Here is a 142,539-nt window from a genome sequence, read left to right as displayed (position 1 = left end):
GAACAACAAACCAATACCAATAAAGCACTGCCACCTTTCTTAAATCCTCTGACAATGGGGCAATATTAAATAAGAACTTGAATTATGGGTCTAAGAAGGGAATTGTTTGGGATTCCTAAAAGTATGTCTGCAGTGCCATCAGGAGGTGTGAGCACAGCATAAGAAAGCTTGCCTGAGCTGCAGCTGAGACAGTGTGGTTAGGCAGTACACCTGTCAGGACAGACTGACACTGGTGTATGGATGTGGGGACAGGCATCCAGCGCACATCTTTCAAGGGACAGCTGCATCTTGGTAACTCCAGGCACCCATAAGAGCCACTGCAAGGTACCAGCCACCTCTGCAGCTGCCACTCCAGCTGCAGCCAGGACTTCAGAGCCTCTATCCGGCTGAAGACTGATGGGATTTCTGCATCCAGAAGGCTCAACCACATGAAAGCATGAAGCTTCTAAAGGCTTTTGAAAATTTCACTCTTGATTTTGTGGTAGCTACACAGCAGACCGTGTGGAAAACACGGGCTGAATCTGCAACAGGCATGAGGTTGGTTGCTTACCAAGCAGCATATCACAGCCCACATCAAAGCTGCTGGACCAGAAGTTAGGTGGCAAGAAACGGAGCCTAGGGAGGTGGATATTAACTAATGTGAACTATTTTGGAATTATGAATTACTGTGACCCATTTTCTCCAGAACTGAGTCCTCTCAGAACTCTACTGTTCTCGGGTTCAGTAAAGCCGTTCCTCCAAGGAATAAAGATTAAATGGTTGTTAGACCATTTCAGGAGGGAGACTTGTGATCTCACAACATGATTGCTCACTTGTTTCCTCTTCCCCATAAAATTAATCGGAAAAATGCCTGAACTGCCCAGTAAAAGTCCTTAGAAGACAGATCAAGTGCATCACAGCATTTCCACGAACATTTGGCACAGTGTATGTTATTCATATCCTTATGAAATAGCAATGAATCCAGTCACTGCCCACTTGCTCTTTCCCCAGAGGGACAGGCAAGATTCCCCTGTGACACAGAAATGTCACAGCTTCACCAAGGCTCCATTAAAGAAAGAAGAGTGGCTCAAATAGGTGAAGATGGAGCAAAAGCTCCCCAGTCTGCACTGAAGGAAGTCTGGGCATGTGGATGCTGATTAAAACTGGCCTCTTGCTGTCTATGTGGAAATCTGACTGAATTCAGGGCGCCTGGCTTTGACATGTGCTACAAATGAACAGCACAATAAATACTACATTTTATTACCAGTTTAGCTTCATAACAAGAACCTCCACTGCAGGTGGTGATTCAAGTTTAAAAAAGGTAGTAACGTAAAGGTACTAAAAAAGAGGAGTGAAGCTAAGTGGACGTTCAATTGCAACCCTAGCATCTCACAGCTTCCAAGATGCAACCCTAGCATCTCACAGCTTCCATTTTGCTTTTTCTTCCACAGATTTTCCACGTGCACCACTTGACTTTCACCATTTCCTGCAATCTCAGCAACAGATTTTCACGCTTAAAGGTGTAGAAGGGAAACTATCTGGAAACAGCCTCAAAGCACACCAAGCGGATGGAGAGCTAATACATATTTAGCCCTTCAAAGGCTGAATTTTTACAATTTTGCAGAAATCCGCAGCAAAATCTGACAGTTTTCTTTGATCAAACAGTAACTCCATGGAAGCAAAATGCTGCAGCCATGATTTTTCCACAGTGCTGTAGATGGCACCAGCAGTATTGGGTTAAAGGCAGCACTTCCAACATAGATAAGTAATTTCTAACACACAGAAATTGGAAAAGCCTCCAGCATGAAAACAATATTAAAGATTGAACCTTCTGGGAAAGACACGTGGTATTTGTCTGGCAAAACTGCTGCCAGCTATCCGACACTGTAATTGTAGAACATTAAGTTTTATCCCAAATGCCAAGCATAAGTGATGCTCCTGTATGATGTGACACAGCTTCCTTTCCTTCTGGAGGAAACCTAGATCATCTTCAGCAGCACCTGCAAGCACAGGGTGACCTCAACCAGCCTCCAGGAGGACATTCATGTATTTATAATTCGACTGTGGTACTGCAGCATCGAGATGATGGGTTTCTATATAGAAAGTAGCTTGACACTGGAAACCAGTAGTGCAACCTAGCAAAGACTGGGTTCTGTAGTCTTTAATTTTGATATAGGTAGTTCAGGCAACCCCAGCTATGTGCAGGTGGTTGTCTTGTATAGATCTAGCTAGGCTTAAAGGCTGCACCCACTGCAGTTGCACAACCACATGGTAATGATTCTCCTTGTAGGGTTAAAGTTTGTAAAAGACTAACTTACTTGGGGGTTTAAGCCTTGTTTTCAAAGACAACTTGCAATCAGATTTACAAAAATGCTCCAGGCATTTAAAATGTCTGCTGGGATTTATGAAAACACCCAAGCAGATAGCAGATTAAGGTGCTAAATGTTTTTAAATGTAACCCATGACCTATGTTAGATCTGTGTCCAAGGTTTGGCAGAATCACCCACGGGAACCTCAAATTTTCTCTCTCTTTCTATTCTCATTTCTTCCACCGAGTATTACTTTTCCCTCTGGGACACATACATTATATTCTCTTTAAGTATTACAGCCTGAGATCTGGACCATGTACCTTTGGGTTCTGATATTTTAAGGAAGCATGCTCTGATTTGGAACACCTGGACTGTATTCGCTATGGGAATATTAAGTTGTATGCCAATGACAATAAATGCTGGCTGGCATTTTTGTAACTTCAAACCTCTCATGAACCATTTCAGAGAGCTTGGCTGCTCATCCATTTACCATGCAGTTTGTTAAGTGGGCAGCCTGACAGTCACAGTAACACAGCTCCACTTTTTTGTAACAGCTTTAGGACACCATTTCTTAAATCAAGACAATGCCTTTGAAGTTAGTGAGAGAAGAAGGCAATGCTGGCTTTGTTACTGCAATCAGAAATGCAAGTTAAAAGTATGCATGCTAATTGTCAAGACTGTTACCATATAATTAGCATACATAGTCTGTACCCAAATTAAGAACTCCCTTGGAAGCTTATTATGTCCTAATATATACCCAGCACATATATACATACAGCTGTACTCTGACCCATACTCGCATTTCTTAGCAGCAGTGAGAAGCTGCATGAAGATCAATGCTAATCTAGATAAACAATGTGTCTTCAGAAATCTGTTCCACATATTAGACAGTAGGCAATGCATGAAAAGACTCCAGGCTGATGTGAGTGTCCCTCTACTGAGAAACCTTTTAAGAGGAGAGATACTGCTCCATGCATCTGCATCTACTCTGAACTTCCAGAGCTTCTCTTCACACTCTCTTCAGCCTCAACCTTCAATGCTTCCTTCAGAGCTTCAGGTATGTGTCTACAGCTTATGTTTTAACAATTGTCATGTCTTCTGTGATGGTATCAGGCTAACACACAACCCACGCTAAGGACAAGGGCTTAAGCCAGCTCTGCTGCATTTTCCCTTTGTGGGAAGAGAGCACAGGGGACGTGCAGTGTGCTCAGCCACATGTAATGATCCCTGAGTTTTCTGCATCCTGCCTGTGGGTCAGGACTGCAGTAGATCAAGGAAGGCTAACACAAATAGTCAGCATTACAACTCAAATTGATCAGACATTATTTCAAGGGTATAATTGCAAATACAGCAGCTGAACATCCGGCATGTGTCTTGGGACCATGGGATAGGCAGAAAGCAGACTGACAATATCCACTGCTGCCTCTCATTTTTAACTCCTCAGTTTTGTGTGCCTGGGGCCACCACAACTTTGAAATATCTGCCTTATTTTTATTAGTATTCTTCTGTTAGCACTTTTCTTCGTATTTTTCAATAATATTCATTAGAAATTACTTGGACTTTGTGCAAGAAAAGCCTGTGTTTCACACAAGTAAACAAACCTTTATTAAAAGCTGTCCTATTAATTACACTTCTGTGACTGTGCCAAGGTAAACCAAAAATAGAGTAGTGAAAAACAGAACCTTGAAAACATAGTCACTGGGACCAGTCATAAGATGAGGCATGAGAAACATCCGGCTCCAATGTCTGGGTACTTTGGTGCTAACTACCAGACAGACCAGCAGAACGTACAACAAACAGCCCATAGTCCCACCTGACATAAATCAATGTGATATCCTGGAGATGAATTGCATTGTTCCTCTGTCTGAATTTGGACCTGCTAATCCAAACATCCTCTCAGCATCACCACTACACAAGTAGCAGGTGCTCACCAGCTTTTACAAACAGAAGCTACTTGTCTAAGGCTCCCAAAGAATTCAGTAGTTGGCCATTTCCTAATTAAACTGAACATGATGCTGCCGAAATACTGCAAAAGTATTAGAGATAGCTGCATTAAGGAGCTACTGGAAAGGAATCTCCTATAAATAGTGGGAAATACCAAGGAGGAAGAGTCCTTTAAGGGACTGCTTCACATGCATGCACAAACAAACGTGGTAGGTCAGAAGAGAAAAGGATGAACCCCTCAAGGCTACTGAGACAACAGCCAGCTCTGCCTCAAGCAGGAGCTTCCACTCTTTCCTTATACAATCCCCATCTATACAAGTTCACACACAGCAAAACCAAGCCATTGTCATAAATGACATCTCAGCTAACAAGCTCTCTAGTCACCACAACCAAAGATTTTTGCCATCATGATGTTGTTTATCAAGTCCCTTAAGTGTGAAGTGTTCTTTACAGACTCCTCAAAATATTAGGATTTAACCCATATGTCTTCATCTCTTCTGGCAGACAGGGATTTTGTCATTTGACTTTTCGCATTCTTTTTTTTTTAAACTACAAATCATCTTTAAAAACCCAGGCTAATACTCAGACTCACAGTGTTTTTCAGACTGTTGGTCTCATTGCATTTAGTTAAGCATGTAGTCTGCCTTTTTCAGGTAAACACTGCACTCCTACAAAAAAATTCCAGAGATGCAACAAATGCAGCATATTATTCAACTACGCTAATTTCTTAGAACCTTATACCTTGCTCTTTCATTGTTCTTTGTAACTTGAGATGAAGAAACAAGACATAGCTTAATGCTTTTTTAAACATCTTTATATGTACAGCAAACACCTGCCAAAGACACTCTCTAGTCCCACGTAATACACTGTAATCTTCCTATCTCTCTTTACACGTGTGTAATTCCACTGACTTTAAATAGATCTGCTCTTGTTTCATGCAGGTAGAGAAGTGAAGCAACTGCAGTGGAAGAAAGCCAATTGGAAATGTCATTCATTGAAGGATTAGGCCAATGAATTCCAGGTATTATCTGTTACAGCAGCTCATTACTATTCCAAAACAGACAAGCAGCATTCAAATGCTTTAGGAGAACTAGAAGTACAAATAAAGAGAATTCATGTGAAGTGGTCATAAATAGATACAGAAGAGTGCTCCCTCCAGAACCTGTACTTCACAAACGTGCACCCACTACAATCCTCCTCCTAAAAGCTGTTGTTTTTTTCCACCTCTCCACAAAGATTTAACAGCAGAAGCAACATTGAGAGATCTCTCTGCCAAATTTCACTCTTTTTAAATCATGTGCTAAAGTCCATTTCCTAATGCATTTTAAAGTCATCATATAAACAATGAAAATCCAACATTATTAATCAAATGGTTTATAAAATTCAGCCATTTTCATCAGCCTGTAAACAGGGAGGCTAAATGGAGATATGGCAGGGTCAGCAGCCTGGTATTGAGAGGCCTTGGGCTCAATCTTCCTTTTGAGCCATAGACTTTCTGGGCAAATCACATACTTCCTCCCCAAACTTTACTTTCTCAGTTGTAAAATGTTGAAAGAAAATTAAGTGAGATCCTTAGACATCAGGGTAAGAGAAGAAGCAGGCAGACTGTCCATGGTTTCAAATAACACAATTAGTCTTATATTTTCATCTATTTTTTATAGAATTTTATTTGCTGCTGAATTTAATAAATGCCTGTGACTCTGGATTAGGTTGCCCAAGTATCTCTGCATGACACTATGGTTTGGCTGTACCAAACTGCTATAGAATTAATATAGAATACAATTACCACATGTAGATATTAAAAAAGGCAGTGTTTTAACATCCAGTAACAGGGACACAGTGCTCTGTATAGGTTTGCTCCTCTCTGGTTCCTAAGATGACTGAAAGTAACTCTATCTGTATGGGCATAAGACAACAAAGGGCTGCACTTACAGGCTTTGACAACTCTTCTATATGTGAGAACACATAAAGCCTCCTGCATTTTATTGTTAGCACAGAAGCAGCACTAAGGCAGCTCTCAACCCATCAAAAAGGTAAATCAGAATAACTCCATCACAGTGTCATTATTCTCTGTAATGGTTTGATGCACTGAATAAGAGAGGACAGGCAAGCACAGGGACAAATCCCTGTTCACAGTTGCTTATACACTCAAAGCTGTGCCTCAACAGCACACCCTGAACATCTTACCTGTGCCACCAGGATACTGCCCTTGAGAGGTCAGCAGCTCACTGCACTAACAGCATGGCTGCAGCACCAGGGAAGAGCAACGCTTTTTCTTACCCAAATTGAACACAGCATACCCCAGATTTTGCTGTTTTAAGGGTCCAGTTCAGAATGTCCTTTCTGTTTGGAAAGTCATTTATGTTGCATAAGCATACGCTCAAGTAATGAAAGAGTGGAAAAGCACACTAGCAAAAAATGTATCAATACCAGCATCTGGCTCAGCTTGTCGCCACGTTTTTACAGCTAGAGTTGAAAGTCAGTCCATGGTTCAGCCTGGGGCTGTCACAGAGCTTGTAATATCTACTCAAGAGGAAAGAGTAGCAGAAACAGAGCCCTTCCTGTACCTTTTGGTTCCCATCCCATCAGATGCCAAGCAGCCCCAACCCCTCCTGAAGCCAAGACAGCTCAGAGGGAGAACTCAGCTGTCTTCCAGTAATAGCTGAAAATACACTGACTCCTCTCCAGAGTAACAAATTCTACACTAGACAACACTCCTTTATCAGTGTATTAAAACATATTATTCGTGCAGTCGCACTCAATGCTAGGATAAAATAAGTTCAGTCATGCCTAGTCCAGCAATACTAAAAGCAGTATCAACACCAAACACTAAGGCTGTACAATGATAACAGCAAGATGATTTATTATATACTGAAGAAGAAAAACAAAAACAAAAAGCAACCTCCCTCATGGGGATCATACAATATAAAGAAAATAAGGACAAATGTACAAAACCAACCTGACAAGAAGGCTCTAGATGAAACATGTTCAAAGCACCTGCAAATGTCACTGGACAGATGCAGAAGGAAATTAAATTGAGTCATTTTTCCCTGCAACACACAAACTGAACAACTGATTTTGTTTCTTAAAATCCACAGTCCTGCCTTTACCTGCAGATACTTCACATAAAACACACAATTTTAGTTGTGATACATTTTTTAAAGGACAGATTCCCAGAACTATTGTTTGACCACATTTATTTCAAAGTGGATTTTATTTTCACTTCCAGCTTTATGCATGAGGCAAAGAAGCCAGATCAGCTCAAAACAACAGGAGCTAAGCCATCTCATCCAGAGCAATCTTGTATATACGGTTGTAAAATTTAAAAAACATACCACAAACCAAAAAACACATATATGAGAAAACAACATCAATATGAAATTCCTGAAGGGTTTCAAGGCTTGCTCCTACTCAACTGAAGTTAATGCACTTGAAATTATTTCAGACAGAGCAAGATCAAATCCTTACCTAATCAAATACACATTCCTCAAAAAGCAAAACCTTAAGAGTGTTGTAACCCAAACACAGAAGTAAAAGACAAATTTTAGCCACGTACCTTGCCTGGCACTAGCCAACATAATACATTTACCTCCGGTATTTTATTTACTCCTGACCTGGGCAAGATTCCCACTGGTTACAGTGCATATTACTTAAATAACGTAGCAAAAGGACATCATGCATTAGTAAGGTAAAATATGAACCCGTGCTTACAGCAATAGGTTTCCCTTCTAATGCCCTATAATGAGCATCTAGAAAAGGAAAAGACAAGAAGCTTTACAGAAAAAAATCTGCACTTAGTTACACTGATGACCATCCTAAGCAACTCCACAGAAGTTTTCAGGGTTCATTTTGATGTACATGAAGAAAGCAGAAAGTCAAAAATTGACCAGTATTGGGCAAGATTATAGCACATCTACTATTAGTGCAGAATGCAAAATAACAGCTAATGCTTAATACAAACAAAATAGTATCACTTTCAAACTCCTCACAAATACATGGATTCCACATAGGTTACTTCCTCACCTTAAAACAAATGCTTAAATCTAGTATGAATTTCATATGTGTCTAAAAATGTCATCCCATATCAAAGGAACGGGAGGGGAACAAACAAAAAAAAGAAATGGACATTTAAGAGAGAGTTGCAAGGAAATTCCCACTTTGTTTGGTATGAAAAGAAACAAAGAAGATCCACTGACTGGATTTGGGGTTTTAATTCATTTGTTTTGGGGTGGGTTTTGTTGTTTGTGGATTTTTTTTGCATTAAGGGAAAGAAAACAATACGTATGTGGGAGGGAAAACATTTTCACAAATATAATAAATACCAGTTCTGATCCAAAAGCAAAGTGCGACATTGAGTTTTCCATTTAAACAAAAACAACCTACAGAATAATGCCTTAAATATTAATAAATCTATTAGTGGTCAGCACAGTAAAATAAATATGAACACAATGATTTATATTTTGTTTCTAGCAGCAACAGTTACTAACCTACTGGCCAATGTGACAGCTTCACAAAAGTCCTGTTTCTTGGGTTCGGTATTTTGTTTAACATGAAAAAAGATTAATTGGGGAAAATGGTACTACAGCTGTACGGTATTGTCCCCAGCCCATCTATGTCAAGTCGGGTTTGGTCAGGACATGTTTTCAATATGTGTTTTGAACACTGATTTATAGAACAGCTTTGAACTTCACAAGAAAAACAAATAAAAAAAGAAGGCAGGATCCCCCCAGTTTCTCCATCTGACAGTAGGAGTTTGGATTGTCCTGAACCCTAAAGATATTAGTGAAGTGGGGTGTTTTCTCTTTGCAGTCAACAATTTTGTATGCTAGAGAGAGAGTAGGAAGATCACAAACTGTTAAGCAATGCTGAAGAGGGAAAGGAAAGCTTTGGTCACTTGTAGGGAAAGGCTGCAAAAGAGTTCTGGGGCAAAGCGAGTCTCAGCTGCTTACCCCAGCAAGAAATATCTTTCCTCCCATGTAGGAAACCTGTCCTACACTTGTCACTTGAGTCACGCTATCTGCTTTATGCCTGTTACAAGACCTACCACTTTGAAATTTCCCTTGTTGCATTCCCTTGAACAAAAGCAGATACAGACCTCTCTCTTCAGGGTAGACTCAAGCCATTCCTCAAATTCAGATGTGGCCCCATGCAGAGAGGAGCCTGCAGGGCTTCACAACTCATTCACACACGATCCCAAATGCACTAGCACTGGCATGTTGTGGCAGGTTTGCACCAGTTGTTACTAGGAGGTAACAGCATGCGGAGCGATCCGAGTTTTGACACCTCTGTCAGTCACTGGAAATGCCAAATGAGGAGCAGATCACTGGGCTGGGAGCAGGGGCAGCAACCAAAGCACAGTGGTGAACAGCTGATTTTTGGGACACATGAAAGCAAGCAAAAATGCCTTCCTAGCCCAAGCAAAAAACTTGACAACATTAGTACCTACAGCTCCTCCAGTTCGTATTTCACAATATTGTTGTTCTGCTACTAACTGCAGCCTGTGGGAAACGCCACACTGTAACTTGCAGCAAGGGGGATGTTTAACCGTAATGCAGGGATTGCTCTGGTGAAGCAGTATGGTAAGGCTCATCCAATTCCCTCTGTCCCTGTACAGACTGCCAAAACAAAAGGCAGAATACAAAGAGAAAACCAGAGCCCTTGTTTGACTGCAGAAGATGAAGGGAAAAAGCTGATGAAAGATTTTTGCAAGGGGAATATTCTTCAAGGCTGCACAGAGGATGAGCCAGGAGCAGGAAAGCACAGAAGAAACGGACTTACAGGCTGTCAAAAGTGCTCAATTAGTGCTTTGCAACTTGGACACATGTCCTCCTACCTTCTAACGTGTTTCAGTGCACAAACCCTTGGGCTTTGCACAAAGGAGGGAGGGAATCCCAGTCAAGAAGATGCCCATTGCTATGCCTGTATCTGCAGGGCAACGATCACCATGGAATCATGCAGAGGGGTGCTTTTGTCCACTATGCAAGAGTTCACTTTGACTGCATTTAGGAAGACTGCATTAAGGTTGTACCTGACGCTCTCAGGTAGCTAAAGATAACAATACTCAATCTCTGAGGAGCAGCCAAGTGCAAGAAACCTTTCTGAGGTGAACTAGGAAGATGAAAAAAAATATCTGGATTTTTGGTTAGTTTATTCATTTTTCTTTTTTTTTTTTAAGGCAAGCAGAAAATCCTCCTTCAATGCAAGAGGCAGGATCAGAATGGCAAAAAGGAAAAAAAAAAAGGTGGTGCTGGGGAGCTACCTTCACCATTACAAAGTAGGTAGAATTTATCCCTGGTAAAATGCTACTGAAACCAATGGAGCTGCATTTAATTCAATGTAATGCCTAAAGAGGAATGAGAGACAAGCCATGATGCTTCATTTACCCCTGCTGTGCACCTGCCACTAAAGTCAATGAAGCTTTACCAGCATACAGCTATAGCAGCACAGTGGTGAATCAGGTCCAACAGGGGTTACCTACATTCTGCACTTGCCACTGAAGCCAATGTTTTAGAAACATTGTGAACTGGATTCCAAGCACAGCTCCTCACATCTACCCAAATAAGCAGAAAAATAAATGTCAGCCCTACTTCTGTTCCTTATCCCCTTTCTACTTTTGCTAAGAAAAATCAAAGCAGGCACACCTTTGGGCTTGTCTGTCCTTAAAAAAGGTGCTTAACAAATTTCATGAATACTTCCGTATGGCCAAAAAGCTGTTACTCAAACAATCATCACCCCTGACATTTACATTCTACCTAACTTTGGATTTTTGATGGTCCCTAAAACAGCGAAGTTTACATCAAGGAATGGAATTAAAACCCATCCTGAGATGGGAAAAGATAGAGGGGAAAAAAAATCATCCAATATTGGTAGCTCTAGTGCAAAGGAGTATTTCAGCTCTCCTCTATAACACCTATTGGGCTTTGTCCAGGGAATGACATGAAAGTGAGACACACCAGTACCTGCTCCCCAGGGTCCATGCAGCCCTGCTCCCCAGAGTAATAGAGCTGTGGGCCAGAGACCAACACTTGCAAAAAAAATTACAGCTGACAGCTCCTTTCAACCGATTCTCAACCCTACTCAGTCTAAGGCAGAATCAGAGCAGAGCACGTATAACCTGAGCAGGTTTGCTTTCCAATTCACTTCATTGAGCCACTGAGATCCCCACATACTCTCTTCAGGGAGATGAGGTACAGCCATGATGTATTAAGGTGACCAGTCAACAACATTGAGAATCTTTTTTCACTGTTAACTGGTAGAATAGAGTATTTCTGAATCGGGCTGTATCAGCTGATATCCAATGTCAGATGTTCAAATGAAATCTGCATCACAAAGGAAGCGGTAAGACACAAGACTCTCCAATGTCTTACACAGCTTTTCTACAGCAATGTGGAAAGAATATACTCTGGGCTGCTAATGGGAGCCACAAGCAGCAATTTGTGGGCAAGTACACCACCTAATTCATTCACTCACAGGCCCCATTCCTGCCTCTCTTTTATAAGCTGCTCAGAGATTCAGTCTGCTTTAGGGAGGCATTCTGGAGCACTGCTCTCTGGTATGCAAACAGGGGGAGTAGGCTTTGCACATGGTCCACCTGTGTGGTAGAACCACAGAGGTTCCCAGCACTTCTGGGCTTTGCATATTCATGCAGAACGCTGAGGAGCAGACAAAGTCCTCCCTGCCACTCAATACAACGAAGAGCCTTAGATAATTAGCAAACAAACATCAAAAACACTCATGTCCTGCACAGTGTCATCCTGCCAACTATGACAGAAAAAAAATCTAACCATACCATTAAGTTTGCAGGTGTTACATGTACAGCTCGAGAGCATACTCCTATCAAAGGGAGCACAAAGCAGGGCATGTGGCAAACAGCAGGCAAGAGACAAGCTGCTCTATTTGCAAATTACTACCAAGGGTGGCGCATCATTGTACATAGCCTAGGTTCTCCATCTCATTCCTATACCGCTGTTCAGACACCTTGCTTTTATGCTGTTTGCTTTCTAAGTGCTGTCTGAACTCCATCTCTTCACTGGCCCCGGCGTTGCACATGGAGCAGTAGAACTGGCCACTGGGGGTGACACACATGGCCAGATCCCGAGGAATCCTCTGGCGTGAGCGGGGATTGAAGTAGGGACCTGAGGAGTCAACAGAAAAGCCTGTTTTACCTACAAGAAAGAAAAGCTTGAGGCAGCTCAGTGACAACTTCTAAACCCAACAAACTATTAAAAAGCAGTCAAAGATTAGCTTCCTCAGCTGAGCCTGAACTTTATTTTCCTATGGCTTTTCCACCGAGATCCAGATTTACAGGGATATAGGACACCAGGGAGCAGTACTTGCTGGTATTTTCTAAAGCAGTAGAGTGGGCTTAGTGCCCCAGTCTTATTAAGAATCAATAGGAATTTGAAAATTAGAAATAATTTAAGTGATGAATCGTTTCTTTATTTCTTAACCTTCCCATTCCAGAATTAGAACAATCTTTTGATTAAATTGCCTCACTTTAAAATTATCACAAAATAATATTTAATAGAACTTTAGAAGATTTATCTTTTCCACATGACAGTGATTAGAATGACGCAATTAAACCAGGCTTCACAAGGAATCAGGATTTAAACTAATATGTGCTCCTAACGCAAAATAAAAAAGATGCTGGGATGGACACTACAAAACACGGTTTAAATCATAGTAAAGAGGCAAAGTTAGTCTCTAATACCTGAAGAAGGACTCCACTCTAGGAACAGATGGTCCTGGAGGGAGGCTAACATGCTTTCTCATTCTGGTCATGAGACTGCAAGTACAGGTTGATGTGCTACAGCAGGAGTTAAAGCACCTGGTCACTTGCCATGAAAATAAAGCAGGAAAGTTGTTACCACTTAGAGTGGCCTTAGAGATAGGCAGATGGTAAATTACATACATACAGACTAAGAAAATGAACCAACAAGCAGGCTGACAAAACAAAGCAACTCCAGCAGCTGGGAAAACACAGGCAGGCATGAAGGATAAGCAGAGCTACGACCAGCTCCTTTCAGAACCTGTCTTTGCTAAAACAGACCTCAGCAAAGAAGAAAAGCAAGTCTGCTTATTATTCATTATTATTCCAACTATAGAACAGATGCAACTCAGTTACCTGTGTTGTTTTGAACCATATACATATTTCTTCTGTTCTGCATCATTTTATATTCATTCCCTTCTTTCCTTGCCCTTCGTTTGCCTAGTTCTGATGCATCCCTGAAGATGAAACAAATGAACAGCTGTAATTCAGTTTTCTGAGGAAAAAAAAAAAGCCAGAGACACTGCCACATGCTTTCACAGCCTGAGCGTGAAGTTGAACAATACCTACGAGAATGAGTTACTCTGTGCTTCTGCAAGACGCAGCCGCTTGGCATGATTTTTCCCTTGGTAGTGAGCCTGTGCCACAGCTGGAGAACTAAATGAGGCATCACAAAGCTTGCAGTAATCATTCTCTGTGGCCAAGATCACTCGACCACCTGGTTTACTGGATCCCATCTAGCAGCAAAAGGAAAGAGAGCATATGAAACGCAAGAAGGTTAAATTGTTGAAATATCTGAATCACAGGGACTGAGATCAGTATCACCACCAGGCAGCAAGAGAGCTGGAATTAGAGCATATGGATTAGGGCACTCTCAAGTAACTCCCCAAAGTGTTCTTACACAAACTTTTTTTCCCTGCCTCAGCCTCCAGAAGAATCTGCAAAATTGAGATCTAGGCAAATCCCTAGCCTCATACGGAGAGGAAAGCACTGTGAACAAACACCCTGTACCTTTGCCATAGCTACAGAGGCTTGTTTACTCCACAGCAATGATTTATTTCCTCTACTCCTGATTGCTGAGAACTGATGAACAGTAACATTCACACTAAGGAAGACCCACCAAAACGTAAAGGTGCTCCTCTCTCCTATTTACAGTGTACCTAATCTCTGTGCAGTATTCTGTCCTTACACAGCTCCCTGACCACATGAAAAGATAAAAAAGAAACAACAAAACAATAGCAGACATGCCAAACCTCTGATCCTTACCCTTCAGATAGGAGGGCACCTGGATCAAGACTTCAGAGGAAGAACCCAGCCTCACATGGGTAGCTCCTGCCATATGAAGAATACCTTGCGTGTCTAGTCAGATCACACACTGATTGGGGCAGCAACCATGTTTCCTCAATGCGTATCATCCAGAAAAATGTGCTTTGTGAACAGTGCAGCTGCAGTGATTCATACAGCAATGTCACTGCAGCATTTGCCAAGTTGAGTTTTTTTCACATCTGCTTTGATACTGTGCAAGCTTATAGACACAAACACACAATTCTGACTTCCACCTTACATGAACGCTCATGTAGTCCCAGAGCAGTCCTTTTATTGCCATGGACCATTTCCTCCATCAAAACCCACATCAGATACCCTGGTAGGTACAGAACCCACATCCCACTATCTAGGACTGGACCTCATGTCATCCCAATTAAGTTCTGTGAGTTCTGAATGGTTAGGGTTAGAAAGAACCTTAGGATCATCTAGTTCCAACCCCGCTGCCATGGGTAAGGGCACCTCACACTAGACACGTCCATTTACATGGAACCAATTCTCCCTCTGGCAGCTCCAGCAACATGTTCATCTGCCACTTACAGATGCTCTTTACTTTGCGCAGCTTTGATCTCTGCAGCCGAGCTTCTAGAAGAAGAAAGCAAAAATCATCTCTTTTGCCTCTAATGGGCCCAAGACAGAATTAATCTGGATCACTGAGAGAACAACCTGTTTACCCTACACACAGGAACGATGACCTCAAAAGGAACAATGTAAGAGGAATTAGCCAACAGCCCTGGGCAATGGGTGTAGGAGCACCTAAGCACTTTTTCCTTGCAGGCTTCCCTCATGCAATGAAGGGATGATTGTGCAGAGCAGATGCCACACCCTCCTGTCCAAATCCAGCTCCAGCAATGCTGTTTTATACCTGCCCTTAACCATACTCAGCAGCACATCAGATTTACTAGGAATCAATGTATTTGCCATGCAGAAATAGACTATTTCAAGTCCAATATTCTGCTGCGACAGCAGATCAATACCTGCATCTTCAAAGGAAAGCAAACAGCTCACAACAGGATGTTTCCATCCTCCTGTGCCATCAACACATCCCAACTCCTGTGGTAATCCTCAGAACATGAGATCTAGTTATCCTTACTGGGGGTTAAGTGACAAGTAAGCAGCAAGATCTCAGTCACCCTCCCCTGCCTTACCTGAGTTGGAAGAGAGACAATCTGAGGTGGGGCAGGCTCAACCAAATTACTCATTCTGGCAGATGCTGGACAGCTATTGGCAGCATAGTAATTTCGGAGTTTTTTACTGTGGTTTTTACCCTGGAACAAGAACCCAGATTAATCACTGTTCTAATGATAGCATCTTACACTGAAAGAAAAAGGATCCAAAGACCAAAATAAGAAAATGGCCATGAAAATGGCAACTCAGGTAAAGGAGCTATCACTCAGAAAATAACTCTGAACTTGAGAGATGCTGGAATCTCCCCGTTCTCCCAGATGCGAATCACCCAGCATGATTTGGCCTCGTTTTCAACTAATTTTCCCAAATCAGTAAGGTTACAATTAGTTCATAATCTGTTTGCATTTCACATAAACCCAGTATTTCACACTTTAAACATGAAACATTGCTTTGCATAGTTTTAGCCTGAACACATACAATTCTTCATGACAGTGCAAGTATGAGTTAAAACATGAGATTGAATGTAAACCCCCCTATTTCATATTTTATTTTTCCTTGGAAAACATACACTATAGCTCTTTTTGGTGTCCTGACAGAGCTCCATGAGACTATGTACATGCATTGTGGATATATAGTAAGGCATATGTGTAAATGCAAGTTATGTAGGATAAATGCACTTCTGTCCCCCCTCATGGCAGACATACTCCAGAAATTAGTGTAACACTAACTCATGCTACCCCTTCACTAGAGGGATACCACTTTTTCAGGGCCAACAGCAAATCTGAGATCCAGGTCTGGTGCCCTAAGGATACGGACAACCACTCTTTTGGATTCACTGGTAGAGAAGGTCACCATATCTCACACAAATATAGCACTAGGCAGAGAGGGTACTAGTAAAAAGGGGTAATGTAAGACAACGACATATTTAGTCTCTCAGCAAAGAAGTATAGGCAAATAGTCCCCAACCTATTTTAGACAAATTAACCAGATCAGCTTGAACAAAATTTATTTGATCTGAGCTGACCCAGCTGATAGGAGTGTTTGCATAAATGGCACCAACACATCAGTGGTGTGCATAATCTCAGCAAGGAGACAGTAATAAACACCTGCAGCAGCCCCCCTTCCTAGTGAACAGCTGGATCCAGCAGAAAACATCTGTTCAGGCCGTACAAAATCATGTCTGTGGAATGAGAAGTTCAAGTTTATTGGAAGAGGTGAAAAATGAGTTGCATAAAACAAAGGAAACATCAGTGTCTGCTTTTTCACCCATGCCATCTTGGTACTACTTCTCTGTGGACAAAGCTTTTGCAAAACGCTCCAGTGATGACACCTTAAATAAAATCACTGCAGCACATCCGAATGATCAGCAAATTCAAACAGGGTGAAGACATGTCTACAGAGCAGCCATAGTCCATTAAATGGTGCAGAGGTAGCTCCAGGTGAGCTAATTCAAATGCTGCTGCTGCTGCGCAGCCACCTTACACTCAAAATTCCTTTGAGGGGGGTTCACCCTTGTGCATTAGCCCATGTTTAGCTCTGTGCTACCACAGCAATGCTACTGGCAGTGAACATGGCAGCACAGGTACGTCTACACAAGCTGCAGATGCAGCAGCCCTGAAAGCTGTGCCTTCTGCTACTCTCCTTACCTGGTAATGAGCCTGGGCTTGTTGTGCTGAATTCAGAGTGACATTGCAAAGCTTACAGCACAGAGGCTTACATAGTTCCTCCAGTACAGGGTCCTGCTCCACCACCTTTGCAAGCTCTTCTTCTTGTGTGTGATGAAAGGAAGGCCCCAGTCCAAGAGATTTTGGTGGGGACAATGGTGAGGTGGCTTTTGGCCTTGTAGCCACTGACATAGGAAGAGATGAAGGCTTCTCAGAATGAGGAAGAAGTCCTGCTTGCTGTAGAAGAATCATTGGCCAGGAAGACTGTGGGCATGCAACTTCTGAAGGATGAGGAGTCGTCTTCAGATCTAGACCAGAGACACACAAATGCTGAAATAAGCAGCGCTAACAAGAAGATTGACCATCCCGGGGACAAATTCTGAAACTTCATTGCCTCTACCTTATGACTTTTCACAATGCCAAAAAGGATGAAGTCAGTTTATAACACTTTATCCCACAGGAACAGCAGCATCCCAGACAAGCAAGGACAGATTAAAAGATACACATGTAAGGGGAATGAATCCAAAACGTAGTTGTTAGTACCCCATGGCACCCTCCTGGAGTACTAATCACCCATAGTGCTCAACCAACAGCATGCACATCTCACTGCTCCGTGACCATAAGATGTGACATACAACCTGCACAGCACATAAAGCTGTGTTAATGGGAATAAGAGGCATCCAGCTGTTAGCCACATCCTCTTTTGGCAGCTCAAGGTCAAGCTCAGACTCCAAAACTTAAACAAGTATTACAAGAACTTGCCAATGATGTACTGATGTACAAAGATCTACAAGTATAAGCCAACAATGACTTAAAATGAACCCAAATATTTCAAAATAAATTATATATAGGTATATATAAAATACATACCCACATACACATCATCCCTCAATTACTCCTTCCTGAGGAAAGATATTATACAGTTTACTTTTCTCAAGTAAATCAACAAAAGTGGACAAGTGAGAATCAACTTGAGCATACCTTACTGTTCACAGTCAAAACTCAAGGGCTCTTTGACATGGTCTTGTAGAATGACCTTGAGCTATTTCTCATGTTTCCTTTGTTAACTATAACCAATGCAACATTTAGAGCCACATCTTCTGCAAAATGGACAGCTTATCCCATGTTAACCTTTATTCAATTATTTCTCAGTTAATGCAAGTTCTTAGAACTGACCCTGCACTTCCAATAAGGAGTTCAGAGAGGCTTATTTAATTAAAAGTCTATAAATCACATTTAAAGCCCCGATGAACATTCCTAGAATAATGCAGAGTAGTGATATTATGAATCAAGGCACAGCTACTTTTGTTAATGTCTTATTAGCTTCTTATCATAACAAATCCTATTCAGTGCTACACTGGGATCAAGAGAAGCATTATCTTGGCCTTTGCAGATCACTTCCAGCTAGGGCTGCATTGGTAGCAACTATGTTTACGCTATGGGCTTTGTTCATTTGTTTAAGCAAACGGTGAGTCATATCTACATTTTAAAATAACACCTCTGGAAAATTAGGGGAAGGTAAATAAAATGCCAAGAGGAACTCTGCTCCCGAGTTACTTTTGAAAATAGAGTTCAACTTCAAACACATTTAGGAACCTGGAGAAGAGTACAGCATTTATCTGGGATAACTTCTGGAGTTTTCAATGTACTAAAATTAGCAGGAGATAAATACCTTACTATATTCAAACTATGGTAAATCCTAGCTGATGCCTGCATTTTTAGATATTCTATTACCTTTGAAAATCTGGACAGAATCTTTTGTATTAGCAAACATAAAAAATTTTAAAAAATTAATAAAATCAGTGGGACCAAAGTGTTCGAGTGACAAAAGCATTTCTGAAATGTTCACCTCTAAAAATGGACTTCCAAATATTACAAGATTGGAGGCAGTTATTACTATAAACTAAAGGTAAGAAAAAATAATAAAGGGAAAAAAGAAACCAAAACAAAAAAAATAAGCCAGCATGCATTGCCCTGGGGACAGGCTTTTAAGACAGCAGTAGAGTCACCAGGAGTTTTTATGGTTTTGAACAGCCCGTCACTACCAAAGCTGTGTGAAATTCCAGGAGAACCTAATGTGGTGTCACCATAAAGACAAAATCAAATCCTCTACCATGAAAACTAACTGAAACAAGATAAAATGGAATCCACCACAAAGGAGGAAGGGGGCACACAGGAATGGAGTGGTGCCAACCATCCACCAGCATTCTAAATTCTGTAGTGTGACCTGACTTCTCTCCAACTTTCAGCATATGCGTTCCTGTTTAAACAGAGCTATGGAAGATTTTGCCGTCTTTAGTTTCCTCAAGTAGTACTCTGTAGATAGTCTAATTCATTTCAGTGGGGCTACAGATGGAATATGTTCATGCTCATGACAGTTAAATATATCATAATGCAGGCCTATTGTGGTAGTTTAGATGAGCTATGCATGCAGGTAAGCATGCCATCCAATTTCATAGTTTTATTACACCAGCATATTGGGCCTCCTACCTTAAAATGGGAGTAAATTATAGCTAAATACTTCACAGAGCAATATAAAGAGATCTGCAGTAAATGGCAGTTGGGATCCATCAGCTTAATTTTGCATGAGTGTTTGTTGCACTTAGTCTTCCATATGCAACTGTCACTGATGGGATCTGCCATATACAAGAGAGGACACAGTACTTAGAGGATCTGCACACACAGGGGAAAAGGTATAATGTAATATCGTTAGAAAATCTTTAATTGTAAAGTCATTTACTGATTCTTAGCGTAAGCAGTAATCTGAAGGTAAAATTAATGCTATATGGGTAATTTTGGTTCTAATGGTTCCAATTTTAAAATTAGAACCTCTTGACTTGGCACAGGCAGCTGATTTACTTCTAACAGTGACCTTTCACCACTGAAATTGTTCAAATTATGTTGATTTCTTTCTTACAGATATTATTTAAGAGGGGAAATAAAAAAAAAAAACAAAACTAAAAAAAATCTAATTCAGCTTATTTACATGCTCTTTTAACCCTCCACTGCTGGTTGTCACAGATACCCTGTCCAGGAGAAGGTAACAGGACATTTTTGACGCTTCCTTTCCCTTTACATGAGAAGCTGCAAAATCTTTACACCGCAAAACAGCAAGAGAATCTCTGCCACAAAGGACTCATAACAGTACAGCCTGAGGCAGGGTAAGGACCTGCAGCTCTCCAGGGTGAGCTGAGGAGACATTCTGCTCAGGACAGCATCTCTCAGATCTCAGCATGCCTTCTCCTACAAGCTGTACAGGTGGGAATATACTTCCACTCTGTGCCAGTTGTCCTCAGGTGGATACAAGGGAAACAGGGGCACAAGCTCTCCACATTACATTCAGGTGGGGGCATCCCAAGCACAGCATTGAAGAAGACCCAGTCTCCATTCCCCAAGTACCACAGCCTGGTAGTAGCCAGGCACTGCTGCTGGCACAGACAACAGGGAACAACCTCACGAGCTATCAACGGCACATTTCTGGAAAAGGAACTGAAATAGCCTCAAATTTCCATTTGATGGGGAAGGCACATATACACAACATGACCATCCTTGGCTATAAGCATAAACCACAGTGAGACATCTATATGCCATATGTTCCCATCAAAATTAAATTTTAAATGCAGTTAAGGCAGCTAATAACAGTGACAGAAAACTATACAAGCGATGAACAAGTTGTAGGTTTTGTGGTGGTTTTTTTTTCAAGACCAGAAACTTCTCAAGTCCCCTTTTATCTCAGGATATTGACATCACTTAACCTAACTTTCTAACAAGTTTCCCTTTGGCCACAGACTAGGCCTACAGAACTTCACTGTGAAGGGCAAGGTCATTTTATAATGCTGTAATGACAGAAAACAGCACACAAAATCACATCATACACAATTCATCAAGGTATAAGCCCACTAACCCTCTGCTGATGAGGATACACATTTAGTAATCCAGAAACAAGAGGGCATTTAGCAGCTCTTACATCAGCATCAGAAACCACAGTGTAAATCCTGACATCCTGGGCAGACATTTCATAGAGTCAGAGAATAGTTAGGATTGAAAGAGACCTTGAAGATCATCTAATTCAAACTTCCCTGCCATGGGAAGGGCCACTTTCCACTAGACCAGGTTGTTCAAAGCCCCATCCAACCTGGCCTTGAACACTGCCAGGGATGGGGCAGCCACAGCTTCTCTGGGCAACCGGTGCCAGCGTCTCACCACCCTCAAAGTAAAGAGCTTCTTTCTAATGTCTAATCTAAATCTTCCCTCTTCAGCTTAAAGCCATTCCCCCTTGTCCTATTCCTACACACCCTTGTAAGAAGTCCCTCTCCGGCTTTCCTGTAGCCCCTTTAGGCACTGGAAGGCTGCCCGAAGGTCTCCCCAGACATCTCATTTTTGTAAAGCTGCACGCCTTTAAGAATGGGTGATGGGGTCTGAGGAAGAAAGCAAGCCCGGGTATGTACTACCTTGTAAAACCGCAACTTAAGCAACTACTCACAGCACCAACACACGATTTCGGAGACGCAGAAATGAAAACCAGCATAGAGCAGAGGCAGATGCAGAAACCCGCATCACCGAAGCGGCGTAAGCACTCCCGAGCACGGCAGAACACCGCCAGCCCCCGCAATGAAGTACCGACCGGCAAAGCCGACCCCAGCCCCGCTAAAACAACGGCGCCCCGCGCCGAGGCCACGCCGTGTGACCGCCGCGCACACCCCGGCCCCCCGCGAACCCTGCCGCACCTACCACCGGGCGGGGGCTAAGGGCGACTGCCCCAGCCCCCAGCGGCACCGCAGCCCCGTACGGCTGCACTCAGCGCCCGAGGCCGCAGAAAGAGCCGGGACCGGCAGCGCTGCCGGGGCCAGCTGCAGGAAGTGACGGCAGCGCGGCGGGGAGGGTCCTGAGGCGGGCGCGGAACGTCGTGCGCACCCACCGGCGGTGCGGATAGGGTTTGTTCCGCCGTGGATCGGCAGTGTTGCGGGAAGGGGGGTTTCGCAGCCCTTGCACAGGGGACTTTAGGTGGCGTGGGACCCTGTCGTGCTGTGGCCCGTGTTTTCTCCTCCGGTCCCAGGTACTTCCCGTCTGACTTCTTCTGAAGTGAGCTCACAGAGCCGCACGGCCGTTGAAACACGGCATTTGCCATTACAGGCTAAAAGGTAGTATAAAAGTTGCTCCAAATACTGAACTGTTCGGTCAGATCACACAGTCATAGAACGGTTTGGGTTGGAAAGGACCTTAAAGCTCTTCTAGTTCCAACCACCCTGCCATGGGCAGGGACACTTTCCAGTAGACCTGGTTGTTCAAAGTCCCGTCCAACCTGGCCTTGAACACTGCCAGGGATGGGGCAGTCATAGTTTCTTAGGCAGCCTGTCCCTGTGTCTCACCCTCCTCAAAGTAAAGAGCTTCTTTCTAATGTCTAATCTAAATCTTCCCTCTTCAGTTTAAAGCCATTTCCCCTTGTCCTATTCCTACATGCCCTTGTGAAAAGCCCCTCTCCAGCCTTTTTGTAGGCCCCTTTAGGCATTAGAAGGCTGTTGTAAGCTCTCCCTAGCGCCTTCTACAGGCTGAACAAAACAAATCCTAAACTGAGGTTTTGTATAAGGTCATTTAGTGGTCTTTTATTATTTTTTTTTCCTAGCACCTTTTATTTAAGACAGCAGAAATTGCCATTAACTTGTACCTGCATATGTAAACATCTTCAGTTTACTCCCGCTAATCATAGCCAGGGTTGAGTTAATTTCCCCTCAACCACCGACGGCGGCAGCGTTGGCCTCGCCCTCCCAGATGGGCGGCCCTGCCTCAAAGCACAACAGCATCTGCAGATTTTCCCCCATTGCACTGGAACAGGAAAGCACCGAGATGTCTCTGCAAGCTGAAGCTATCACCAAGACTTCCCGGTAGCAATCAGCCAACCCACCCGAGAACCCATTAGTTAGCCACTAATTTTTGTGAGATCTTAGAAAAATTCACATTTATCGGATACATCACTACAGATGGGAATCACAAACCGCGGCAGCTTCCTGCAAGAGCAGCAAACGGGCGTTTCACAGCCGGTGTGTTAACGGGTGACACCGCTGTCGCACGCTCACTGGGGTGAGCTTTGCTGTCACCGGCGAGGCTGGTGCTCCATCGTCAGTCATCTGCAGCAGCTCAGACTGGCCACGGCAGCGAGTCGAGTGTGTGCTGGCCCCGGGCAACGCTTCAAGAAAGAGAATTCTGCTGCGGTGATAAACACCCCTTGGAAAACATGGTGACTGGCCGAGATGCCTCACTCGTCAACCACTCGGGCCACCCCCGCCACTGCCTCAACGCCAGCCCCACTTGTTGCACCTAATGTTGGCTCCCCCCGAGCCCAGCCGTCTCCGCACCCCTAACCCCTTGCCAGCACGGGCCGACACTTTAAACGCCACCTGACTCTGCTTTCGCACGGGTGAGGGTACTCGCTTGGCGGCCGCTCTCCATTAAAGGGATGCCGAAAGCGCTTACAGTGACTGCATCCCTGTAGCGGCTCAGGTTCTAAGGAAAACTGGGCGTTGCTGGCGATCGTCTGGGAACAGGGACCGGGTGCACAAACCCGTCCTTAATCCTTCTCTGTAGTGCAGCGTAACCGCCATGAGGCGCTTGAAATAAGCTTGCAGCAGTAAGCTGGACAGGCGCCAGTTCGGGTAGGACAAGCCCGCTGTTCAGAACGCTGGCTTCCAGCCAGGCCACCTCCAGGGCCCCGGTGCCGTAACCGTTCTCACGGGCAGCTGCCGCCTGTGCCTGCGCAGGCCTGGCCGCCCCGCTAAGTGGCGCGGCAGGACACCACGCGAGCATCCCGGCGCACCGCCTCACTCCGCGGTGCCGTGACATCAACCCGCGCCCCCCTCCGGCACTCAAGACGCGACCCTAGCCCCTACCGCTTCTCAGCCGCGCACGCGCGTTGCTTCCACCTACGCTCTGCGGTTGCACTTCCGGCGGGAGACACCATCCCCATCCGGGGTCAGGGCCCCGCTCCCTTCCTGTTATTGCCCGTGCGGGAGGCGGTTCTTTGGGATTGGGGTGGTGGCTGTCGGTGTTGTTTCCGTTCGCGCTCGGGGGCACGGTCGCCAAGCTTAGGGGGTGCAGTGGCGGCTGCAGCCTGGCTCAGGTATTGTGAGTGCTGCGGAGTGCTGCCCAGCCCTGCCCAGTGGGGCTGTGGCTGCGGGCCGGCTCGGAGGCGGAGAAGCCGTGCCTGTGAGGTGAGTGAGGCGAGGGTCGGGGCCGCCTGGCTGTTTCGCAGCACGGCGGTGCTCTCTGGGGCGGACGGGGCTGCCCAGCAATCTGGCTGGGTGGCGGCCGAGGGGAGCGCCGCTTTTCATTGACTCTAGGGAGTCCCGCTCGTCTTCGGTAGCCGGAGAGGCAAGCGCGGCCCTCGGGTGACTGGGGCGGGCGGTGGGGTGTTCTTCGGCTGGCAGTCTTCCGCCACATCACGGTTTACGGGTCTCCTCTCCTAGAGTCGTAACTTGGAAGAGGAAAAAACAGTGGCTTGTCGCGCTCGAGTGCGGTTCCCTCCACCCCTGAAATGTAGCTGGTTTCTGTAAATATGCTTCAACAGACCTTGTGTTGGGAGTGCATTTGGGGTCACGGTTCGGCTAGTTACTGGCACTGGCAGGAGAGGGTCTTCCCACTCCGTGTGTGTGTTTCGAGCTGCAGCCGACTTACTGTAGTAGTGTCCCATTTCTGCTACCTGTAAAAACGTCTTATTTAATACTATGCAGAGATCTGCCTTTATTGAAATTAAATATGAAACTGCTTTTTCTTACTAATCCTTATGTATTTTTTAGTAGGCTGAATGCTTACAAAACTTTGACCAAGCTAATCCGAACTGCATGCTTGTTTTTCTTCAGGGGTTTTGTTGCTGGTTTTGGTATTCGTGAGGTTAAGATATTGGACTTATTGCATCTGCTGTTGTTACTTACATGTTTCTGTATGTTTTTTTTCTTTCGAATTTTTACTGACTTTAAGAACATGATTGAACAGAAATTATTTATAAGCAGTGTTTGTTCAGAGCTAGCACAAGGAAAATATATGTTTAAAAGTGGACAGTATGGACTATAAATCTTTGCTTAAGTTAATTCTGCAGTCATGAGCATTCTGCAGCAAACTTATAAAAGAATGGAAAACTGGAGTCTGAATCTGGATTCTGTAGTACTTAATAGAGGAAATCTGGACTCTGTTCTGTCAGTTACCTGTACCCTTACATCCTTCCTTTGAGCTATAGCAGACTTTGAAATTCATCCCATCGGATAAAATTAGAACTTTCCCATCATAATTTGAATCATTCCTTGATTTATTCCACATCACAATTAATTTATAGAGCTGTTCTCATGCTTGTTGCGTCAGTTGCTTCCATGCTGCAATTCCATAATGCAGTGTAATAATCAAAGTCCAGCTCTTGTTGTATGTAAATATTGTTAGTTCTTAGTAATATTTCAGTACTTGGGATGACAGACTTTAATGGTTTGTCTGCTGTGAGAAACTGGATAAGCTTTCCTGAAATAAATCTCCATGTGAACCTAAAGTTTCACAGTAAGTTACTTTATTCTCAAAAAGTAATACTGGCAAACTTTTCCATAGTGGTTAGTTATTTGGAAGCCTATTTTGGCCAATGTCATCATGTAGGCAAACAAGGCATTAGCCAAGCTGGTAGTGCTTACAGAGGAATTTATGAAACCACACAATTCCTTATGTGATCCATGAAATATTCTGCTTTTTTATTAAGACAATAAATACAGTGATTTCAGAGCTGCAGTTGAAATTTGATTGGAGCAGATACCCTGCATTTCATGGGTGTTAACTTGATGCCCTTAGCAATCTGGAGACAGTTTTATGTTGTTTTCCAAAGCATGCTAAGCCTAATGTACAAGTCCATACCTTCAGTTGTTCAGCTGCTTCAGATTTTTGTGTTAGGCCAGATTTGTTTTGCTGCTTGTTGCGTGAATAATGACACCGTTATGTGTTTTGTTTTTTTTCTGGACTATTCTTTGGGAAAGGTGGTGTAGCTGGGCTGTTTACAAAGCAATTTTGCTTTATTGGAAGTCATAAAGTGGTTCAATACTTAGTTAACTGTTTCTTTGACCATCAGGTCATTCCTGCATTCTGGAAGCAAATGGATACTTCTTATTAGCTAAATCACTTTTTAAAAGCTGCTTCAGAATAGGAATTCCAACAAGCAGAGGGTTCACACTTTATCCTCATGCTGTCTCACAAGACCAAGTATATAATAAGAGGTTTCCAGTTATTGGAAGAAAAATCACACCTTTTAAAGATGTTATTGCATAAAGAATGACTGTGCTCACAGTAGCTCCTCGGATTCAAATGCAAATTGTGCTTTTTAATGGCTTGGTCATATGTAATACAACTTTGAGAAGGCTTGATTATCATCGTAACTTGAATTTCTTGCAGAGTTAAAATTATCTATGAATGGATGGACAAGAAGCTTAAGGCTGAAATTTAGTCTGCAAAACAGTATTTTCTTAAAAATTTTGTACACAGCAGGTCAATCCATTATGTAGTCTCCAGGACTTCTGGTACAGATTCTCTGGGAAGCAGGAAAACGCAGGTATCTGAACACCTTGCAGGTATCAGTCACTTCCAAATAAAAAATGGTTGCTATTGCTTTTCTTGCCTGTTTTGGGGGACAGGAAATCTGGGGATGATACATTAATTCCACATCATGCAAGAAATACTAGATCTTGTAGGTGGTTATCGTACATGGGTTTGCTTTGCCTTGTTGAGTACATTAATGAAGACAAAGATTGCAGTTAATAGGAAGCTTAAAAAAAATGTATTTGGGCTAGGAAAGGCTAATGGAATTTTTAACATTGATACTAATAAGGAAGCTGATTCTTATGATTTATAATTGGAATGGGAATAATACTACAAAACTAGGCTTTCTAGTTTAGTTATAGAATACCATTATAAAGTTTTGTGATTACTGAAAACTGTGTGGGATTTGATAAATCTCCCAGTTGAAGAAAAATATGCCATTTGCGCATTTTCTTGTGCGTGTGTGATTGAGTTGAAGGGGCAGCATTAGAGAAAGAAGAGTTTGTACTTTGACTAACTGAAGAAATGGACTTGTGGCTTGGAGTGTATGCTCAGGTAGAGTTTGTTGTTGGTTTGTTTTGTTTGGGGTTTTGCAGCTTTTTATGCATTGTGTTGCATCCTTGCTTGTGGGAGCTTTGTCTCATCCTTTTAAACAGCCAGACATCAGCTGCTCCAAGTGATGATATCTGTCTGACATTGTAGCTGTGGCTAGAAGAGGCCAAAAAAATATTTATGCTAAAACTGGATGGAAAATTTCATTTGCTGTTTAAGTTGAATATGGTAAATGAAAGAAAAATAATACCTGAAGTATTAACTTCTTTTTTCCTGCAGCACCGCTATAGTATTAACTTAAAAAAAAAAAACAAAACAAAAAACAAGCCACGAAACAAAACAAAAAATCCCACACACATCAAAATGGCAAAAAAAACCAAACCCAAAGTGGGCCCCTCCCCCCCAACAAACAAACAAAAAAATTGAGCCCAAAACCAAGCCCAATTGAGGGATAGAGGGGATTAAACTGTTTTAAAAAAGCTAAGAAAATAAAAAGGGGGTGGGGTGGGAAATGACCCTTTTATAAATCCTGTAATGTAACTTGTGGGCAAATGGAAATGCAGCAGGCTGAGTACAGATTTTGTAATTCTGGATCTGTCTTCACAGTCTAAGCAGTAGTTAATATCTTTGCAGCCATTGTGTTTTATTTTATATAGCATGCTTTTACACTTCAATTCTAGAAAATCTGGGGTTTTAGTTAATTCTGGATGCAGGTTTTTCGAAATGCAATTTGAAAAGCTTGTGTATTTCAAATAAGGAATGTGAGGGATAGTGGACACCATCACTTGTTTGAGAGTTCCCATTTCTTAAGGCCTGTGAAAGGGAATAAAAGCAGTGAATTATGCCTGCTAAGTACACTTGCTGGAGATGTTTATAGTCCCTTTTCTTTTAAACAAACAAACAAAAACAAAAAGCAACAAACAGAAAAAACCTAGAAAGCAAACCTGTGTTCACATACCTCCAGAAATGTAAAAACAAAATTCAAAGAAACTAGCTTACCATTGTGAAATTGAAGGGGAGAGAATGATGGAGTACTGGTGAACCTTTCATGTCCCTGGCATGTTGCTAACTTGCAGCAATAGAAGTAAATGACTACTTCAGTCTAATTTAAGAAGTTTGGGTCAAACATAGAACTTAAGGTTCATTGGTCTCTTGTTTCATGTGCCATTGCTTTTTACCAGTAGAAGATTAGATATACCTTGATGATTGTGTTCTGTTGTTTGAGTTTTTTGTCTACCCATTAACGCGCTTCCTTAAACTAACTTATGTAGGGAAATTTTTGTAGTTTTGCTTACAGCTTCTGATTGTAGAAATGCTTGTAAATGTAGCTTTTGAGGATTGTGAACTACAAAGCATATTTGCTGAATACAGGAGACTTACTGAATTGACTAAGACTTACTGTAAAGTTCCCTGGAATTTTGAGGCAGCTGAGTCACACTATTGGCTGTACATTGTGACCCTCTTTGGCAAAGGAACATAAAGAAGAAGCAAAACTGGAAGGTTGTCTCCAAGATTGTACATGTCAAACTTATCTGTCATTGAGACTTAACTGTTTTTGTTATTTCCATTCTAATTAGTCAGTCTTTTGCCAGTCCTTAATGTGGCAGTTAATGGTGATGAATGACTCTTGCCCAATGTGTTCCAAGACTGTTCCTGACTTTTAACTCTTGCTGTTAACTTGGGTTATGGTTTTTCCAGAAGCATAGAATTTTTTGCTGAGATTCATTTTATTGTATCTTAAACTATCAGCTCCTTAGCTGTGGATCCTTGCAGAGGACACTAAATCTGTTCAGCAAAAAATTACCCCTTGTTGCAACCATATTCCTTCTTTTAGCTGTTAGTAGTCACCAAAGAAACGAGCTCTTGAAAATCCTCAAAATGCAAGAAGCCTTGCACATTACTGAAAAGAAAATACTCGGGATTTAGCATTTCATCTGAGACTTATCAACCCGAAGAAGAAATATTTGGCTGTTCTGCAATATCAGTCGACTAGAACAAAATTTTCTTTACCTTGGGACTTTGACATCTGACTTGCTAGAAAAGTGGTGAGACTGATCTCTGCAAAGATCAGTAGGCAAACTAAACACTGAACACTTGAAAATGCAACCACAAAGACAGTAAGAAGGGTCCTTAAAGATTGGCTTACCAAGCAAGTAGAGTGGAGATTTTGTTCTTGGACTCAACAAATATGCTTTGTGTGATGAGGCATGTTATGATCCAGCTTTGGTGCTTGTGCCATTAAGTTACTTTTCATTAAGGCTGGAAAACACTAATATGACTCTTGACTACAGGCATAGTTTAAAAGATTAAAGTTAATAGTGCTAGCATAAGGAGAAGTTTCTAAATAGAGCTAGCTTCCTTTGGGAAAAGGGAAGTAAAAACCTCCATTCCAAATACTCTAAAATATGCTTGTTGTGGTCGTTGAGCTGCTCATATTTTAAAGCATATCACTTCATTGTTGTCTTAATGTTCCCAGCTGTTAACAGAATAATCGGCAAATGTTGTAGCTGGATTTTGAAAATGAAAGTGATACTATCAAATTGTTTTTCTGCCTTCTGAAAGTTTATATGGATATTGAGCAATGAGTTCTGCTTATCAGTTTATCAAGGTAGTCTCCGCTGGTAGGAGGAAAGCAATTAATATAGTTATTTTATCATCTTGCAATTTCATGCTGTTGCGTCTGAAACCTCCTTCAGTTCTGTCGTTAAGTGCTGTAGAAGAGCGCTTGTCCCAAGAAAAGAGCTAATGTTTAAAGAACATCCGGACATCTTGGATAGTCTTGATTGTGGTGTATAGTTGAGGATGTGTCCAAATAGGGTGCCTGTGGGTGCCACTTTAAGTCTAGCAAGTTTGTTGCAAAGAAAATATTTACAATTAATTATGTTTGTGTTTTGGTGTAAAATAGTAATACGTGAAATTGAAATGCTGTCATTGTAGATGATAAACATAATCAGTTATGTGAATTTTTATAAGTGGTAGGTAGTTAAAGCACTTAAGGTTTACCCTCTCAATTAAAATGTTAAAATTTAACTGGTTTTCTCATGTTTACCAAGGTTGTGATTAATAAAATTCTAATAACTTGGCTTCCTCTTCAACTTTCTCTGAAATGGAGGATAGAGCCCTGATGTTGTTATCACTGCTTAGCAGTACTCCCTTGATCTTAGATACCTCCGACTTGGAATGGTTTGACGTTTGGGGAAAGATGGCATAACTACTGCCAATAGATAAAGGATGAAAGCGGAAGCCAATGAGCAACAAACAGCAGAGATGATGCATAAAGAAAAGGGTAGCAAAACCTACTCCTGCCTGTGGAAACTCTTTGTAAATGTGTTGTCAGATTACTTTGCAATTCAGCTCTTGAACTCCTCTTTAATCACCTGTTTCCAAGCCTTTCATTGTACATCAGCAGATAGGATAGCACCACAAGCAACTTCAAGGCAATATGAGAAGTAACTATTATTGTAGCTTTCTCTTTCTGTCCTTGTATACAGGTAGGTTATTTAACAACAAAAAGGTGATTTGCAATACAGTCACCCTGCCCTAACTGGTGGGTTTTATGGGTTGAAGTTAAATCCAAAACACTTAAGCTTTTGTGGTGTTCTGTTCTGTCCCAGAGCAGACTTAAAAGTGATTTCAGTCTTTTGGAACATACATACGTAAAAAACATGAACAAAATGTTTCCAGAGGACTATTAAAATGGAAATGTATTAAAAATACTTCCTTGTTTGTGCAGATGTTTAAAGTTCTCTTAATAGCAGTGACTGACTACTGCTGGTATCTTTCTGATCTTTTTTTTTTAAATGAAGATCGTCTTAACATATCCCTTTTACAGAGCTCTGATTATAGTAGTAGGCAGCATGTGTCCCTAGTCTCAGTGTTTAATCTGGATATGAAGGTGACTTTCCAACCTGGGAAATTATTGTGGAGATGTTGATGTTATTCACTGTTTAAATACTTAGGAGCTTATGTCACTTTCTTCTTTGGAAAGTTCATGTTAATTACAAACATTATCCGTTTAGGCAAATATTAGCCATTTCTTTCAGATGTAGTCAACACAATTGCTGGCACTCTGACCTCATTAAAGAAACAATTTAGGTAACAGCTTGAAGTACAGGAAAAAGAGATGCACTAACAACAAGGTTAATGTCTGGGTAGCCCCACACTAGAAATGGTGCTTCTCTGTTTGCACAACATAAGGTTTGCAAAGCAGATGCTTCTAACAGATATGTACTAAAATGATAAATATTTCATTAAACATGCTGAAGAATCATTTGTCACAGTTTACCATAGCTGTTTTTATACTTCAGGCTGAAGCATGCAGTACCTAATGACATACACAGTCACAGTGAATCATGTTTGTTTGCACTTCTTGAACACAAATGCAAATATGTTAGTGTCTCAAGTCATGACTATTGCTTTGGCATTCAGCAATAAATGCAAAGTCCTACTCAACCGGAGTCAATAGCTAGAACAAGAATAAACCTACATACCTTCAGGTTTCAGAGGAACTTTGTGGGTTTTGTAACGTTTATGCTTGCTTTTGTAACAGTTAAGTATGCTTACAAAATCAGTAACTCATTCAACAGTATTGTTTCGCATAGAAGGCTGGGTTTCTGATGGGTTGGGAGCAATACAGCTGAGTGATCTGTGACCTTCAGGGTGATGAAACCCGATGGGAGCATGCAGTGGTGCTGTTTTGCAGGTGAGTAGTATCCCACTGCTGCTCTGTTAAGTTGGTGTGCAGGGTAGGCAGGATGGGGGAAGATAAACGTTTTTATATTTTATGGAAAACTGTTGGTGCTTAACTTTCAGCAGGTTATCATCTGCTAAATGAATATTTAGTTAATCACTGTTGACTGTATCACAAACAAGTCTGCTAGGAAGTGGTACTTCATTATTTCTGACTCTTGAAAAGCCATGGTATTTTCTTGTTGCAATTACAGCTCATGTAGAAGTAGGACTTGTTCACCTGCTGTCTTATTCCATGTGTCTTTGCGTAGGAAAACTTGCTAAGAACATTAACTTCACCTCTTTATAGTGCAAGAGTATTTAGCTGCCAGATTGAAATTTTTCATTATGGTGGCTGTGCCTTTGTGTTAACTCCGCCACAAACTTCTTTCTCTCAACAAATGGATTAAAAAGGGAGTTGAAAAAAAAGAAAAAAAAGCCAAACCCAGAATTGCTTCCACGCTGCTTTCATGGCTTTTGCTGAGGGATGTGGTTCCTTACAAAAGCTCTATCAAAAGTGAAGTTGCATCCCATCCTCTGTTTACCAGTAAATAGAAGAGAATGATTTTTTGCTAATGGAATTCAGTATGTCTATGCAGACTAAACCCGTACATCTATTCTGTTTGGCTACAGAAGTCAGTTAAGATGGAATAAACAGAAAGCGAATTCATATTGAGACTATGGAATAGAAACTTCTGTCTTTCAGTTCACTGTTTTTTACTTAATATTGAAAATCTGCAAAACTGTAAAAATACTGCTATCCACTGCCACTCAAACTTCTTTTATTTTTACACACATTAACTGCTTTCAGGGTCTGGAGTAATTTGGTACTGAAGAAACCTTTTGTTTCAATTTAAAGTTGCTGTCAGACTCCATCCTAAGTAATGTTCTGTGGGAAGTACACAGTATGCTGTAAATCAGAGTTTGATGTCTTTTACCTGTTTTGAAAAAAGGGAAGGGCTCACAGGAGTGGGTCTTTTAAGTAAAGATGGATGTAAATTAATAAACAGAAGTGGGCCTAATCTCAGTCATATTTTCTTAATGAACACATTTCTCTGTGCCTTCCATCCAGAGGAGCTGGTCAAGTTTATGGTGTAGATTGAACCCTCTTGTTACTGATGGTTGTGGTAGAGAGGCAAGCATAGAAGTGTGAGGACTGCAGTGCCTCCTGTGTTTCATTGCAGTTCTTTCCCTGCCGTTCTAGGTGTGGACAGTAGGAGAGGAAATCTCTGCTCTTTTTCAGTAGAACTGAAGATTGATCTTGCTGCAGCAGAGGGTTACCTCTGAAAGCCAAGGTGACATGCCTGGGGGAGATCAGCACCAGGAAAGGTCCAGTATCTATCTGAATTACAGATCTGCTACACAGCTGCTCATGTTAGATGAAGATTCAGACTAGACCAGAGTGCGGAACACCTGGATTCACTCTGCTCAGGCTCCTTGTCTGTGTGCCAGCCCTTCCTGTTTTTAAAGATCCTGTTTACTGTCTGTGTTCCAAATATCCCAGGAAGGTGGGAGGATGGGAAGAAACAAGGAAAGAAAACAACCTTATTTAAGGTGGAAATTTATTTTTATATATAGTCAGCATTTGTTACCTATCTAATCTAATTTCATGAATGACATTCTAGGGTAACTTTTTTTTTTAAATATATAATCTTACACTAATTTCCAAAAGCAGACTATTTCTGCATGTGAAAATTGACACTGAAGCTCTTAGTATTTGTAGCAAGGAGCAAATACTGGTGTGTGGTGTGTGTTTTTTTTATTTCACATTCTTTCTGATGTTCACATAAAAAATGTTTATCATCCATATAAAATAGAGTATGTAATCAGAGGAAAACCTTACTTCTGTTGGTATGAAATACTGTTCTGAATTTTGCTAAACTTTAAAGCTTTTGAAGACCTTGAAAGAATTCTGAGTGCTGCGCAGTATTTTTCAGAGTGCACACTTAGCTGTGGAGGACCAGCTCCAGCCAGAGCCAGGCAGGAGAGTAATTCTCATCCTGCTACACAGCAAACCAAGCTAATCGTTGAAATAATGAATAAGCAGATATGTGAAGTGTAAAGAGAAAATGTGTTGGTTTTGTAATTTTGTTGTACTTCATGACTACTAGTCTTCTAGAAATAATAAAATCCTTTCATTTAAGATGAAGCTAGAATTATGGAATGTTTTAGAACTAAAAGGAAAATTTAATTCCAGGGTTTCCTTTGTTAACAAAGAAGAAAAAAAAATCCGCCTTAAAGTGGAAGAAAATGTTCTAGGACAGGCATTCTGCTCTTGATATGTCATGAGATCCCTGGGGAAAAAGCACCATCACAGTGGGAGTTGTAGAGGTCACCAGCAACTTGCAAATGTTTCTTTCTCGTGATCCTGTTTTCATGGTTCCCAGATAGTGAGTGAAGCTATAAACATTATGCCTGCATGGATGGGGGAGGGCAAGCAAAGGGATTTGAAAATGGGAATTTACAAAGGTCTTTTGGTTTTCTTGGATAAAAAAATAAAAAAATCCAGCAGTAGTAAATCTTTTTAGATTGTTCAGCTTGGTTTTGTTTTAGCTGTTTGATTCTGTATTCTTTTCAGCAATCGATAACATAGAATTGCCCAAGAGGTTTTATATGTATATATGTAGTGCGTTCTTTTTTTCTTTTCAGTATGACCACACCATTAATTTTATTCATGGTTGTCTGAAAGTCACTACAACCAGAATCCAAGAACATTATATTTTGAAACAAACAAAGTCTGCTTGTAAGATAACTTCAAAGAAAACAGCATTGAAACATAGCCAACCCATGTTCCCTTGTCTAATAAAACTGAAATTTCTTTTCACTAATTTCCACTGAGATTTAATATTCACAGGGAAGAGTAATTTTGTATTTTTGCTGTACTATAATTCTATGGATGCTACCAGTAATGTTTTTGGTTTTTTGCTCTGTGTAGAAGAAGACAAAGCTACTCAGCACTGTTTTGCAGGGGGGAAGAAGTAGGAAACTACAAATAAAATAGATTGTGTTTGGAATACTTGCCTGTTTCAGAAGGAAGCTAAATGCTATTAACACTGTCAAAAACACATCTTAAGTCCTTCTGTTTGTTTCCGTTGAGCTGCTGTTTGTGGTCAGATAAGCAATTCCATGTATCTGAGCCTTTTCTGTGAAATAATGACAGTAACACATAAGAAATAAGATGACAAAACTGCAATACAAGAGTCTGCTGTTTCTGTTCTAAACAAAGCAGTATTTCTGCTTTTTAAATCTGTGTGTAGTAATGTTTTCATAGAAGACAATTTCAGACCTCTTTATATCCACTTCCTGTATTTTGGCAAATTGCCAGCTTGGCAGTCAGGAAGAACAAAAGTACAGTATTGAAGATATCTAGTCTGGGGCAGTCTTACTGTCACCACACAGCAGGTTTGGACAGCAGCAAAATTAAACAGGCAATTCTGCCCAGTTTTCTTTATGGTGAGTTTTGGAATGCATAGTGTGTCTGAAGATGAGAATAAAACATTTTGCTCTTTAGAGAGTTTCAGTGTATCTTTCATTCTGAAAAGTGTTACTCTTGTCCCAAGAATCTTTTTATGTCCTCCCTCTCCCTTTTGTTTCAGGAATTGCACAGAAGTTTAAAAAAAAGCTTATTTGGGGATATACCTGTGCCTGATACTGTTGGTTTGATAGAGCATTAAGAAAACTATAAAACCTACATGAGTGCTCAGTAAATCAAAATCTATAAGCACAGCTAGATTGTTTATTGAGTAGAAGGCACTTTCTTAAAGTAATGCTAAGAGTCTAGAGTAAACTTCTGCATGGAAGAGAAATCAAATCTAGACACAAATCCTCATGAGCAGCTCTTTGGTACCAAAGATACATCAAATTATAAAACGTTGCTACATCCTGCCTCTAAAAGCAATGTAATGATATTTGTGCTGTGACTGGAGAAAGTAATAGACTTCAGTTAAACTGTTATAGTTTACTGAATGACTAATTCAGTTTCAGATACAGACTGATAAAACTGAGTGTTTAGTCTATCATTTTGAATTGATTTTGAAACACTAGCTGATGTTTATAGCAATGCAAAATTATTCAGCTCTCAGTCACTGAAATGCTTACCTCTTTACATAAGCAATGCCACACGTTATACATGTAACGCAGCATTACAGCGCAGTACACTTCTGCTTCTTGCTTCCTTCTGTGCTTGCTAGATTTCTTGCTAGTTGGCACATTATAGGTGGAGGAATTTGCTTTTTGCAGAGCCTGACCAGTAACTGTAGGTGCTTGTGCTGATGACCAACAACCTTAACAATGTCTGGTAAAGTGAATAAATTTTTTTCCCTCTGGACTGGCCCACAGATGTTCACTATGGGTCTTTATCTGCTTTATAATGCTAGATGGAGTTCCTCTCTTTGGTGAACATGCTCAGAGGTAATTGACAAAACAGGGTAAGAAGCCTGTTAATTGTGTTAACAGTTAAATCAGTTAACTGCGGTTTTAATATATAATATGTTAGTGATGGAGAATGTGCTGAATGGATCAGGAAGGCTGAAAAGAATGTGGATTTAATCAGTGAGTGTTTTTTGAGTTCAGCCTTTCTTATCATCTTGTGGTATCACAGAATCATAGTATGTTTTGGGTTGGAACCTAGCGATCACCTAGTTCCAGCCCCCTCTTCTGTGGGCAGGGACACTTTCCACTAGACCAGATTGTTCAAAGCCCCATCCAGCCTGGCCTTGAACACTGCCAGGGATGGGGCTGCCACAGCTTCTCTGGGTAGCCTGTTCCAGGTCTCACGACTCCCAGCAAATAATTTCTGCCTAATACCTAGTATAGATCTTACTTCTTTAAATTGATTCCCCTTTGTTCTATCCCTAAATACCCTTGTAAAAGGTCCCTCTCCAGCTTTCTTGCTGGCCCTCTTCAGGTATTGGAAGGCTGCTCTAAGGTCTCCCTGGAGCCTTCTCTTCTGCAGGCTGAACAAGCCCAACTTGCACAGCCTGTCGCCTTGGGAGAGGTGCTCCAGCCCTCTGATCATCTTTGTGGGCTCCTCTGTACTTGCTTAAATAGGTCCCTCATGTTGGTGACTTCAGAGCTCGATGCAGTAATCCAGTTGGGATATCATGAGTGGAGTAAAGGAAGAGAATCCCCTCCTTTGATCTGCTGGCTATGCTCATTTTGATGCAGCCCAGCATAGGGTTGGCTTTTTGGGCTGCAAGCGTACATTGCCATGTCATGTTGAGCTTCTTGTTAAACCAGCACTCCCAAGTAACCACACAGCTTGGCATAATTGGCAAACTTGTGAAGGTACGCTCGATCCCGCTCTTTGCATTGCTGGCAAAGATGTCAAGGAGTGCTGGTCCCAGTACCAACCCCTGAGGCATGACAGTTGTCACTGATCCCCACCTGGACATCAAGCCATTGATTGCCACTCTTTGAGTGCAACCATGTCTCACCAATTTAGAAATGTGGATGTTGCATGGGACAGTGTCAAATGCTTTGTACAAATCCAGGTATCCCAGAGCTTTTGGCAGAGGAAAACAGTTTAAGGTGGTTTTGGAAAGTATGGGATTGTAGGTGTGGTGTAGTATTTATTTGAAGTGTTTGCATGTACTCTTAGTGGGATTTAAATAACATTTCTCTTGAATTCTCTTACAGTCCTTCTACTGTCGAAGAACATAATTGATTCTATTTATTCCAGGCAGCCTTCCAGGTTTGAAAGTGTACACAGAAACACAAGCTGCCAACGATACTTCAGAACAGTTCTGTTTACATTTTTGCTTTCCAAATCTAAACCCTGGAGGCGTGCTTACATATGCAAGTAAAATGAATGTGCACACAGAATGACTATATGCACCATTCCGGCATGTCTGTACCCCAGTTCAAAACAAGAGCTGCTGTTTTGTTGCAGTTGCTCTAAAAAGATTGTAGGTTTTGGACCGTTTACAGGTCTTTAAGTGAGTGGTATTGAGTTGTCATTTAATGTGTGAAATACTTAAAAAGCCAAGGTTGACATTTATTTTGAAAAGATACTTGCCTAAAAGGATTTAATACACGCATATGTCACCTAGTCCTGCCTCTGTTTTTTTTTTGTTTGCAATTATTGGTGGGCATGGAGGAAGAACTTGCAGTGGCTCAGACTACATTCCTAGAGCTGAACTAGCTCAGGACTACTGCAGTCATGCTCACTCTCCTGTGCAGACCTTGGCATTCATCTGACTCAATAAGGCAGCTAAAACAGCAGAAGCTAGTCCAGAAAGGAGGAGTAGTTTTCTGCCACTTTAATCCATTGGACCCTGTAACGAGCTGGCTCCAATGCCAGCATGATGAAGAATGAGAACACATGCCTTGGGCAGGGAGAAGATGGGTTCTTAAAACTGTCAGTTCAGAGGAGCCTCAACAGGATTGTAGAACTGAACTTAAAAGACTGATGGTATAAACTAGTCTGTGTTCTGAATATTTAGTTTGATTGTGGTCCATCTATATTATCATTGTTTGTATGTCTGGACAGAAAAGTTCTTATGACTGCATGTTCTTGTTTTGTTGTTCTGGTTTTTTTTATGCCTGTGTATGTCTTAACAGTAATGTGTTTCTGCCAATGCTTGTAATTAAGAAATATAAATAAGCATGTGATTCAGCAGAATTAAGAGGGAGTTGTGTTCATGCTTTGCCTGATCAAAAAGATGCTATTTAATCCTTTGTGTATTTCTTTCTATCTGTAAACTGAGGATAGTTATCAGTAATTCAGAATTCTCCCAAGTTACTCTAAATGGTGTTATGTGGGTTCATTTGAAGTGTTTTGTAATTGATAAGCTTTCTAAGTTTTTCTCTTTACATGCACCGTGAGTGTGCTTGGAACTTTTAGTTTCAGCTTGAAGCTTTCAGTTTCCGCTCACTAGAACTAGTAGAATAATGAGGAAAATTAAACAGCTTAAGCTCTTGTTAAAAAAGTCAGTTGCAAAGACCTTGTAAATATGCATGAAGTGTTGGTGGAACAGCACTTTTCTAAACTTGCAGTGGCACTTCAGTACTCTTGTTGATGTTTTTAAAAGCCCCAAATCCAACTATAAAGGAGGGATTAATAAAGACAAACCTATTGCTACTCAGAGTTGCTTAAGAAGCAGTAGACACTTTCATTCTAACGTTTGGGTTTTTTTTAAGAACCAAAATGGGGCAAAATCATGTACTGGATGTACTTGGAAAAAAATTCAGAAAATAAGCACAAAGGCATAGAAGTGCAGAAATGGGGATAATTTTTTTTTTTTACATACAGACAATGTTTAGACATTTATAATTTTATTTATATATACGTTATCTATTTTTAAAAATTGTTCAGCAAAGGGCAAACAGCATTCATTGTCTTTCCACAGTGAGAGCTTACAGAAAGTTGATGAAACAGAAAAGATGTGAAGCTTTTGATTTGGATTTTTTCCTCCTTTCTGTTACTACAAAAAGAAACTAAGGCAGAGCAGAAGTCCTAAGAGGGTTCTTGACTAAAAAGGTGACTAAGAATGGCTTTAGTATAATAGTCTGGTATAGCCATGTGTTTTCGTGACACTTGCTTAATGGAGGAGGCATAATGGATAATGGACTGTTCTTTACAGGTCTGTTGGTATTATCCTCTCATAATGTACATGCTGAAGTTAATGAAATTATTGTCTAAGTGTAAGTAATGCACTGTTTGAGATTTGCTTAATGTATAATGGTAACTTTGTGGTAAATTATTCTGCAATGGGAGCTTAAATATGCAGTATTTAAGTATGCAGTTCAGCAGAAATGTCCTGCCTTTCTGACTGTCACTGAGCAGCAACTACTTATTTGGAAAGCGGTAAAAAATATGTCACTGTGTAAATGTGTGCTCAGTTTGTACCTTGAATGTGGCCTGGAGATATGGTTGTTCCCGATCTGCATTTGCATCATGCAAAAAAGGGCATGGTAAATATGGAAGAGGTACAAAGAAGGTGACAAAAATTAACAAAAATATAGAAAGACTTTTGGGCAGAGGAGGGCTAAATAATCTGGGATTATTATGGAAAAGAGGTAGTGGGGAAGACTTCATGGATTGCAATAAGATTAAGAGCAATGGATGCAAAGATAAGGAACTTGGTTTCTTTACAAGATATCTGGGATATCAGGTGAAAGTAACAGGCTTCAGAACAATGAAAAGCAAATACATTGTAACATGGAATGTTAGTCACTTTTGTCACAGGATGCCAGCAGTTTGTGTGTGAAAACTTCCTGATCAAACTCAGTAATTCCTGATGGATTTCTTTCACAAATACATACATGTTGTCTCTGGTTAAGGAAATGAAGACTATGTAGTGATTAGGGGAGTTTACTGATGCAGTATCACTGTGTTCCTGCCTAGTTCTTCTGCTCTTCATTTGGCATCTGCTCTTGGCTGCTGGTCTACAAGACCTCTCTGCTTTGTCCAGATACAGTTTTCTTGTACCTACTCAAGGCTGGCATAAGGCAGCACTGCTAGAAGGTCAGACACGTGTTCCGCTCATTTCCTTTGGCTTCATAAAGAAATTAATGTGGCTGCCAAAGGGAACTAGAACAGGGAACTGATCCTAAATAAAACAAGTTCAAGCAAAGAGTGTTAATGGAACTCAGTTCTTCTGTCTCATTCATGGAAAAATGGGGTTTTTGCTGGTGTAAGTAGTTTATAGTGATAATTCCAAAATAAAAATGTGAAGAATTTGGTTTGAGTTCTGCTTAAAATTTGCTGTAATGTGAATCTTTGACATTTTCATCCTCCATGCTATGTAAGTGTTCTACTTATAAATTATAAAATTCAGTTAAAAAAATGATCTTTTTTGAGACCATATGAATGTTGGCTTTTTTTTTTTACAAACTCTTTTGAGTAGATATTTACATCAAATATATGTTCCTTAGAAATCAGTTTCATCAAGTACTCTTCCTTATGAATGTAAACTATAGCTATGAATATTTGTCTACAATTATAAGTGGTGTTTGAATAATTTTATCTGAAGTGCCTTGTGATGTTAATATTTTAAATTTTAATATTTAAATATTATTTTTACTTAGGTTTATGCCTATGAATCACTGCTTGAAAAACTTCCCGTACGAAGTTATCTAGGGACTTAAAAATGCCTCCACGACCATCATCTGGTGAACTATGGGGCATCCACTTGATGCCACCGCGGATCCTTGTGGAGTGTCTTCTCCCAAATGGAATGATAGTGACTCTAGAATGCCTCCGTGAGGCCACCTTACTAACTATTAAACACGAACTCTTTAAGGAAGCAAGAAAATACCCTCTCTATCAGCTCCTTCAAGATGAATCATCTTATATTTTTGTAAGTGTTACACAAGAAGCAGAAAGAGAAGAATTTTTTGATGAAACACGGAGACTTTGTGACCTGCGACTGTTTCAGCCTTTTCTAAAAGTTATTGAACCAGTAGGTAACAGAGAAGAAAAGATTCTCAATAGAGAAATAGGTGAGACTATCTTTAAACATAGCTAATCTGTTTAACTGGATTTTCCTCTTCAACATACAGAATGAAGAGTTGAAATGGTCTGTGTTTGTCACTTGCATCTGTCAGTTTGCATTTCATAGCTATCAGTTGTTGCATCAGATTTCCAAGGATGCTGATCATAGTAAAGCTGACATTCATAAACTGTGAATTAAACTATTTTTTTACTATTCTGTTTAATTCACATGTAATGTCATTGCTTTGTATGTATTTGTGAGTGTATCTGGGTTAGGGGACAAACATATCCACACACATTTAGTTGCTAACAGATGTATATGGCAATGGTAGAGACTTGTCAACTGGAAATACTTGTTCTGGGGTGCTTCTAATTGTTAAATTATTTAATTGTTATGAATTCATTGTACGTAAACTACTTCTGTTTTGTAAAGCTTAACCTGTTCAGGACTTACTGGTTAGCTAACCATGCAACAGGACAGTTGAAAGTTTTCATTTGAACATTCATGCATAAATAATTATTTATGCAAGTAATCTTATTAAAGTAAATGGAATTACATCTGAGACTGAGAACCTGAGAGAAGTGTGCTCCTACTGCATGAATCTGTGCCAAAGAGCTTAAGTTCGGTGCCTCTTGGAGTGCTTGTCACATTTTTTAAAAGTGTAGCTCATTAAAATAAACTGAATAGCCGGCATTCAGTTGTAAGCAAAGTTGATTATGGTCCTAATAGCTACCAGTAATCCTGCTAGGATTTTAGGAAGAAAAACCGGACCTCTCTTGTCCACTTAAGAAACTTCGTGCTGACTTCAGAGGAAATTTATTAGTGATTCTTTTCCTCCAGGAGGAGCGTTAGCTGTGAGAGTGCTGATTTAAGGATCTTCCTTCAGTGAATGTACACCTGTTTTCCAACCCTTTGTGACTGCTAAGTGCACTAACTTTAGAACCTTTTATTTTCCTTTAGAGACAGAAAACAATTATGTATAAAAGTAGAAGCCAGTAGTTAACACAAATATTTTAGGTTGTGTTTTGCTTAAAGCATGCTTTTTGTGTCACTGATGAAAAGAATCTTTAGCTTTAATTATCAGTTACAATTATTTCCTCATGCTGCTTTAATGCTGTAGGTTTTGCTATTGGAATGCCTGTCTGTGAATTTGACATGGTTAAGGATCCAGAAGTACAAGACTTCAGAAGAAATATTCTTAATGTTTGTAAAGAAGCAGTGGATCTTCGAGATGCCAATGCACCGCATAGTAGAGCATTGTATGTCTGTCCTCCAAATGTAGAGTCTTCACCTGAACTACCCAAACATATATACAATAAACTAGATAAAGGTAAGGTAAATATTTACAGTAAAGGGTTATTTTCAGTGATTGAAGTAAGAGTACAGGTGGTTACCTAGGTAACTTCAGTAAATCACTTTTATGTAGACTTCAGCAATCTTACACCTTAAGTTATTCAGAGTAACTTGCTTGATAGAATGTAGTTTCAAAAGGGCGACAACATTTAAAACTACATTTTTGTTATTATGACAACTAAATCTTCATAGAATCATAGAAAAGTTTGATTTGGAAGGGACCTTAAAGATCACCTAGTTCCAGCCCGCATGCCATGGGTAAATAGAGATGATTTTTTCTTTTTAATGGACAGAAAGAACTTGTTGGCTTTGCTTTTTTTTTTTTTTTCTATGACATTCAGAAATCTGGAATTAAATGGTGCTAAATCACTAAGTTATCTTGCAGTCCTCAAATACAAAAGTTACTGCTGTTTTCTTGAAGATTAAGTAGTCAAGAGTATTTGGTTAATTAAGGTATACTTAACCTCAAGGAGTAGATGTTTGAATTTACGGTAGAGTCAAAAATGAGCTGAGTGTAGTTCCTTGCATATTAGAAACCCACTGTCAGTTTGAGCTATGAATCTCATCTACATCTTTCATATTGCAAGCAATTCTCTGGGTTGGGGAGGGATGAAAGATTGTTTGGTTTGGGTTTTTAAGATTATTTTGTGGGTTTGGGGTTGTTTTTTGTTTTGTTTTGTTTGAAACTACGCTGAAAATTATAGGCCTAACATTATTTTACATTTATCCTAGGGCAAATTATAGTGGTGATATGGGTAATAGTCTCACCAAACAATGATAAGCAGAAATACACCTTAAAAATCAATCATGACTGTGTGCCTGAGCAAGTTATTGCTGAAGCAATTAGGAAGAAAACGCGAAGTATGTTGCTGTCATCAGAACAACTGAAACTTTGCGTCTTGGAGTACCAAGGCAAATACATTCTAAAAGTGTGTGGCTGTGATGAATACTTGCTAGAAAAATATCCACTGAGCCAGTATAAGGTGAGTAACATGATGGATTTATTTTGAACTACGCTAATGTAATCCAAATTTGTAATGCAGAAAAGTGATCAATTTTATGACTGGCTTTCTGTTTCATTACATTAATACAAAACATAGTAAGTGAAAGTGTATGTTCCTGTAACTGGCTAATGCATGTGAGTAGTGTGCGTATTTGTTGCTGTATGTGCTTCAAAAGAGAGAGGGGGAGAAAAGGTAATTTAAACTAGAATTTTTCTCACTAGTGTGTTTTGTCCTTGAATGAAGTAGTTTACTGCTAACATTAATGACAAAACAGTGGTAGGTACTCTCAGAAATATCCTAGGTTTCTGGTGGTAAGAGGTGACTTATGCTTGAATGGGCTGATACAATACAAAAGGAAATTCAATCAGATGTTAAATTGAGACAACCATTGCTACTATGAATCTTCTTCCTTCCCCCTTTAGGGGTGGAGAAAATCTAGTTGTTTGCCTGTTACTTGTATTTTTTTTTCCTTTTTCTTAAATCTTATTAAAGGAGTGATAAACTTCCAGCACTGTGCAAACTATTCTGAAGTCTTCCTTGTGGCTGGCTGTCCTTCATTTTCTGGGTTTTGTTAGTGTTGTGAGTGTGAGGCAGAACTGCTGACAGAAGAGCATCTGAGCAGCCCCTTCTCTGGAGCAGACAACAATGTTACCCTGTAGATTTCCTGACAGACTGCTGCTGCTTCCTCTTTCAGGAATGTATTGTTGTAATAAACAGCTTCCATTCCTTCATCTAAAATGGTTGACAGTCTGCTTTCCAGAGCAATGGGGGAGAGGAGGAGGATAGGGAGTCCTGATTAATGGGAAAAGCAGCTCTGTTCTATGGGAGCTGGGGAACAAGTGCAGGCATACAGAAAAATATTGCACAGTCATCTAAAGATCAAACACCAGACTTATTTATCTACCATGGTTTCTTCAGATGTATCTGGTATGTCTTTACTGTGCTGCAAAAGAGCTTGCTAATTATGCTCCAGGGCTGGGCCTGTCCGAACGGATTGTATTTTATGTTACTGTTGCTAAACTAAATGCTCTCAGCACTCAATCCTGAATGGACAACATACAGCCTTGCAGCTGCTGGAGTCTGTCAGCATCAGTGCTGATAATAAGCACAACTGAACCAAAAATGACAGTCTGCCATTTGCCTTGTGCTTTCTGCCTGTGACTAGCTCTGCACACCAGGTCAGTACAACAACTTGGTATTGAAAAACAGCTCAAGCTCTAATCTGGAAGCAGTCTGATTTGTGCTACACTGTGCTGGAGCTAAGGAGCTCTACAAGAAACCTCTCATCATGTTGTCAGCTCTGTTCTCTAGCTCTTCCAATTTAGCCTTCCACTGTTTAAATGTTATTCAAATCTCAAAATCTGTACGAAGTGCTGCTGTGCAATCCTACTCAATGTTTTTAAGATGTTGGATGTTGTAAAGGTTGTACATACAGGGACAATGATAAGCTCTTTAAATATGCTTTTACTTTTATATTTTCCTGAATATTTTTAGGTATAGATGATCAAGAGTATGAACTTTGAAAACGTAATGAATTTTGGTTTGGTTTTCTTGCAGTATATAAGAAGCTGTATAATGCTTGGTCGCATGCCCAATCTGATGCTGATGGCTAAGGAAAGCCTATATACCCAGCTGCCACTGGACACCTTTACAATGCCTTCTTATTCCAGGCGTATCTCTACAGCTACACCCTACATGAATGGAGAAGCTACAGCCAAATCCCTCTGGACTATAAACAGTGCTCTCAGAATAAGAATCCTCTGTGCAACCTATGTAAATGTGAACATTAGAGACATAGACAAGGTAAGGCAAATGCTGTGCAGGTTTTTGGCAACTCACAGTTTCTTTCCTCAGTTTTCTATCATCTTTTTATATTGGAAAAGTAGTGTTATTTAACATGTTAGAAAATTAGACCACTCTGTTATGTAAGTACTCAGCTCCATTAAAAAAAAAAAGAAGAGTACAGCCATATTTTAGCATCTGACACCTTTTCTATACTACTTCAGAAGTGAGGTGTAGTACTTAGATAAATATCCTGCCTGACAGGTGTAGGACTTAGTTTTTGCATAGTTCACTTCAGCTACCTATGTAATAGAAAAACAAAACCTATGTTATCTCTATTCTAAATAATAATTATGTTTAAGAATGTATTACGGTAATTAACAATACTTTTGATGAGGGGATGCTGGATAGTGTGCTGCTGTCTTTGTTTCTGAAAAGGGAGGTGTGGAGAGATCGAGAAGACAAGGCAGGTAGGGTTCAATCCGATTGAACTACAAGCCTGGCATGCTCTCTCATAATTTGTTCAGTCTTTAACTATGCCTTGACGTAGGAAGAATTGAGAATGATTTCAAGGGTTTTCTTTGGTGTTCATTTCAAGGTTATTACTGCATTTTTAAAGAACTAGTTTTGCAATTGAAAAGGGAAAAGACCAGAGCATTTTTTTCTAGAAGGGTATGTTTATATACTGTGCTTCCCACCTTACAGAGCATGAAAGAATTGGGGTTGGGGAGTGATGGAGCTTTTAGGTTCTCAGATTTCTTTTTTTGTTTCTTTTTAAGTGATGAAAATGAAAGGATAATATGTTATAATTGTACTTATGTTGATAGGATTGAAAAAAAATATAGTAAAATTTCAAAGGCAGTACTAATATCAACATTTGTTTTTCAGATCTATGTAAGAACAGGTATCTACCATGGAGGGGAACCTCTGTGTGACAATGTGAATACGCAAAGGGTACCTTGTTCTAATCCCAGGTAAACTAAATAGTTGAGTGACTGCTGAAAATCTGACTTCCAGGGCATCATAACTGAAGAAGTAAAGGCTTGTCTTAGCCATTATTTAAGTAGTGCTCCTTTCTGGGAATTCCTTACCTGAAGCTTTATAAAAAAATTTTTACATATCCCTATATTTATAAACAGAAGTAATTTAATTAAAACACAAGTATTTTGTCTCACATCTGTTCAGTAAAGAAACTATTACAGTTGCCACTGAAACGCCAATATAATTACGCTGTGAAATCAGCATAGCTCTGGGCAACTGAGCTGTTTTTCACTGTGGATCAACAGCAGGTGTTCCAGTTGCATGTTCAGATTTTACTTTGAGCACAAGGCAATGTGATGTAATGTAACCTGGAGATCTGTTTCAGTGAGGTTGCATGGTGTGTTCTAAAGCAGAACCACCGAGTGTGGAGAGGTGGGTATCATTTGTTAACACAGAAGTGACTTCCAGATCTGGGCTGACTATTTTCAGGATATTTGACCTACCATCAATATTATCTGGAAAAATAACATGCATGAACTTAAAAGTGCATGTGAATTAAAGAAGTTTATATGCACTTTTAGAATATATTCAGAACAAGTATCTAAAAGATGTTCCTGTAACTTTGACTGAGGAGGTGTGAAATTTCAGCATCTGCTAGGATTAGATGCAAAGTGTGTGTTCAGAAGTAATTATTGATTTGCATTTTCTTTCTGACTTCATGTCTTTATGAATACATTTTGAAACTCTTGTTTTTGTCTCTTTTCTATAAATATGATTAGGCTGTATAGAGGGCTTACTAATATGCATACTTGTTGAAAAATAGCTTTCCTTCTGGGTTGCCCAAAATATAGCTATACTTGAACTGATATTTTGACTGGTTTGCACACAAAATCTTCTTGAAAAGGTGATGATGGGTATGGCTTGAAAGCATGGGTTTAATCACACAAATCTGTGTTATGAAATGAACACATAAGAAAAGTTAATTAAAATTTATCTGCTAATTTCTTAATTCTTGGAGCAGGGTTTGGACAGTTATTTCTTTATAAAACTCTGCTTTTAGTAGCTGCAAACACATTGAAAAATTAATGCTGTCTTTGGAATCTGCTGCCTTTTCCAACTGAGAAAATTCACCATAGCAATTGGTTTAGGAAAAGAAAGTACTCGGAAGTTCCTCTTCAAAAGCACAGTTCCACCAGCTGAGAAGTCTACTTAGAGAAGTTAACAAAAGCAAAATACATATTCCTGTAGAACCAATCTGTGCACTTATTACTATTATAAATAGAATAATATTTGTATTGAGAATACTGGTTTGGATTTGTGTCATATTTCTGTTATATTCCCATCTTGAAGTTATCTTTTTATTTTCCAGTAGTTCAGTTGAATTCTGAAAGCTGTGCCACATTTTTTCCCACTTGCTTTTTTCCTGAAGTGAAAAATATTTTGCAAACTAAAACTTATATTAGTATAGCACATATGCAAATCCATTACTTCAGGTTATGCCTACGCTGACAGTTGCAGTTGGTAGGTTTGCAAGAGTGAAAATGAATGAACCTATTACTAAGTTTGCAGAAATTGAACTTACCATGACTTTTTAAACAGTATTGGTGCTAGGAGCCTATTTGGGGAAGTTTCCACTCCCAAAAGGAATGTGGGCAAATGCATGTAGGAGTACCCTTTTCCAGTGCGAGAGTGTACTTTTTGTACATGTATATATTTTATGTAGGAATATAACAAATACCTTTTTAGTATGACTTTGATTGAATACAGTTGTCTGTCCTTTAACCTGCTTTTATTTTGCTTTTTAAATCTTATAGATGGAACGAATGGCTATTGTATGACATGTACATTCTTGATCTTCCACGTGCTGCTCGTCTGTGCCTTTCTATCTGTTCTGTTAAAGGCCGGAAGGGTGCAAAAGAGGTAAAAAACTTCATGTCTTTAATACAATAATGAACAAAAGCAACTGAAGTCAAGTTTGGGAAGATACTTGATAAATGCTGTGCTGGCAATAAGTTTTAGTACAATATTTGATTTTAATCTGATTTAAAAAAAGGGATTTTCTTTTCTTGTACCTTACTCAGACTACCACTGATTTTGTGGTCGAAAGTTAACATGGAAAAAAGCTTACCTGTTCAAGAGTGTAAATAGCATCTATACTGTATCACCAGGCTCAAAGATCAGTTGTTGGTGTTTTGAGGTGCAAGTGCCTTTAAACTCAAGTTTCTAAACCCATATGTTACTTGCCTGTTAACTAAAAATGGCAATATTTATACTTGTATTTAGAGTTGATCTTTAAAGAAAACTTGTATTGCTTTAGCATTTGATGCAAGATCTCAAATAGTCATTTTTAAGAATCTGCGTATGGCATCTGATGTAGCCACAGCGTCATTACATTCTGCATTTGACTGTCACAGGTACTATACAGTTATTTTTGTCTACAATCAGATTTACAAATCTTACAGAATTGTAGGGTGTTTGGGTTGGAAGGGACCTTTAAAGATCTCTGCCCATGGCAGGGATATCTTTCACTAGACCAGGTTGCTGAAAAGCTTCACCCATCTTGGCCTTCAGTGTTCCCAATGATGGGAAATCCACAGCTTCTCTGGGCAACCTGTTCCCACTTTTTATGATAAGTGTCTCACCACCCGTATCATTAAGAAAACAAAAACTTGTCCAATCTAAACTTACTGTATGAGGGTTTAAAACTATTGCTCCTTATTACATTACTACAGACCTTGGTAAAAATTCTCTCTTTGTCAAAAAAACTTTGCATCATCTTGAGTTACTTTTGATGTGGGAAGAAGTTAGTTAGCATGTGTTTGAAAGTGTTTTGATATCATTTTGCAAAATGACTGCCATGACAGTCATTCATAGAAAAGTATGGTACAGCTTCCACAACCTGCTTTTCTGCTAATCTGGGAGTGTAGCAACTTGCTTTGGGGTGGAAATGTTATTTCTCCTGACTCACTCTACAGTAATTAATAGATGACACTAAAAAACATCTTTTAATCTCTTTAAGGAGCACTGTCCATTGGCTTGGGGAAATATAAACATGTTTGATTACACAGACACTCTTGTATCTGGGAAAATGGCTTTGAATCTTTGGGCAGTACCTCATGGCCTGGAGGATTTGTTAAATCCTATTGGTGTTACTGGGTCAAATCCAAATAAGGTAAATATTTGCATGCCAGCTTCTTCCTTAGTAGTTCAAAATATGTCATATTATAATTAGCATCATTCAACAGAAAAAGTAATTTCAATTCCCTTTACATAGGAAACTCCATGTCTAGAGCTGGAATTTGATTGGTTTAGCAATCCTGTGAAGTTTCCAGATATGACAGTGATTGAAGAGCATGCCAATTGGACTATATCACGTGAACTGGGGTTTAACTACAGCTATGCGGGGCTGGTAAGGCAAACTCCCCTTCTGAGATTAGCTACTAAAATATGAGAGTAGTATTTACTACTTTGTTTATTTTACTCAGTATATTAGCAACAAAGAGGTTTTTTTCTTATATCCTGACTTTAAATCAATAAATGAATTTTTTGTTTTGTTTGGCAAAGCGAGTAATATATTCTCCTTTAAACTGACCTAACGCTTCACTGACCAACCAAAACACTTGAAAAGAGTAACTATTTTACTGTGCAAACTGTTAAAGCAATTTTGACATTTTTATATTGCCAATGCAGATGTCTAAACTACCTGAACTTTTCAAAAGTTGCAGTTCTCCTTCAATGATGCTGTTTTAATTTGTTGCAGTTCTGTGTTTATAGGTAGACGTTCTTGTGTATCCCAAAGGTGGTTATAACTCTTCACTGGCTGTTTGATGGGTTAGTTATGACCAGAAGTACAGGGAATTTTGAGGGAATTGACTGGCATACATGAGTGTAGCCCTTAATCTCCCCTCTTCCTTGAAGAGAACCTGCACATTGATAGTTGGCTTTTTGGTGATGTTTGGCACTTTCTTAGGAGCACTTTTTGGATGATTAGAAGGAGAAAAAAGAAAGTCAGTAAAGCTAAAAATACTATGTATTCAAAGACAAGGCTGTGAAATTACTTGGTATGTTTTACATTTTATTTTGGAGGCTGGTTCAAAGACTTGAGAATTTCCCCAAGAAAACTTTGTGGTCTGGGTGAAGAAGAGTCCCAGGGTGGAAAGTTTTGCTGTGCCAAAAAGTGCGTAGGTGTAAGCTTCCAGTTTGGGAATTCTAGTGATACTTACAACAGTCTCATCTCAACATATCTTGAAAAGAGTTGTAGGCATTTATTTCTCTTGAGGCACCACAGGAAGTCCATCATAGAGTGGTATATCTGCTTATGATATATATTGTAACTGAGCAGTGCTGAGGGGCTCTTAATAAATGTTTAAGAACAGCTAGCTCCTTCGTAAATAACATTCCTTAGCTGTAACACAGCTTATTACCTGCCCTTATATATGCTCAACTTGTTGTTTTCTATGATAATATGATCTGTATGCAAAACCAGAAAATGGTGAGGAGAATAAGCTCTCACTTCAGTGACAAAGTAATGAATTAATGATCATCTTAAAATACAAGGTCAAATAAAGTCTCAAATTATTGTCTTTTTTGTGATAATCCTTACAATATTGTAGAAGGTGGTCACAGTGGTTAAATATGGAGAGAGCCTATTTACATCAGTAAGTTGACAGGGAAACAATCAGTATATCACTGCTTTGGTCTCACTTTCTCATTCACGCTGCTTTTCTTTCAACTCTTCTTGTGGTCTGCCAAAATCCTCTTATGTACTGTGCATATTCATAGCTGTTTGTAATATTAACTATATTTAGGGACTTAAACTGCAGCATGTTGTTACTCATTTGAAAATTGGATACTTGATTACTGTGTAGCTTTGTCCATATCTGAAGGAAGTAAAAAATGCTTGTCTGAAATGGTCAAAATCAGCAAAGCAGTCACTGAGGTATGATTTCTAGCTAAATGTTTTTATTATGATACAAAGAGCATAAATTTCTTGTGTAAGCTTGAAATGCATTACACTGCATTTACAATCAATTAATACATATTGATAAGAGATCATTTATAGGTCCATTAATATCTCAAATATGAAAGAATTTTCAAATATGAAATCTAATTTACTGTCCCACAATTCATAGAATTCAAGTTTTTGGTGTTGACCGCAACAGGATAAATGCATTTTCCTTCTGGGCTTGACCTAAACTATGATCTTTCTGACCCACTATGCAGGTACATTTTATACTTTTTTGACTTTCACTTACTATTTAGGATGACTCTTTCAGAATAAAGATGAATATGTGCAATTACTTGTTCTATTGAACAATATGAACTATTTGATCTTATGTCAGGAATAGGGTGATTAAGTCACTTATCCAATAACTTCCTTGCAGAATGACTCTCTTAACTACTTTCACTATATCCAATACCATAATATTTAAAAATGTGTTCTAAAAATTTTCCCATACCACATTGAGTGTAGTCCTGAATAATTTCTCCCCCCCCTTTTAAGTCCAATCCATGTGCTTCAGAATGATAATAAAAAAAAAAAAACCATGTTGGTGCATGTTCTTGCACTAGATCACACTACTAGTTCAAGATCTTGCACTATCATACTACTAACAGGGCAAGATGCTAAAAATCCTATGAGACCTTAATATTGATGAATGTAACATTGAAGGCCAGGATATTCCCACATAGTAGTAGTGAACCCATCATGAGAACACATACTTTATGTAATTAAAGATAAATATAAAATAAAGAACTTTCAGTCTGAAATAGATATCATGTGGTATAACCTGACAACTGTGTCTGTATTTGTGCGTATTCTTAGAAAACACCACTTCACCTTTTAAAGGATGCCTTGATCTCTTACCTGGAAATTTCAGATTGTTCTTCATCTTTTTTAAAGCTAGATGAATTGTAAAGACCTTCTGTAAAAGCCATGTGGGTATTTGTGTTTCAGAGTACTAGTTCAGCCAGTTGACAACTTCCATTACCACAACTGGCAGACAAAGCTCGCTTCATTCTTGTTTGTTATCTTGTTTAATGTGCTGAGTAGAAATTGCCTAGGGAAAAAGCAGAATAAGAGGCCAAATACTGTGGTTCTACAATTTAAACATTTTGAATTTGGAAGAGTGTTGATCTTATTCTTTTGTAGTGGTAGGTATCATGCAGATGTGAAAACATGAGTTCACTATGAAAAACTTCAATTCTTGTGGAATTGTTGGGATAACTTCATCTTAAGTGTCAATCTTGTTTATTACACTTGTATTTTGTACTGAACACAGTAATATAAGCTTCTTCAGATTTTTTTTTTTTTGCAGTGCAGTTGATTGTGTAGCTGAAACCTCAAACTGCATCACTTCATATGTTGCTTTATAAAAAAAAAAAAAAAATCCACATTAAGTGAACTGAGAAATGGAAAGTATAGGAGAAAAAAACTGAACTTCCCATATGAGATGTGAAATATCTCATAGTAGTAGTTTCAATACCTCTGCCATTGGTCTAAGCTGGTTCTAATGAATATATAAAATTAATTTCAACATATACCAGTTCTGTTTTCTGTACTCTTTGGGAAATATATTATACTAATTCTGGTTAATGTTTTCCAGTCCTCCTGTTACTCTGGCTTTCCTACAGCATTCTGACTTTTGTTTACCTAGCTTCACACCCCATATTCCGTTTTTCCAGTTCTGTCTCTTTTTCACTCCTTTCAGCAGCTTCTAGCTAATCTCAAAACTGGAGATAGAAATGACCAGTTTCATTTCATGCTGCAATATGTTTTTCATCAGATGCAACTGCTGCTATTTCTCCACACAGCTGACTTAGTTGAAATATCACTCTTCTTGTCCCAGTAGTGGCTAAAAGTGGTTGTAGAAATCAAAGGCCTAGTCTTTCATCTCTGTTTTTAAGTCCTCAGTTACAACAAAACAAGATAATATTGCATGACATAGGCTGTAAGTGTTGTGTTAAGTGCTCTTAAAGTACTTAATGTATGTTGTATGGCAACAGAAGGAAATTTGTGGAGGGTTAATGGACTGCTTTCTCTCTGCAGAGTAACAGAATAGCTAGAGATAATGAATTAAGAGAAAGTGACAAGGAGCAACTTCGAGCTATATGTACACGAGATCCTTTGTCTGAAATCACTGAGCAAGAGAAGGACTTCCTCTGGAGCCACAGGTATTTAAAACCAAAAACTAAACTAAAGAAAAGCCCTTGTTGGCACAATCAGCTTTACCCCATTCACTCCAAATTTGTCATGACTGTCTTGGATTTTGCTCCCTTTTCTGTGCTCTGTATTGTTGGGTTAGTGTTTTAGAAAAGGCTTTTAAAGCATTCTGAATTGTGTGTCTTAATTCATAAGCCCATGGGGAAAAATAAGTTGTTGAATTAGTTTACATTTTCCCCATTACTGCAGTCTTACTTTCATGCATGGATCCTAACACCACCATATGGTATTGATTGTCTTCTGCTGACAAAGGAAGAAAATGTGCAAGACTGAGGGGAACGTAGTAGATGGTTATCAAAGCAAAAAGGGCAATTTGTACATACACCTTTTTTCTCTTTCGCAGACACTATTGCGTGAATACTCCAGAAATTCTGCCCAAATTACTTCTGTCTGTTAAATGGAATTCTAGAGATGAAGTGGCCCAGGTAACATATAGCACTGAAGAAATTTTAAGTTTTGAAGAAGCTTTAAAATACGGTATTTAGGGAAAGTTCTGGAAGTTTAAAACATGTTACATGTGCATAATACGTTGAATGAAAACCTGTCCAAGTTGCCATTATATTTGATGGATCAGACCAGTTTGTAGTTTTTGTTCTTTAGCTCAGTCTGAGTCTTAAAATTTCCTCTTGTGGCATTACCTGAATCCCTGTTATGTTGCTGATTTGTCAATTAGTTGTATGTGAAGTTTTGTTTTCATTGTGTTTATAGTGGATAAAACGTCAGCTGGCAACTAATACCAAATTGTTTATTGAGAGAGGGCTGGGAAGTAAATAGCTTCTACTCGGATGCAGTTCATGTCTGACAATACCTTCTAGTAGCTGTGTATTACAGCTTCTTTGTAATCAATGCAAATGTGTAACGTGCTTGGACTTCTTGTCCACAGATGTACTGTTTGGTAAAAGATTGGCCTCCAATCAAGCCAGAGCAAGCAATGGAGCTTCTGGACTGTAATTATCCAGATCCAATGGTGCGAGCTTTTGCAGTTCGGTGTCTAGAGAAGTACTTGACAGATGACAAACTGTCTCAGTACTTAATCCAGCTAGTACAGGTATATGACATATTTTGGTACACTTGATGTCTTGTGTATATCTAATAATCACAGAGGCTTAAAATACAACAAAAGTTAAGGTGGTGTGAAAAAGAGGTCATCAACAGTATGTTTCTATTGTGGATTATTTAGGAGGAGGAGATTAAATGTAGTTAATTTTCTGTAGTGCTGGGGTTTTGCATGTTGATACTAAATGCCAGGATTTTACAGAGATGCAGAACTGTTCTACCAGCTGGAACAGGCAGCTCTTTCAGCTGTTCTAACATATGGGAAAGTATGAGCAGAAGCATCTTCTCAAAATTCCAAGCTAGTTGAGGCCAAAATATTTTGTAATAGTGAAGGGAGCATCAGATGGTAAGTTCCTGAAACAGGCAGCCAATGCACTGTTAGTAAATACTGTTCAAATTCAAACACATGCAAGTATTAATACGAAATCAGTCAGTCTACAGAAATTCATGTAAAACATAGATTTCTTCCTTTAATCTGTATTTTATTCATAGAAGTAACTGCAGCAGATTATTTTCATTCTCTTTATCCTTAACTAGGTTCTAAAATATGAACAGTACTTGGATAATCAGCTTGTGAGATTTTTACTCAAGAAGGCACTGACCAATCAAAGGATAGGACACTTCTTCTTCTGGCATTTAAAGTAAGCTTAATATGTTAAGGGGTAGTGGGGTTCCTATTAGCTGTAAACAATTTATTGTTCTAAAGGCTTGGCATACTAAAATGTATTTTTTTTTTTTTTTAAGGAAAATATTACCACTTAGTTTGTTTCACATTGGTTAAAAGTTTGAGTGTAGAGTTTGGTAATAGGAGTCATCCTTTGCAGTTTCAAAAGCTAGTTAATAATAGATACTTAGTCTTCTACTTCTTTTTACATAATGATAATTATGCTGAAAGCAGGGTAGTCCGATTGCTGGAGGCCTCCTATCCTGTCAACTATTTACAACCTTGACAGATTACTGCTGTTTGAACTTCATTTTTTTTATCACTCACCAGTCTTCCAGAAAATTTTACAAATAGTTGAGGTCTAAAGAGAGACACCCAATTTGACCAGATAAGGCTTTGAAAAAATAATTCTTTGTACATGCTTATTAAAGACTTTATATAGCTTGATAGCTTAAATATCTATGTTCTTCCTTACTAAGTGCTACGAGGGCTTTTGTAACTCCTGGTGTTGAGAAGGCTGAGCATAGATCAGCCTACAGTATAATGGATTGTAGCTAGGTCTCACCTAAAAATGCTGTTCTAAGACAGTGTGATCAGACACAGAAATAGAAGAAGCAAGGAATCTTTGTTATGCTTTGTTTTCTGTTTCCCTCGGTAATCATCAAAGATAATGGAATAAATTGTCTGATTAACTTGAGGGATGTATTTAAGAGCTGCAAAGAATGAGAGGAGGTAAGAACAAAGAAACTTGAGGGAGCAGAGCCTGGGATTGTTTCATTTTCTCCTTGTCTTATTTAGGCAGATTAGCTTTGCTCTTGGCAAGGAAACCTGGAATGTGAATTGAAAGCTTGAGTTTCTGGGAAGCATGGGTTTTGAATAAAGGCAAGGAATAGTGGTAGAGAGGACAGAAAAATGAAGAAAGAATTGGGGGAAAAGCCTATGAATTCTGTGCCGAATTAGTTGTAAAAGGTACTGAAGTTGGATCAGTCTAGTCAAAATGAGATGAGCTGTGGGAGATTAATAGAAGTTATTTACCTGAAAAGGATGGCTCTATAAGCAGCTCTCGGTAAGATGTGTCATTGGGATGATGTTACAGCTATAGCTTCATTTTTGGCACCTCTAAGTGATCTTGTCTTTAAGCTATAACTGTTCTTCCTCTCTGTGTAGGTCTGAAATGCACAATAAAACTGTAAGTCAGAGGTTTGGTTTACTTCTGGAGTCCTATTGTCGGGCGTGTGGAATGTACCTAAAACATCTGAGCAGGCAGGTGGAGGCTATGGAGAAGTTGATTAACCTCACTGATATTCTCAAGCAGGAAAAAAAAGATGAGACCCAGAAGGTATTATGTCTGCATCCCTAGACTATTGCTGTTGAGTCACAGGAATTACTCTGAACTGTGTATTAATTGATTAACTAGAAAAGTATTAAAGATAACTTGAGTATATAGTATGTTATTCTAGAAGCTGCTATATTTTCTATGTGCATTGCCATTGTCTACCTCTTAAGGCAATAGATTTAAGGGTTTCAATTTGTATAGTATGTGGCCAAGTAGAGTTGCTTACACTGGAACTGCGCAAAACTATGCTTTAAAAACAGCTAAAAATCTGAAACTTACTTTCGCTTACATATAATTAGTGTTATCAAAACCTGAATGTGATTATTTATCAGGTACAGATGAAGTTTCTTGTTGAACAAATGAGGCGGCCAGATTTTATGGATGCTTTACAGGGTTTTATCTCTCCTCTTAATCCTGCACATCAACTGGGAAATCTTCGGTATTGTATTCAGTTTTTAATTTTATCTAGATATTTAAGTAAATGCTTAGTAATGTTAACATTAACAATATTAAATGTTAACATACTGAAAAATGCTAGTATCTTCAAGGTTCACTGAAAAAAAATTGTAGCAGAATAACTCATGAAAAGTGGAGTAGATTCAGTCTAATGGTTTACCAATTTAGGGAACAACATGACAGCTGTTCCTTTAAGGTGACAGGAAGCGCAGACCTTTTTCCATTTGTAAGGAACACACACTGCCAAAGGGAAATTACGATACAGCCGGCTCTTCTGTTGGGCTTAGCAAATGGGTAACATTGCACTTATTAATTTAAGTTTGAAGCTGAAAGTAAAAGTGGTTGATTGTCAGTTACCCGTGCATCTTTAATTTGATACTGTTTCAAAGAGTTTGATGAAAACAGGGAGAACTTAATGTTATGGAAATATTAAATGAAAATCTGTACGTGCCTATTTCATAGAAATCTTACCTCCTTTTTTAGGCTTGAGGAGTGCAGGATAATGTCGTCTGCAAAAAGGCCACTGTGGTTGAACTGGGAAAACCCAGATATTATGTCTGAATTGTTATTTCAGAACAATGAGATAATCTTTAAAAATGGAGACGGTAAGGAAAAGCAAGTATAATCCAACAGCTACATATCTGTTTATTTTCCTAAGCTACTGTTCAGTATTTTTTGCTATGTATATAAAATGCGGGGGGGGGGGGGGGAAGGAGGGGGAGGAAAGCAGTTTTCCAGAAAAATTAAGCATGTACAAGTAAGAGTTGTGCAAATTTTGTAGGTTCCAAGCTGCTCAGTCTGTTGAGGTGGAACATGGTTCTATTTCAATACTTTGTACTTATTACTTGAAAATGTCTTCCAGGATATTACAGAAGTGTAATCTGTCATTCCATTGTCATGATTTTAGTGTATATTTTTTAAACAGCTTTGACGTTGCCACCATAAATTTATATTCACTCTCAACTACTTAACACGTTTCTCTCTATTCAAAGAAAAAAAACTACACTGAACTCTGCAAGCCTCATTTCCTTTAGGCATACTTTGAGGGGAAAAGTTAAGATGTAACAAAGTGTTCTGGTGTCATAAAATTTGCATTCTCCATGTATTTGCAAATCTTTATGTATTTGACTATTCCAGACTTGCGTCAGGACATGCTGACACTTCAGATAATTAGAATTATGGAAAACATCTGGCAAAATCAGGGTCTGGATCTTCGGTAAGTGTTAGAGGTCATTCTCAAGCAATACTGTTCTTAATGGTTTTTGCATTAGTTTGTTACCAGAGATTGCTCCTGTTTTCCCAAGGGTAATAAATGCTGTAAGTAGGCATGTTGTACATGTAAGAGCAATTTTCAATTTTTTTAGTGACCTTCAGTTAACTAAACTACTGAATTCTCTAGAGATAAGATTGCATTTGAAAAATACTTGAGTCTCATTCAGGTGGGTGTGAGGGGTATACATACAGGAATGGATACAAGAGCTAACACACACAGTAGCCAGGCTATGGTATGCTAATTTGTATGTGTAGGATTTGCTTTGAACAAGTTGCCAAACTTGCAGCCCAGTTGAGTGATGACTCTTTGTAGTGGGTATCTTCATTTCAGTACACAAAGTAGGTATTACCCAGTTTTGATACATGTACAGCTTCTCCACCTTTAAATAGTCTGTGAGTACAGTAACTTCTGCAGAATGCCATTCAGTATAAACTATTCTACTTCTAGAAAACTGATACTAGACAGGTTATGCTCCAAATTCACATTTGCTGTTTGGTAGATTTCTTTTTTTTTAGGTGGTGGCATAATAGGGCTGCCTCTGCACTGTCAAACAAAGTATGTTCTTTGCACCCCCAGTTCTCATTTTCTCATTACCTAGATAAAAGAACCTACTGGTCTACATCATCTTTAATGTATCTGGGAAACTATTGTGCTCTAGTACTGTAATGAGGAACAGAATTATGGCTTTGTCTAAGAATGGTTTGCAGAGTGCCAGTTATGGAAACCTGCATAAATACATCTCTTGCACCTCTTGCCACCATTATTCTTTAAACAGGTGGCATGAAGGTCTAGAAGAGAAGTGGAAGAAGCGTGATGCGACAGGCTGATCTAAAAAAAATCAGAAAAATTGCAACTATCCATGTGCTGTACTGAAAGACTGAAATGAGCATGCAGCATGAGGCAGCTGATGAGCCCTGAATCTTGAGCAAGCTGCAGATTACACTAATGGACAAAAATAAAATCTTTTGACGATCTAGAAATTGCAACTTATCCCACTAAGGCCATTAAACTGTATCTCTCTATGGTACAGACAGTCTAACAGTCTTTAAGAAAATAGATGGGTTGCAATGTTTTCCTTTGGCTTTCAAATCAGATTTTTATCTAAAAATGCAAGTGTAATTAGGTATAAATGTTTTTGTAGTAACTGCAATTAAAGTGCTGTTAATCCATAAAGGAGAAGCCCACCTCCACAGCAACACCAGCAACCAGCTCTGCTACTGGCTGTGCATTGCAGTGGTGCCTCTTGGATTCTTAGGTCTAATACAAAGCGTTGGTTTTTTTTTCCTGCCATGGCATCACTAAGAACCTGTGATACCCCAGTGTTCCTAAAAGGCTGGTTTACTCTATAGGTGTGACACTTTCACTCCAGAAAGGAAACTTTAGGAGAGAAAGAGGCTGCTTTTAGGTACATGACCGTCACTCCCAAATATTTTAACAGAAGATGTTGAACATGGTAATGGCCATGTTTCTTTCAGTCTTTGAACAAAGGACTGGTTTTGACTTATTTTTTGCAGATAAAGTGTTTTGAGCATAACAGAAGAAATACAAATTTTAAAGGAAGGGTGAGGAAAGAGACCTGTGAAAGGCAAGGCAATGGAATTAATTTATTTTACTTGTAAAGAGAAAAATGGGCTACTCAGATCATAGAATCATAGAATCAACTAGGTTGAAAAAGACCTTTAAGATCACCAAGTCCAACTGTTACCCAGGAATGCCAAACCCACCACTAAACCATATCACTAAGGGCAAACTTACCTCTCCCAAAGATCTCCTCTTATGGCTGCCCCTCATGATACCCACTCACAGACATCTCTCATCTAGCCCCATTAGTGCCCCACAGTGTTTAGCTGCTGCCCTTACTCACCATGGCCACCCCTCACACCCCATGGCTGCCCCTGCTTCTCCCCTCATCATCTTTCCTCATGACTGCCCCTTACCCCTCATGGCCACCCCTCACTTCCCACAACTGCCCTTGCTCTCCCCTCACAATCTCCCCTCATGGCCGTCCCTCCTTTCCCCTCACAGTCTCCCCTCATGGCTGCTGCTCCTCTCCCCTCATGATCTTCCCTGATGGCTGCCCCTCCTTTCCCTTCATGATCTTCCCTGATGGTTGCCCTTCCTCTCCCTTCATGATCTCCCCTCACCGCTGCCCTTCAGCCCTTATAGCCACCCTTCATCTCCCCTCATGTTCAGCAGTGTTTGAATTAATATCATCTTTTGAGTTTCACTTTGTAGTCCTGTGGATTACAAAAAGTTGATTTTATGATTTTCTTTGAAGAGTCTATTAATAAATATCCATTTACAGTTCACTAACATGTGGGTAACATCAGTCTTGTTGACTGTAGAGTCCAGTTTAGAATTTGTAATATGGTCAGATACTATTAAGAAACTCATTTTGAAGGTCCTGTGCTGGTTTTTTGTACAAAGTATTACCTGCTACTTGCTTACAGTAACCCATGGAATCTTAACAAATATTTTCTGAATGCATAGATTCTGTCTCTAATAATTCACTTTGAATATCATTGAATTGATCTTATTAAATTATGCTGAATGCCTTTTAAAGGGTTTTTCCAGTGTATTCCCTAAGGCCTCCAGGAACACCTTACTAAACTTTTGCCTCAGCCTTTTGTCCTGATATAAAACTGAAGAATGACATTGGTGGACACAGAGGCTGGCATGTTACTGTACTAATATCTGGTACATTTTTTCCACAAGACTAGTGTTAATACAGCTATAAAACATTAAAACAGGTTTTCATATCCTAAAGTAAGTGACAGGTGACACTTGATAAGGGTTATCAAACGTACCTGTTGCTTGCTGTCTTAAAACTTAACTTTAAAAAAAAACCTTCATCTTTCAGGATGTTGCCTTATGGTTGTTTGTCTATTGGTGACTGTGTGGGACTCATCGAGGTAGTCAGGAGCTCTCATACCATCATGCAGATTCAGTGTAAAGGAGGCTTGAAAGGAGCATTGCAGTTCAACAGCCATACATTGCATCAGTGGCTCAAGGACAAGAACAAAGGAGAAATGTGAGATTTCCTGTTGCTTGTTTTTCTTGTTCATATGCTCTTTGATGGAAACTTCAAAAGAACTAAAGCTGATCAAGTGTGGAATTATGTCCATCTGGTTTTGGTTGGTTTATTTTCTTCCCCTCGCCTTGTTTCCCTAGGATTCCTGGTTGTAGCTCTTTTAATGGGTTCAGTTGTGTGACTTCTCTCGATGATAAAGCTTAAGTTGAAAGCAGAGCTATGAAGATACAGCTTAAGTCTCTATTTTAACACTAGCTCATCAAAATGAAAACTGCTGGACTTCAAAAGAGTCAATAGCTAATTTACTGTTCCATGATCTAACAGAGTACTACTGTTCTCAGAGTATGATGAATTTCTGCCTTACTGTGATAAGGTCCAGAAGCTCTGCTTCATTGATAGAGGATAGTAGAAGTTGGCTTGTCCTTAATGGAGGGAGGGGAGGGGGAAATCTACACTTTCGTGTCTTTAGAACACCTGTATGAAAGTGTCTCCTGTTTTCAATAGGTATGATGCAGCTATTGACTTGTTTACACGTTCTTGTGCTGGCTACTGTGTTGCTACCTTTATACTGGGCATTGGTGATCGCCACAATAGTAACATCATGGTGAAAGATGATGGACAAGTAAGATATATTTTTCTAAAAATGTAGCATAATGTCATATGTCACCTTGATATGAGTTGGTTTAAAAAAAAAATCCATCTGATCAAGAAGTAAATGATAATTTTACTCTGACATACTTTATACAAAGAATTACTAATCTTAAAATACCATTCTGTTTTTCCAAGCTGTTTCACATTGACTTTGGGCACTTCCTGGATCACAAGAAGAAAAAATTTGGTTATAAAAGGGAGCGTGTGCCATTTGTCTTAACACAGGACTTCTTAATAGTGATTAGTAAAGGAGCCCAAGAATGCACTAAAACAAGGGAGTTTGAAAGGTGAGCCTTTGCAGCATTTAACTTCCAGAGTATTTTGTACCTAAAATTACCTACTTTAGTACATTTTATCTTTAATTATTAGACCTTTTAACTGAAAAGTAGTATTTTAATTGGCTTGCAGCGAGAATGTTCTATTCCTGTAGCTGAAGATCAGTCCACTTAATCACTCAGTAGGTGATAGCTCATATATGGGCTTGGGTTCATGAAACCTCACTTTAGTTTTGCAGGATCAGCACATATGTGAATAAAGATAAATTTTTTAATATCTGAAATTCTTTTGATAACACTTAAAATCCTCTTAGCATTGCGTAACTGCAAAACACGTATTCTTAAATATCAGGTGTAATGTGCATCAGAGGCTTGCTGGTTACTCAGCAATGCTTCTCTCTCCTATAGCTGCTGTGATATCAGCTCTTCAGCTAGCCTGTGTAGTTTATGACATTCTGCAGAACCTGCTAAGAAAAGATAACTTTAAAATAATAAAGTCATTCTTAATATGTGTCTTTCCAGAGACCTAGTCTTTGAGAGGTTTCAATTTTAATCTTAATTTCATTATTAGACAGAGACAGATTTTAAGTTATAGTGTCCGTCTCAATGCTGCAGTGAAGATTTTTTGCTTTTTCCTTAACCTGACTTAAATTTAGTGGTTTCAGCATAAATGTGCATTTCTCACCCAATGTTGTGATACAGCAAATTCCCCTGTCTTCAGTGCCTTCTCTACAGTATCTAAGGAGCAACAGCCACTGCCCTTTTAAAACTACAGGAGAAGTGCATCTCTGATACACAGCTGCAAAAAATGCTTTCCTGGTTATCAGGAAATGTGCTTTGAAATCTGAAATACCAGTAGCAATGAGTGAAATGGCTGTGTGAACACCCATAAACTTGTGTTAAATGCTTGCATGAATTGCAAATGAGTTTTAAGGCTAGAAAGCCTGTCTTCAGTCTGGCTATTGTGTTAGTCTGACCACTACTAATTCTTACTGAAAATAAGATATACCTAAGTAGGAAGATGAGTATATTTTCTCAGCAACATTATAGTGTTCTTATTGGACTGTCTACTTCTTTAGTGTCCAGTTACCTGAAAACTGTTTTGGAAGTGAAAAAGTAATATACATCTAACAGGGAAATACACTGACTTTTTTTCCCCTATCTCTTCCAGGTTCCAGGAGATGTGTTACAAGGCTTATCTAGCAATTCGGCAGCATGCCAATCTCTTCATAAATCTTTTCTCCATGATGCTTGGCTCAGGAATGCCAGAACTGCAGTCCTTTGATGATATTGCATACATTCGAAAGACCCTTGCATTGGACAAAACTGAGCAGGAAGCTCTGGAGTACTTCATGAAGCAAATGAATGATGCTCACCATGGTGGCTGGACAACAAAAATGGACTGGATCTTTCACACAATAAAACAGCATGCTTTGAACTGAAATGAAAGCAAAGAAAACAAGAACTGATAGCCCACTTTGTGGGTACTGCACTGTTAATACCCATTAGCAGCAAAGACTGGTTGCATAGGAATTGCACAAACCATGAAGAACATCTGAATTTATGGCAAGAAAAGAGATGAACTGCTCAGACAACTGTTGAAAAATAATGTAAAACAGGGTTTCAGATAGCACTAAAATTGTACACTTCAAAAATTAAGCTTTAGTATGATGTGTGACTTCATGTTATGCCTTAAGCCCAAAAAGGTGAACTTGGAAGAACGTTTCCTTTTTTCACTTGATAGGATAAATTAGAAGGAGAAAGAAAATAGTTCTAGCATGAACATAGAGTCCATCACATATTACCTTAGATCTGGTACAACTGGTAGAGCCTATGCTGGATTGACGAGTGGAAAGAGAATTCAAGTGATAGCAAATATTTAAAATCAGCATAGGTTGAATGAAAGGAGTCTTAAGCTCAAAGATCTAAAAACAATAGTGAGAGGACAGTGCCTTTTAAATGTGCTCAGAGGCATTAACAGTTATGGGGTTTGGATGACCCTTTGATTTCTGGGTCTGTCACATGCACAGTTTCTGAAAGCAGTAGGAAGTAGGCCCACTTGGTATGGTGTTTCTTCTGCTCAGTATTTCTAGAGGTGCAATTCATACCTTCACAAAGAAACTCCCTGTCATCCCCCAAAACTGACTAACCTGGAAATTGAATGGTCAAATTGGGTTTAGTGCAACAGAGAGTTGTATTGTTCATCTTAGGTTTGGTTTAATCTAACTTGAACTGAATAGATTTTTTTCATACATGTTTTCCAGAACCTAAAGAAAGGTGAGTTATTAAAATTATTGAAAGATTATTTTTTTATAAAGGCTATTTATATAACAGGAACTATTATTAATATATATTCTTTATTTACATGATTTGTCCAATATTCACTCTTTTAATTTTGCAGCCCAGTTCTATCTGTCCAAGGCTCCCGTTTCCATTAATGTCACTGAAGGTGACCAGATATACTCCTAGGACCAAATTCAACCCTGGTGAAAGAGGACACAAGTACCATTAAAGTAGTGGGACATGCACCCACTAATGCCAGAGGTGAACTTGGCCTAAGTCTCTTCAAAAATTTTTGGGCATCACTCTTCACATTACTGAAGTGATATGCTGGCTATTCAAGGAACGTACATTTAAGCCCTCAGTCTTTGGGTCCACCATTTCTCCTCTTTCTTCTTCCTTTGGAAGTGGTTGTTTAATCCAGATAACATCAGTAACAGATACATCAGAAAGAGAAATTTAGGTTTTTCAATATGATCAGTAATAAGCAGTTCAACATACAGCAGATGCGTTGGCTAGCTCAAAGCATGTGGAGTTACCAAACATTTTATAGCTTTGTCTGTTTTGTGTGTGTGTGTAATATATATTTGTAAATGTAGTTGTTGTCCTCTAACACAATACAATGTGTGCAATCAGTTAAATTGGCACCACTTTTTGAAACTGTTCAGAAGTACTGAGGATTTCAGATTGCCCTTATGCACAGCTTCAGGTAGGAGTGTTTCTATTAAACAGGTTTTTTAATTAGTGAAACCCACAGTTCTGAGGGTGATGTTCACCCTAATATTTTAACTGGCTAGATTTGCAGCACTTGGAGTGAATTGCAAAGGTCTGGGGTTTTCGGGGGTTCAGCTAGTTCACTGGCAAACATGCACCAGGGCACCACTCAGAAAGTGCAATACCCCATGTGATATAAAATATGCTGACAGTTGGTGTTAGATTAGAATATAAGTATATAAATAAACTGTGCAGGCTGTACTGATGAGGGAATGAGTGGTTGACTTGATTTAGAAAATTGTAATATATTAAAAATGTGCAATCAGTTACATTATGAAAGACTTCGGGGATTGTAAAGCGAAGACTTTGGTCTTTCAAGACACTTTCAAAGTCAAGATCCTGCAGTTGATTACTGCACACACGGATACTTGATGCTGGGGGGGGGGAAACCTGTTTTTGTGAAAACTACAGAAGTTCCAAGAATAGTACGGGGAATGTGAAGTTGTATTTCCTTAGTTCTCCTGAATATTTTGGAGTAGTCCAGTACTCTTTTTATTGACTGTTACATCATCCTTTTTGTTCATATGAATATTTTAATGCCTGCTGACCTTGGTCTTACTTTCTAGAGCAAAATTACCCTTGTATGTATTGCTTAGCAGTCAACACACTCTGAAGGTTCAGCTCTCTTAAAATATGGCTTGGATTCAATTTAAATTTAGCTCACAATCTGAAACCCTGTTAGCTATAACTCTTAATTTAACTGAGTGAAACTGTTGCACAAATGCCACATTAGGTGCTATATTATCCTTATTTATCTGGTATTGAAACAATGCTTTACCTCATTTATCTAAGAGATGGTCAGCTTTTTCCAGCCTGAATGAATTTATTGGATGAGCCCAACTTCTTTTGTACTTTGTTCCTTCCTAGCCATTTATTTCTGTAAATATTAACTATAGATGTCTTTCAGTTCAAGCACAGTGTTCTTTTTGCATGAGCAGAAAGGTATAAGGAATTAGGCTCCGTTTCCAAAACATACTGCAACTAAATGCCATGCACACGCTGTGTAAGTTTTGAACATCAAGTAGTAAAAGAAAGATTTTAATTATCCCAAATCATACCGTCATTATATAGACTTTAAAGGAAAAAAAAAAAAAAGTAGAAACCCATGGGCTTTAAGCAGTTCTTACCATAATCAGAAAGGGCATTTGAAAAATGTTCTGCCAGTGTTTCAAAACAAATTAATAAATCCTTTTAGCTTCAAAGTGTTTAACCCTAATTACCTTATCCTGTTGTGCCAGTCTTGTGCTGATGTAACTTAAGTTAGTGGAGGTACTGTTTACTTACATTGATATAAGTAAGAGGATGTCATCTTTTCTCAGTATCAGAAATAAGATCTGCTTATAGACTGTAAAAACACCTTTGACTGAGCTTTAGTTTTTTTACAGAGATGGCTTGGAATTTTGATCTTACTTTTTAACTATTCGCACTTCATGGAGATTCAAAAATGTTCCCTTTGTTCTGGGAATCAGTTGCACAAAACACTAAGCTTAATTTTGAGCTTGAATTGAATCTGAACACCTTACTTCTGCAGAACTTTGTAGTAGGACTACAACAGCAAGGAGCCCAAGACTGGGCATGTGTTTTATTACAAAGCATTAGAAATGGTGATTTAGGGAAATAACAAATTTAAAACCAGTAACTTTTTCAGCTGTGAAACTACATTTGATTTAATGACAGAACAGGCTGCTGATAATTAATTTTTTGTTAAAAATACGTTCTTTGCTGTCCTAAAAGTAGCAGAAGAAGCACCTGTACTGATTTATACATGCACACTTTTCTGTTCCAAAAGGGTGCATTAGTAGTTTTTTAATAAGCAAAATGGATTTGCAGTATATTTTTTTTTTATTAAAAGCATTTAAATAAAACCAAAATTGTTAGTGGTTTGGCATCTTGTGGAGAAGATATAAGCCTGCATATTAAGGGTAAGAGATTACCAAGCTTGTAGAGAACTTTGTATGTGATGACCCTGCTGTTAGTGGGTTTGGAAGGATGTTTTTGGTTTTTTCCAGCTTTCTTTTTTATGTAAAATATTAAATTCTCTTCAGGTGGTCAGTAGCCCATGGCTGTTGACAGTTTGAAGGTATTTTCTTTGCTTTGTCATTTTTATAACTGGCATGTTCCAACATCTGTACTTCAGAATAATTGTGAATTCCTCCTTTTTTGCATGTCTGTACAGGTTGCAGACCTGGGCTGGACCCATTCAAAAAACAAGTATCAGAAAAGCCACTTGAAATTACTGTTTTGTTGATGTCTTTGACATCTTGAAAATGCTTCAAGTTAGTGAAAATGGTGTGGTATTACAGAAAGAATAGTAACTTGCTGCTTCTAAGATTTTTTTTTAATTATTTTTTTTTCCTCATTTTAGTTTTACTTGAATGGAAGAAGAACCACACTTGGTTTTGGTTGTTTGTTTTTTTTTTTTTATTTGTTTTGCTTTTTCTTTTTAAATACTACACACTGTGGATGTTGTAAATTGATGAATCCCTATTTAATTTTGCATTACATATTGCATACATATAACGAATTTGTATCTTTTTTTTATGCTGAAAGTTGTCTCAGTTTCAGTAGGGCTCTGTCTGTCCAGAATGATGTGTAGCTCACCACCCCTGCTGTTGCTTGTGGGTGTTTTGGGTTGGTTTGGTTTTTTACATCTGTGTTAATGAAGGGAAGCCAACTGGAAACTGAAAGTTCTCTATCAGTATACACTAGCCAAATCTATAGGTGCTCTGGTCTTTGAGGAAATTCTGATTTCACTTTATGCTCATATAACACTGATTTCATCAGAATCACTCTGGATTCCCAATCGCATATGAAATCAGAATTAGACTATATGTATATTAAAGTTCCAGATTATTTATTCATATGATGCAGTGTGAAGTGTTCTTGTAATGAGAGGAATGTTTGCTAGCACCCCAGTTAAACACTTGACAATTTTATTTTGAAATAGTCTTTATTAACTAGCCTTTTCAGCTCTCCAGTTCATAACTGGAGATGTCTATAGTTATTTTGTTCCTGAGACTTTCAGGATTTTTATTGTTTGCTAGCTTAAATGTTTCCTCTTCCTGCTCTTTCATAGTATAAAGACTTGTAGAACCCACACTCAGGAAAAATAGTTGTTCTTAATTGGCAGTACAGTATTCTTGACTTCTGAACTTCATGGAATAGACTCTTGAAAAGATAAGGTCTTGCTGTATTAGCACTCCTGACTGAAAAACAGAGGTGGATCCCTCCATCCCCGTCTCTTCCCTTCCCTCTCCAACACCCTTCTTCCCTAAAAAGGGATATGCCCATAGCATATCCCTTTAAGACCAACATAAAATATTTGTAAGATAAGATCAACTGAAGCAATGGTCTGCCTGTACTTTGAAGCTAGTCCATGTTGGTTTTTATAAATGTGTCGTAAGTTTAAGTGTCCTTACTGTCACTTCTGTATGTGATGCAATATTCCTTTAGCATAAGGAAGGCCAAAAATACACTATTCTATCTTGATTCTTTCTGAAATTCTGGTGCCAGATCCTCAGTAGCTATTAAATTGGTTTAGGAACCATTTAGTTGAGTGTAACTGCATAAATTTTGTTAGGAATCTGTTCTAGTAATAAAATTAATCACAGTTAAACTTGATTTAATTGTATTGCTGAAGAAAGCCTAATTTGGGCAGAAGCTGTTTCTCCTAACAATCTTATCTGTTGTAATTTAATCCTTGAGAGCCAAAACAAGGATATTCATGGCTGCAACCTCATTCGGCTTTGTTTCTTTGGTTTAACTACTTTTCAACTATTTCCAGGCTTCAGTAATAGTGTTCTGTTCCCTGAATTATCCACTGTCCTAGGCTGTCCAAAGTTGTCTTAAGGTTTCATTTGGGGCAGGAGAAAGAAAAGGAAAAGATGGAGATGAATCCTCCTCTTATCTTGCAGGCACTGTGGTCCAAATTCTTCATCTTCTCTTGTAAAGATAAATCTGTAACTCATGATTTGGGAGTATCATCCCTTCCCGTTGCCCCCTTGCACCTCTGCAAGTTCTAACAATATCCACATACTTTCTCCAATAGAAAAGTGGATTTTGATAAGGATTTAAAATGTATACAGCTGCAGGCTGAGGTCTGGGTTCTCAGGCTTGAAAATTTGAACTGCAAGGATTTCTAGAATCACACAGAATTGTTGAGGTTGGCAGAGACTTTTGGAGATCGTCTAGTCCAGCCACCCAGTTTGAAGCGGGTCACCAAGAGCAGGTTGCCCAGGACATTGTCCAGTTGGGTTTAGAGTCTGTCCAAGAAAGAGGCTTTCCTTAATGTTTATATAAAATTTCTTCTATTTCATTGCCCAATGTCCTTTCAGTGGACAGCACTGAGAAAAAGTCCTGCCTGTCTTTTTGCTGCTTTCCATCAAGTATATATATTGACAAGGTACCCTTTGAGCTTTTCCTAAGCTCAGGCTAAACAGTCCCAGCTCTGTCAGCCTCACCTCTTGTCTTCACAGCCTTTTGCTGTTCCTTTACATCCATGTCTAGCTCATGCTGGAGAGCCCAGCACTGGACCCAGCAACCCAGGTGTGGCCACACCAGCACTTAGCAGAGGGGCAGGGTGAAGGCTAACCTACCTGCCTGGCGATACGCTTCCTAAGGCAGTCCAGGATCCTGTTGGCATTCTCGATGAATAGAGCCCAGGAGGGTGTAATCTCTTGATGCTTATATGTAACTTTGTGGAAGCTGGTAGCAGTTACATGTCTGTGTCAAAAGCAGAGTACAAACACCCACCAGTGCTTTAAATACCTTTTAAAATGAGACAACTATCTTTGAAATAACCACTACTGGGGGGTGGGGAGGGGGGGTGTGTGTTGCCATGTTTTTGTCATTCTGTGATAAAGGTCCTGTGGTAAAGTAGTTAGAAAGCAAGACATTTTTGGTGGGCCAAAAAAAAGTATTTAAGATGCAGCAAGATGCATGTGCTGTCATACTGAGAATAGTCTTGCAGTACTTACAAAAAACAAAAACCCACAATCCTTTTTCTCCTCCTTCTGCTGTGCTACTCAAGTAACAAAAGTTTGGCCTATGATAATTACTGTAGTTCATGTTCATGGAAAACTGTAAAAAGTCTGCTTTTTATTTATCTTCTTGGTCTGTATCACATGCTGTTTATTAAAAAAACCTACTTCGTTTTTTATCACACTTTCGAGTGTTAATGTATATACACTAACTAAATTAAAATAATGTGGTTGATACACGTGAATTCTGAAGTGAGAATTCAGGGAATCTCAAGTCTTGAAGGTGTTATTTGGTGTTGCAGCTCTGCTTTCAAAAAAGGCTAGAAGAAAGGACATAGAAATTCTGTACATCAGTTAATCTGGGGGGTAACATGGAATTTGCGTTACTTACAGATGGGCTGTCCTAAATACATGTGGCATTTGGTTTTTGTACTTGTTGATCTTCAAAATGAGTAACTTAGATGTGGGTTGTCAAAGTTATCATAAGAGAGCAGATGTTATTGAAGTGTTCCAGCTGGAAGGAAGTCTGTGCTACATAAGTCTGGTTTTGAAAAACATTCCTCATGCTTTCATTACTGAAACTATACCAAAAAACCCACCAAAATAAATACAAAAAAAAAACAAAAAAACAAAAAACCCGCCACCAACAAACTAGGCTGTATTTTTGGATCCAGTGCTAATTTTGAAAGAGTAAAAAACCACTCTGGGAAATTAAGTCACTGGTGCATGTAAGAGCATGGAGTTGCAGTGGAATTGCCTCTGTGGACATGTTGGTCTGCTTTGGACTTCAGTTGCGAACAAACTGTTACCATGGGAGGGATTTGAGCTCTCTAGCTGAGAATTCCACTTTTTTGGAGGGACAAGGGAAGTGTTGGTGCTTTTAATCAGGTCACTTTTACACATCTTTGTCCCCAGTAACCTTTGACCTTTGTATGCTGGTCAGCTCTTTCCAATCGCTGCTGCCTAGCTTTGAAAACTGCTATGTTCTAATAGATTCTCCATCTGCACTGGATCAAACTCCATAATAAAAGGTGGACATAATTATCCTTACATTTATTTTGAAGCTCAAGCTGAGCTCTGGACTGGAGAGAGCATATCAAAGAATGGCTGGTGATTTTTGAAGTAGCTAGTTCAGTAACCTGAACTGTCAGATTAAACTTCTATTACAGCAAAAGGTGAGTTTTAAATTTCCTAGTAACTCTGAAATGGTTATGAGCGGTTAGTACCTTGTTTTGAATACATGGGATGGTTCAGGAGAAGGGGATTTTTGTTCAGATGCAAATTTTAGACTTTAGTGCCATTACCATTTGGGGTAGTTCTGAGTCTTGCCCCTAAAGCATAAAAAGATTGTGGAAAACTTGCAAAATTATGCAGTGAAACAAGAAGGACTTGCAATATGGGCAGTTTGCTTTAGCATCGGAATCTCAATAAGCCCTCCTGACTTTATGCTCAGAAATCAATCTGGTTTCCAACCTGCACTGGAAAAACTTGAATCAAAATCTGAACCTATGTAGCAAAAGAGCAAGAAAACTGATGCTAGACAAGATAGCTCAGATAACCCCCACACACACACATGTCCTTTTAAACGCTAATATTCTTCAGCAAAGATTATTATTGTGAGCTGACATTACTACTTTCATTGAAGAAAGGACTTACTCCATCCTTATTTCAGAAAGTATGAATCCCTGCTAATTGAAATGAGCATCATTTGTGGTACTTATTTAAAAAATAAGGTGAATATGACATGGGCATCTTAGGTTTTCATTGGGACATAGGTGCTGTTGGGCTGTGCTGCTTTGTGTGGAGAAGAAATCAATCAAAAGGTATAGATGATGTATTGAGCTGTGCTTAGCCAAAGTCTGTCTCGCTGAGCAGGACTGAATTCAAAGAAAAGTTGGGTTTTTAGCGTTTTGGTTTTGTGGGGTTTTCAGTTTTTTTTTTCCCCTTTGCTTCGGCAAATTACAGATTTTAAATTCTCATTACTGCCCTCCGTTGGGAACTGGGGAAAGTGGGGTTTTTCAGAATATTTACACAAAAAACATTATGGTGAGCAGAGAGAGAAATACGTAGGCATCCACCCACTGGGGTGGCTATAGCCAATTTATGACAACTTTAGCACAAGGTGTCCTGGAAAAACCTCAGCTTCTATGGCTGGAATAAATAGCAGAGAACAACATGAACTGGGATGCCAGGATCTTGTCTGTTAATTCAGCTCACGAGATAATGGATACACCACACTCACACTGCTTGAGCCCTCAGAAATTAAGTGCCTTCAAAATGACACCTTTACTCATATTCATGCTGTTTGCCATCAAAACTTATGTATAACCACAGGAAGAAGTTATTTCACATCTCCCTAGAGAGATGTTTCCAATGTGCAGGAAGGACAAAGCCTAGAGGTAGGATTTTATAAACAGCGTAAGTCTGATCTCAGCTTCCAACTGGTGAATAAAACTGAGGCCAGAAGCAGGGTGTAATTTTTACTTTTACTGGTCAGTGGAGCAAAAACACGGCATGTTGTGGATTTTGTGCTAATTGAAAGGTTTACCTTAAAATTAGGCAATTTCAGGCTAAGCCAGAGCAGAATAGCTCCATGAATGAAACGCTTGGTGAAATTCCATCATCTATTTTGAGTCCTCAAACTAAGTGACTGTACTGGTCTCCCTTTGCTCTTCAAAACAGAAACTTCTTATTTTTCAAAATAATAAGCTGCTGTTTGAAATGTTCTGCTTGTTGGAGAAGTATAAGTTACTGCGCTTTCCTATGGCATTAAAAAAGTGAAGGCAGAGTGAGCAAAAAGGGGGAATTTTTTGTTTTTGTTTTTTGTGATTATAACTTTGGAAAACCTTGAGATGAGGGAAATTGATTATTTCAATTCTCCAAACCTTATTTCATGTTGATTTTAAGCTTTAAGGGTCAGTTTCCGCAACGATACAAAAATCACGACCGTGGGTAACTAAACGACACCTTTTTAGGCCTCCCCCACCCCGGCTGCGACGGCGACTGGCCGGGGTCAGAAGGCGCCCGCGCAGCCGCCAGGCGGCGCCCTCCCGCCGCGGCCTCGCAGCGCCCCGCCCGTTCCCCCGCGGCACACGGGAGGCGGCAGAGGCCCCGTGGCTGGGCGCGGAGCGGAAGGTGAGTCCCGGCGGCGAGACCAGAGGGGAGAGGCCACCAGCGTCGCCCGCCGCTCCGGGGCGCCCCGCGGCTAAGCCGACGCCCGCCTCTCCCTAGCGTTTTACCGCGCCGGGTGCGGCCTGCGTGCCACTGACCACCGCCTCGCGCCCGCCCCCATCTTACCTCTCGCCCCGGCGCCATTTGAAGTGTGAGTCTGCACCCGGCGCCCCACGGTGGCGGCTCCGGTCCGGGCCCTCTCTCTCTCCCCGAGGGCTCGCCTCTGCCTGCGGCTTCCCCGCCACTGCCTGCGGGGCGGGGCGGTGTGATGCCACGCTCCTGCCCGGGGTTCCACGCTGCGGCCTCCGGCTCCGGGCTCCGCGCAGGCCGCGGCGGGGGCAGCGGGGATCTCTCTGTTTAGGGCCTTGCTGAGGCTTTGCCATAGCCGCGCCAAACCGCCGGGAAGGTTTACCGGGAAAAAACGCCGGAGAACAACAGGCGCTACCGTCCCTCTACCCGATCCGTGGGTAAAAGGTTAACAGGGATGAAGATTAGCCGCGGTAATTGGGATAAAACATGCTGCCTCGGTATGCTGTAGGTTCTTCCCTCGCACTCAGAAGTGTTGCGGGTACTCGATGATTCCAGACGGCAATAAAACATAAAAAAAAACCACCCAAAACTATTTTTTCCATGTAATTCTCTCTTTAAAATAAAATTTGAATTCAGACAAATTACTGTATCTCATGAGAATTGCATTTGCTTGATGAGGGGTTGTTTCTCCCTGCTTTCATCCCCGGGTGGATGGCATTGGCTTCAGAAGATCCTAGGCCCCTCCTGGGTGCTTTAGTACAAATCACATCAGGTTCCATGTTTGGAGCCTTTTCTTCAAAATTATTTAGACCTAAATGTCATAGGTCCAAATACAAAACACAAAACTACATAGCTCAAGTATATTTGGTGTTGTCTCCAAGTATTTTCTGTTGTCAGGAGCGGCCAAGTGCAGCGAAAACAGACTAAGCTGGGACCAAAGTAAAATAAATAGTTCCTCTACCTTTCTTATTTTGATACTCTAAAATTAATACTAACTTTTAATGTTGTTTTCTAGCTTCAATTTCCATAGCTTCATTCTTTGTAATGCTTGTGCGTCTGATTGTGGTTTTTTATTTATCTTGTGCTGAAGTTTTAATGCGTTTTAAAATGTCACTTCATAGATGAAAATCTTCTCAAGCTGATCTCTTTGCTACTTTTGGAAGCTATACAGCCATCAGCTACTTGGCTGTTCTGCATGCTGCTACTGAAGAGTCTAGGATATTTTGGTAAGAGAGCATGACTTTTTGGATGTTTTCAACATGAAAGTTTTATCTGAAGGACTCTGCCTCAGAATAAGCTGATCTCTGACAAAAAGCAACAAGGTGTTGGAGAACTGCCTCATAAGTTACACTGAGTTCTTGAATGCCCAGAGTCCCGACCAGTCTGGCTTTATGGTGAACCTTCTTTTGTTTCAGGGTAGAAATACAAAATTAGACTTAAGTAGTTTCATTCTTAACTTTAAAAAGATGGGGGGGGGGGGGGGGGGGGGGGGGGTAGGAACAAAGTTCTTGTATTTAATATGCAGGTTTTCAAAATTATTGTTTCATGAAAGATAATACATACAAGTCTAACTCTTGAGTATTTTCACTTTACAGTCCATTTAGGCCATTCAAAATGAATGAACATCCTAAAAAGAGGAAAAGGAAGACTCTACATCCTTCTCGATATTCAGGTCAGTCTAGAGCTTGAGTTATGTAGGATTTTTTCAGACTACTTATTTAATGAGAACGGACCACGTGTGCTAATACCTGGAGAATCAGTAACATAAAGGGTGGGACAAGAAGCTGTGGTCCAAATATATTGACTTCTACCCAAGTTGGTAGAAGATGTGTGGCTGATGAAGAGAATTGTGCTGAACATTCAATACATACGTAGCTACATCAATGCATTAGCATTAAAACCTTCTTTTGTTTGTTTTAGATTCTTCGGGTGCAACCAAATACATAGACAACAGTGGCATTTTTTCTGACCACTGCTATAGTGTCTGTTCTATAAAACAGCCAGATATAAAGTTTTCTGAAAACAGAGGTAAGACCGTGTTTTGGGGTTTTATTATACAGTTCTTTACTAAGTGAGTCGCACTCCTATTCTTTAGAAGTTCACAGAATACAAAATACATAGTGGATGACTTCTGAGCATCGTTGTGATGAGATATGCCTCAGACTAGGGGAAGTCTGTTTAATCATTCTAATGGAAATAAAATTTTCAAAGTCGAATCAGTGATGACAAAAAAAGATTCTTCAATGTTAGATCAGTAATGATGATTAGACTACTTTGTCTAAATGTCCACTAGCTAGGTAATGTAAAGCTGATGAAAATAACCTTGAGAGTCCAGGTGGAATTTACCACCCATTGCATTGAACTGTACTTGTACTTACAGAAAACCAAATACATTTTTATAAGATGTCCACTGGTGGATGTAAAGTTTAGCACAGCAAATGGGAGGATGAATTTTTATTATATTTATTTTTAGTCTCATCATTTAGTGAGCAAGTCTCCAGAGGTCTTAAAGCATTAAAATGTCCAGAAATATTTAAGAATATGCTTTTTAAATTGTGTCTCAAATGTGAAGTTTCATTTAAGGATTTTCAGTTTTTTCTAGTATAATCTACTATTTTTTGCTGAAATGTTAAAGATAGAGTTGCCACCTTTTGAATTTTTTTTGCTGCGTTATGTACATATGGAAATAATTTCTAAGGTTTTTATTGTTACTTTCTTTAATGTAGGTTATGATGTGATCTGTATACAAACTTATGCAGCTAAAATGCATAAATAGCAAATGAGATCTGTGGTTAAATCAGAGAATCATGATGATGCTCGTATGGGCAAATGATGTCAAGAAGACCCTTCTTTTATGTTTGCAGGTAGATTCCACAGTCCGGCGCAGAGTGTGGACACAGATGATGATGGAAGTCCAGTGCATGCTGGGACTTCTCAGTGGAGTGGGTCACACCCAAATGTGGGGTTCCACTATACAGACCCTAAAAAGAAGGATAAAGGTAAAGGTTGATGTGTATTTGCAGCTTAGATGCTGGAAATCTGGAGAGCACATCAGCTGGCTTTTACTGTGATGTTTTTGCTTTGACAGAAGAGGTGAAGGATTTGTTGTTTCCATTATTTACTTGTTAAACATAAAACATTGTGGGGGCTGAGGAAAAGTAACTGCTTCTTGCATTTGTAAGCTGCTACAACTAACTGAAAAATATGGACTTAGGTGTCTTGCAGGGTTGTTTTAACCTTTTGCTTTTATTATCTGTTTCATCCTTCAGATAAAGGTACTAATAATGGAATGTGCAGAGACTTATGTGATTCACCTATATTCAGTGACAGCCCTACAGATGAAGAGAAACCTCTAGATATTCAAACTGTAGAAATTTCTACAACAGAAGTGAATGCTGTAGAAGTTCATGATATAGAAACACAAACTGTGTCACCTGAAAAACTAGAAGCTGAGGACCTAGAGGAGATCCCTCTGGAAACCTGTAAAATATTTGAGAAGAACCAGGCTTTGAATATCACAGCTCAACAGAAATGGCCTTTACTGAGAGCCAACAGCAGTGGCTTATATAAATGTGAGCTCTGTGAGTTTAATAGCAAGTATTTCTCTGATTTAAAGCAGCACATGATCCTAAAGCATAAGACATGTACAGACACTCATGTCTGTAAAGTTTGTAAAGAAAGCTTCTCCAGCAAAGTGCAGCTCATTGAACATGTAAAACTCCACGAGGAGGATCCATACATCTGTAAATATTGTGATTACAAAACAGTGATATTTGAGAATCTGAGTCAGCACATCGCAGACACTCACTTCAGTGATCACCTTTATTGGTGTGAGCAGTGTGACATGCAGTTCTCCTCAAGCAGTGAGTTGTACCTGCACTTCCAGGAGCACAGCTGTGACGAGCAGTATTTGTGTCAATTCTGTGAGCATGAAACAAATGACCCGGAAGATCTGCATAGCCATGTGGTGAATGAACATGCATGTCGACTGATAGAGTTAAGTGACAGCTATAATAACAAGGAGCGTGGGCAGTACAGCCTCATAAACAAAATCAGTTTTGACAAATGCAAGAACTTTTTTGTATGCCAAGTGTGTGGCTTTAGGAGCAGGCTGCATACCAATGTCAATAGACATGTAGCTATTGAACACACGAAAATATTTCCTCATGTTTGTGATGACTGTGGGAAGGGCTTTTCAGGTATGTTGGAATATTGCAAGCATTTAAGCACTCATTTATCTGAAGGGATTTATTTGTGTCAATACTGTGAATATTCAACAGGACAGATTGAAGACCTCAAAACTCATTTGGATTTCAGGCATTCAGCAGATTTGCCCCATAAATGTACTGATTGTTTAATGAGGTTTGGAAATGAAAAAGATCTCTTAAGTCATCTTCAGATACATGAGACAGTGTAATTGCTGTCGTTCCCTGTAATCAGTTTTTTAGAACTGAGATTAATTTCTAGTCACTGAAATGTTATATTAAATACAATTTTAACAGCAGTTCTAATGTTTTCATCTTTATGTCAGGAAAGCATGCAGAACAGCTTGGTGTTGTGAATTTCTTTATGTAGGGGTTTCAGTAGGATTAATCACACAGTGTGATGGATCAGACTCTGGGGGGTAGGGACAGTGGAAGTAGGTGCATGTTGTGATAGCAGTTCTGATGGTCATCCCATGCTTTCACCTGTAATGTAGAAGATCAGCTTTCCCAAGTTTAAAATAACACAGAGGCAACATCCATTTCCATGCTTAAGTAACGCCATACTGATCTCAGCTGCGTGTCCAGCTCGTGTTACCTTCTGCAGCAGCAGGTCATTGTGCTGACGTTCAGCAAATTGCACCAGCATGCCGAAGATAAGGGTGTTCCAAAAATTCCGAGGCATGGACTTCTCGAAGTTCACATGCAGGCCTACATTTCCCACCATGTACTTGTGTTAAGCTTTGAAAATTGACCTGTTTTTCTCCTGTGGTACCTATCCGATACCATCATTCACTTCCTTTGTTCAGTGTTTAATTTCAACTACTGTCATTGGAACTATCCAGCAACCTTCTCTTCGACACACTTGCTACAGACCTCCTATCTGCGTGATTTTTGTCTCCTGTATTTACCTTGTTCCTATCTTTTAATGCACCAAGGAGGCACACATTGCTTTTGTGTAGATTGGGTCATGTTTTAAGGAGTAATTGCAAGGGAATTTCCAAAGTTATCCAGCTGAGTATGTACAAAGTGTGATTTTCTTATTTAAAATACTAAATTAGCTCCTACAGTGAAATGATGTATATCACCAACCTCATTTAGAGCAAGCTTCTATTAGTCTGTATTATAATTCTGTATAATTAGCTTGCCACTGCTACTAATTTGAGGACCGTTATTTTAATTCTGTAGGTTTTAAACGTCTATATACTGGCTTAAAACACTGGTGCAGTACTTACTAAGTTTAATCACTTTCAAATGCTTTCACACATTTGTTGAGATTAGATAGTGCTGTCCTGCCATTATAATCATTAGAAGCAAATCTTTACAATTCATTCTGTAGCTGTATTTCTGAGTGGATGCTTGGACAGATAAAAGCAAGGGTGAGGTCATTTGATTGTGCTAGTTACCAGGGTGAAATTACTCAGAAGTTAGCGGTGGAGTTTACATTTCTTCCTGCCCTGATTGTAAATTTGTAATGTAAGATTGTGTAATATAAGCTTTGTATAGATTTAATGAATGTATAAAACATTTCTTGTTCTGTAAGATTTGGTGTTACGAGCTTCAAGGCATGCAAGGTTGTGTTTGAATTTTAAAGCTAAGGATAAAAATTGGCTGAATCTAGTCACTTTGTGGAAGTTCTAATTTCTAGAGGAAGTATTTCTGGAAAGCCTACAATGAACTAGTTAGCATGTATTTCTTTGCAGGAGGAAAGTCCATTTTCATCACTTTGAAATGCTGATTTACTACTAAATCTTCTAGGTAGTTGTTGCAAAGGGCAACCTGATGGTGTCCTGACTATTTTATTAGTCCATTGTACAGAGAATGGCAATGTCTGTGGTAGAATTGCTAATTTCCTATTTTGAACACGTCCTGGCTGGCTTAAAATGGTTGCAATAATATAGCTAGCAAAGCACTAATAAGAATTATTTTTTATATGGAAAGTTAATTTTGTTCATATGGGTATAATTGGGGGAGGTTCTTGTAAAACCTTGCCCTTAGTGGTAACACACAAGTGAAATCATAGAATGGCTTGGGTTGGAAAGGACCTTAAGATCATCTAGTTCCAACCCCCAATGCCACAGTTGAGCTCTGGAGAGAAAGCTACTCCAGGGGATGGCAAAAACCGGGGGGGGGGGGGAGGAAGGGCATGTAAAAAAAAAAAAAGTGAGCACATGTGTTTGTATAGACCAGCATTGTGTTCTGTACATAAAGGTGGCCTCTAATAGAAGCAGAGTGCCCCATGATAGAGAAAAGTTGTTGCTGACTGCTGAATAACTATGTCATGTCTATCTTTGAGTTGTGTTACTGCTAATCTCTAAACTGGGAATTACAGAACATCCTGTTATGAAGCCAAATCATTCCTAATTAAAATGCACCTCACTGTGTCAAATTAGGAAATATATTCAAGTTTTGTCTTAGGTTGGATTTTATAAATAAGGGACTAATGTTAGTATTTTCTTTAATACCTACCAAAAAGTAAATGGAAATGTACTGGAGTAGCTTGACTCATTTTACCTCAGTAGGAACACAGGTAGGATATCTGCTTCCACATGATCAGCATGCTAAAACAAGAAAGATAATTAAGTAATAGAAAAAGTAAGTAATGAGTGGAGTCTGTCTAGAAGTTGGAAGGCCAAAAAGAATGACTGTACATGCCAGAAGCAGTATGTTGTTGCCATTGAAGGGAAGACAGGAGTTTGGCTTATTTATGTGATGCACGTCAGTGGAAGGTCAGTACTCTGACATTGCTGCACTGAGGTGAACAGAGAGCACGTGAAAGCAGCTGGTCTGACGCTGCTGGAGACTTGTTGGTTTTAACCCTGTAGCTCCAGCAGTTCATCACAATCTTGGATGAGAGAAATTAGCTGTACGAATTAGTAAAGTATGCCAGTATTATATTTTTTTTCTTTGGGACACTCAGTATATCAAATCCAGTTGTTTGTTACATGGATACCCACAAAGTTAATCTTCTCCAAGAGCAGCATTCTACCTAGCAGCTATACGAAATTACAAGAGTGGGTTTGAAAGTATTTTGTATCTGCAAGTAATTTGTATCTGAGTCTTTTTTTTTTTTTTTGTCTTCCCCCTCCCCTTTGGAGCCTTCAGGTTATATGTGTATTTCAGCTTCCCAGACTGTGTTTATGAAGAAAACTTTTTTATATGAAACAGTTGGCTTTAAAACACAATTTAAATCTCAGCCGTTATTGTAAATACTTGAAATACAGCAAGCTAGTAATTCTCAAATAATGTGTTCTTTATAATGCTTATTGTGTTGGTGATTGTCATTGTGGTTGTTCTCATTGTCTTATGCTCTGTGTATCGCATGTATAAATTATCGGTGCTTTTTAACTCTTGAAAGTACTTAGTTTGTCATTTTAGCCGACTCTGATTAAACCATGGTGCTGACAGTACGCAGGAGTCCGAAATTATGCTTCCCGTCTTTTTGTCTTAGGTCCCCGTGCAAACGCTGAGGGGCCGGCAGCCCGCGTTCACCGTGCCCGTGAGGCGGGGCCGACACCAGTTACGCCTTCCTGCGCCTCCCGCCGGGCAGCCAGACAGCTGTGCGCGGAGCTGCTGCGAGCCCCGGCGGGTGGCTTGTCCAGCTACTCTCCGAGGACCAGCGGCCAGTTCCCGGTCCTCCATTTCGCCTGTCCCTGCTCCTCCGCTGCCCTCGCTGAAGATGGCGGACACCCGCCCCCTGAGCCGTCAGTAAAAATGGCGGCTCCCCTCCCCTGCCAGGCGGAGCCGGGAGCGCTTGAGGCGGAAGCGGAAGTGATGTGCGCCCCCGTCCCGGCGGCGGCGGGGAGCAGTAGGAGGCGGTGGCTGTGGGGAGGGCCCCGCGAGTGGCGCGGCGGTTGCCGAGTAACGGTAGGAGCTAGCTGAAGCTCTGTAAGTGACCCGAGCCGGCCTCTCAGCGGCGGGTGTCACCCCTTGTCGTGGCGGGGGCAAGGTCTGCCTGGGTGGCCTCGGGGCTCTGCGGGCCCGACCTCGCTGGGCTTACAGGACAGCGCTGACCTCGTGCGGTGGCGAACCCCCGCAAGCGGTGGGGAAAGCGTGAGCCGCGTTTTAAGAGACGAAAACCTCGTATTTCGGGGACAGGCCTCACCAAATCGTTGAGCTTCGTGAGCCGCTGTCGGCGCGTGTAGTGAGAAAGAGAGTTTGTTAGGGTAATAAAACCAACGTGGTCTAAATTTAGTGGCGTTTCTTGTGGTTTAGGGGTTTGGGTTTCTTGTTTCGTGGAATTCTTTTTGTTGTTGATTTGTTTGTTTGCTGGTGGTTTTGTGTTTTGTGGTTTTTTTTTTGGGGGGGGGGCTTTTTTATTTGAATGACTGGGTAAGAAGCTGTGACTTCTCACGTAGATGGGTGTACTGAGCATTTTGGTCACTTTCATGTAACTTTCATGTAACTTTCCTTGCAGTTGCACGATGGCAGAAGCTACCGTCTCTCCCCTGAAGCACTTTGTGCTTGCTAAAAAGACTATCACTGCCATTTTCGACCAATTGCTGGACTATGTCACAGAGGGAGCAACTTTTGTGGAAGGTTAGCTTTCATCTTAAACACAAGGGTCTTGTCTGTTGCTTTGAATGTATTTTACGGTAGAACAATGTACGTCAGGATATAGGCTGTTTGTGTAAACGTACACCTTCAGAAGCAGTCACGTTTTTCATTTAACATTGCTGATTTTTTTTTTTCCATCTCGGGCCACCAGGAATTCCTAGGGTGATTATGTATATGAGAAGCTGATTGCATTGCTTGGGCTAGTAGTCAGCCTTCTTTCCATGAGGAAAACTTAACAACTCCAGTCTTTATATTCCTTTTGCGTTTTATCTTTAGTACAAGAAAGGACAAACAGGTTCTCCCATTATTCAGCTAGAAAGTAGATCAACATGATGTAATGCAGAGAACCACCGGTTGATGTTTTACCAACATGTAGGTGTATGTGTCATCACATGGAGCTGGTTCATCACCTCAATGATCTCTGCAGGGAGAAGATAGTCCAGCCTAGCTGCTCTATCCTTGAGAGGTCCTGGCTTTCCTTTCTGAAGGAAGCAGGTGTTGCAGAGAGTGGAGCACATCAGCACAGCAGGCTGTGTTCACAGGGTTATTAAATCCAGCAGTTAGATTGGTGATTAATCTTGAATGATGGCACAAGTGCTTTTGGTGGAGCTATCAGATGACGAAGACTAATATCAGTGTCCATAATGGGGTTTTGTCTTGTTTTCTTAACCATTGCATCATTAAAATTTGCACAGATCTTTATTGGCATGTGAAGTAGTGATAATCTATGTCTGTATATGATTACTTTTATGTTATTCTTTTTCTGTGTGTAGCCACATACAAGAACCCAGAGCTTGAGCATGTAGCAACAGAAGACGAACTAGCAAAAATACAGGCATATAAAAACAAGTTAGCAGTCATCGGTGAGGTGCTTTCACGGAGACACATGAAAGTGGCTTTTTTTGGCAGGTAATGAATGGAATTACCAGAACGTAAATTGTTTTTTTTTTGTTGCTGTTTTTTTCTCTCATGTAGCGCCTAATGTCTATCTTTATAACTTAAATGCCCTGGAGTCAGTGCTTCATTGTTTTCCTCATTGTTGCTTGAAATGTAATACATAAAACCAAGTTCACTCTTACCTAATTGATACTGAACATTTTTTTGATGCCATCTTGCATTGTGACTGTAGATTAATTATTTATCATTACATGCATTTCATTGATAAACTTTGTAAAATAATCATCCTGTATAGATCAGTTGCTTGGCTTGGGAAGATCAGAGTTTGTCACCATCTTCTCCAGAATGGCTTTTTTTTTGCTTTTTTTTATTTTTTTTTTAATACAGTGGTTTTGTTTCATATCTTTGGTTTACTGAACTGTTACTGTGATGTACCAACTGTCTTGGTTGTGCTTGATCGCAAGTACTGAAAAACTAAACTTTGGGCTCCTTATGTTTCTGTATATAAGCAGCTGAAGAAAAATGCAGGTGATTGCCTCATTGGTTCTGCTTTCCTGAATCAGTAATTAGGAAAAGTTCTAGTTCGCAGGTGTTGGTGGTATTACCACAAATCAAGTGTCAAACCTTTTGCATATTTAGGTAGCATATTTAGTTATGGGTGATTTAATTTCACTTTTGTTTTAGGTGTGTGTATATATATATATATAAAAAATACATGTATCTATATAAATTATTTTCAGTATTAGAAAACTTTTCATTTTGGTCAGCTTGGGATCATCTCAGCTTTTTTTTTATAGTTTTTATTTTTTAATTTGCAGCAGGAAGAAAGGGAGCTAAAAAGAAAGGTATTTGTTGCACTTGAAATGTATTACTACGTAAGAAGCATTCTGAAGAAATGCTGTGATGTCAGGTGTATAAACCCAGAGCACTTAGGTTTTATGTGTCTCTGCTTGTCTGCATTTTGTTTTGCATTTGAGTCTCATTTTAGTGGAAAAGTTGTAAATTTTCAGTAAGAAATTGTGATAGGGCCTTAACATTTCCAATAAATTTCTGCATTCCAAACATTGTGCCATTCTGTTCCTATAGAATTTGGAAGGTGTTGGAAGATGATGAAAATCTGCCTTCCCAAATCTAATGTCAGATACAAAATAGAGAAGTCGTTGTAAAAGACTAGTGCTTTCAAATGCTTTTATGTGCCTGGTTAGTCTGAGGTCTGTTAGTCCACTTTGCTTCAGGAAGATTGATTTTTCTGTGCTTAAATTTAAGCATGTGTTTACATATTTTTTTTTCCCAGGAATGCAAATCTTCAAGTTTTAGTTGTAAAAATTCTCTAAGAGTATTGGAAAAAAATGCATGGGACAGTGGTCTTAGCTTCATTTTGCTAAAAATAGTTCAGCTATTTAAAGAAAACCAATAAAAGGATCTAAGATAAGGAAATTAGTTATATCTTAGCTTTGATATTTCCCAAAGTTAAAAGTAGAATACGTTTGCAGGCTGTGATGTGTGGTAAAAGTTGGTTTTTCCAAGGGCAAAGATTCAGAATGGGAAAAAGCAAATTCCCCTCTTCCTCTGACATTTTGAATACATTTGTAAACTGTTGTACAGTGAGCACTGAACTTTTTTCTAGAAATAGCTCAAAAATAGCTCAGAAAGTCTCTGTAACTTCATACTGTTATGTAATAGTTAAACTTTAGATATTTATGGGTGAGGGTTACTGTTAAGTAGGACATTGCTGAGATTTCCCAAGTTCTTTCAGAATCTTGAGTTGCTGACCAGTTAATTTTAATCAACAGGGTTTTGGTTAACTTAACTATTTCAGCCTTCTAAAAGAAGGGCAAGACTAAGTTCTGTAATTAAACTGCACAAGCATTAGAAGTATTATGCACAAGGAAAAAAACTGAGGATGTTTTGCACATTGTTTCATGTCTTGCCTTAGAAATCTTCATTCAGTTCAGATTAACATGCATTAAATTGTTCTGGATTGTCATTGCTGGCTGTGGTGAGAATTTCCACAGCAGTGCTTTGAAACTTACCTGAAGGCAGTAGTGCGCTGACTCTCCTTTTGTACCTCATCTTATGCCTAGAAGACTCTACCAGAAGTAGCAGCTCCTTTCTGACTGGTAAAGATGAGGCCTTTCTCCAAAGGCACCTTAAGTTGCTGAGGTGGTAATTTCGTGAACATTTTAAGGAGTTGCTGTTGATTGCCACCATAGAGGGTAGTCCTTGGTCATGCGGCGTTCTCATGGCCTCCTCCCTCCAGCGTCCCTGGAATTCCATTAGCCTTGCTGTGAGCAAGAATGTGGAGTTGTCTGGTCAAAACATAATTCTGCCCAAAATGTTGCATGTATTTTTTATTGGTCCTTTTCTCAGGAATGCCCAGGCTGGCACAGAGAAGAGGGGGACTGCCCCTTGTATGATTTAGTAATTGTTTTAAATTGATGTGAGGTATTTTTTTCTGCTAGATGCTTTTTCTGGTGTAGCAGATTTGAGCCAGGATCTTTTTCAAATTCCTTACACAGATTGAGGTATACCAGGTAAAGCACGTTTGGCAGTCCAGGTTGGGCTAGTTAAGCTAGTGTGTGTTCATGCAAATGAAAATTGGTTTTCTTGGTTGCATAGGCAATGTTGATAGCAAGGAAGACTTTTTAAATTGCTATCCAGGTAAACTTTTCATGCACTCCCTATTTTCTGGCAAGCTGTGCTGTACTGGCTTTAAGCTTTGTCACCCAAAACAGCTTGCAGTATGTGGGTCTGATGTAATTAATTGGGTGTATTCTGTTCAGGACAAAGGTATGTTTAATGCTACTGTACTGTGCTCAAAGTGCTTTGATTTTTCTATCCCTCTAGAACGAGCAGTGGGAAAAGTTCAGTTATTAATGCAATGCTGTGGGATAAGGTACTTCCTAGTGGGATTGGCCATACAACTAACTGCTTCCTCAGTGTGGAAGGGACAGATGGAGATAAGGCTTATCTTATGACAGAAGGGTCAGATGAAAAGAAGAGCGTCAAGGTACGTTTTTTGAATGATTAATGCTGATTTTCACAGTAATTTTTTTTTTCGGTCATTAACAATTTCAAGTCAAACTACAGTGGTTTACTTTGCAATTTATCTTGGATATTTCAGAGAAACAACTAATGCATGTCTCATAGCACAGCTTATGTTGAGTGATTTATAGATCTGAAAGTAAGTTCTCTTACTTGTTAAGGATTTGGAATGTGCTTCTCATTTGGCCTTATGGTGCTTAACTTATCCAGCTTCTTGCATTGATGTGTTAAACTTCGAAGAGAAATTCACGATGGTGCTCAGTATCACACACTCTAGCCCTGTAGAGAATACCACTCCTCCAAAGAAACTTCTGAGTTTCAAGGCACAACTTGTTCTTTAGATGCTAGTGAGTCTAAGAGCTTCTAAAAAAGTAACGTCACAAATATTCACCAGAATGATGTATGAATTCTCTTATTCTGTTCAAGATAGATCCTGACCAGGTTTGCTTGAGAGCTAAATTAGACTGATTTACAGAATTGTTCATGTTCATGTTTGCCTTCTCTTTTTGTTCTTTATAGACAGTCAATCAGCTTGCTCATGCACTTCACATGGATAAAGATTTGAAAGCTGGCTGTCTTGTCCATGTCTTCTGGCCCAAGTCAAAGTGTGCTCTGCTGAGAGATGATTTGGTTTTAGTGGACAGGTATTTTTCTGTTTTAGTAAATGTTTTCTTAAATTAGTTATTGTATTATTTAGAAGAGAGATTGATTTACTAATAGTTTGTGTTTTGGTTGTTAGGTTGCAAAGTTATTGAAAGGCAGACTTTATTAGAGAGGGAGAGATTACAGAGTTTGTTCTTTTGTTTATACTGCTGCCTGTGATCACCCTGCTGATTTTGGCCTTGTAACAGTTGGAACAGGCAGGTGTCTTATGATTTAGTTTAACAAGGGACTACCTTTTGTCTAAGGATACTTCTACCTTTAAAACAAACAGTATGGGAGCGCAAGTAGGGTTGATGCAACAGCAACCTCTTGTCTGTCTGCTGTCTTTGAACACTTCACACTGATCATGTGAAGCGTAGGCAATCTGGACTTAATTTTTAAGAGCTTCTGATAAGACTTGCATTACCTACATACCAAAGTAATGGGTGACCTCAAAATGCAATTGTGACTACATGGGCTGTGTGCGCCTGTGTGTTGGGCTACCATTTCTCAGAACTTGTGTATTTGTAGAATTCTGAAAGCTGTTGCTTTGTCTGTGTCAAATGCCGATATTCCTGGCCACTGAGGTATGACCTGATTTGTGAATCAATATAGATTGAATTTGAGAGTAATTCACTTGAGTATGAGTGAATTTATAACTATGATTATTTTCATATCCAGCATAACAATACCCAGCTTGTATTCTGATAAATTGTAGTGAGTTTTTTGTTGCATCTCTGGTCTTGCACCTTTGAAATCACTAGGCATTTGTTGTTTTCTTGGGTGCAAACTCAGGTCCTGTGTTAGTCATGGAGAAAGCCAGCCTGACTGGCACAGGGAGCTGGTGGTTTTGAGGCGCTGCTGGGCTTCTAAGCTTATGCACATATGCTGTCTCCCTGGGGACATGTACATAGCACAGGTATGCTGGAAACCCAGAAGGGATCCTTGCATAGATACGATACAAGGCATGATTTGATCTGCAAAGTCTCGGATGCTAAAGGTGAAATGTGAAAGGAAGAGAAGACAGTCTGGATTCTGAGAGCAGGTTCTTGGAAGGAGGGCATCATCTTTTTACTGTTAAATAGAGAAAATTTAAACCAGCAATAGTTGAGGAGTTGCAAACATGACTTAATCTCATATTCCACTTACATTTTAAAAAAACTGACAGCACTATGGTTTTAACTTAATTTTAGTTTCTTGTTAAATCTGTACACAGCTTTGTAGCATTTCACTTTAAAGTAAGCCTTTATTAATGGAGAAAACATCATATGAACAGCTGTCCTTTTTGATTGAAATCTAAAACTTGGGATATGGGGGACTGTTTTATGAGACTGCCTGGATTTCTGATGGACTGCCTGTCACTTTTCTTGGCAGTTGTGGTCTGCCTACTTATTCAATAGAAACTGCATTTTCGAATAAGTAGATGGTCCAATGAGCAAGTGACTGATAACTCTTAAAAATGATAATTGGCTTTTGCTGTGTTTGCCTTAAGCTTGAGGTAGGCATAATCCTGAAGGTAAAAGCTTTGTATGTTCTTACAAGGCCATGAGGCAATCCCACTCTTATTTTTTTCAGTTGATAAAAATCAAATGCTCCTTTTCTGGGTAAATATAAGTTTGTGGCTTTTTATTCTCAACAGCCCTGGCACAGATGTCACTACAGAACTGGACAGCTGGATTGATAAATTCTGCTTAGATGCTGATGTGTTTGTCTTGGTTGCCAATTCTGAATCAACTCTCATGAACACGGTATGTTACGCAATGATTTTACGTTAGTTCTTCATTTAAGTATTCAGCAGTTTCACAGCTGAAATTATTTCTCTTAGGCCTTTACTGAAGCTCCTGTGAATTATTGCACTGAGATGTTGAGAATAGCTCTTGAGGGTGGGAAGCAAGAAACGATGTATATCTCTCGCAAGGGAAAGGAGAACCAAGCCTCTTACGAGTTTTGCTTACTCTGACTTAAGCATCATATTTGTCCTTCCTATCTCAGTTTCTTTTTTGATAAATGGGTGATGCAGTGCTTGTCTGGCCTTACAGTTTGTTGATTCTTGTCAGCTCAAGGCACTTGTATTATCAAAGAAATAAATTTCAGAGTATTTCATGTCCAGAAGTTCAGGAAAATACACAAAGTAGGTGAAGGAAGTTAGAATTGTTCCTCATGTGTTCTTGGCTCAGAAGAGAGTGAATTCCCTTGATGCACCTTCTGCTGAGGACAAGTGTTACCCGTTCCCCTCACTGGATGGTACTTCTGAAGAAAATGCTAGCAATAAGCATTCATGTTGCATGGTTCTGTGCAACTTGGAGAGCTGAAGACCTGTTAACACCTTTATTCTATAAAGAGCCTTGTTTCAAGAGAGAAGACTCCTGTATACCTTGCAGCCTATATATTGTATGACTTGCAGAAGGAGAGAGTGCAAGGTGACCAAAGGAGCTGTTATGATACTCAAAATACGAAACCAGAGATTTGGTTTAATTTTGTAGTGATCTTCAGATTTCGCTAAACTAAGTATTGTGAATGCTGACAATGTCAATATCAGGTTTCCAAATTATTGGAACTGTGACTGCCAAAATGTAGTAGAATGCTGCTGAGAAATCTCTTGAAGACTTTTATTGAGCCTACTGTAGAGAAATCTCTGATTGATCTGAGCATAGTTCTGACATGCAGTGTCTGAACTTTCTAATTATTGAGGTATTTTTTTAATCCAAAAGAAAACTGAATGTACAAAGACAGTATATCATTGCATTCTAGCAAATGAGAATAGTTTGGTAGATACAAGAAGAACGAGTTTTAAAACATTACAGTCCATCTTCTGAGCCTGATCGTCAAAGATTCTGGTACCAAATAGATGTGATTTAGAAGGGGGGTGGGGGAGAAAATTCTGACAACATCCAGGGTAAAGAGAGAGGATTTGACACAGCTCTTCCTTTGTCTTCTCCATTATCTCACATGAGGCACACTTTGAAGTTTAGTATGAGCAGGGTCTAGAGGTTGCTTGTACTGTGTGCCTACCATAGTTGGCTTGGGGTTTTTTAATTAAAAAAGGGAAGAAGAAAAAAAGATTGGGTTTCAGTGAACATCTCATTACTATATAAACACAGAAACAGTAGGGACCTGTGTGCCAGATTTCAGTTTGGTGTAATGAAGTAGCAGAAAAAAAGCCAGATTTAATAGGGCTTCTCATTTACTCAGGAAAAATAACCATTAAAACCAATCTGACCAATCTAATAAATGTATGGCCTATTTGTCTTTCCAACATATCTGCTGGAAGATTCTGTTGATTTTGTATTTGTCTCATCCAAAATGCTCAGTGACAGAAGTGCTCCTCTGCTTTTTAATGAGATTTTTGGCCAGCCTTTATTCCTTGTCAGGTATGGCTGGAAGCTGCTAAATAGAAAAAGGTTAGTCTTGCAATTTGTTTCAAGCATTAAAGTCTTGCTGAGGGTTTTTGGTTGCTGTGCTTATAAATCCTCACTTAATACTGAGCACCTTGTAATTACTGGAATCTGGAAACACCAGTGTCCAGGGTGCATATTAGAGGGAAAGGAGGTGCGTCTTAGTTGTGATTGAGGCTTTGGCTCAGTAGACAGTTCTCTTACTCTTCCTTTTAAATTTTTCAGTCTGGTAGATACAAATGAAGTTGCTTTTAACAATTATGTAACTGCTTTAAAGCATTTCTATTTTGCTTTGCATTGTGGCAAATAGTAATTTCTTCATCTACACAAGCTTGTCTTTCAGGTAAAGCATATGATAACTATGTTCTCATCCTCCTTAGGCATTATTTTTACCTCTTACTATAACAGGTCTGAGAATACTTGGCAGCTTCTTCACGGCAGCTGCTACAAAAGCACAGCTTTTTTTCAGAAACACAGTTTTTTCTAATATTGCCTCATAAATTCTCTTCAGACAAAGTTCTTATTTGTGCAGCAGTCACCTTGTTTTCATATGCTTACTCCCTGGATGACAGAAGCTAATGCATCTCCAGCGTTGTGTCCAGAATGTGCAGTGATGTCCTGCTGCAGATTCAAAAAGCTTATGGCAGCCCAGGGATCTCTTCTGTTTCAGCTGTGCTGCGCAGAGATTCATTCCATCATGACTTACCCATTATGACTATGAAAACAGCAATGATGGGTGTTAGGTACGGGCAAAGGACCTAAATATGTTTTTCAGGCACATGCCTTCTTATTTTTAAAATGAAAACATTCGGCAGTGACTTTTCTTCCTGTGGCTTAAGCCATACATTTACATATAGGCAATGTAACTTGTCTGTAGTTCAAGCTGACATCACCTAGTTGAAGGATACAATTAGAGGGTGTTTTTCAGGATATAGAATCCAGGTCTGACAGAGTGAACAGAAGTACTTTTGTACCTTTCAGATAAGGAAGACTTCACAGTTTTAGCCAGGCGTCTTATTTTAAAAAGGAAATGAGCTGCATCTTGTGTGTTCCTTTTCCCTTTCTCTCTTCCCCAGCAATATTTTGAGTGTCACAAGTTTCCTACAGGACTAGAAGTGTCAAAGGAGATGAAGTTCTGTGAGGGGGGAAAAAAAAGCAAACCAGTGAATAGCATGATAGATTTATAGCAAAATAGACTTTATTTCCAGTGTTTTCTAAACTGTCTTTTTTCTTAATTTGTATTTGTACCTATTTTTAGAGAAGCTTCTTTGACTTTTAGCGCTGGTGTTGGTCTTAGGACATCTAATGATTATCATGAGCCCTTTTTTTTGTATTAGATGTATGTGGGGCTTAATACTAATTAATTATTTTTAATAACCTTTTAAAAATTGCAATAACTTCAGAATCTCTTACAGAAGATTACGTGACTCTTATTTGGATGTCTGGGGAGTTTTCTGTTTGTGCTTTAATTCTTAGGAAAAGCATTTTTTCCATAAAGTGAATGAACGACTTTCCAAGCCAAACATCTTCATCTTGAATAACAGATGGGATGCCTCTGCATCAGAACCGGAATACATGGAAGATGTGAGTGACTTGATGGCTCTTATTTGGGTTGATTTAAAAAAAAAACAACATATATATATATAAAGAAAAGGCCCCCACATGCATAAAGACATGCTAAATTGCCTACATAATACAGTTATTAATATGAAAACACCAGCTTTGTTTTATTAATAAAAGGATAAGTTATTTAGTCAGAAAATGGAAATAATTTATTCCTTGTTCAGAGCAAAATGCAACCTGCAATTCAAACATTCAAACTCCAATATATGCAGGCAGGTAATACAGTGGGAAGCTTGTTTGGAACCTTTTCCTCCACAGTTAAGCTTGTTTTAAGTTTTCTTTGTATTATTAATTTCTGTAATGGTAATGCAGGCTGAGGGTTCAGATTATACATGTATACATGAAGAGATTAGCTGGCAAAGTACAGTGTTAGATGGTAACAGTTTGGTGTGCTCTTGAGATCTTTCCAGCAGCAGCTAGCTTGCAGAGGTGGTTATTTCTCTGTATATGGGGAATGAAGTGGTTAAGCCAGTAACTGACTGATATTTCTGACTTACTTTCTTCTACCACTGTCAGAAACATATTGTTGCTTCCGGGTCTGTTTAAATGGTTAAAAACTGCGTCAGTAGGATTAGAAGGCATCTGCTATCTAAGGGGTTGTTCAGTATCTGTTTCTGACTCTGATGTTCTAATTTGATGATGACTCAGTTTTTGCCGTGTTCTCACGAGCTTTTTACCTTTCCCATAGGTGCGCAGGCAGCACATGGAGCGCTGTCTGACTTTCCTAGTTGATGAGCTCAAAGTTATTGATCCTGTAGAAGCGAGGAATCGCATCTTTTTTGTTTCTGCAAAAGAAGTTCTGAGTGCCAGGAGACAGAAGGCCCAAGGAATGCCAGAGGGTGGTGTGTGGGAACTCTTCCTTTCCTCAAATACAGGAAAATATCATAAAACCTGATAAATAAAAATATTTAAGGTACAGTCACTGCTGTGAGGTATTGCTCTTTCCTTATGGTCTGTTATATTTTACAGGTGCAGCACTTGCCGAAGGGTTTCAAACAAGATTCCAGGAGTTTCAACATTTTGAGCAGATATTTGAGGTATTTATGATGGGCTTTTCAGACTGCCTGTTTTTTAATGCAAAGGTAACTTCTGCTTCGCTTCATTTTACTGAACATTACCCATGTTAGCAAGTGGAGGAGCATAAGGTATTCAAACCATCTGACAGCTTTGGCTTATCTGTGGGTTCTGTACATCTCCTCACCTTGAGTAGCAGGTAACTGTTGGAAAGAAGTATTGTTCTCTGAGGAAAGGGACCAAAACTCTTAGCTCATGTTTTGAGATCTCTGTAGTAGTATAGTCTATATAAAAAGAGCTGATGCTCTTAGAAAGGTGTGTATCACTTATAACCATGAGCTGGTGAGATGTTTTCTCTACAATAAGCCTTGTTTTGTTCTGAAGTTGTAGCCTTGCAATCAATCACTGTAATTCAGGATACCACTAGTAAGAAATTCTCTTTCACTGATGTAAATCTAAATATTTCCTTGCATTTTTAAAGCCAGAGTTCTGAAGTGATCACCATTATCTACTGCTTAGCTCTGATGCTCTGAACATTAATAGTGGTTTTGCATCCTTCTTGTTGTAACTTCAACATCAGTTTAGCTGTATCCATAGATGGAGTTTACAGTTCCTTCAGAAGTTGGACTGGCTAGACAGTGAGTGATTTCTTTCTGATAGAATCCATTTGCCTTGCTGACTTCATAACTCTAAAGCCATTCTTCCATATCTTAAGGAGGTATCTTGGGTATGCCTTCATGGTTTTGTGTGGTGTGGATCAGCATATCTCATGCACCATGAGCCTGAACTCAGTGACTGTCGTTTGCATACACTACATGCTCAGGATGGCTCTTGTGTGCCAGAACTGGTAACTCCTTCTTTGGTTTATTTTGAAAAATTAAACTGCCTTTGAAAAATATTTCTTCTCGCATCACAACAAACCCATTTGACTTTAGCAAAACCAAGTTATCTACAATGTGTGTAGATGAAAAAGGTGTTAAAATAATAGCTTTATTTAGTCCTGCATAAGCAAGAAAATGTCAGACTGAAGTTTTAATTTATTTCTTATCCACACTCTACTATAGGTGACTGAATTGTTGAAATGATTGATTCATAATACTGACAGGACCTGAGCCCATGAGGCATGAAATCTGTTGCTTGTGCCACAAGTTGTAGCCAAACATGCATTTTTGCTTGTAACTTTTGTCCTTGAATTACAGTAAGAAATTTTCAACCAGTAGGAAGGAAGTGGAAATTCAGCTACCAAGTCAGTTACTGTTCTTTAGCATATTTTGCCAGGTGCTGTACCCAAAGCTTTTTTGACAAAATCTCTTATAATTACAGTTGTGCACTCAACAGTTAGGATATTTTAAGATTAAGATGGATGGCTGACTTAATAAATGATGTGATGCTGTGAGTGCTCAGCACATGTGTAAATCAGATGTCAGAGTCTCAAGTTGGCTACCAAAATGAGAAGCATCCTCCATGAGATCACAACCTCATGACAAGTTTATTTGGCAGAGTCTGGGACAAAACAACATTCTGTGATAGCATGGTAAGGCCTTAACTTTTTTCTTCTTTCACATTACATATTTCATTTGCTGCACACCTTCCAACTCCAGCAGTGAGAGTTGGTTCTGTAATGCTTTTCCCTGCTCAGCCATGTTTCATCGTGAAATCATGATGAAGGGTTTTGAATACAAGTATGATCACATCACTTAAAGAGAATGACAATGTGCTAAATTAAGATTGCCAAATCAACTTAAACATTGAATGTCTGGTGTCACAGCTTCTTTCAGGTTCATGTTTTGTGGGCAATTTCCAAAGTTATAATGACATTTTATTTGCTTTTAAAGTGAGGCTGATACTTAAATGGTTCACCAGGTCTGAAATCTTCAGACCTAGTACTCAGAGTACTGTCATTTGAGCTGATAAAGCAGCTATCATCAGCATACTATTGTCATTAGTTGTGTTTAGCAGCACGAGGCTATACAACCTCATTTACTAATGAATATCGTATATCAGGTAGAATTTTCTGTGTTCAGTCTGGAAACAAAATCCTGCTTGATACTGTGCTTTATGCACTGCTGCCTTAATTCAGATGCTGTATAGCTGTGAGTACAGCCTAAGCACTTCTGGCTCAAGGACTTTGCATTTGCTCTGTTTCCTGACAGAGGAGCTGCAGGTCCCACAACCCTTGGATTACACTCCAGTCTGTGAAAAAGAAGGGAAGAGAGCACAGATGCTTTTATCTGTCTTCAAAAAACACTTCCCAGCCACAGTCTGTGTGTCTTGCCTTTAGCTCCTAGTCTCTGTTCAGGTTCTGACTTTTCAAACATCGTTTGTGCTCTTTTTGCATCCACATGTTCCATGTTGTCGCTAGCTATATCTGCTGGTTTTGCTCCTCCTAGATTCTTACCCTGCTTGTATCTTCATTAAAATTGGATGGCTTCTTCCTCTTTTCCACGTGGGCTGAGAAGAGGAACTGTTACTTCTCCAGTACTTCTACATTACTGATTTTAGTATCAGTTCCCTGATGGGAAAGCTCGTTCATTCAGGATTGATAGGAGCTCATGTAGCTAGAATCTTAAAATCTAGAAACAACGCATCAGTGTTAGTTCTGAAAAATTTGGACCATTCTGAAAGGTTTGTAACTACAGTTACGTAGACTTCTCTGTGAGAAAGAGATATAAGCATGTTTTTTTGCAAAGCACAGGGTGGTTAAAGTTATGAAAAGAAAAACTGGTCCAGGCATTACTAGAAACGCAAGCCGTGGTGAAATTACGATTTTGCAAATATATGTAGTAGCTTTAAAAAGCAATGTTACTGTGTCTGTCAGCTGTGTTACAACAAAGGAAGAAAGTCTTAAAGCAAAGGGTTGAATTCAGTTCTGAATTTTTATATTGTGAAATAACAGTAGTCAGTGTATCTTTCTTCTGAAATTTTACAGTGAGGTACAAAGAAATGTCTTACCGAAACAGCAAAGAAGTGCCTGCGTAGTGTACTGTGTGCAGTAATCCTTAGTGGATATTCTATGTAAAACCAAACCTCACTATGCCTCAGGTTGTGTTTCCCAAGTTTGTTCAAAAAGCTAGTACAGAAATGGTGTGGGGAGGAATGGAGGAGGGAGGCAGGGTAGAATAATAATTCTGGCTGTAAATTGGAGTGAATTAGTACACTACTGCAGAGTCCTTCTCTAACACTGCACAGGAGTGTAAATAAGCAGTATGTTTAAAGACTGTCTTGATACACTGCAAGTGGGCTGGAAGGCAGCTGGTTTTGGTTATGCTGTTAAAACATACCTTTTCTCTTTGTTTTGGTAAATAGTTACTTGACACCAAAATTGCTGCTGTCCCATTCTTATCTTTCCCAGTCATTTAACTAACCTTTGTGTTTTTCCTAGTGCTCTAACTTGGATTTTCTCATTGTGTTGTGAGTGACTGTCAACCTTTTATCTACTGCATAGTAATGTTGGGAAGATTCTTTCCTCCATGACACATAGTCTAGCTCTTACAATGTGCTGATATTTATGAAACTCTGGCCTTTCATTGCTGATTTCTAGATCTGCTTCATCGAGGAACAGAGATTATAATTTATACTTTTTTATTATTATTTTGTTTTGATCTATTATTTTTAGATAGCTGAAATTTGTTATTACAAACTATACTAAGGTCATAGGCAAGTCTTTTAAAAGCAACCTAAACGTATTTGGGCTAGGAAAGGTGCATACATAGACTGAGAACAATTTAAAAACCCCAAAAGATCTGGTATAAGAAAACTTAACTGCTTGCTTTCTTCTCCTCAATCACAGAAGACGAGGCTACCTTTTGGTGACATAGTGCAGGTCTTAATTTATGGCTTACTACAACTGATTTGCTTTTGCCCAAATTGATCAGTTTTATGTCTTTTCAGTTAGTGTCCTATAGGTAAATTACTAAATAATATTCAAGATGGAAAATTGATTACAAATTGTATCTTTAGAGCAATGTCTACTAATTTTAATCCTTCTTATTGCTAATTGTATGTTCCTGGATGGTCAGTGTTGACATGAGCATGTAAAGTTTTGTCAACAGAACTGCTTCTTGAAACTAAGAGCATGTATTGCAACGAAGAAAACTCAAGGGAGGCAGTTTTACCCGCATTCATATTAGATGTTTATAATTCCCAAGAGCTAGCTTGGAAAATTCTCTGAAGAGCTAGATTTATCTTACTTGTTCATCCGAGTTTTCTTTTTTCTTTACGTTATTAATTTATTTTGAAAGACTAAAAACCTATGCACATTACTGTGAGTGAACACAAAGGTACAGATTTGCTGCTATAGACCCATTTGAGATTTCAGTTCTGTTGTCTTTTAATTTCTGTATACTTTTTCCCTTTTATTTCCCATTGATTTAAGTTCATAGTAAAATTAGCAGCGCGTGCTTTCTGACAGTGAAATTCCTGAATGTCTTGGCATGGAATTGCAGTAATGTGTTGTGGCTTGGGCCCCTCGCAGGAGTGTATCTCGCAGTCAGCCGTGAAAACCAAGTTTGAACAGCACACTATCAGAGCTAAACAGATAATAGATACTGTGAAAAACATTATGGACGCCATAAACGTAGCAGCAGCAGAGAAAAGGTAGGTTGAATGGAGCGCTGGTTGGCTTTGGTTTATCCAGATCCTCTGAGGAACCTTTTCTATGCTGGTGATTTTCTTGGGCCATTATGGACTTTAAAACTCACTTTTCTCACTTGGTAAGAAACAGAGAATTTCTCTGGTGTGTCAGTCTTACTGCTGTTCACTTGCACCACACAGTCTTGTGCTTGGTCTGTGACGCTTATATAGGGATTTTGGTATACTTTGTTATTCTTCATTACTGACTTACAGTTACAGAGGCAGTCTGTAGGTTTTCAGATACTTTTTAAAAATATTTGAAATATTAAGGCTTTTTTAGCTGTGTCTAGCATTTCCAAAGTGATGCTTTTGCCTGCTTTAATGAAGTTTTTTTGTTAGCAGTAACACTGAGAAAATAAATGGGAGGATGTAGACACTTAATTTGCAAGTGGTTAGAATACTGCCAACTGCTGAGAAGGGCCCAGGCTAACACAGGCTTGGCCTCTGGCCCTTTCCAGATTGTATCGTTAACTATATTTATTCTCTCTTTGCTCATGTAATCCTTTTAGTGCTAATGATAGCAGCTCATCTATTCTGTTCTTTGAGGTTTGCATATGTATGGGTTTTTTCCTTACTTTTGTGGCTGCCTCTTGTCTCTGTTGTACACAGTGAACTTGCTGTCATGTTTAATCCTCTCCATCTCCTTTCTGTGTCTGTTAATAGTGTGTCTTTATGTTTCAGCAGACTCCACTGTGCCTGTCAAACACACTCATCTTCCTGAATATGTCAGCTTTTGCAAACCGTGTTTATGTATTGACTTGTCTCACGTTGTCAGATCCTATGAAAACATACTGTGCAATGATTGAAAATATTACTCCGCTTCTTTCTGTCAACTGACCAGCTAAAACCTGTGTAGTGACCCTTCTTAATCTGAGTCATTGTTTGATGTTTCTGCTGGCCCTTCAGGACATAACTGTTTTAGATTGTAAGCAATTTTTACATAAATGGTAGGTCAAGGACTTCTGAAGAGAGCTGTTTGTGACAAGGTTGGTTTCTGCCACCTCCCCTTTGCTTGGCAGGGTCATCAGACCCATGTCACTATTAGGGAATAGCTGAGTGGTGCTGGTGAGCAGCAGTAGGACAGTTTGATTAGATTTATCCTTTTATTTTTAAATCAGGATAGGTGATGTATTAAAGACTTCTAATCCCTCACAGCTGTTTGATTTGTAACTATGTACAGTGGTAACAATACCAAATGCAAATGCTGTTTTTGTAAATACAACAAAACCCAGTAATTTGGCTTATGTACAGTCAGTGCAGCCTTTAACTGCACCTGTGAATTTAATACCTGTATTGCAGTCATTCTGAAGTAGTGTCTCTGCTTTGTTCAGCCTGTGTCACTTTGAATTCTTTTTGGCTGCTCAGTAAACTCAGTAAAACCATCGGCTAGGTGGTCCGTGCCTGATGATGGGGCATGTTTCATTGCTGGGAGAGTATCTGCTGGTGATGGTGATTTCCTTCTTGCTATGTTAAGAGTCCAGTCAATGGAAGAGCGAGAAGATCAGAAGGATAGACTGGACTTTGTTCGAAACCAGCTGAACATTTTGACAGAAGATACTAAGGAAAAAATCAAACGCGTTACTGAGGAAGTAGAAAATAAAGTAAGTAACAACAGTGTGAGCAATCTCTCAAGATTCAAGTGTTGCCCCTTCTGGAAGGCAGCTTCTTTAGGTGCCCACCCATCTCATGAAGTACATTTGAAATGTCTAGTATGTTCCTTTGCCAATATTAAGAAAAAAAGAATAAAACTCCCTTAAAATGGCAATCCTTCTTGACTGTCAGGTAATGACATCATTCCTTGTAACAGTTAATGCAGTTGTTTGGTTTCACTCTGGCTGGAAAAGGTAGGAGAAATATTTCATGTATTTACTGCATTTTTCCAGGTCTCTTCTGCCATGACTGATGAGATTTGCAGACTTTCGGTTTTAGTTGATGAATTTTATTCAGATTTTCACCCTTCTCCTCAAGTACTGAAGCTGTATAAGGCAGTAAGTCTTTTTCCATGTTTGAAGCCAGGCTCCTTGTCTTGCCTTGAATTTCTACTGCTGTTTTTATAATTTGTGTAGCATTTTATGTGACACTTTAAGCACGGCAGGTTTTTTACTTTCTGCCATATGCATAACTCTACCTAAAACTAGAAAAGGTTGGAAATATTTTCTGCTTTGTTTTATGACAGAAGTTAGGTTTTTTTTCAACTGCCATTTTTACCAGAGTGGTTACTGAAACTGACACCCTGATCCATAGTCTTCACTTCTAGTAAATAAAGACCTTACATAAACAATTTTCACTGCACCTAAAAGGAAACTGATGTAAAAATGAAACGAGCTTGCAAATACCCAACAATTTGGGGAGGGAGTGTTAAATTTTTAAGAAAAAAAAAAAAAATTAAACCTTTGTAGATTCCTCAGCCTCAGTGTTTTAAAGGAGCAGACATACACCTCTGCTGCTAATGAATGACTGCTATAACTCCCACCTGCTTCAGCCTTGTTGATCGGCTCTATGCTGTGTTTTCAGGCCAGTCTCCTGTGTCCTCTGTGGTGTGCTCTCTGCAAAATGCCCAGAGCAGACCCCCATGGGAGTCGAAGGGATCAGTTTATCTTTGTGCAGAGCAATGAAATTGGCTCTCATCAAACAGTGACAGTAGAGGCTTTGCAGGGCAGTATAGCAATGGTATGCTTTTTAGTGTCATGGTTTATTCAAAATACAGCCTTTTCCACATGCCTTTAATGATTACAGCCCTAGAGAAATCTTTCCTGTGTCACTTCAGTTAAGTTTTCATTCACAGTGGGTGGTTTAAGAGCATGGTATTTCCATGGTAACATGCTGTTCTTCCCACTGTAAATAACAACAGTGTTTAACATATCTCTGCTCTGTATAATATAATTGATGAGTTAAATATAAATTGATGAGCATATATTCTTTATAAAACTTCAGGAACTGAACAAACATATAGAAGATGGTTTGGGAAGGAACCTGGCTGATCGTTGTTCCAATGAAGTCAATGAGTCAATGCATCAGTCGCAGCAGGAGATGATTGGTAAGATGAGGGAGGGGGAATGTTAAGACTTTTTGTTTATAGAATCATAGAATAGTTTGGACTGGAAGGGACCTTCAAAGGTCATCTAGTCCATGCTGCCCTGCACTGAGCAGGGACATCTTCAGCTAGATCAGGTTGCCCATAACCCCATCCATCCTGGCCTTCATTGTCTCCAGGCATCCACCACCTCTGTGGGCAACCTGTGCCAGTATTTTACCACCCTCGCTGTAAAAAATTTCTTCCTTGCATCCAGCCTGAATCTACCCTCTTTTAGTTTAAAACCATCACCCCTCGTCCCATCGCAATAGGCCCTGATAAAAAGTCTCCATCTTTTGCCCTTTTAAGAACTGAAACGCCACAATAAGGTCTCTCTAGAGTCTTGTCTTCTCTGGGCTGAGGAGAGGAAAAAAATTGTCCTCATTGTTTAGAGGAAGACAATTTAAGTAAACTTGCTTTTAAAATAATTTTCTTTCTGATAATGGTTTACCATTATAAGATGATAAAGGAAAAGCCATCCTAGACCAAGACTAGTGTCTGTCCAGCTTAGTATCCTGTTTCTGCAATGAACCAGTAGCAGATGCTTGGGGAGATGAACCAGGGTAAATACAGCAATCCATCCTCAGTTCAGGGACATCTGAGCCAAGATACTGCATCTGGATTAATGGCTTAAGGGAGTAGTAATGGACCTTTCCTCTTGGAAGTTGTCTAATCCTTTTATAAACGCATTTAAGCTTTGGCTTCCACAACAGATATATAAAATATACTAGTTAGATAATGTTTCTGCAGTATAATCCTCTCCCTGGGTCTCTCCAGATTCTGTGTGCAAAACCGGATAGTTTCATAAGGTATTTGTACACTCCCTTTTATTATTATTATTTTTTAAATAAGTAGTAACTTTATTGCATATCCATCTGTTGTGATCTGTTTCTGGTAATAAAAGCTTGAGCAAGATTCTTACACAATAATGTAGCCTTTTCTGTATGGCACTGCTGGATAAGCCAACTTTTTCTTAGTCTGTCCTTATCTTTTGGCTATTGCTAGAGGTCTTTCAGTTACTTTGACCAATTTTTCCAGAAGTGCTTTCTCTCAGTTGATTTTGTGTGACTGTTTTATTTTATCAGAGTAATAAATTGCCTATTCTGTTAGGATCAGTACTGCTAAAATGCCCAATCAGTTTGCGTTCTGGTAGTTGACAAAGCCGGTCAGCAATGCAAGGATGTTACTTGTGAATATGCTATGAAGCTTTCCATACTAACTCACCTTTACTGTTTGGTTTTATTTCTAGAAAATCTGAAACCGTTGTTGCCTTCTGGTGCTCAGAGCCAGCTCCACTTGCTAGTTCCTTGCAGGAGGTTTGACCTTAGCTATGATCTAAACTGTCATAGTCTGTGTGCAGATTTTCAAGAGGATATCATGTTCCACTTTTCCTTGGGATGGACTTCACTTGTAAACCGTTTCGTGGGTGCTAAACAGGCTCAGAAAGTACTGTTGGGACTAGCAGATCCAAACTTAAAAGTGAGTGCTTCAGAGGTTAGGCTGACATTAAGCACTTTGTTTTACCTTGATGAGAATATATTGGGTTTTGCTCTATTTGCCTGTATTATTTACATGCTCTCTGCTACTTTCCCCTAGTCCCTTTGTGTGAAACACTTATGGTGAGGATTATTTTTATTGGATTATATTCAGGGTTAGAATGGAACAAAAAAACCTTCCCTAAACTTTCTGCAGCCATTACCTGAGTTTTGTTTTTCTTTGGATTAAGCCCTTTTGGGTAACCTTTTTATTTGTAACTTCTGGATCCTTATGTCAGGGACAGTCCTATGCAGAACCCTTATTCTGTCCCAGTCCCCACTGGGCAAGGAACTGTCAAAACATCCACCGCTTATCAGGAGCGTTGTTCATGTTTCTGTGCTGAAGAGTTTCCTTTCAGTAAATCAATCCCTGAATATATGAAAATAAAACCAATCTGCTGTGTAGTTCCTTAATGCTTTTTACTCAGGCTGCCATATTCCACTCTTCTAGATCCCTCGTCCTTTAGCTACCACCCCGTCTACTGCCAGCCTTCCTGCCATGACTCCAGAGAATGTATCGCAGGATGATTTTATGGTTCCTTTGGTAATGAGTTTAGCTTCACTGACATCACGGACCTCTATGAGCATCATCGTTGTTGGCGGAGTGGCAAGTAGTATTAGCAACATTCACTGTACTAGAAGTGATGGCAATGATTAAGCTGATCTTTCCTTTTATGGGTGCAACATGAAACATGTAATGGACTTAACAATGGGCTGGATGAGTGTGTGTAGTGTGCTAATACCTGCAATGAGGTTGTAGTGAGAAAATTGGTCTAATTATTCTGAAGATAGTTGGACATATTCTCTATGTCATATGTTTGGGCTCAGCTTCTGAATTGAAGGATGATTTGCTGGTACCTCATTCAGTTTGGATTTAGGGGAAGCTTTGCTTTCTCCTTCATGGAAAAGCAGCAAAGCTTCTGTAACCTGCATGTTCTCCATGCCACTGGGGTACCAGCTGTTCTGAATACAGCTGCAATAATAATAAGGAAATAATTCTTTTTAACTAATGTGGTGAAAGGGCTATGAAGAGGATTTAAAAAATGGTGGGAATTTGGTTTTATTCTGCATGGCAATTTACTTAAGCTAATGAAGATTCCTCTTTTTCAGATTTGGAGAACAGTAGGCTGGAAACTCATCTCTCTTTCCTTAAGTATGTATGGGTTGTTATATCTTTATGAGAGACTCACTTGGACCACTAAAGCAAAAGAGAGAGCCTTTAAACAGCAGTTTGTAAACTATGCTACTGAAAAGCTGCAGATGATCGTCAGTCTCACAAGTGCGAACTGCAGCCATCAGGTGCAACAGTAAGTACCATGCTGGTGTTTAATCCCTGTCAATGCTGTACTGTCCTGGAGCAGAGACTGGCTGTATCTGATGTGGGAAGGCAGCTTTAGTGTCCCTTGGCATTTATCATAAGGGATTTTTAAGAGTTTGAAATTACCAGCTGGAAAGGTCAATAGTCTTTGTGTATGTACATGCAGTCTTACGTTGCAGACTCTCTCTGCAGTACCTTATTGTGAACATCTGAGTTGGCTCAGATCTAGTGGGGAGGCTGAACTGGTCTGCTTATGGATGAGCATTGAGTCACTTCAGTGGTGAGCATTTGTTCTGCTTCAGGGCTTGATACGGGTGAGATCTACACAGCCAGTTGTGGCCATTCAGCACTGTGCAAGAAGAACTCAGCAGCCTTTCTGAACAGTTCCGTTGGTTTTGTGTGTATCGTTCCCAAATAGTTTTTCACCTGTCTCTGCAAAGTAACATCTGAGTGACTGTGTCCTCAGCCTCTCCTGCTGAAACTGCTTGTTTTGATTAAATTAATATTTCAGAAAATTAGGCCTGCTAAATGAGACCTCTAACCCCCAGGGTGCAGAACACCTCTCCTGTGTAGCCCAGGCAATACTTTACTAATACAGAGCTCAGCTTCTGCAGAGGAAGGAGAATCATCCCCATGTCCAGCAACCGTGTGTCTGTGTGAGGACATGGAAGAGCTGGACTCAAACCAGTGCTCCAGTGAGGTGAAGTAGAGAGGACATGCCTCCTCTCCTATGGAAGGGCCTGCTTGCTGGCTCAGCATGGTAACTGGTTTTCCCTTTGTGTAAGGAGGAGTCTTGGAACTCAGGTTGGGAGCACATGGCTGAGGAGGCAGCTAGGACTTTACCCTGCAAAGTGCCCATACTCCCTGTGTTCAGGGCACTTGCTGTGGCACAGGGCACTTCAGAAGGGGCACTCAGCTGCTCCAGCATGTGCCGCTGCCAGAGTCCCCATCTCAGGCTTGTACCTGTTAATGCTCACTGGAAAGTGGCCAGACATGATGTGAGCATAGGCATTTTGCATGTTTAAGGTTTCTTTTTGAATTTAAAAAATACACAATTTTCCTGTTTTCTGCTATTCTGTAGTCTCTTTAACAGCAGGAGACTTGGATCGCTCTGTCCTACTGCACACTGCAATGCCATCAGATTTAAAAAACTTCATTTAATTTCTTAAGATTTTTATTTCGTACCACAGACTTGTATAAATCATGATTATAGCCTTGCTTTTCCTTTAGGGAAATGGCCACTACCTTTGCTCGGCTCTGTCAGCAGGTGGATATTACCCAGAAAAACCTGGAAGAAGAAATTGCTAGGCTTTCCAAAGAAATAGATCAGCTGGAGAACATACAAAGCAGCTCCAAGCAGCTGAGGTAAGTCTGGCTGTGACTGGCCATGAGCAGATTCCCAACCCTGCTGATGTAAGTGGGATAAGCGCTTGTTTAGTTCAGGTTGAAATGAGGTAGGTGCAGGTGCAGCAGGGTACACAGCAATGCCTGTTTCCTTTAGTTGTAACTGAACAGCTCTGGTTAGGTTAAATCAATGTAGGCTTCTACCTAGGCGAAGGAACAAAGCTCCCAGAATGTTCTTCCTTAGCTTGTTTTTATCTTTGTCTGTATTTTATGGGAGAGATGAGTTTCTCTTATTAACCTTCTTGAGCAATCTGGTCTAGTGGGAGGTGCCCCTGCCCATGGCAGGGGGTTGGAACTCGATGATCTTTCTATGATCATTCTATGATTCTGTAGGTAAGTTAGTTCTGCCCAAAGAACCTTCCTCACAGGAGAACACGAGAGAGCCGCATTGTACGCCATTCAGTACAATACTGTTTTCCAGTACCAGTAGTAGGTATTTAGACAGAAGAAAAACTTCCAGTAATTGGTAGTTTAGGTTCTTAGAGGCAGCTTCAGCCCTTGTTCCCATGTGCTTTTCTCCCTGCCGCAAGCCTGCCCTGGCCGGGGGCTGTCTCTTGGTCTCAGGCATTCCAGACCACCATTGGATGAAGCCCAGCTCTGTGGTGCACCCCTGTGGCATGGTGGGCCGCATGAATTGCCTTCGTGAGGAGTCCTCTGCCTCCTTCCAGTTGCAAACCTCTCCCAAGGTGAAGGTGGAAAAGAAAGGCCAGAACTGGGGAAGTCCCACGTGGGCCTGGCCCAGCCTTTGGGGAGGAGGACATGTGGAGCAGGCTGCTGGCAGCTCTCTGCTGCCAGGCCAGGCCCCATGCTCATGAGGTCCCAGGCTCTGACCAGGCAGCATATTTAGGTTTTCTCAGCGCCGTGGGTTTCAGGAATAGAGGAGCAGAAATTAAGCACTGATGCTGGTTACTGCATTGAAGTAAAGCCACCGCTTTTGTTTGTTTTGCAGGAATAAAGCCATTCACCTTGAGAATGAACTAGATGGCTTCACTAGGCACTTTCTTCAGAAGAGCAAATAAAACATTGTTGCCAACTTTCCCAGTGATCCTTTGTAGGACAAGGTAGAATTTTTACAAATGACGCTTCTCCTGTGTGGAGTCACATGAAATGATTTTTATTTTAGATGTTCCTTTCATTACATTTGTTAATCGTTCTAAAAGGTTGACGGTAAATCAAAATGAAGAGCAGTGGTTCTTGAGTGTCATGTTTTGCAGATTTGCGGTTAAAAAATATCTTAAACACTAAATTTCTTGGGGCACTTGACAATAAAAACACAAATCCTCACTGGTTTCCATTAGTACTTAACAGTGGCAAGTCTCGCTTCCTGGCATCCAGGAGTTTATGCCGGGAGAGAGAGCTTATTACGGTTTAACCCACTGTCTCCTAGTTTGAGTTGTTTAGGAATTACCTGGGGATGGAGGATGCTGCTTTTTCATGAGTGTGTTTAAGGATGGAAGATACAAACTCTAGCATGGAGAAGGACTTCTGACTTGTTTTGAAAGGAACTGAAATTGTGTTGGGCAGCAGTTCTCTTCTGTAAATGGAAGTGAAAACTGATAGTAAAGCACAGAGCCTTCACTAATGAAATGCAGTAGGCTCTAGTTTCCCTTCTGGATAACACATTTATACAAGATGGCATTGCTTAAGTAAAAATAAACCTATTTCAACAAGCCTGTCTTGCAGCTGGTGAAGCAGTGAAATGGTCATTTGCATGTGAGAGCATCCCTTGGGGGGAGCTGCAGGTACCTGTTGATGCCACCCAGCTCGTGTCCAGGCAAAGAGAACTTGCTGAGCAGGTGTTCCATGTTGGGGGAGGAAGCTGGGGGTGTGGGCCTCGACCTTGAGCTCCTGCTGCTGGATTAACGGCACAGGAAGCGGCTGGGTTTGAGAGTTTGTACTTACGCACCATCCTGCAGTTCCTTGGTTGGGCTGTAGCCCAGCTCTTTCCTGGGTTAGCCACAAGGCAGGTGTGCTGCAGTATTCACCTTTACTCATGCCCAGCAATACGAAGCCTCTTTAAAAAAAAAAGGCACATTTTTGCTGTTGCATCTGCACTCATTGAATGTTTTCTAACTAGACTTTTTAAAATAACTTATTTTAAGAGAGAAAGCCTTTTCAGAATATTTATATATTTTTATGCAACTGTTAATGTGACTAAATGAAAATCAACTTTAAACTAGAGATGTAGGGATTTGCTGTTTTCCAGTAAATAAGGGCTATCTTAAGGAAACGTTTAAAAGCTAATGGTAGGGACAGGTTGTTGTTGGCAAGCAAAGCATGCCCCTTTCACCACGCTCTGTCTTGCTGTTTGTGTCTGACTGTGCTAGCACAAGCGCTGCTCTCCTGGAACTGTCAGTAGCAGCAAGTGTGAGGAGCCTCCAGGCTTTCAACGGAAACTGAACTACAGCACTGAATGACAGCCCAGCCTTGTTGTGTGTAAGGTTACAGATGTGTGTTAATGCTCTTTTCCTGGAGCATTTAATGGATGTTGTATGAAGATAAAACTTGACATGCATGTGTTCTATAGAGTTATTTATTAAAAACAGTACTACCCCTTTGCTGTAGTCAGTTATTTGGCAGCTGTATCCAAGGTGAAAACCCACACTGTAGCGCTCTGGCAGCTCTGTACATACCCAGTACAGGGCAAAACTGCTGAGGTTGAGTTCAAAAAGCTGTTTCCTGCAGCCAGCTGGGCATTCCACACAGCCTACTGTCCACTTCAGTGTGCTGGAGAAAAGCAGTACTGATACAGACCTAACAACGGAGTGCTGTGACAGTGTCTGCCCCTGATGGGAGTGTGGTGGAGTGAGCAGGGATTCTGACACCGAGGATGAATGAGTGTTCTAAAACCTGGGTTTATTTCCAGTCTGGGATCTGTGGGTAACTTCCAGCTCACCACACTGGAGCATAAACATGCCTCTCACCTTCCTCAGGCAGAACACACACAAAGACCTTCTGCTTTGGGGAAGAAAAAGCCGTCTCAGTTAGCATCTGGTCCAGGGCATTTACTTGCGCAGCATGTTGCTGTTGTCATTGCGGATGCATAGGCATCAGCTTGGCTCACTGTGCCCAGGTAACTGGGTGCAAGAGTTAGGTGTGGCTCTGTCCACGTGCAGTGTCAACAGGAACAATGTGGATGCTGTAATAAAAGAGTCACAGGTGCCAGAGTCTGGTTAAAAGCACTTGTTTATTGGTTACAATATCAACTCATGGCAACATCTTTCACTGAGCCACTGTACAAATACAAAGAAAAAGATCCATCGTGGAAAAAAAAAGAAGCTATAAACAGAGTTCATAGCAAGTGATTTTTTTTTTTCACAGGGAAGTCTTTTTACAACAGCACTGTTAAAGAACAAATGGCACAAGTCCCTGGTTTTTTTAATAGCTTAAATAAAAGCTTTAAGACTGTTTCTGAATACATACACAATCCAAAGGCAGTGCAGAATCACTTCATAATTGGTAACATTACTGAAGTTTTCCAAAGTAGTCAGCAACAAGATAAAAAATGAAACAAAACAAACAGAAACCAAGCTGATGAGAACTGCTGGAAACTAACGGCAAATTAAAACCAAGCATGTTCAGAAGCACTTTTTTTTGGACTCCTTTGGATGTAATATGTACTACAAGGGTTCAGATGCTTTTTGTTTTTTAAAATAAAAAAGGAGAAAAAACACAAAGAGAGCACCATTGTGTAAGTAAAACAAAGGCTTGAAATACCTAAGACTATTCCACTGAAGTCCATATTAGTTAAAACCTAAACATACTGTGTGGTATAAGAATGTCAGGCACATGTAATCTGTTATCAGTTATTATATCAATTAGTAACACTGTTCACACATTTACCATAACAACACTGCATTAACATTCTGCATGTATTTTACATAACCAGCAATTGGATAAAAAGGCTTGTGGTGCCTCCGAAGTGTAGGAAGTAGTTTTACCAGCATGCATGCCAGATTACGGTATACAAAGTGCACCATCAACCCATGCTTAAGTACTTGTACAGGAAATGCTATCTCAAAAATCAGTCATTCTGCTACACGACCATTTATACCAACTAGTTTAATTAGCCAATACTCTCACCAACATCTTAAAGCACAGCACTAAACCTAGTGGAGGTGACAGTGTCCTCAAAGAGGAAAGACTAAGCACTCTTGGAATGTTTTCACAATGGTTTCATTCCACCTTAAAGTAATGTGAACTTCATTGTGGGACAAGCGGTTACACGAACTGAATTAAAGAGTAACTAGTTCCAACCCATGCATTACAGTAAGCACACTAGGACCAGCTGTTACAGCAGTTCAGCTTTGCCAGGTCAAGGTCAGGCCCTCCTGTGGCAGGGGGAAAAGCCCATTTAATCTGAGTTCCATTTGAAATTGACTGTGTTGTTGTCAATACACTGAACTATCTGTTCTGCCAGATACTGCGACGTACCTGCAATTCAGCAAGGCAGAGGATAGCGATGTTTGGAAGAAAAAAAGCCTGGAGACAGAAACAGGCCCACAGTATTGGAGGAAGCGAGTACACGTCAGCATAATGCCACGGAGAAGTTTCTTGTGGTTTCCAGAATCTAAACCAGTATCTCTACCAAGGAACCCATGTCTGAGTCTACAAGGGAACAAGCCTGGGTTGGGCGCTTGCCTGATGAGTATTTGCTATTGCAAAGATACATCAACACTAGAAAATGCTGACAAAAATACTGTACCTGAATAAAATACATCTTGTTACCCAAAGCACATAGCTCCACTTTCCAAGCCATAGACAAAAGGCTGGGTAAGAGTTATGATGTCGCCACCGTTTGGGCACAGTGGTCTTAGTTCCTCCATTCCTGTAATTACACAAGTTGTGTGACATTCAGGTAATGATGTGGTTTGGCAACAAACCATTACAGATGGGTTCCAATGGACCCACTAGTGCTGCAAAACCTCCAGTGTAAGAAGGTTGTGGTGCACAGGCAGAAATCACACAAGACACATACCTGAACCTACATTAAACTATAGGCAGACTCCCTTTTGGTTGAGATTCAAAACGGAGTGAAACCTTTGAAGTAAAACTGAAGAAGGGTCATTTTATTACCTTCCTCATGCTAGGAGGAGTTTGAGCTTCTACTATAAAAACCCCATCCATTTTAGTAAAGGCATCAATCTTGAAAGGCCACTGATCACTGCGGAAAGAAGGAAATAACCCAGCCTGTGCAAGTTCGTTATTTGGCCTCATATAATAGCAATGCCTTACACTGAATCTGCGGGCTTTAAACAAAAAAAACAACCAAAATCTAAGCTCTATCCAGGACAGTAACTCAGCAGCACACATCACCTTGATGGGATCTACCACCAGCTTCCTACAAGCTCCCCAGAAGCATCAATACCCTTTTTCCCCCCGTTGTGCATGGGCTCCTTCCAGGTTTCCTTGTTCACCAGCACAGAAGGAACCACCTCAGGACCCATGATACTACAGACACTGGTTAACTGGATGGCAGAAGCTGGCAGATACCTGCATGATGCTTTTGGAAACCTCATTAGCATGTAGTTGGCATTCCTTATTTTAAAAGCAGCTGAATCCAACAGACAGTTGCCCATCAAACGATGACAGTGAAATTATTTGTGGCAATCCCTGCTCAAGAACCATGACCACGTTACAGTCTACCTGAACTGCTGAGAAAAGTTATATACATCTGTAAAATTTTATTGGAGTTTTGCAAGTAGAAACTAGTTCTTAATACCAGAATAATGTAAAAATGGCACCTGTCTTCTCAAAGGTGTTCATTAGGAAATTGGTTCAAAACACTTCTATGGAAAACCATTTTTTAGAAAAGGAAGATTTTCTTAAAATGCCTTAGTAACAAATTTCCAGAATGATTCGCTCAAGGCAGCTGTGAGTTAAAAACAACAAGTGCACCACTGAAAAAATAAACCATGTCTGCAAGATCCCGAAGAGCTGCTCGCTTGAAAAAGTAACAGGAATTCCATAATAGTTCTGTTAATGCAGACATCATAAAGCAAAATGCTCAGGCATCCCTGTGACATACAATACAGTGTGATTTTGGTCCTACACCGCAGTCTGCTGTCAGGAAACGTCTCCTTCTCCAGCACAAGGCTCACGTTTTTGTAAAGGTGAATTTACTGTGATTGACTGGTACGTTTCTTGGCACCTTCACCATTACAGACATGGCAGGTTTATAGGCACAGTCTGGAAGTACCAAAATTTAGGATTTAAAAATGGCAGAAACTTGACAAGGAGTCATCTTGGCCACAAATCGGCCACAAGATACCAGGCCCTTTTATTTCCTACCTGACCCCAAGATATCCAGGCTCCCCACAGCTTCAGATGAGGGCAGATCAACATTACCTTCCAACCTGATGATCTAAAATTTGCATTATCTTAAAAAAAGCCACTTATGAGAAGCCAACAGGACTTAATTCCCTTTTCCAAAAATGCCACAGACATCCAGGTTCCAAGAGAACATCCACTGCAAGTGCAGGAGTGCTGCCAGGCACCAAGAAGTTAACTGATCTTGGGTCACTTCAAACAGGCATCAGTCCCTTGATTTTCCTACTGCTACACTCACCTGTACTTTACCAGAACCTATCATTATAAGCAGCTGACATCAAAACCAGAATAAAATCAGGAACAGAAGAGGAAATGGCTATTTACAGTGTCAGAGCTGCAGAACAATTAGCATCTAATAAGCCCCCACGGCACAGAGGTCTGTGACCACAGCAGAAGAAGCAAGTCACAAAGTTGACAGAGTGAAGTTTTAAAGGGTCACACAGGTAAGCAACGTTATTTGGTTTGTTGCAAGTTACACAATTCCTTTCAGACTTCACACTGCACATAACTGACAAGCGCTTTTGGTTGTGGTATGCTTTGGCAAGCCCCTAACTTCGAGGGGGATTACAGGCGATTAACTGCACATTTAAATCTATGTTAAGAATTTAAGCAAAGTCCTCCTGAATTTCTCAGCTGATTGTGGTAATTGAGCACACTTTGCAAATACACAGCTCCCTGCACTGAGCAACATGCCCAGTCAGTCTGGGAGTGCAGGTCAGCCAGAGTTTGGGATGGGTTGAAACCTCATTTACTTAGAGCTGAACTGTTGGAAGGAAAAGCTCTTGGCCTCTTAACAACAGCAATGGAGGGCTTCCATACCCGAGGACTGCGTGGAGTAACTGACGTGAAAAGCTGCAGTAAGGAAGCTCTAATACTTCTGATTTATAAAATGTTATTATTTTATCATTATTTTTGCTGTTGTTGCAGGTCTGCCTGGCGTTAACTCCTTGGTGTTTGGAGGCCATGATTGCCAATGGATGAACCAGGAACCACTAGCTTGGAGAAGGAACCCCCAGGACTAAAAACAGGCAAGCAGGTCAAGAAGTGAGTGTGTAAGGCGGAAGGTATTAACTGGGAGTCTCCAGGGCCTTTAAAAAAAACAAAAGTTCAAATGCCTTCCATTATAAAAACACATACATATCATTGGCTTCACTTTATCTACAGTAAATTCACAAAAACATTTAAAACAGCAATCTAGTTCATCCACTACAAAACTCGGAAGTGACATCTCAGGTTAAAAGCAAAGCTATAAATGTAGTTCCTTAAAAAATGCAAACATACTTCTTTACATACAGACACATGTTACATGATTGGCCGCTATAACGTGTATATTCTGTTATGTACAGAAAAAAAAGGTACAGGATTAGCAGACTGAGCACAAGCAAAAACCCTTCAAGGACAATCTAACCAAACCACCAAAAACAAAAAGACTGGCTCTTAGTTTGTCGGTCACCATGATTATGTGTGCTGGCCCCTTTTAAAAAGTCAGTGATTTCTTCCCCCCTCCCTATTTCTTCACTTGATTTTTTTTTTTTCTAGTTTACAGAAAGCCTTTTTGTGTAATAATCAGTGAATAGAAAAACTTCACCTGCAAATACAAGGTAGAAATGTTATTTCACAGCTATAGGCTGCAGCATTGATCTCTCCAGATCTCAAATGGAGAATGTACATGTTTGGATCCCAGTTAATTCCAGATTCTGAGAAAACTGTCCCAAGACCCTGTAGCTACAGCCATGCCGTCATCAGTAACACCTAAACAGCTCACACGGTTGTCATGGCCGGCAAGGACACCTGCAAAAGAAGCAGCAACAGAAGTTAGCATCCACAGAATGCCAAGGACTTCAGCTGTTCCTCTGCTCGCCCAGAGAAGTCTTCAGATTTGCTAAAAACAATGTACTGCAAGTTCTAATCATCCTTTTTCTCTTTCCCCTGAAGAACTCCTCTGTACATCACAACAGCCATAAAAAAACCCAACCAGGTTTTGAACAAACGTGTAAGCACAATATTCCCTCTGTTTTTCTTGCCCTCATTTCTCCTTTCTGCCCCCCCCATCCCTATTCAGTCTCTCTACTGTTTTTCCCTTGCTTTCAACAATGCTGTCCGCAATTCTGGCCATCAAGCACTTCTGAAAACAAATGTGATTATCTCCTGACAGTACCCTGGATACAGGAGCTACCTTGAGAGTCTCATGTTCGCAAACCTTAAGGATCAAAAATCTCCCATGTATTTGTGCGAGACTATAGGAAAGTCAGCACTGTACCGAGCCTCCTCTTGCTTTCTTTTTGGTTTCCTTCTATTTGCACTTATCTGCTCTCCTGAGGTACCACATCCAGGTCTATTAAAACAGCCTGTCCATGTCCCTTAAGGAACAGGACAGATTTTCAGTCTGAGCAGCAAAATCAAGGTTTAGAGCTTAACCACGCCCCATCATTTGATTTACTGTACAAAGTGAGAATGATGCAGCTATGCTGCCTATCCTGACAGAAGTGACTAACTCAAAGACTAAAAATGTCCACTTCCCCTCTTCTCCCAACAGCAGGAAATTATGGTCCCCAGAGCAAAAGGACCAGTGTAATTTACTATAAACCAAGTTATGTCCTGCAAATGTGTAATTTTGTATTACTTCATTTCACACACTTGAGTCAAATAAATTTCCTGTAGACATAATTTTGGAGGCTGTTCCTTAGCCTCAAGAGCTAGTATCTTCCAGCACAGATATATAATAGCCAATACCCAAGAACAAGACTTTCACTAACTGAAGCATTTACTTCACACATCATACACATGAAACTATAATGCAGTGTAACAACTGGAAGATATAACCAAATGCAAACAAATAAAAGGATGCCATTCCAAAAGAAGAGAGCATTTAAACAAAGCAAGCAGGTTCTGTATCATCAGCAATAGCACTGGCAAGGAGCTGGTTCAGTGTTTTGCATAGATTCTGAATATCCATCTTCTGCTAAGGAAATGGAAAAGCTCAGCTCATTGCAGTTACGTGTCCTCACCTGCTCTCTCCCCTTTCAGAGTATCCCACACGTTGCAGTTGAAGTCATCATAACCTGCTAGCAAGAGGCGGCCGCTTTTCGAGAAGGCTACAGAAGTGATCCCACAGATGATGTTGTCGTGAGAGTACAGCATTAATTCCTGATCGGCACGTAGGTCAAAGAGTCGGCAAGTGGCATCATCAGATCCAGTGGCAAATGCATGTCCATTAGGGAAAAACTGGAAGTTTTAATTAAGAGACACGAGTTTGACACCAGAAAGATACACTGCCCATGCATTATTTCAAGAACATCACAGAATTATTTTGCCAGTGTGACAAGGTAAAGGCACAATCATTTATTTAAAACACAAACCCCAAACCAATCTGCATGTTAAAAAAAAATGCATATACCAAACTACAGAACGGAACAATTCTGGAATAGTATTGGTGACACCTGAATGACTGAAGTTTTACCCAGACAGTTCCTGCAAGTGGTATTAACAGGAATCAAAGGAGACGCAACTAACTCCTACAAAACAAAGCAAAAGGCAGTTATGTGGATCCTGGCTGTGGGTCAGGAAGACCTGGGTGAAATGGGCACAATGTTCCATCTCAAGCTGGTCATCCTGATTCGCTCAGCCATAGAAAACCTACTCCAGATCAGAGTCATTCTCACAACAGCCATATTGACTGAAATGGGAATTAAGAGAGCTCAACATAGCTCAGGATTCAGGTCTAAGTATAGGAACTGCATTTTTCTACTGGTCATGCTTTTGGTATTTTCTCAGCCTTTATAATGTCTCATGTTTATCAAAACCAGATGCAGCTTAGCCTTAGATTTCATTCCCTATTTATCAGAGTGTGTATCTTGCAGATCAGAACATACTGTTACTATGACAGAAAGGAAATATAATCCAGTTTATAAATATTACAAAATGATTCCAGGGATGAATATTCAACATATGTACTGATTTAAACTTTGCCTTCCAGATTATTTTGCCAAAAGCTCTTTTCAACAAAATACACCAAGTACTTTTGCTCAGCACAGAACTTTAAGATGAAGATGCCTGGCTATTTTGCTCCCTGTCAGTGTATTGCATTTATCTACAATTTTCAGTTTCAAACACATCACCACACTGCAAAAAAGTCTCACTCCTCCATTCTCGACTTCTCAGTTACTGAACAAAAACAGCCAAAACTATTCCAGGAACACTTCAATGCATCACAGACAACAGTAATAATAATTCATTTATAAACTAGATTGTAAGTTTATCAGACAACCTTCTTCATTACATACAATTTTAGTCACTACCCTAACAAAGTACTTTATTTTAAGTCAAGGTAACCCAGTAGAAAATACGCTGAATTCATGTAACTACAGCTTTTATCCTCCCCCTTTCTTCCCATGTGGAAATATAAATGATCACTTACACAAACTGCATTAATATCTGACACATGCCCTGTGAATGACTGCCTGCACATTCCATCTCGAATATCCCAAAGCTTCGAGGAGGCATCACAGGCACCCGAAACGAAAGTCCTCATATCTGGACTTAGGGAGAGACTCATCACATCGCCAGTATGGCCAGTGAATGTGGTGGTCTGTTGACCAGTTTCAATATCCCACAAAGCGCTGCAGGTAAAGTGACAACATTAATACAATGTACGTGGTTTATCTGAGAGTTTTAAGTTTCAAATAGAAACTAAGGCATTGGAGAGGGTGGGTGAGGGGGTGAAGGAAATAAACAAGTGGGGGAAATAGAGGGGAAAGGGGGCAACAGCTCAAAAACTCACCAAGTGGTGTCTCCTGAGCTAGTGACAATTTGGTTGTCATCCAGAAAGCGACAACAGGACAAGTAACCTGAAAACAAAACCTTTATGTTAGTTTCAGAGGCAGGAGTAATAACTGAAGTTTAAAATCCAAGAGCAGTGATTATAAAGCTCTCTCACAGCTAGTCTTTAACCAACAAAACTAATTCACAGTTCACAATGCACTTCAAAGTGAGATTGATTCATTCAGTACAATAAAAAAAACAAAGCTGAAGCAAGAATACGGCTGACCTGTATGCCCTGGCAGCTCTCGGCTCACTCTCACATTGCCCTCTCTGGTTTTTAAGTTGTATATGGAACAGATGTTGTCCAATCCACCACAGGCAACGTAGTTTCCAGATGGTGCGTACGCGCAAGTCATCACCCAGGAGGATCTCAAAGGAATGGCGTGCATCTGCAGAAAGACAGAGCTCATGAATGTCACATTACATGTCAGCTTTCATTTTTCACTGAGGTCATTCGTATCAGTTCATGAATTAGAGCAGATTAGACGAAGTGTGTATCATAAGTTTCAGTATTTTGATTTTACAACATATTATAACCCATTTCATACTTAAACAAACATACACACGAGGATGAAAAGTGCCAGTAGGCTCCGAAGCAGACATACAGAACGTCAGTACAACATTATTTAATAGCAAAGCTATTCTAAACATAAACATTTTCAACATTTGTTTATTCTACTTAAATTCCTTTGCCCAATTTTTCTACAGAACTATAGGTTATAACCTATATAGTTATAACAGGGATGGTTGTACCCATGGAGAGCAGACACTTTACAAAAACAGGTCACCACTCCACCTAAGCTTCTCTCATTTAACAGGTTTTTCTTTCGTCTTTCCCTCCTCTCCCCTTTCTCTGCTCTCCAAAGCTCTCTTGTAAATTCTGAGGTTGTGTATTTCTACAATTTAAAACCAAATGACTTTCAGAAGCAACACCACACAAGCAGAGAGCAACTGCTACAAGCTACCGCACTAGCAAGTAAGAAAGAAAATGTGATGTGTTACCTACAACTATTGCTTCCGAAACACAACCTACAACATATCACTAGTAACCAGCTATTCATGAAAGGAAAAAGGTTATGTCTGAATTAGAAAAAGACTGCCTCTTTTCATTTTTGCCTTGCAACCGTAGAGGAAAATAGACACAAGCCCCCTCAGTCACACACAGTGTCCATGAATTATTGATATCAATGATAAATAACTCTACCTTATTTGTTGTATAACTATCCCAAATAATTAATTTTCCATCTTGAGAAGCACTGACTAGTAGCCTAAAAATAAAATAAGATAAATTATGTTAATATAAAACAAACTCCCCAAAAGGCTCAAACCAGACATACATCATGCACGATAACCAAGTGATTCAGAAATGTCAGCATTTCTTTATTACCCTCTTCTTTGGGGGTTGGAGAATGGGGAGATGGCGTTTGAAAAAAAATGCGCAAAAGTCTACACATTATGTGGCCAAAGAATCACATGTCCACAGGGACTCATGATTAACAATGGACAAAACCAAACTTACTGAAAACACATTTTATGAACTCTCTCCGCTGCTTTTATTTTTCAGATAATATTTTATCCACACAGCTACACAAAAATGAACAAGAAATTCAAGGGGAAATAAATATTGTTTTGAGAGGAGCTTCTATATGCATTTCCTTCTGGATGCATTTCTTTCTGAACTACAAAACAGAGTTATCAACCACGAGGCACTGTTAACAACTGACCATCAGCTGCTCTAAAGGCAGCACAACAAAATTCCTTCCGAGAAGCTACGTAACTTTTCCCACTGTGTACAAAAGGATCTTTTTTTTCAGTGAAATAAAATTTGTAAAGTTTGTAAATCTCCGTTATCACAGAAATTACAGGATTAGTCAACGTCACGGAAAATGCAATATCCATCATTCCCAAAACATGCCCTACCACATACCCTGCTCTGCTTAAGACTCAAAGAATATAGTTAACACTAAAAGAAGGAAAGGGCAAAATGTCTGTGGTATAGAACACACAAAGTACCTCTCTTTTCAATCAAGGCTCCTCTGTTACCACTACGCAATCCTCACTGGCTATAAAAAGGTGAACTATAACTAAAGACAAAAACCCCACTACAGCTGTGGTCTGTGACCCCCCTGCAAGGGCACCAACACCATAGCACATGGCTCCCGAAACCTGGTATTAACTCTGAAGTCAACATTCTGATTTCTAGCCCTTAAGCTGCAGGTTTAAGGGTCGCTTGTACAAACCTTGAGTCCGATCCCCAGTGCATAGCATAGATTTTGGCTAAGTGACCCCTAAGCGTACGCCTTGTTCGCATTTGAATTCGACCCACTGAGTCCAGACTTGTTGTGATCTAAAAATAAGTAAAACAAACCCCTGAGATACTTAGAACTATTTTTAATACACAAGATAACAAAACACATTTGAACTCTGATAGAAAATAATCTATCTTGGCATGCAACGTAAAACTAAACATAAAGGACACTAGCGTACAGCCCAGGATTAGTTAGGGCCATGCAATGCTGAAGAAAAACTTTATAGAATACAGACTAACAACTTCATTATGGGTGTACCTAAAACTTCAGAAGGCTTTCAAAATATACTGCCCTGTAATACTGAAGCTATTTCATGTTATTGAATCTCAAAGTTTTCAGTTAAAACCAATGGAAGAAAACACTCCAGTATCTGCTGCATTGCTACTTTTCAAAGCATGGCAGAACTTTAAATGCCGAATACTTCTGTTTCCAAAACAGAGCTAGAAGACATTTAAGTCTTTCTAAAGATACTAAACTCAATAAACACACTCTATATGTAAACTGGAAGCAGGACTCATTATGATGATGGTGGGTTTTGAACAGTTGGGGCTTTTTGCTGTTTTACTTGGTTTGGGTTTTTTTTGGCGAGGTTGGTTTGTATTGATTTTAAGTAACTGTAAAAATACACAGGACATCTCCAAAGGCTTATTTCACTTGATTCTGTCAGTTACTAAGCAGAAGCATGTTACAGCCATAAACTGTATGGATTTTTATTTCAACATCAAGTAACAGCCTATGCACAGAATCAAGAACATAACATACCTGAGCAAGAGTCGTGTCGCTACATGCCTTTCTTGCATCCTGAAACAAAATAATGGGACAATTTCAATCTAAAAGGCAACACTGAGCAACAACTGAAAGCATCTCAAGGAAAAATAACTCTTAAGCTAGACTTTACTTCACTCAAAATGCCTCAAGCCAACAACAACTTACATGCCTGTATGCCTTCTGTCACCCTGATGTTTTATTGTCCATGGAATCTAAGCTGGTGGTAACAGAGGAAAAGGGACTTAAGGAGGGCCATGCCCTTCTTTGGAGTCACTTTCTATGGAATATGTGACTCAAAGGCATCTGGACCCATCCTGAAGTCCATAGTCTATCCTCTTCCCTCTATTCCTTCCCTGGTGTGGATGTGCTTGCTCAGGGTGTGCTGAGCACCAAGGGAAAAGCAATCCACCTGAAAAAGCAACTATGGATCATACATAATTAGCAAGCTTTGTGCTACAGGAGACTCTTGCATTAACCCCCTTATGAGCACAGCTGTGCTGATGCTAGTTATGAGAGGCAGGTTGAAAATTAACAGGCAGACCTGGAGAGCAGGACAGACAGCAGGCTTAATTGAAGCTTAAGCTGCTGATGCACTTCATACAAAACCAAGATAAAAACAGTCAACTAACATCCTCATTCATTTCATGGAACGGATGGTGCTCATGTCTCCATGCAGATCCTCCTGTCTTTCTTTCATTATCTCAGACTCTATGGGTATATGACATACTTCTGCACATTATTCAATCTTACCCAGAAAACAGACTTCACTTTTGTTTGTATAATCAGAGTAACAGATTAGACTCCTGACAAAGGCAACACCCTGATTTTGCAAAGCCTGGTTTCAGTTGCAATTGTGACTACAGCACACCCTGGCAACTCACCTCCAGAAAAACAAATAAATAGGCACACAGTCAGCAACCACTTCTGAGAAGCATGGTTTAAAATAACTGACAATATTAAAGACAGGAACTTTATAGCACATATTAAAGATAAAACTATCAACAGCAGTATTGAAGGACTAGCCCTCTCTAACAAGATCCTAACTCCCGGTAATTTCCCCAAATACCTTCCAACTGCTGTAAGCAGTGAAGCGGGCCCCTCACAAATGACAGATGGATGGCCACCTTCGCTACTAATCTGTGTGTCCTCCCCAGTCCCAGGAAAGCATTCAATCTGTGCACTGATGGCAATGCCCTCTTTGAGGGGAAGAACGGAAACATTTACTCAACACATTTTGGAACTGCACCAACACTTTCAGACTGGGATCCTAAAATTTTTCAAGCTCCTGCTTGAGAGTTATTTGACACTGCAACTTTAGCAATTTCTAGTGAGTGCTTTTTTGACCACTCTTTATAGCTTTCCTCCCAGAGAACAGGTCTTAGAGTGGATTAAACCATCTCAGCTTCTTTTAAAATGTCTGAACTGTAAAAATATTTATAAAATGTTGACATCTGGAATCAGGAGGGGTTTAAAATACCAAGGCAGCAAATCCCCTAGCGCTCAGGACTTATTTCATCCACAGGAAGAAACACACTGCGTTTTAAACAACTTTGTTTAATTTAGCTGAAATACTTGAACACGTTCAACAACAAATGAATTCTGAATGCAGACTGAACAAAACAAAGCAATTTTTCTAAAGAAAGAGCTATTAGCAACACCTATACTTGGGGCTGTCTAATTACTTGCCATGCAATTGGCAAAGCCGGAGGGAAAGCAAAGTTTCAGCAGGCTATTTTAATTCTCCCATTTTAACTGTCATTTCTACATATGAATCATTGTAACAGAGCCATTAATATCGCAGAACAGTTTGGGTTGGAAGGGACCTTAAAGACAGTTCCAACCCCCTGCCAGGGGCAGGGGCACATTAGTGTCGTAACATGAACACCTTCCTCTATACAGTTGTAGCTTTTTCTCAGTTCATACAGTAGACAACACAGAATTTGTGAGAAAAATCTATGCACTACATGCGGATTGTGCAGCTTCCACAACTTCCCAGCACACACACATAGGATTTCATTTTTTCCAAAAAAAAAACCAACCCCGTATGTGTTTTTCTAAAACTAGTGTCTTTATTTGTTCAAAATGTCATTCAATTTCAAACGACACTGTACCAAGTATACAACACCTCCAGACATCATAACCTGATTTTCAATTCTGAAAGTGAGGATATGCATCACATGAGAATTTTATTATGCCCGATATTTATTTTTTTATTACAGACAGAACTGGGGATCATAAAGCCATCTGTTATATAATGGTTCATTATTCGCTGACATTTGCAACTTCCTGCACTAAAACTTCATGCAGGCTTACTTTATCCCTCCAGCATAGTGTGTCTGTGTACAGAGCTAGAGCTGTAAGAACAGCATGGGGAGGCAAAGGTACTGCATCACTTAGGTATTGTAAAGAAAAAAAAAAATCATTAAACATACCTAAAACACAGACTAATGGGAAACTGAAAGCTACGCATCAGAGTTTATTCTGCTTCAGGAAGCTGTAGGTACAATCTTATCTGGACCTCACTCTTAAGCACAAAGATGATTTTTTGTGATTATATTGTTAGTGAAAATGTCAGGCAAAACCCAAGAGTTGTGAACAGCTACAACAGCAAACTGCTGTCTGTAAAACATCAAGTGCTGTTGCTAACCTCATCTCTTTTCAGGAGTGCATCAACAATAATTTCTGAAAATTCCCAGCCCACTTGCTATTCTAGACAATTGCAATTTTATTATTTTTTTAAGATCCTGTATCTATTCTGGTACCCATCCCACACAACACACCAATTAATAAAGAAAACTGTCTGAAGACAAGCACAATAAGCAAGATAAATAATCACCTATACAAATATGAAACTGAATTATTTGGTCAGAAAGTTTTGGTCATCAGGAGCCTGCACTCAGATCCAAAGAGGCAAACACTGATTACCAATGCTGAGCCAAAGGACTCCAATAGCAATAACCATGATTAGTCAGCTACATCTGTCTAGATCCAGTTACAACTTTCAGTGACAGAGTTACAAGGGAGATGTTGAATCGACCCAAAGCCACAAAACTAGATATTTATACAAAGAGACAATCAGATTTTTATGACCTAAAACTTAAACCCAAACATTCCTGCAACAGTCTAGCTCTCTTATTTGCCTGGTATCTCTTTCTTCACACAACTTAATTTCACATAGAACCAGACTGATTGATTACTAAGACTGAATTAAGGCTAACTGGCTCACCTCAACATAGTATAATGAGAAAGTCTTTACATATCAGGCAGAGGAATAATTGAAAAGTTATGTATAGCTTTTATTTGTGCAATGACATAATAAAGCCTAAATTTAAGAAAAAGTATTTTAAACTAAAATTTATTTGCATTCCTCTACAGAGCTGCTAAAAGGGGTACCCAGTGCCATAACACTGACCGATCTCTGCTTATCTTTCACCAGTGTATTAAGTGAAAACAGGACACAGAGCACTCCTTGGATGATACTGAGTGAGCAGACAGGAAAACATTTGTCCCCAGTAGTACAACTATTACCACACAAAGTGTTGTTTACCATGTGGCTGATGCTAACAAGCAGCTTGACATCCACTGCACTAAGCAGCAAACCACCACAAAAACAACTGCTGCCAGGAGATGCGATGCTGGAAAAGTCAGCGTGCATGCAATATATTCTAGGAAACCTGTAGCCCGAGCTGATAGAAACGTTTGCAAATATGGCATTCCCATATAAACCAGATTTATGAATGCCTCATGTTTAGGAAAAGGAAATATTGATGAAGCATAAACAGGCCTTGAAGATCCTTATTATACTCTGTACTTTTCTCCCTACAGAAAACTGCATCACAGAAATACACAGGCATGCTGCAACAGATTTCTGGTAAACTGAGAGCTCATACTTGGTTTATCTTCAATCAGTAATTTCAACAAAAAATGAGCACATATGGGGGGGGGAATCTACATTAAAAAAAAATAAATAAAAATCAACAGGAAGCAAAGAAATAAGGCTTGTAGAAATGACATCCACCCCTTGAAGGTTTTCTCTCACACTCCATATGCTTTGACCTGCATGTTTACCAAGTGTGGCAGCACAGTAGTCACTTCTATCAGAATAAGCTTTTCTAATGCCCTTAGCCCCTACTTGTCATGCCTGGGTTCTGGCAGTTTGCTGCTCCATTTTGGGGTTGGTTTTTTTTTTTAAATACAAAATAAAAAATTTGCAGAGACACAAATATCCCTAGTACCAAAAAACAGCAAACTTCTTAGCAAATAAAACACTTTGTTCAAGACACATCACAAATGCGTTTCATCAGACCAATGGCTCACTTTTCCGATTTTTAAACAAATATTCCCAAAATATTTCAAGTTCTGTACAACTTTAACAAAAGCAAGTAATAGATGCGATCTTCACATTTTATTCCTTTAAAGGGGAACTTTATCATGAAGAATAAGCAATTAGCAATTCTTACTCTGATTTGATTTCGCAGCTGTTCTGCCTCCTGCCGTAACTGTTCCAGCTCACTCATCTTCAGCCTCTATGTCTCACACTCCACTTGCGAAGAAAACCTGCCGGGGGCGGGGGGGGGGGGGGAGAAAAGTAAGTTTCATTATCACTTTCTCCTCTTCAAAAAAAAAAAAAACAAACAACCCCAAAGTCACCATGAACTTATACTTGCTCTGCCTTTAGAAAGGCTTCCCTTTAGTGCACTGCCTAATTTGGCAATAGGTAAGTTACTTTCATTTCTGAACTAGCATGAAAAGCAGAATTAAATGAAGTCCAGTTCGGACAGAGAAGCAACTGTCAACAAAAACATCCACTGTACTTCAAAAAACTTACTGAATGCATTTGTAGCACCACTCTCCTCACCCTCCTCCCGGAACCCCCTGTAAGTCTTCACCCCAAGATGGCAACAGAGAGCAAAGACTGTAGTGGTCGCCTCAAACCTTTCTTAACCTTTGAGCTCAACAGTGCTACAAATACAAGCACCTTTGCACATGACATTCAAGCAGTTATTTTTATTGAAAACGAAAATGTTGAACCCTGGACTACGGCTGAAATAGCAGCTTTCTACTTGGGTATCCTCCCCCCCATATTTTCCTTGGGCAAGGCACGATAACATTTTTATTTCAAGGCATCCACACAGTGAAAATGGACACTGAAAACCACACCATCCCTAAAAGCATCCTCATGCTGGTATAGCCCAGCCTAAAGCAGTTCTCATCTGAACAAGGACTCAAAGCAACCTTAATAAAAAGATCAAGAAACAGTAAGACCACTTTCAGGTTAGCAATTTTTTCAATCAGATTTTGCATCTGATTTTTTCACTGTTAAACAGTTTCCTCAGTTAGTTTTTCCTCTTTATCCCCAGAGCAGCAGTACAGCCAACACCACTACAGAAACCTTTTAAGTCTATTCACATACATGCAGACTTCAATACCCTTGCAATCAAAATAAAATAAGCTAGTAGGGTGGCTCACAAACACACCAGGCACTTCTCTGTAAAACCACACCAGAAAGATGGCAGTGGTGGTCCCATGACATTATTTAAAAAGCCCAAAACACTTCTAGCTCATAGAAAAAGAATGACAAAAGTCAAACTGCTTACAAAATTGAAATTGAGGGAGGAAGGAAAAGAAGCAGGGAGAATAACCAATTTAAAACATTATTATTAGCTTTTTACTGAAGCATGAGACACAATACAGTAGCGTCCCTCCAATTTAGTCCACTGAAAAATGCACAAAAAAACAGGGGAAGAAAGGTCACAGTGTCTGGCAAGTTGTACACCTCTAGCAAAACCCCTTGTCTGCTCTGGCTCCTGATTCTCTGTAGTTCAGTAATTACTTGCTCTAAAAGACAGACTCTGGAAAGGTTTTTTCCACCTATAAAACATGACACTCCACAGATGTAAACAGTGAAAAGTTTTGGTTCAAAATAACTTACTAATAAGATGATTAACCTTGGATTAAACACCTTAAGCAAGTGTTTGAGAGCTACGAAACATCTTGCTCAAGAAAAATCCGTCTTCATTAAATATCCACCTACTCTTTTTTTCGATCCGAAACTCCATGTTTTCCACAGATATCACTGCAAAGTCCATTTCAGAATCAACTCACATACACAAACTGGATCATCTCCAAATCAAAATACATCCTAACCAGTGGTGACTTAGAAGGTCGAACTTGTATTTTCAGTTACACATAAGCAAATTAAGTTCACACCTTTCTCTTCCTCAAACCCATGCTCAACTACAAAGACATTATAGTTTGTATGCAAATACTCTAGGAGACTAATTTATTTACTACCATCTTCCTATTTCAGAAGCCCAGACTATTTAATACTGCCTAATGCACATCAGGCACAAAACAGAAGTCATCAGCAGTAATGTCTAATTTAAAAAAAAAATAATAAAAAAATCAAGCATTAAAAATATCACTTTAGCATGCATGCTAATCACATGCCTTTATAGTCAATCAAGCTTAATTACAATCTTAATACATTTGACTGGAATACTATACCTCTATGAAATATAGCCCCATTTTCAGCTTCAAGTGTGTCAAATTAGCCTTTTCAGCATGTTTTCCGTTTTTCATTCTAGAACCTACACAAAGGTTAACACAGACAAAAAAATGGATTCAAAGGTCTAAAGCAAGCCAGCCATGATGCCTGCCTACATTTCAGTAGTCTTGCCTGCTATTTTTAACAGAAGATAAAGATTCCTAACACAGAAGTTGATGTATCTCTGATTTTCTGAGAAGGGAAGTCAGCTTCTGCCCTGTGATGTGCCACACACTTCACAGTGCTCTGTAAACAGTAACATCAACACAGAGAGGAACTGACCATAAAGAAAGTTCCATTACTATTCAAATGGAAGCACACATGGCTCTTCACAAGTACCTGAAGTCAGGGCATTTTCTTATTGCTACGTAAAAATGCAAGCATATTAGAAAATTAGCTGTAACATTGCACTGGCACTCAAAGACCACCAATGACCATACTGCACTTCAGTTTTATACAAAGTCAGTCTTAATGACCTTGTCATTCATGGCAGTACTGTTCATCATTAATGCCATTTCTGTATCAAGAACCATCAGCAGCTAAACAGCTGTTAAGCTTAACATCTTCAAATTGTGTTATATCTGTACAAGTTCCTACACGGACAAAATCCAGCTCCAGAAGCCCTTCCCATCCACCCACCTTTAGCGTAAAAATCAACTCCTAAGCAAATTTTAAAAGCAAATTAAAGGATAATGATCTTGCATACTTTTTTGAAAGAATTCTTTTTGTAGTTGAAAAGTCCTAACAACATCAGTATGTTCTAAATTTGCAAGGTCATTGGCATTACTGCTTAGCAGAAACATTATCAGTGGTTCAAGGTCAAGCTATACCACAATGAGCATAATGGCCTCCAAGCCAGTACATATTTTTACAAAGATCTAGATTCACTTTAGAACTAAATTATTTTAGCTTTAAAGCATTAAAGTCCCTTTCCAGTACACAGCAGCTGAAAAGCAAACTCTCAGATATTATTAAGCTATATATAAACACTGGGATAGTGTAAACAAACACAGTAAACAAACTAAGTGCACAGTTTAACTATTAAACTGAAGTCTAGCCAATGCTCTCTTCTAGATTGGCTGTCTGCAGCTCCCAGTGCTACTGCTTGTGTGTTCAGATGATCATCCACCATTATGTATTTAGCAGAACCATGAGCAAACTGCTTCCATTTGGGATTTTATATTTTTACGCACTATTGTGAGGTACCTAAAGAAAATCACAGAAACGGAGTGGGTAGGGAGAAAACTCTAATGGATGCCTTTTCTGATTCACAGTAACTTTGCAAGCAGCATCTCTGAACTCTTCATGTCAGACTACCTTGCCGATACCATACGACAGCAATCCAAGAAGATAAGCACTTGGCTTGGAACTTGCGTACACAGACACATCTGTGCCTGTTAGTGCTTCTAATGCTACAGTGATGTGGTTAAAGAGAGGAAGCCACAGTCAAGATGGAGACATTTGCTGTAATATTGTTTCTAGTTAAATGTATCAGTGAGGTAGACACTTGCTGTAATACTGTTTCTAGTTAAGTGTATCAGTGAGGTGACCAGTAAAGCAGAGCAAGAACACCCAACTGAGATGGCTGGCAGCAATGGTAAAGCAGAGGCTGCATCCTATAAACATGCCCTCAATGAGGAGAAGCAGGTCATCACCACAACCTTGAAGTGTGCTATTTCCCAATGCTACCAGTCATCAGATAAAAAACCCTCTTGTTTCTTACCTGATTAAGTGCTGGGACTGCTTTTGTGGGGCTTATGGATTCACCTTCAACCTGTACTACATTATAAAGGCCTATTAACCTGTCTATTCTCCCCTCCAGAAAGAGCAAATACTACAGCCAGGAAGAAGCATTGCTCCACAGCCTAGAAAATTCTTTATTCTGAACATGAACTTCCCCAGGAGCCCAGTTGTATCATACTCAGCTGTGATCACAGCAAGGCCATCACCTCTTGCACTTCTATGGGCAGCCAGGATGCCTCCTACCACCTGAGGAGGCTGGGGTTAATGTAATGTCTATCTCCCTGACTTATTAATATTTTTAATAAACATTTAGTCAGAGAAAAAATACTAGAGTTACCTTAGATGCGGAATACTAGCGGCATCTGCTTTTCAGCATTCACAGGTAGAAACCCTGATGAAGCCACCAGATGCTTCTCTCCAAATGCAATTGATGATGTGCAAGATGTACTACGAATAATATAATCTGCTATGGCAAAAAGGCCTCAAGGGGATGAGCAACAGGAAGAGGAAGAACTTTTTAATACCAGTGGTAGCCAGAGGGTGTACCACTGCAGGACACCTAAATGATTAGGAAATGGGGTCAAGGACACGAGATGCTTCCCATCAGAAGCAACAACATGGGAGCTCATTGTGAGCAATAACTATTGTGTAACCAAGGCAGCACATCTCTGACTTCATAAAAGTAATATCATTTGTAGGTTGAACTGTACCTCAGTGCAATTTTTCCTCAGCGGACTTGTACAAGTGAATTTACTGATACCAAAATAAAGTGCCTCCCAAGGCAAAATAATTAACTAAGTCAGATTCCACAGCTATCTAGTGTCAAGAAAGCCACTGGCAGGCTTGAGTGCTCCACATATAAATTACCCCTTACGCTATGCCCGATTCAGTAGCAGCATAATTTGCTAAGAGTTTAATTCTTCATTATACAAGCAGGCAGTGACAAATTACCACAGGTTCTTGTCTCCAAAGTACTTTTGCTGCAACCTGTGGACTGCAAATGTTGGAGCAAATTTCTTTTCTCTGGAAAAACAAAACAAAACAAAACAAAACAAAATCACTCCAAATGCACTTGAGGACACACTGTAAGAAGATTCACTGAGCCCAGGACCTCTGTGATACCCTGTCCGGCAGCAGAGCAGGACACAGTGCCTACACAAGCTGGGATGCAGGAGTTCATCAGGCAGGGACCTGCTGACCCCACAGCACTGAGCAGAAGGCTGGTACAGGGACCGAGAGCCAACACAGCTCTGGAAAGCCAGGAAACAGGCTGATATTTGCAGGTTACTCAAAGCAAAACAGTCAGGTTTGTAGTGATGGGAACCTAGTCCGATATTTGCAGGTCACTCAAAGCAGAATAGTCAGGCTTGTAGTGATGGGAACCTTTAGTTCTGCGAAGCAGAGCTATTTCTGTCTCAGATAAGATTACAGTTTACAAACTAAGATGCTAAGAAATCTGGTTTCTTTACAAAAAAAAATATATTAAAAAGAAAAAAAAAAAAGGGGGGGGGGGGGGGGGAGGCATTTGCGCTTGCCTCAGGAAGCCCAGCTTATTCCCATGTAAAAATCACCATATAGGCAAGAGAAAAAAAACAAAACCAATTACTAGATAAGTCTCAATATACCCTCCCCACAACAAAGCATTACTGGTTTTGTGCCAAATACATATAGATTAAAGGGACTGCAGAAAGAATAGTCTGCCTGTCTGGATTATTCAGAGCTACGGATTAAGAACTATTTAGTCAAGAATTTCATTTTGTATCAAAAAAAAAAATAATCAGTCCTTTAGAACTAAGTGTTTACCTATACATATCAACCTCAGCTTTTTGACTCATATAAGTAGTAACATCTCCCAAGTGATCAACACACAGCAGCAGAAAGTAAGAAGTGGTTTCACTCCTACTAGTGATCACACAGGTTGAGTAAACATAAGGACCTATAAGGCTTTACTAATTACAGGAAGATGACACCATGTCATACTCCAGATACCTCTCAAGTGGGCTATATTGTAACTCACATTCAGGCTTCAGTCCACAAAACCTTAATATGCTGAAGTCACCTGTGTAAAGTTACCTGATTGTCTTGAGTAACTGCTGACAGTGTCTACAGGCTTTGCTGTCTCAACAGTGGTAGACAATGGGATTCAGGCTCTGAAGCTGATCTCCAGCAGAATACACAAACCAAATACTTTCCATGTTCATGATGTGCCAAAGAAAACTTTGATAAAACATTTTTTCTTATTTAGTGACATTAACCAAGACTTCAACAACTTTTCTCGCTCGTTTATGTCTTCTCAGAGTCATGACTAGAGAAGAAAAACCATGAAAGAGGTTTTCTATCTCACAGCCTGAAGGAAATGGTTTCACAATATTCAAGAACAGTTCAAAATCTACAAACTCTGACACAGTGGACAAAGCCTTGCATAAAGTGGAATTGCTGCCTGCACAACAGCCACTTGAAATAAATGCATTAATGCTATGCTGGAGTTACATACCTTCATATATAAACAGTATTTCAGTTGGAATTTTACGCAATATATTTACTAGCAGAGCTGTTTGAAGACCACACACACACACGCACTCAGCTCTCCACACAAGAAAATTAAACACAATGCCTTTGTTTCCCCCCTGTACCTTGGCCCTAAGTTGTCTCTCCTTCCTTTGTCACAGACCTTACAAGCTATTTATTTTCCCAAGAATTCTTTGTTCTGATGTGTAGCTGTACTGGATCAATAAATAAAGACAACAAAGCAAGGAGCTTTTATACTGGTCAACTAATACTTAAAACTGAACAGAGAGGCATAAGTTGGAATAACAGTATATAAGTGTTCTAATTGTGCCATTGTGTATCCTGCTCTTTCTTTCTCTCCTCTCAAACCTTGCCAGTGCATCTCCTTCCTTGCTGTTTCTTTTATGTATACTTTTGAGGAGTGTATTTATGTTGCAGAACACAGACATTTAGTAAAGAAAGAGAATAACAGTAATTTTTTAAAGAAAATTGTTACAATTTAAAATATAAGATCAGAAATCCTAACTAAATCTTCTTCTTAAGATTTTTAAATTTTCATTTTGTAAGAGAGAATTAATTGTCACTCCGATTTCTGAGCCCCCAGGGCACATATATGGAAGGGTTCTCCTGTATTCAGAGCCTCTGGTCTCCCCAAGAAGAAAACAGGAAGCAGCCTGGGTGTGACCTCACTCGCTGAGGTCAGCGCTATTGTTGCACTTCTGCACATTTTGGAAGTGTTTTAAAGTGATATGTCTCCATTATAGCTTTGGTACAAAAACAGGAAATAATCAACCAACGCCTCTCGAGAGGAAGGATATTAAGAGAACTTACTCAAACACCCATTTCTCTAACAGATACCATCCCCAATTTTAAGGAACTGATGAATGTATGTGCCTAAAATTCCATGCACGGCTAGAAAGGAGAGGTTGCAGAAGAGACCCACAAGCAAACAAGAGATCAGTGGGATATGAATACAGTCTTGCTTCGTGCGCCAACATGCCCCATACAGTTACATCACAAATACAACCCCACCCACAAACTGTGTGGCAGAAGCAGTTTCAAGCCAACAATATTGTTCCTCCCTTCCTCCGCAAAACACCTCATACCTCTCTACACATCATAAAGTAGTATGTGCCATTTATACACACATAGCTATTTAGCTTGTGATTTTAATACAACCTTGAAATAAAGCCTGCCACACAAAAATGTTTGTATTACCTGCAATAACTATTTGGAGTTACTAAGAGAAGTAATTTCAGTCAGACGAATGCAAATATCTGTGTTCACCTTCAAAATTCAGTATGGTAAGTATCAACCTTTAGTGTTTTTCACTAACAGAGGAAAGCAGGGGCATCTTGCAGGAGTGCAGCTGGGTTTAGAAGCCAGTGCCACTTTATCAGTGCTGCTGCCACTGTGCACACAGCTTGCCAAACAGAGAGTAAACCCTCACCACAACCAGTCTTAACAGATCACAACACATCTCTGTCTGATGACTGGTTTGACTATGGTTTCCATGGAAGACAAAACAGACCAATAAATATCGACCTTCTTAACAGCAGTTACAAAACAGACAAAGAAAATCACTGCTTTGAAATGATGAGTGAAAGAATTCTATAAAGTTTACTAGGAAAAATGATCAGTGACTTTAGACTTTTTTTTATACAGTAAGTTGACAGCTCACTAGACGAGTGTTTGGTGCTTAGAGATATCCGAGTTTATTTCTAAAGCGCAGACAAGTACATTCATAAAACATGCACAGAAAGCCCCTACTCTTCTTTGCCCACACACTAGATTCTAAGAAAAACCCAAGAAATTCAGTGTCAAGCACAAGACTGAAAAAAACACAGGAAGCAAGGAATTTTAAAAGTCATGAATATTTCACAGTCCAAAAGTAACATTCTCACATCTTATATTCATTCTGTTCATTTCCAGGTCAAAATATTTTGGTATGCAAGCACAGGTTTATTTTTATCACACTCCCTGCAAACAGAACTTCCTGTGAAATTTAAATTGTGTTGTCTTTAGTGACTGTAATGATAATTCTCCAGTGAAAATTTGGATCACTGACCACAGGACAGTCCATCACTGAACAACTTATTACTGGTTTTACCATTCAAAACATGTTAAGAAGTGACAAGAAAGCTTAATTAAGCAAAAAAGATACAACTCCAAGTAACAAGACAGAGATGGTTCCAGTCCATTTTTTTTCCTTGGGGACCTACAGGTAGACACACAGAGCGAGCTAACATACTGTTATTTTTCTCTTCAAATACTCAGCTATACCCAGAAGCTATTCTAAGAAGTTTTCCTATGAAAAGCATAGAGGGACAATTCAAAGTCATCTTGAAAGACCACTTACATTTAAATCCATCCCTAAACAAGTTTGATTTTGGAATTTCCTAAGGGTCTAACACATTGATATTTACTGCAGTGGCAGAGTACCCTTGCATCTTGTAGGGCCAAGCAGTGTTATGCATACAAAATCTGGTCTGGCACCTACATGCATAAAAGATTGCTTAAGCAGCCTCCTGTTTTCTGACAGTGTGAAGACTGAATGGTTTGCATAAAAGGCATGAAGTACACAGAAAAAAGCAAGTTTAAAGTCAGTGGAGAAGACACACATTAAGAAACATTAAAACCTTCTACAGGACAAGTGCCTCAATTCAACTGAGATGACTATTCGCTTGACTGAAATAATTCCTGACTGACAGTTTTTGGAAGTGGAGCATTCTTACACATTTCAGGAGAAGAGACCCCAGCAGTACCAGTTACACACACATTGCACCCTTTCTAATGTTTCACCAGCTTGGGGGAAAAAAAATGCATTTGATCTATACACAGTCTTCAGCACCCTTCCCTCCTCCTCACCATTCAGCACCACACACACACTCCCTTGGTACCAAAGTTACAGCAAGGCATTATGCAGTTCACATAATCATGCAGCTGTTAACATTTAGCATACAGCTGTACTCTTTCATAAGAAAACAAGGAAATAAAAACATTTGGTTTTTTATACTAATTATCCAAAGATCAGATAAAACTATTACCCTCAGGCCTAATTTTAATTTTGCTTTTGATTCACAATGCATTTCTGGTCAATTATTTGTGATTCTAAGCCACAAAAATCAAGTCTTCTTCCAGACTGGAGTTAAGTCTGCTTTAGTAAGTTTCTCTCTCTTCTCTTCTTCTTTGAGATGCATACTATCATAGGTCTGTGAAAAAAAAATATCAGCAACCTCACTTTACAGAGGGACACTGAATTAGAAATCTCAAGAGTAGAAAGTGAGAACCCCAAGTACTGTTTTTCACTCCTACTAACCCAAGTACAGGATTAAGAGCACACAGGCTGTGTAACTACCTCAGATACCACTTCTGATGAGATGTATCTGATCCATACTCTTTTGAATTGCTTTTGATGTTTCTCATGCAGTATTGCCAGTTTTCAAATGGCTACCTACTAAAAAAAAAGTATTTGAGAAGTATTTAAGAAAGATGTTATATTGAAGCAGGATGTACCACTGTGTTTCTATGTTCATACTTGCAGGCTTCTCAAAATCAAGGCTGTCTTCACAGTAGGAATATCTTAAGCTTACTGACTATATCTAGACAAAAAAGAACACAAAAACCTCTCATAAAAAAGCCTATCTAGATAAAGCTGGTGCTATTTAAAGGGAAGTTGTAAATTAAACTTGTGATTCATTATTTTTCACACCTTTACAATGCATTAAAATCCAAATATATTTGTAGAGTTCACAGCCCAAAAAGAATAAAAAGACATTCAGGTCACATGAACTGTATACAGACTGTAAGTGCCCAAAAGCCAGAAATTACCTACCTGGCTATTGGAAAGAAAATTACCCTAGATAAGGTTTCCAGAATAAAAGGATGGAAAAGAACATGCTGAAGGAAATAATTACAATATTCCCCACTAGAAGCAGTCTTCTCTAATGTGTCACTTTGGGATTTATTTTTTTTTTAATACAATAACTTTTCTATGAAAATGTGACACTCACTGGGTTATAAATAGCAAAATTCTCCTGCAGAGACAAAGCCTCAGGTTATAGACAGGAATGTATCTGCCAGGCACTGTGGCCACAAGAGAGCCTGTGGCTCCACAACCTGCTTTGCTGAAGGTTATATTTCCAACCCACTGAAACTTCTGTTCTTGTAAATATTTTCTACGTATCTCGGTCAAAGTGAGCTGGGTCAAAAGCAGCCCAGCCAAGCACATCATCTCTGCTTCTACCCTTCACTAAAGAGCTGACACTGTTCTTGTAAGGCTTTTAACCTTTGGCATATGCATACTACTAGTTTAGCATTTTTCTCATCAATTGTCTGAAAGATTACTAAGCCAAGTGTAAAGCAAAATGATATCTGTCTCAACAAAAAGGCAAACATTAGCCATATCAATGAAACTCTCAAGTAATTTAACTATTTGCTTAAGATGTCAAGCTCTCAGCTGTCATCTTGTCAAAAGTTACTACGAAAGTCTACAATTCAGGGCTGCGAGGCTTCTGTAGAGATTGAGAAAACTGTTCAAACCTCTGAAGCAACACCATTAAGAACAGTCAATTTTCCTCATTTCATCCCTTTTCAAAGTGCATGCTCAGCTTTTGATGCTCATCTATTTGCATTTGCAACAAACTATAAGAGATGAGAGGGGGGGAAAAAGCTTCTATGACTTCCTGTCTCCAGCTACCTGACCTTCCCAATTAGCTGTTTTTTCCTAAAGCCTAACGGCAACACAGTGCTGACACCATCACACACTCACTAACAGCATTTTTACTTTGGACTTGTATTACATTTTTATCCTGCTGTACAAAAATAAAAATATCCAACTCCCTCTTTTAGGCTGCTTTTAGGACAACAGAGGAGTTTCCCCTTTTCTGTTGTGTATTTTAAGAGATTAGGATTGTGTTTGTAGCGCCCAAAATATTAGTTTTACTTCCTGGCCACCTCATTATCCATACTTCAGATCGCTTTTTTTGTTTAGACACCTTGTATTCAAACTACTAGAAAGAGCAACCGCAATGGAGAAGGTCTTGTCCTTCAAGTGTCAGTCACTAAGAGTTAAAAGGGACAGTTAACATCCTATAAAATACTGCAACCCTTCCCTGTGGACCGCTGCCCTTCTTTCCCAAGATGGTTAGGAGCACCCAAACATTCCTACTGTGTCCTTCCTACTGATTCAATGGAAGGAAAATGGTATTATCATCCTTATTTGAGGCAGCTGGACTTAGTGTTTTCGTGGAAACTGCTGTGTCATTTTTTTAACTCTGCCTGCTGTACCTAATGCTTAGATTGCTACAAAACTTGATGAGCTCTTGTACTTCCTTTCCTTCCCATCACCAACATGCACACATAAAGTACTCCAGTCTGCATTCTGACATAGCAGCACAAGATAAATACATTTGTTTAAACCTAATTTATAATTTGAGGGGGAGAGAAGAGCTTCTCTAGAACAAACCTACCCAAAACCTACTACAGATACATTAATTTTTTTAGGAGTCTTGACATTACATTGCACTGCCAAAATCTTTAAGTCAAATCACCAAGACCGATCAGAGTCACTAGATACATACCAAGTCTTTAAATCCATGCTGTGTTAAATCAGATTTTGACAAGTGTAGCATCTATATATGCCACCTGAGTATTTCTTTCAGCTCAGTAACAACTAAGCTCAATTTAAATCAAGAATCTGAAGGAAGGAACATGTCTTCCATTTCCAAGCTTGGGATAAAATTGGTTTACATGAACAATCACTTAGTGATCAGCCAAGATATAAAGGGTCACCAGAAAAATACTCAGATCAAATATTTCTTTTTATCAGAGCACTTTTAAATACGTGTTATAACAACATATCATGAATAAACATCTTTAAGACTTTAAAGATGTACAAATGCACAAACTGCATTTTAGTACGTAAATTTAAATTTACATAACTGCAATAAATTTTAGAAATAATTACTACAGTAAAAAAAAAAATATATATATAGGGCAGCAAAAACTTAAGACAAAAATTAACCCAACAAGAACCAATTTTTCAGGTTATCCTGAATCTACTTGAGTTTCCTGTGCTAGATGAGATGCTGACAACTGAACTAATAACTGCACTTTGAAAACAAACCAAACAGATTCATGAGTCCCCACTGCTGACAGCGAGGTTATTTGTTCTTGCCAAAGATGCCAAGCCAGTCAGCAAGTGCAGCTCCAAGCTCTTCAATCTCACTTAAGAACCACACTGAATCCTGGGATTGATTTGATGTTTTTATTTTGGTCCCCTCTCTCCCATTTGAAAATTAAAATCTTATAAATTAATTTTAATCTTAATATTACTCAGCTTTTCCAGTGTTTCAAAACAGTAGGTTTCATAATGACTGAAACACTTGGCTTATGCTGAAAATGCATATGTTTAATACTTGTCTGAGATCTAACATAAGGAGGGGATAACAACAGTTTCTGCAAATTGGCAAAACTATTTTGCCTCCAAACAACTAATTTTATATAACAGGTGGAACTTGAAAGTGTCTTTTACTCTAATGTACAGTCAGGGACTTCTGCCTTTTCCTTCCTTTCCAGTTTAAGTCCTTTCAGAAGGCAACAGACTGCAAGAGTACAGAAACTGAATCAGAATTTGTTTTACTGTGTATCAGCATTTACTTTCAGAAGCTGAGACACCTTAAAGGAAATGAAGGTATCTTCACTGCATAACTAGTTGCTAGCCAATGTCCATTTGTACTTGTTTTAATTCTGTTTTTAATAATCCTTCAGCTCAGTTCTCATTCTGGTTCTTTCCCACACTAACTACAGCAATTCATAATAATCAGAACATCGAGTGTCTGATGGCATCCAAGCTGACATACATTCAAAACATTAAGAAGTTCACCTCTTGCTCTTTTGTTTCAGGCTTTCTGCAAAGATGGACTGTTTCATTGTTCCCACACTGCTGAACTTGTTAACACAATCTGAAACAATACAGATCTTTTTAAATTAAAGCTGCAGTGTTGTATATCACTGCCTCACATTATCTAGAAAGCTCTTTAAGCTTTCTGCCCTACTATCACATCAAACCACAGCCTTAAGAAAACAGTGTATGTTCACATTTTTCGTGATCACTTGCTCTAGTTCTGTTTAGCATCTTTAACATAAATTCTATGACAAAAGTCCAAGTTGCAAAACACAGAGGTTTCATACAAGAACAAAACAATAACAACTAGATTTAATTACACACTTAAGATGAAGTTAAGTGACAGGTCTGCATCCAATCAGAGAGAATTTTGGTGGAACTTGAAAAAAAAAAAATTTTCTTCATTAGCAATACTATGCATATTTTCTACATAGAAAGTTCCAGGCACACGGTAGCTGCATTAATCTGAGAATTGATATTCTCAGATGGTATTAAGTACAAAACACAATCACTGCATTATCATTGTCTCTTGGTATTTACATTCCCTGAGCATGCACTGCACATCGAGCTCAGATCTCACTAGTTTGATGAGACTTTTATGACTCCAGACATTAAGAAGACAAAGCAAATGACCCTGTCTTCAATGACACAATAGTCTTAATTCAGAACTCTGGCAGAGACGACAGTAACTAAGGAAGACCTACAATATTGTGGGGTTTGGGGTTTATTTCTTACTTCACCTTCAAAATCTCATATTCATCAATTTTGTGGCATTTTTTAAAGTTGCATAATGGTCTAGGAGTGAACTACGCACAGTTCTGTACGCAAGAATAATTTTGCAAGGTTTTATGAGGTACTAGGTTTTTCTTTAGAAACTGTTTGGAAAATGAAAATACTTGGACAAATTAAACACTAGATATCTTAGTACTAAGCAACATGAAGACGTAGCTGAAACTTTCATTATCCAGCAGATTACATTTGCAGTCAACAACCTTCTATTTAAGATTCAAATGACACGAGTGGTCAATCAAGACCAACTTTTTGAGCACTCAGGAAAGGGATAAACAAGAGAGAAAGCCACCAGCTATTTTTTGTACCAGTTTAACAATACAAGATACAGAAAAAGGCATCCCTGTAACTTGCTCAAATTTTTCATGATTAACAGATGACAGGTATTACAGACTTGCTTCTCACAGTATTAAATCTATACAACTCTTTTACACTGCCCACTGTAAAAACTGCTCATTTCAAGGAAATAATGTGTAATTCAATATTGCCTCTATTTTGCTATGTTAAACACACAGCGAGACATATTCACATATGTATGATCTCCCTCTTTTTCCTAGCCCCCTTCTTTCAAGATAAAAATCAGTCTGTTTTTTGGAAGCACAAATTAACTTCACCACAGCTATTGTGCTTAAGAATCACAAACAAACATTGCAAAAACCCACTGAAGATTCCCATCCCACTAAAATACTTTCAGGATTGTCGGGATTTGTCATGTGGTTTGTTTTGTTTTGATCTGTTGATACAGTTATTATTCCTGTTAACATTACTTCAGACTTTCCCCAACTTTAACCAGTAATTACATCTGCTGTATCTATCATTTAATTGTCAAATTAGTCATCTTTTACATCACTTCCAGTATTTCTATTAGCAGTCAGAGAGCAGCTTTGGGTTTTCTTCTGCACCCTCAAATTAGTCTGAAGGCTCATGTTCCCCGATATTACCCCTACTCCCCACAAGAATGGCCAAAAAACTATGGATCCTCCATTTATGCTTAGGGAAGTATATGAAATTGTGTAAAGCACATTAACCGTTCTTGCAGTAAACTCTGCAACTGAAGCACTGCAACCCCTACAAATCAGAATGAGCCTGCGCAGACAACTGGCCAAAGAGGAAAAGCACCCAGCTACGACTAGGGAACCCCTTCCCCCAGAGCAAGTGCTCCAAGCTCCCAGTTCACACTGGCAACAGAAAACGGACAAAACATTTTTCAAGCAGAGACCAAACTAGAATACAAAACTCCACTGAACATATAAAACTCACCAGACTGAAAATGACAAGTTTTCATCTCTCCCAATGCTTTTATGGTGAGTTTTAAAGGTCTCCAGAGCATTTTGCCATTTCCCCCCTTCCTTTCTTAATACTCTCTACCTCGCAGAGAACAGCTACTACTCTGATGTTTCAGAAATTGATTATATATAATCAAATTAAACTCTAAGCAATTTTTTCCTCAACTCACACTTCGCTTTGAGACTTACCATGCTCCTAGTTCAGAACTGAAAACCAGCCCGGAAAATCATGTATTTTCCACGCTACAACAATCATTCTAATAAAAGACAACATTCCCATTCCCAAACTGTACAATTAACAAGAGGAAACAGATCAAGGCTTATTTTGCATTAGTTCAGATAACATTCCGGCATAAACTAAACTTGTTGTCTGACAGATATAAACAAGGTGGATGCTTTTCACATTTTCTAACAGAAACCAAAGTAAAAATTAAAGAAGCTGATAACCTCAGCAGGAAGTGCAAATAAAATTAAAAAAACTTTTTTCGGGGGGAGAGGGGATGCAAATTTGGATGTGAAAGCCAGCAATACTTAGGAAGAATGACACAAAAAGCATCTAATGACTTTGCACTTTTCCTAAAGACAGAGAGTACCTTCAGATTTACTCCTGTCACAAAATACACGGTGCACATATGGCCACAATACAAATTTACAGAAACCCAAAAAAGTTCTAAACAGGTATCGAAATAAAAAATAAGAGAAGAGTTCCCCTACATATTCCAGAAACCCGGGAACTGCCTGTTGCTGCCAGCCGTACAGACTTTCAACTCCGAACTGCAGGGCTGCCTGACACTGCTGGGGCTGCAGGAGCATTCTGAACACCCCGGCGCTTAAGTCAGCCTGCCACCGGCACTGCTGGTACTACTGCTTCAGCCCCGGGCCTGTTCCTGACGACCCCCGGGCACAAGATGCTTCCCAGGTGAGAAGAAGCACCAAGATGATCTCTCTACCCCCGGCTCCCCAGGCGGCTGGAACCGTCCGCTCCGCTTCTCACCGCCCAGGCTGGGGACCAACCTCTCCCTCCCTTCCGCCCCCCCCCCCCCCCCCTCCAGGGTCCCCCGCCCCGAGGCCACGACGCTCTGGAGACCTCGCCCTGCCCCGACAACACCCTTCTCCGCGGTGGCTGGGCGCGGCGCCTCGGCATGCCCGCGCTCCGGGGTGGCGGACGGGATGGGAGGAGAAACCGCCGATGCCGCCCAACTCCGCTGGGCCCAGCCGCTCCCGACGGACCCCGGCGCCCGCAACCCCGGGGCAGGACAGCGCCCCTCACCCGCCCGCATCCTCAGGGCGGCGCCCTGGCAGGCCCCCTCCGCCCGCGGCCCCAGCCAGCAGCCCAGTAGGGAGCGCAGGGCTTTACCTCCGTCGGGGGAGTCTTTACCTGCTGTGCAGGGCCGCAGTGGGGCTCTCGGCCGCCCTGGGAAAGCTGCTGGCGGCGACACCCGCGGCAACCTCAGCGCTCACTCCCGCTGCGGCGGGGCTCTCCCCACCGAGCACCGCCCCCTCCCCCCAGCGCTGCGGTGCGGTGGTGCCGCCCATGCTCCCCCCCCTCCCACCCGCGGGATGGGGCCGCCCGCGAGGGGCGGGGGCCGGCGGGCGCGGGGAGGTAGTAGCGCTACGGCGCGGCCCCGCCGGGTGCAGCGGGTGGTCCCGGGCGGTAGAGGACGCGACACGGCAGGGCTTCCCGCCGTAGCGGCTCCGTCTGCTCCGCGCTGAGGCACGATGGGGCCCAGCACGTCCCCCGGCTCCGCAACCCGAGCAGCGCCGCCCCAGACGGGAAGGGCGCTGGAACCTTCCGCTCGGCCCCCAGAGGCCGTCGCCCGCCGGCAGCCCCAGTCCTCCGCCCTGTGTGCGACTGAGCTCGGCGCGGGGGCGGCCTGAGCAGGAAGTGAGCCTGCAGCCCCCAGCAGCTCGCCCACGTCGCCGCGCTCCACCCGGCTGAAGCTGCCCCATGGCGGTGGAATGCCGCCCGCCGCCCCGCGGAACCAGCCGCCGCCCTCAAGCAGCCCTGGGGGACGGCCATTGCTGCCAGCCTGGCAGAGCTTCGCCCTCCGCCAGTAGCGGCCAGGCCCTGCGGGCATCCTCTGCTCCGCCGCGGCCCGGGAGGGAAATACCTGCGGGCTCGCCGCCGCCGGGTAACGGTCCGCGCGGGTGTCACCGAGCCGCCGCCTCCATGGCGCTCAGTCGCGGCAGGAGGAGCTCCTCCCCCTCCCTCATGGACCCAGCCGACGTGACGGGCCGTTGCCATGGCTGCGCAGCGCTGACGTCAGAGCGCTTAAAGAGATAGCGCCGCGGAGGTCCCTGCGCCGGGGCTTGCCGAGCCTGTGTAGCCCAAGGTGGCGTGGAGGGGCGAGGCCGGGCGGGGCTCCCCCGGCCGCAGTAGGGCGGCTGCGTTCGGTGGTGAGGGGAATAGCAGCGGTGTCCGCGGAAGCCTCGTGTTAGGCACCGGGCACTGAGCGGAGAAGCTGACCCCGCGCAGCTGCGGGGCTGTGCGGCCGTACCGCCGAATGCCGGCAGCGGATGGCTTCCCCTGCACGGCGGCAGGGACCCGGTTTCTGGCCGGGCGCCCGGCGGGGGCTGCGGGCCCAGGTGGAGCGGAGTGCAAGGCAGGGCTGGGAACAAGCTGGCGGAGCAAACGGCATCCCGCGGGGCGGCGGCTGGCCCACGGGTGTCCGCCGGATCGGCAATCAGCTGCGACCAGAACGGCTCCTTCCCTTCGGCACATGGGGAACACACGTTTTCCATAAAGCCCTCAACCCCCCGAGCACTCAGCGCGTTTTTCTACAGCGGCCCCCGATACTCGGTGGCCACATCGCCTCGCTTCGCTGCATTGACCTGGGAGGAGCGGGAGGACCTGACCAAGCCTGGCCGGGACGGGACGGGAGGTGTAGCCCGGGGCTGCAGGGACCCCGTGAGCTGCTCACCGGTGTCAGGAAGCGGCACTGGCTGAGTCCCCAAACTCCACGTTTTCATTACCTCCTCGTGAGCAGCCCTGACCTCGGTGGGCATGATCAATAAAAGTCATATCTCGCCTTTTGTGCCCAGTAGGGCACGTGTTTCTCCTTGGTTAGTAGCAAGGAGTAAGTCCACTGACCTTTGCAGGGCAGTTAGAAGGTAGAAGTGATGTGTGTGAACGGGTACTCAAATCTCATGTATTCCTCTCAACACTGCAATGCTGCATCCCTTAATCGTGCACTCAAACATGCATGTGGGAAGCAGAAAGACCTTTAGGTACCGCCTGCCAAGGGTGTATCAGTCCTGGTGTGTCTGTCTCCCCTTCCACATCTGATGCTCAAATTGCAGTCAAACTGCCAAACTACACTCACAGCCGACATGAGCCCTAAGAACATATGGAATAGCTAACTTGTGGATGCTGTGGCCATGCTGGAACACACAGTACGTACTACAGTGAAACAGCTCATTGCTCACCTTAAATCAGTTGTACAGAACATGTATGCACTTCCCTTAACTGACTCAAACCTACTATTTTAAT

At 40.1% G+C, this 142,539-nt stretch overlaps 5 protein-coding genes and 1 long non-coding RNA gene across 25 annotated transcripts; 3 read left to right on the top strand and 3 right to left on the bottom strand.

Moving 5' to 3' along the window:
* Nucleotides 1-9,849: 9,849 nt before the first annotated feature.
* On the bottom strand, nucleotides 9,850-21,990 carry ZMAT3 (zinc finger matrin-type 3). Of its 3 annotated transcripts, none has more exons than XM_057400482.1 (6): nucleotides 21,846-21,990; nucleotides 17,097-17,422; nucleotides 15,471-15,590; nucleotides 13,570-13,736; nucleotides 13,357-13,457; nucleotides 9,850-12,367 (listed from the first exon to the last, which is right to left on the bottom strand). In XM_057400482.1, the coding sequence occupies exons 2-6, from the start codon at nucleotides 17,364-17,366 to the stop codon at nucleotides 12,156-12,158; spliced, it is 870 nt and encodes a 289-aa protein (XP_057256465.1). In that variant the 5' UTR covers nucleotides 17,367-17,422; nucleotides 21,846-21,990; the 3' UTR covers nucleotides 9,850-12,155. The 3 variants fall into 3 exon arrangements, with proteins under 3 accessions (XP_057256465.1, XP_057256466.1, XP_057256467.1); XM_057400483.1 differs by having other exon boundaries at nucleotides 21,842-21,986; XM_057400484.1 differs by having other exon boundaries at nucleotides 21,849-21,920.
* A 2,060-nt stretch (nucleotides 21,991-24,050) lies between these two features.
* Nucleotides 24,051-65,391, top strand: PIK3CA (phosphatidylinositol-4,5-bisphosphate 3-kinase catalytic subunit alpha). 10 transcript variants are annotated; one of them, XM_057400452.1, is made up of 23 exons: nucleotides 24,053-24,319; nucleotides 32,761-32,861; nucleotides 33,193-33,503; nucleotides 40,980-41,393; nucleotides 42,507-42,716; nucleotides 43,472-43,722; nucleotides 45,301-45,546; nucleotides 46,414-46,499; nucleotides 48,321-48,426; nucleotides 49,526-49,678; nucleotides 49,781-49,915; nucleotides 53,555-53,679; nucleotides 54,072-54,153; nucleotides 54,612-54,776; nucleotides 55,322-55,425; nucleotides 56,616-56,787; nucleotides 57,117-57,223; nucleotides 57,724-57,845; nucleotides 58,378-58,456; nucleotides 61,374-61,544; nucleotides 62,049-62,166; nucleotides 62,331-62,482; nucleotides 63,642-65,391. In XM_057400452.1, exons 4-23 carry the CDS (start codon nucleotides 41,042-41,044, stop codon nucleotides 63,910-63,912), a joined length of 3,207 nt encoding a protein of 1,068 aa, XP_057256435.1. In that variant the 5' UTR covers nucleotides 24,053-24,319; nucleotides 32,761-32,861; nucleotides 33,193-33,503; nucleotides 40,980-41,041; the 3' UTR covers nucleotides 63,913-65,391. The 10 variants fall into 10 exon arrangements, with proteins under 10 accessions (XP_057256439.1, XP_057256438.1, XP_057256435.1 ...); XM_057400448.1 differs by having other exon boundaries at nucleotides 33,154-33,278; XM_057400446.1 differs by having other exon boundaries at nucleotides 33,154-33,503.
* On the bottom strand, nucleotides 35,019-61,452 carry LOC130594528 (uncharacterized). The gene is made up of 3 exons (XR_008971108.1): nucleotides 61,321-61,452; nucleotides 56,484-56,617; nucleotides 35,019-35,092 (listed from the first exon to the last, which is right to left on the bottom strand). It is a non-coding gene; the product is annotated as an uncharacterized LOC130594528 (long non-coding RNA).
* An 8,163-nt stretch (nucleotides 65,392-73,554) lies between the features above and the next one.
* ZNF639 (zinc finger protein 639) lies at nucleotides 73,555-78,208 on the top strand. Of its 6 annotated transcripts, none has more exons than XM_057400473.1 (7): nucleotides 73,666-73,825; nucleotides 74,826-74,930; nucleotides 75,020-75,098; nucleotides 75,309-75,376; nucleotides 75,625-75,732; nucleotides 76,569-76,703; nucleotides 76,974-78,208. In XM_057400473.1, exons 3-7 carry the CDS (start codon nucleotides 75,067-75,069, stop codon nucleotides 78,119-78,121), a joined length of 1,491 nt encoding a protein of 496 aa, XP_057256456.1. In that variant the 5' UTR covers nucleotides 73,666-73,825; nucleotides 74,826-74,930; nucleotides 75,020-75,066; the 3' UTR covers nucleotides 78,122-78,208. The 6 variants fall into 6 exon arrangements, with proteins under 6 accessions (XP_057256458.1, XP_057256456.1, XP_057256459.1 ...); XM_057400472.1 differs by lacking the exon at nucleotides 73,666-73,825 and adding an exon at nucleotides 74,098-74,174; XM_057400475.1 differs by lacking the exons at nucleotides 73,666-73,825; nucleotides 75,020-75,098 and adding an exon at nucleotides 73,555-73,638.
* Nucleotides 78,209-81,646: 3,438 nt separating this feature from the next.
* MFN1 (mitofusin 1) lies at nucleotides 81,647-107,599 on the top strand. 3 transcript variants are annotated; one of them, XR_008971105.1, is made up of 18 exons: nucleotides 81,647-81,794; nucleotides 82,324-82,445; nucleotides 83,237-83,372; nucleotides 86,208-86,370; nucleotides 86,925-87,049; nucleotides 88,687-88,795; nucleotides 91,919-92,026; nucleotides 92,754-92,907; nucleotides 93,035-93,102; nucleotides 97,554-97,675; nucleotides 99,186-99,312; nucleotides 99,595-99,699; nucleotides 100,646-100,748; nucleotides 102,034-102,263; nucleotides 102,771-102,926; nucleotides 103,430-103,626; nucleotides 104,186-104,337; nucleotides 104,868-105,003. XR_008971105.1 is itself a non-coding variant. In XM_057400461.1 (18 exons), the coding sequence occupies exons 2-18, from the start codon at nucleotides 82,331-82,333 to the stop codon at nucleotides 106,058-106,060; spliced, it is 2,220 nt and encodes a 739-aa protein (XP_057256444.1). In that variant the 5' UTR covers nucleotides 81,648-81,794; nucleotides 82,324-82,330; the 3' UTR covers nucleotides 106,061-107,599. The 3 variants fall into 3 exon arrangements, 2 of the variants coding, with proteins under 2 accessions (XP_057256444.1, XP_057256443.1); XM_057400461.1 differs by lacking the exon at nucleotides 104,186-104,337 and adding an exon at nucleotides 105,991-107,599 and having other exon boundaries at nucleotides 81,648-81,794; nucleotides 92,754-92,904; nucleotides 104,868-105,002; XM_057400460.1 differs by lacking the exon at nucleotides 104,186-104,337 and adding an exon at nucleotides 105,991-107,599 and having other exon boundaries at nucleotides 81,648-81,794; nucleotides 104,868-105,002.
* A 5,082-nt stretch (nucleotides 107,600-112,681) lies between these two features.
* GNB4 (G protein subunit beta 4) lies at nucleotides 112,682-141,305 on the bottom strand. Of its 2 annotated transcripts, XM_057400480.1 has the most exons (10): nucleotides 141,161-141,305; nucleotides 123,730-123,826; nucleotides 119,264-119,302; nucleotides 118,433-118,539; nucleotides 117,397-117,460; nucleotides 116,419-116,581; nucleotides 116,152-116,218; nucleotides 115,789-115,990; nucleotides 114,380-114,596; nucleotides 112,682-113,162 (listed from the first exon to the last, which is right to left on the bottom strand). In XM_057400480.1, the coding sequence occupies exons 2-10, from the start codon at nucleotides 123,784-123,786 to the stop codon at nucleotides 113,056-113,058; spliced, it is 1,023 nt and encodes a 340-aa protein (XP_057256463.1). In that variant the 5' UTR covers nucleotides 123,787-123,826; nucleotides 141,161-141,305; the 3' UTR covers nucleotides 112,682-113,055. The 2 variants fall into 2 exon arrangements, with proteins under 2 accessions (XP_057256463.1, XP_057256464.1); XM_057400481.1 differs by lacking the exons at nucleotides 117,397-117,460; nucleotides 119,264-119,302; nucleotides 123,730-123,826; nucleotides 141,161-141,305.
* Nucleotides 141,306-142,539: the final 1,234 nt, after the last annotated feature.

This window comes from Pezoporus wallicus, unplaced genomic scaffold (genome assembly GCF_028554395.1).
Source record: "Pezoporus wallicus isolate ANWC-B61680 ecotype Strahan unplaced genomic scaffold, APGP_CSIRO_Pwel_v1 contig_6897, whole genome shotgun sequence".
NCBI lineage: Eukaryota > Metazoa > Chordata > Aves > Psittaciformes > Psittacidae > Pezoporus > Pezoporus wallicus.
This window is presented reverse-complemented; position numbering and strand designations above follow the sequence as displayed.

Excerpts from the sequence above, each read along its gene's own strand:
- ZMAT3 (XM_057400482.1), bottom strand. The coding sequence starts at position 17,366 with ATGATTCTTCTACAGCAAGCAGGACTTCTTCCTCATTCTGAGAAGCCT. Across the intron at positions 15,591-17,096 it reads AAGCCCAGGCTCATTACCAG|GGTAAAAACCACAGTAAAAA; the intron begins GTAAGGAGAGTA and ends TTCTTGTTCCAG. Across the intron at positions 13,458-13,569 it reads GCACAGAGTAACTCATTCTC|GGATGCATCAGAACTAGGCA; the intron begins GTAGGTATTGTT and ends TTTCATCTTCAG.
- PIK3CA (XM_057400453.1), top strand. The coding sequence starts at position 41,042 with ATGCCTCCACGACCATCATCTGGTGAACTATGGGGCATCCACTTGATG. Across the intron at positions 42,717-43,471 it reads ATACAATAAACTAGATAAAG|GGCAAATTATAGTGGTGATA; the intron begins GTAAGGTAAATA and ends CATTTATCCTAG. Across the intron at positions 56,788-57,116 it reads AAAAAGATGAGACCCAGAAG|GTACAGATGAAGTTTCTTGT; the intron begins GTATTATGTCTG and ends ATTATTTATCAG.
- ZNF639 (XM_057400473.1), top strand. The coding sequence starts at position 75,067 with ATGCCCAGAGTCCCGACCAGTCTGGCTTTATG. Across the intron at positions 75,099-75,308 it reads CCGACCAGTCTGGCTTTATG|GCCATTCAAAATGAATGAAC; the intron begins GTGAACCTTCTT and ends CAGTCCATTTAG. Across the intron at positions 75,733-76,568 it reads AAAGTTTTCTGAAAACAGAG|GTAGATTCCACAGTCCGGCG; the intron begins GTAAGACCGTGT and ends TTATGTTTGCAG.
- MFN1 (XM_057400460.1), top strand. The coding sequence starts at position 82,331 with ATGGCAGAAGCTACCGTCTCTCCCCTGAAGCACTTTGTGCTTGCTAAA. Across the intron at positions 87,050-88,686 it reads GATTTGGTTTTAGTGGACAG|CCCTGGCACAGATGTCACTA; the intron begins GTATTTTTCTGT and ends TATTCTCAACAG. Across the intron at positions 102,264-102,770 it reads TAGCAGATCCAAACTTAAAA|ATCCCTCGTCCTTTAGCTAC; the intron begins GTGAGTGCTTCA and ends CCACTCTTCTAG.
- GNB4 (XM_057400480.1), bottom strand. The coding sequence starts at position 123,786 with ATGAGTGAGCTGGAACAGTTACGGCAGGAGGCAGAACAGCTGCGAAAT. Across the intron at positions 118,540-119,263 it reads GCGACACGACTCTTGCTCAG|ATCACAACAAGTCTGGACTC; the intron begins GTATGTTATGTT and ends ACTTATTTTTAG. Across the intron at positions 117,461-118,432 it reads CACTGGGGATCGGACTCAAG|GCTACTAGTCAGTGCTTCTC; the intron begins GTTTGTACAAGC and ends TTTTATTTTTAG.